General features: G+C 44.2%; 7 protein-coding genes across 28 annotated transcripts in view; 5 read left to right on the top strand and 2 right to left on the bottom strand.

Annotated features, from left to right (window-relative positions):
• The window catches only part of LOC140134709 (aflatoxin B1 aldehyde reductase member 2-like), a 17125-nt gene extending 8736 nt beyond the window's left edge, over window positions 1-8389 (top strand). The window contains exons 2-8 of one of the 2 annotated variants that reach the window (XM_072155212.1): window positions 2244-2421; window positions 6188-6378; window positions 6639-6743; window positions 7142-7238; window positions 7511-7610; window positions 7699-7828; window positions 8142-8389. In XM_072155212.1, coding sequence (XP_072011313.1) covers window positions 2244-2421; window positions 6188-6378; window positions 6639-6743; window positions 7142-7238; window positions 7511-7610; window positions 7699-7828; window positions 8142-8303 — 963 coding nt within the window. In that variant the 3' untranslated portion in view covers window positions 8304-8389. Of the gene's footprint in view, window positions 1-2127; window positions 2422-6187; window positions 6379-6638; window positions 6744-7141; window positions 7239-7510; window positions 7611-7698; window positions 7829-8141 lie in introns of those variants that run through there. The other variant, XM_072155211.1, reaches the window with a different exon arrangement.
• Window positions 8390-13961: 5572 nt separating this feature from the next.
• LOC140134712 (aflatoxin B1 aldehyde reductase member 2-like) lies at window positions 13962-25764 on the top strand. Of its 2 annotated transcripts, XM_072155219.1 has the most exons (8): window positions 13962-14069; window positions 18621-18798; window positions 22523-22713; window positions 22974-23078; window positions 23428-23524; window positions 23634-23733; window positions 23822-23951; window positions 24319-25764. In XM_072155219.1, exons 1-8 carry the CDS (start codon window positions 14058-14060, stop codon window positions 24478-24480), a joined length of 975 nt encoding a protein of 324 aa, XP_072011320.1. In that variant the 5' UTR covers window positions 13962-14057; the 3' UTR covers window positions 24481-25764. The 2 variants fall into 2 exon arrangements, with proteins under 2 accessions (XP_072011320.1, XP_072011318.1); XM_072155217.1 differs by lacking the exon at window positions 13962-14069 and having other exon boundaries at window positions 18531-18798.
• A 1645-nt stretch (window positions 25765-27409) lies between these two features.
• Window positions 27410-36171, top strand: LOC140134713 (aflatoxin B1 aldehyde reductase member 2-like). Its single transcript, XM_072155220.1, has 7 exons — window positions 27410-27689; window positions 28323-28510; window positions 28792-28896; window positions 34867-34963; window positions 35073-35172; window positions 35254-35383; window positions 35617-36171. Exons 1-7 carry the CDS (start codon window positions 27509-27511, stop codon window positions 35776-35778), a joined length of 963 nt encoding a protein of 320 aa, XP_072011321.1. The 5' UTR covers window positions 27410-27508; the 3' UTR covers window positions 35779-36171.
• LOC140134711 (uncharacterized) lies at window positions 29299-31989 on the bottom strand. 3 transcript variants are annotated; one of them, XM_072155215.1, is made up of 2 exons: window positions 30480-31989; window positions 29299-30371 (listed from the first exon to the last, which is right to left on the bottom strand). In XM_072155215.1, exons 1-2 carry the CDS (start codon window positions 31506-31508, stop codon window positions 29505-29507), a joined length of 1896 nt encoding a protein of 631 aa, XP_072011316.1. In that variant the 5' UTR covers window positions 31509-31989; the 3' UTR covers window positions 29299-29504. The 3 variants fall into 3 exon arrangements, with proteins under 3 accessions (XP_072011316.1, XP_072011315.1, XP_072011317.1); XM_072155214.1 differs by having other exon boundaries at window positions 29300-29807; window positions 29880-31988; XM_072155216.1 differs by having other exon boundaries at window positions 29301-30012; window positions 30262-31987.
• A 163-nt stretch (window positions 36172-36334) lies between the features above and the next one.
• Window positions 36335-42360, bottom strand: MRTO4 (MRT4 homolog, ribosome maturation factor). Its single transcript, XM_072155221.1, has 8 exons — window positions 42091-42360; window positions 41916-41974; window positions 40842-40945; window positions 39914-39995; window positions 39770-39837; window positions 39054-39205; window positions 37542-37618; window positions 36335-37465 (listed from the first exon to the last, which is right to left on the bottom strand). The coding sequence occupies exons 1-8, from the start codon at window positions 42116-42118 to the stop codon at window positions 37310-37312; spliced, it is 726 nt and encodes a 241-aa protein (XP_072011322.1). The 5' UTR covers window positions 42119-42360; the 3' UTR covers window positions 36335-37309.
• A 104-nt stretch (window positions 42361-42464) lies between these two features.
• EMC1 (ER membrane protein complex subunit 1) lies at window positions 42465-56017 on the top strand. Its single transcript, XM_072155213.1, has 23 exons — window positions 42465-42629; window positions 44129-44253; window positions 44408-44473; window positions 45693-45783; window positions 45961-46089; window positions 47479-47605; window positions 47676-47825; window positions 47916-48086; window positions 48251-48322; window positions 48526-48570; window positions 48653-48775; window positions 48860-48956; window positions 49643-49759; window positions 50902-51101; window positions 51664-51813; window positions 51944-52105; window positions 52567-52686; window positions 52769-52906; window positions 53015-53188; window positions 53279-53489; window positions 54015-54099; window positions 54410-54539; window positions 54627-56017. Exons 1-23 carry the CDS (start codon window positions 42541-42543, stop codon window positions 54804-54806), a joined length of 2952 nt encoding a protein of 983 aa, XP_072011314.1. The 5' UTR covers window positions 42465-42540; the 3' UTR covers window positions 54807-56017.
• Window positions 56018-57621: 1604 nt separating this feature from the next.
• On the top strand, window positions 57622-111206 carry UBR4 (ubiquitin protein ligase E3 component n-recognin 4). Of its 18 annotated transcripts, none has more exons than XM_072155222.1 (107): window positions 57622-57780; window positions 63175-63272; window positions 63408-63511; window positions 63646-63775; window positions 65224-65360; window positions 65619-65718; window positions 65821-65962; window positions 66110-66234; window positions 66318-66442; window positions 66526-66585; window positions 66730-66917; window positions 67438-67537; window positions 68131-68271; window positions 68416-68533; window positions 68633-68817; window positions 69323-69482; window positions 69566-69651; window positions 69733-69902; window positions 70219-70501; window positions 70620-70746; window positions 71293-71372; window positions 71462-71590; window positions 71675-71857; window positions 71940-72062; window positions 72148-72487; window positions 73042-73139; window positions 73212-73369; window positions 73459-73671; window positions 73747-73848; window positions 73927-74027; window positions 74116-74314; window positions 74405-74593; window positions 74676-74739; window positions 74828-75019; window positions 75346-75416; window positions 75615-75762; window positions 75984-76208; window positions 76305-76475; window positions 76592-76774; window positions 77109-77267; window positions 77357-77509; window positions 77620-77847; window positions 77950-78107; window positions 78332-78503; window positions 79404-79605; window positions 79672-79856; window positions 79940-80156; window positions 80898-81114; window positions 81307-81339; window positions 81879-81942; window positions 83084-83218; window positions 83294-83468; window positions 83542-83682; window positions 83765-83886; window positions 85089-85200; window positions 85521-85592; window positions 85737-85876; window positions 85973-86150; window positions 87452-87556; window positions 87780-87935; window positions 88542-88710; window positions 88813-88909; window positions 88993-89100; window positions 89193-89309; window positions 89530-89739; window positions 89863-90012; window positions 90352-90579; window positions 90666-90744; window positions 91657-91875; window positions 92126-92294; window positions 92404-92548; window positions 92633-92718; window positions 92833-92920; window positions 93015-93208; window positions 93943-94182; window positions 94268-94406; window positions 94824-94949; window positions 95035-95163; window positions 95250-95593; window positions 95683-95773; window positions 96070-96154; window positions 96837-96964; window positions 97074-97203; window positions 97556-97713; window positions 97826-97935; window positions 98017-98158; window positions 98437-98518; window positions 99056-99229; window positions 99417-99538; window positions 99675-99872; window positions 100127-100207; window positions 100525-100612; window positions 100697-100824; window positions 100960-101067; window positions 101148-101267; window positions 102367-102557; window positions 102842-103015; window positions 103711-103810; window positions 104090-104311; window positions 104444-104557; window positions 104704-104846; window positions 105043-105168; window positions 105255-105449; window positions 105875-106099; window positions 107657-107747; window positions 108991-109153; window positions 110423-111206. In XM_072155222.1, the coding sequence occupies exons 1-107, from the start codon at window positions 57656-57658 to the stop codon at window positions 110485-110487; spliced, it is 15588 nt and encodes a 5195-aa protein (XP_072011323.1). In that variant the 5' UTR covers window positions 57622-57655; the 3' UTR covers window positions 110488-111206. The 18 variants fall into 18 exon arrangements, with proteins under 18 accessions (XP_072011323.1, XP_072011324.1, XP_072011326.1 ...); XM_072155223.1 differs by having other exon boundaries at window positions 104093-104311; XM_072155225.1 differs by having other exon boundaries at window positions 87780-87923.
• Window positions 111207-141734: the final 30528 nt, after the last annotated feature.

The raw sequence follows: 141734 nt of genomic DNA on the forward strand, positions 1-141734 counted from the left end.
AATTTCCCCTTATATTAAGCCTGGATGCAGTTAATGTATCTATGGCCTCACGTCATTTTCAAGTAATGCATCATGGGGATTGTAGTTCCTTCACATTCATGGGTATTAAGAAGGTGTGGAAACCCGTCCGTGGTGGAGATCACAGACGGAAGTTGCTTAATCGCGAGACCTTTTGGATCTTCACCTTGGATACTCGGGTCCCAAAAGGCATGAACAAAAGTTTGGATATGATCTGTCATTATTGAATATTTGTATTCTATTGTTAAAACTGTGTTTGTTCTCATGTTTTTATTTATTACCTTGAATATATCCCAGAAGTAGTCATGAATAAGGATATGTGATATCCGAAACGCGTAGACCGCTCTGCTGTGTTATATGTATCCCGTGGCTACTATGTGTGTTTTTTTAACTAAAGAATAAAGCCTTGAAGATTTTATTACCTGGTGTCTCCTTGATAGCTGGATCGTGTGAAGTGGTTTCCCCTTACCCCTTCTTTTTTGCTCGACTATTTATTGCTGGGTGCTGTATATAGTTAGTGCTGGGGGGCTGTATACGGTGATTACTGGGGGCTGTATACAGTGATTGTTGGGGGAGCTGCATATAGTAATTGCTGGGGGAGCTGTATACAGTGATTGCTGTTCCCGGTCTAGACTAAATTCACTGGGGGCCCCCACCAGGGTTTGTGCCCAGGGGCCCCCACCAACCTTAATCCGGACCTGCGTACAGTCAATCATACAAAAAGTTAAATCTTGTGCATTTTTAGACTGTGTAGCGTAAATTGTATGGAGTTGCTTGTGTTGTATTCATCGACCAGTCTAGATGTGACCCAAGAGTGCGTTCACAATTTCAGATGCAGTTTTTGAAGCCAAAAGCAGGTGTGAATGATAAGGAATGACAACATATCATTGTGAGGGGCGCTCACCCCCCTACCCGATTGTATACTGCGACCAGCCGGTGGGAAAGCAGCCTAAGGGTGCTGCTATACAGTGCGTTCTTGGACCATTTGGGTCCGTTTTTAGACGGACTGAAAACGTATCCTTTGTTATACGCCTGCTTTTTTGTATGTTTACCATGTGTTTGGCGGGGTTTTATCAGTTTTTATCTGTTTCACAGCAGCCCACACTTCTAGAAATTAAGATAAACAGTTTCAAACCCGCCAAACGCATGGTGAACATACAAATACGCATGCGTATAAAAGAGTTTGCTTTTTCAGTCCGTCTAAAAATGGTCCAGGAACGCCCTGTGCGGCAGCATTCTATGGGTGCAGTCGCATTCCCCAACCCGTAACGCTCTGGGTGCTATAGATTTTAAGTGCCGCTTGGACACCAAATCCAGTGAACAGGTGCAGCGGGAGTTCAATAGAAACGCACATGCGTTGGGCCAATGCCATGCGCTAGTGCAACATCCCCCACCCGGGCATAGCTTTTTTGGGCTTGGGGGCGTCTGGATTCCCTTTGGTACGTGTGTGTCTGGCTGGGCGCGGCCTAGCTCTCATCTGGGTCACGTTGCTGGGTATCGGAGGAACAGGCCTCGTCCACGCCTGGCAGATGTTCCGCAGGTAGATTGGATGAAAAGGAGGAAGATGCTGCAGATGAATGATAGTTCTCCCTGGGGCAACCCCGATGTAGGTGTAGAGATCCTTGGGTGGATGGTAAATGGGGAGCCCTTGACGTCAGTAACTTCATGAAGCGATGTCAACCATAAACTAACAGTTCCTTTATTCTAGAACATGGCAACTGCAACGGCAGATAACGATTCAACTGGTTCATGGTCACTGGTTGGATGTGTTCTCTTAGAGCTAGAGACATGCTGGCTTAGTTGTAGGCCGTGTGTCTGGGCAGAGGGCCTTAGATACATGTGCTTTTTATGAAGTTTATGAAGAAACAAAAACTTTCCACCCGGAGGCTGTGTTGATGTGAGCGTTAACATTTGCGTTTTGTAAACACATTGTTAACAGCTGTTTAATTAGGCAAATCTCTCTCCAGCGGTTGCAATGTTTTTTTAAACGCATGCATTAGACGCAACTTGTGACCGCACCCTTGGGGGGGTGGAGATTGGGCGATTTTCTGGTTCTGGCATCTTTGTTATCAGAGTTGACCTGCCACTTATGATGACTGGGCTCGCTGCCATGTTGAGTTAATATGTGACCATGAGCCTGGTCTCTTGCACCTTGCCAGGTTTGGAAAGATTACCTTTCTGTTCGTTGTCCTCATCTCTTGTACTTCACCATGTCTCTGCCGCAGGGGGTTCCCCGCACCATTTTGGGTGCTATGGAGTTTGGGGACCGCATGGACGCCAAATCCAGTAAACAGGTGCTCCGGGAGTTCCTGAGGCGCGGATACAATGAGGTGGACACTGCGCATTTTTATAATGGAGGCGAGAGTGAGCGAATACTGGGAGACATGGGGCTTGGCCCTGGAGGTAAGTGGAGACGTGTACTGGGACCCTGCAATTCACAATAAGGGGGCTGCCGCATGGTGCATTCTTGGAACGTTCTTGGTGCGTTTTTAGGCCAGTGACAGACGTGGAGTTTTTGCCGCGTTCCTGCTGTGATTTCAGACGCCTTGAAAATGCACGTGTTTTCACAAATGTTTACCTGCGTTTGCGTTTTTACATACGCAATGCTTGATGTGCGTTAATTGCATGCAGCTGTGTCTCATTGAATTTGTAAAAACAGAGTGATCTTCTCCCTGCTGTTTGTGCATGTAATCACATGCGTTTCAAAATGCAGACCACAATGCAACAAAAAACGCACCTCAAAAAATGCAGACAAAAAAAAACGCAATGGAGAAAACGCCCAAATTAAGACACTTTAACCTAAAACTCATTGAAAAAGCCAATATGGAAATATGATGTATTTTTCTAGGATGTAAAAACGCCATGTGTGTCACCGGTACTGAACACACTGAAAACACACCTGAGTGAATTCCCCCCCCCCCCCTTGTTCAAATCAAACAAAATTGGTGTCAAACGTTTGTGCTACTTTGTGCTGGTTTGTGCAGCAGAAATTTTTGTTTGTGTCACTATCGTTTTTAAGATTTTAATGAAAGTTTCCAGAGGTCATCAGAGGTCAACCAGCCCCCCCCCCCCACATTACCCAAATCAAACAAAACTAGGACTGTACAATTCTGCTACGTTTGTGCTGGTTTGTGCTCCTTTTGTTTTGAATATATGAACAAAAAATTCAAGTTCAAAAGTTCAACCAGCCCCCCCCCCCCACATTAACCGAAACTGGTGTCAAACGTTAGTGCTACATTTGTGCTGGTTTGTGCAGCAAAAATTTTCGTTTGTGCCGCTATCATTTTTAAGGTATGTTCAGGTGTTTAGGATGAACTGGTAAAAATCAAACCTAGTGACACTTCCCTGGTTTGATCACCAGGAGGAGCTAGCAAACACATTGTACTTTGGAAGAACTGAACTCTGATGACCTCTGCAAAAAAGTATGAATATATTAAAAATGATAGCGACACAAACGAAAATTTTTGCTGCACAAACCAGCACAAATGTAGCACTAATGTTTGACACCTGTTTTGTTTGATTCGGTTGATGTGGGGGGGCTGGTTGAACTTTTGACCTTTAATTTTTTGTTCCTATATTCAAAACAAAAGCAGCACAAACAAAATTTTGAGCAGCACAAACCAGCACAAACGTAGCAGAATTGTTCGGTCCCAGTTTTGTTTGATTTGGGCAATGTGGGGGGGGGGCTGGTTGACCTATGATGACCTCTGGAAACTTTCATTAAAATCTCTGCTGCACAAACCAGCACAAAGTAGCACAAACGTTTGACACCAATTTTGTTTGATTTGAACAAGCTGGGGGGGGGGGGGGGCAACTTCACTCAGGTCTAAAACACATGCGTTTTTGCATGTTTATCAACTACTAAGGCCGCGGTCACACGTTACGTTATGAACACGACGCTAGCGCACAGGAGGCGGGCCTAGGTCCAATCGCATATGCGTTTCCAGATAAACGCATGTGATCAGGTTATCAATAGCATGCGTTGCTCTGGAAATGCATATGCGATTGGGGCAAGGTCCGTCCCTTGTGTGCTAGCATCGCGTTATGAACGCAACGCTAGCGGAACATGTGACCGCGGCCTAAGATAAATCAGGAAATGTTAATGCGTCAACATTGGCGTTTGGCTAAAGTGTTATTAACACATGCGGCACCATCGCGTTAACACTGCGTTTTGTAAGCGCAAATGTCAGCAGTAATGTAGTTAGGCAAATCACCTCTCCTCTGCTGTTGTAATGCATTTCAAAACGCAATGAAAACGCAACAAAAACGCAATGATTGAATGCACCCTAAAAAATACCCAAATACCTAATGTGAGATGTCCTTGCCTTAGCAAAGTCGCCATATACTGCCCCTATTTGGTCCTGCAGCTGCTCAATATCTCCCTGAAAAGGAATGTTACCAATGATGACCAATCAAATGCCTTGTTATTGTGATATTGTACAGAGGTGCTGGTTGGATGATACACCTGAGCTGGACACTCCCAAAGGTTATATAAAACTTTTGTGTGGAAAATTTTTTCTATTTCTCCTGAGGTCTCTGCAGGGAGAGCCCAGAGAGTGCTGAGGCACAGGCCTCCTCTGGCCTTCAGCCATGAGGCACCTAAAGACCTCCATGACCAGGAGTCTGCCTCATCCTTCTGCTGAAGCAGCCGTCAATGTATCTCCAGCCTGAAGTTACCTTTACCAGGCTGTAAGCACCTTTTGTGGAACACTATCCAACCAGCCACCTCGACCCAGTTGATTGTTCCTGCTTTTTTTATTATTGCCATATTCCTGAATAAACAAACTAAGTTTAATGTTTAACATCCCTGGTCTCCAAGTGATCCCTGTATAAGGCTGATGCCCTCAAGGATGCCCCATTTACCACCACCAGGGATCCCTATATCTACATTGGGGTTGCCCCAAGGAGAAACATCCTACATCTTCAGCCTCTCCCTCCTTTTTCTTGTTCTTCCACCTGTTGGAGACCTGCCAGGCTGTGGACAAGGCCTCGTCCTATGGTATCCAGCACCGTCAACGCAGATGAGTGCTAGGCCGCTCTCAGCCAGCTACTCGGGTACCTTAGGGATCCAGAAGCACCCAAGCTAGGCCCCACCGGGGCCTAATCTTTTTCATGGTCTGGAGGCAACTGAATCCCTAGGTACCTGAGTGGCTGGTGAAACGTGGCCTAGCGCTTGTCTGTGGTCAGAGGCCTCGTCCATAACCTGGCAAGTCTCTGACCGGAGGAAGCACAAAAAAGGAGGGAGGCTGAAGGGGCAACCCCAATGTAAAGGTAGGGATCCCTGGTGGTGGTGAAAGGGGCAACCTAGGTGGTAACAGCCTTACAAAGTGATTACTCGGAAGCAGTGAATGTCAAGCATTCAACTTACATTTCGTTTATTTGGAATTTGGCTACGGCCAAAACAGCAGTAACCTCAACTGGGTCGAGATGGCTGCTTGGATAGTGTCCCACAGGAGGTAATCACAGCTTCGTATAGGTAGCTTCAGGCTGGAGAGGATAGTTGGCTGCTTCATCATCAGGATGATGCAGATTCTGGATGGTGGAGGTCTACTTGGGCTTGGGTTTACCCACAGGCCAAGTGTGTCAGGGCAGCGTGTCACAGGCACATGTGCTACTATGAAGCTCAGTGGAAAAAGACCTCAAACTTTCCAGCCACAAGGGGTTTTATTAACTCCCCTTGTAAGGTGGCAAGTTCATTGTCCAACCAGCATTATCTTTACAATATCATAACAATAAGGCATCTCATTGGTTGCAAGAAATTACACATTCCTTCTCAGGTGGATAATTAACAGCTGTATTACCATTTCCAGACACTAGAGGGCTCCCTAGGTTGATCAGGCCTTTAGAGAAAACCCTATTGAATGGAGAGTGGATTTGATTTTGCAACACTGCATTGGCAGGGGTGTTGCAGTCATGGTGCTGGGTAGCAGGGAACAGAAAACTCGAAAACTCCAAGCCAGAAAAAGGCTAGGTGCCGGTGGGTGATGTTGCAGGAGAAATTGCTTGTATTGAATGCATGTGAATGAGCACTGATCATTTTGATATGGAAAGCTGCCATTGTTGTCCTGCATGTGGACTGGAGACCCCAGACCCTCCCCAGTCTGCAGTGGCTTTTGGGGGGGTTCAAAGTGATCAACCCCTTTTAAATTAATCAATTATTTTCCTGCAGTGAAGATAGCCACTAAAGCAAATCCACTGGAGGGGAAGAAGAACCTGTCAGCAGAAACCGTGCGTCAGCAGCTAGAAGAATCACTGCAGCGGCTGAAGACCCCCAGCGTCCACATCTTCTACCTGCACTTACCTGACCACCAGACCCCCCTGGAGGAGACACTGGCCGCCTGCCAGGAGCTGTACCAGGAGGTAAAGTAGTCTCTGTCCTTCTTAAAACATGGAACCCCAATTCTCCAGAATGGTGCTGGCCCCAGTGTTGGCAATAAAATCTGGAGTGCAGTTGTAACAAACCTTCAGCTATGAGAAGCATCAGACCAAGACGGGTTCAAATGTAATTAGAATGTTATTGTTTACTAAAAAGCAAGCAGAGATATTTAAAATCCGAGGAACTGCAATGTAGTATGTTCACTGAACAATTTGTTGTATAATGAGCAGCTATTTCCTTCTAGGGAAAGTTCAAGGAGCTGGGTCTATCCAACTACACGTCCTGGGAGGTGATGAAGATTTACTGCATCTGTAAAGAGAAGAACTGGGTGCTGCCGACCGTCTACCAGGTACTTTATAGAGCGGTGTGGGGGTCAGTGACACATCTGCAGCAGGGTGGTCTCATATGGCAGGTCCAGTGGTGTCATAGAGACCTTGGTGGATCCAAATCCTCATCTACACCCGGATTAAGACATTGATAGGGATGGTGATTAAGGTCAACCTAAAATTTCCATTACAGTTGCTCCCAAAGGTTCTGTTGTCGTCACGATACCGCAGTAGAGCGGCCTCAGGCTCTGGCCCTGTAACCCTAAGATCTTAGAATAGAGCAGAATACACATTATATTTATACGTGGCCTGAGCACATCAGAGCATTGGAAGGTCTTTGTGACATAGTCTCCCTATTGCGGCTAAAGGGGCTCATGTGATGGGGACATTAGTCTAATGGGGGTATGCGCTTCCCCTCTAGGGTGTGTACAACGCCACTTCCAGAAAAGTAGAGACGGAGCTGCTGCCCTGCCTGCGCCAACTTGGAATTCGCTTCTACGCCTACGGTCCGCTTGCCGGTAAGTGCTTTGACTAGTGTAGAATAGAATAGAATAGAATGCTTTATTGTCCCCATAGGGGAAATTGACTTTGTCACAACGACAGCAGCAACACCTCCATTCACGGTCACAGATATACATATACAAACAGAGTAAAATACAAAATACTTTACATATAGATAATAACAGTTATTTAATAACAGTAGTGGACAGGCCACAGGGGGTGGCCATTTTGGCTGTGACATTCATAATGATTTTTGTTAGGATTGTGATGGCTGTATTGTTCTGTACAGGGGGGCTGCTGACCGGAAGATACAGATATGAGGACAAGGATAAGGAGCAGGAACCTAGCAGATTTTTTGGCAACAAATGGTCTGAATACCACATGAAGAGGTAGGTATATAGGATATATTGTCTAATAATAGATTATTGGAGAAGTCACTGATGGGGTCTCCTGACTGTGTGTACTCCCCTCATACAGATACTGGAAGAAGCAATACTTTCAAGGAATTGACCTTGTGCAGAAGGCATTGGAGGAGGCGTATGGCAAGGACAGACCCAGCCTGACGTCTGCTTCTCTCCGGTGGCTGTATCACCACTCCAAACTACAGGTGCGAGTATGGATTATCATCTATAGCTATGGGGTTTATTATTGGAGGGAGAACGGGGTCACTAGTCACTAGACTAGTGCAGTCTGTACTACGTGCAGTTTGCCTGTGTAGTGTGCAGGGGGCGCCAGATTCATCAAAACTGGCACTATTTCTTCCACTGCAATGCTCGGGAAGTGGGCTTTTTTTTTTTGTGCACTTTGCTCATGCTGTAGAATTGTGTCGCACGGCCGTAATAAATATGGTGCACGGTCGGACCAGCAGCACAGAGTATTTTAGTGTTTATTTTACTGTTATACATTTCTTTTGCTTCCAGGGCAGTCAGGGTGATGCTGTGATCCTGGGGATGTCCAGTATGGAACAACTAGTGAAGAATTTGGACGGAGCAGAAGGTGGCCCCCTGCTTCCACCTGTAGTCGCCGCCTTTGAAGAAACCTGGAACCTGGTCGCTCACGACTGTCCTAACTACTTCATGTAGACAGTGAACCATATCTGTCATGTAATTACCTGCTGATTCTCATAAGCAAAATCTGCTACTTTATATCATGATCTCATACAACTCTACTTATGTTATATCTGGCTGCTCTTTGGTGAGGGTTAGACCCGCTTGGTGACCTGTGTGGATCCTATCTGGACCGATGCTTTGTAGTAGACCTCTCCTCATCGCTCTTAAAAAGGACCTGTCACCCTTAAAAACGGCACTAAAGTAAGCATCTCCTAGTGCTACAACAGTCCCAGCAGTGTTACACTGCTAGCGTTATCGGAAACCTCTGATAACACTAACAAACACTGCTGCGCTGTACACTAGAAGCGCCGGACCGCTGTCAAAGCGGTCCGACGTATTCATGAGGGGGCGGTCCGAGGCGCTGCCTCTTCCCCAGACCGTCCCTCCTATCGGAAGTTTCTGATAAGGCTAGCAGTGTAACACTAGTGTGTCTGTTGTAGCACTAGGAGCTGCTTACTTTAGTAAGCAGCTCCTAAGACCGTTTTTAATGGTGACAGGCCCTCTTTAAGTCACCACATCATTGCAGTAAATATCTTAAAGGGGTTATCCGAGTTTAGGAATAATTTAGGGCCAGGCTGTGGCGGCTATTTAAAAATAATAAACGTGTACTTACCACCTGCTGATGTCCCGTGCCGCGGTCCGTCTGATCTGTGTGCCGGTTTGTACAGCGCTTACAACGCTGAGAGATAGGGACGGATGGGAGGAGCTGGCCACCTCGCCGTCCGGATGCTCCCTGTGCGCGGCTTCTGTGTCCCTGTAAACAAACAGGGGCACGGATCAGCCGGACCGCGGTGCGGGACATCAGCGGCGCCGGAGGAGGCAAGTGTACGTTTATTATTTTTAAGTAGCCTGACCCAGCCCTAAGTAACTTCTTAAACCCTAATAACCCCTTTAATTAAAAGTTGAAAACAGAATATTTTGATTCCACAAAATTCAATTTATTACCAGCCCATGTATCGGAACTGAGTCACTGCACAATGGGGAGAAGAAACACAGAAGGAGAAATGCAGTCGATCTTTGATGAAAGAGGAGGAGCTTAATTAAGGGACTGTATGTGTTTATAATAGAATTGGTCTATCCTTAAAAAAAGACATCAGATGGATAAGGTTTGACTTTGGCACCTTGAAGGGGTACTGCCATTTCAGCAAATTAATGTTATTGTTTGTACTATAAAAAAAAGGGATAATTTTTCAATATATTTTATGTATCAATTCCTCACTGTTTGCTAGATCTCTGCTTGCTGTTATTCTATAGGAAGCTTCTATGTTTACTTCCAGTGGACAGAAATCTGACCATGGTCACACAGGTGGACGTCCCGTTAGTATCACAGACAGTAATCAGATCTGTGTGATATAATGAGCCGTGCACCTGTATGACCATGGTCAGATTTCTGTCCCCTGGAAGTAACATAGAAGATTTCTATAGAATGACAGCAATCAGAGATCTAGAAAACTGTGAGGAATTGATACAGAAAGTATATTAGAAAATAATATAACTGTTTATGGTACAAACAATAACATTTATTTCCTAAAATCAGGGATAGCCTTTAAAGCGTTATTCCCACGAAGACAAGTTTCTTAAATATACTCAAGATAACAAAATAAAACAAACATTCTCTAATTCACTCTTATTAACAAAAAATAAAGCATTTCACAGACAAAATTCCAACCTGTCTCTATCAATCCTGGTGTTAACTATTTTAGTTGCCCCCTCTTACTTCAATTGGTGCATGTGATAATGCAGAACACCTGGTGCTCATTCCAGAACACAAGCATTTGAGGGGAAATGCATATAGCCCCAAACCCTTGCATTTTCCAATGCAGACAAAACTTGTACTAAAACGAATCATGAACACGTGCACAAGGAGTTACTGCTTTTAGTTAAATGTGTGATGACAAGTTCCTTTCAAGGCTACTTCATTTTGCAAGGTAATTTAAACACAATGGTAAGGGGCTTGGCCTGATCTGAATACGGATTTCCACCAAAACACATGGGGGGACATTTACTATGGCGTTTCCGCCAGTTTTGTGGCGCTCTCACCACATGTTCTGCTCTCACACCTATTTATTAGCTGACGGGGACAGAAAAAATGACTTTTTCCGTCTGCTCCGACTCTTCTCCGAAAGGGGGCGTGGCTTTGGCGGAGTGAAAACTCAGACACAATTAATATGTGTCGCAGCCCTTTTTGGGCGCTGGCGTAAAGTAGACTAAAAGAAAACTGGTCTAGCAGGGACTGTAGGACACATTTCTGGTGCTCGGGACAGATTTTGGTCCCAGGGACAGAAAATAGTCTCGGCGCCAGAAATGTCTCTGCACAGCTCCACAAAATTAAATGTGTGTCTTCTTACCGAGAGCAGGTCGGTAACAAAGCCAATGCAGACACCGACACTTTAAGTAAATGTCCCCCATGGAATATGGAATGAGGAGTAGGGGGGTCATTTATTCTTTTAAGGACATCTACCACCAGGATGAAGGACTGTATGCAAATGAACCTTAAGACCTGTGGAGCCTGGAGCTCATCAGGCTCATTTGCATACTGTCCTTCATCCTGGTGGTAGGTGCCCTTTAAGTCCTGAAATGTGTGTCTAGTTTTGGGTCGTGTATTGCGTTTTAGATGCGTTTTAAAACGTATTACAACAGCGGAGTAGATTAGATTTACCAAATTGCTGTTTATATTTGGGTTTACAAAGTAATTTTGATGTTAACAGTAACGTAGTTCCGCAAATCTCCTCTCCCCAGCTGTTGTAATGTGTTTCAAAATGCAACGTGTGAATGCTGCCTTGGTGATTTCTGTAAGGTTTTGGGCTTGCCTGATTCATCTTAGGCTGGCGCCACACAGGGCGCTTTGTCTGCGCTTGCAAACGCAAACGCAGACAAAGTCGCGCCCACCGGGGCGGGCCTCGGCCCGATCGCATCGGCGTTTCTATGGAAACGCCTGCGATCGGGAACGAGCCGCCGGTGTTTCGCGTTAAATTAACGCAAAACACCGGCGGCGACTTTGTCTGCGTTTGCGTTTGCCCTGTGTGGCGCCGGCCTTAGTGGCTGATAAATGAGGCATGCAAGTCTGTTTTGCGGCTTTTTCAGACATTCACACCTAAAAACTTATGACAATTCTGGCACTCCACGGGAAAAAAAACATGAAATTTAAAAAAAAATGTCAGTAAAAATCACAAAAAGGCACAAAAACATGTGTTTTGCATCATTTACTTGCAAAACGTGTGGTGATTCTTCCAGATCAGATGAGTTTTTGTGGAAATGAATATACGATCAGACCAAGCCCCTGTATACGTTTGCAACACACCCCTCCGGGGCCTAGCCTTCAGTAGCTGTAGACAGCCGGGGCCTTGCCTTTTTCTTGGGGCCTGGAGGCAGCTGAGGCCCAGAATACTGGAGTGGCTGGCGGTTGCGGCCTTAGGCCGGCGCCACACGCAGCGCTTTAATGCGAAACATCGGCGGCTCGTTCCCGATCGCAGGCGTTTCCATAGAAACGCCGATGCGATCGGGCCGAGGCCCACCCCGGTGGGCGCGACTTTGTCTGCGTTTGCAAGCGCAGACAAAGCGCTACGTGTCGCGCCGGCCTTAGGCTGCTGCCACAAGTGGCACTTTGTCTGCGCTTGCAAACGCAGACAAAGCCGCGCCCACCGGTGGCTTGTTCCCGATCGCAGTAACTTCAGGCTGGGCTGGTAAAGATGGAGCCAAGTCCAGAAGGTGGACCTCTGCTCTGGGGCTTAGTCTCCTGACTTGCCTAAGGCCGCGGTCACACGTACCGCTAGACGTCTGTTCATAACGCGACGCTAGTGCACAGGGGGAGGTCCTCGGCCGGAATACACATGCGTTTCCAGAGAAACGCATGCGATCGGCTTAACAATCGCATGCGTTTCCCTGGAAACGCATGTGCGTTCGGGCCAAGGACCTCCCCCTGTGTGCTAGCGGCACGTTATGACTGACGCCTAGCGGTACATGTGACCGCGGCCTAAGGTGTCAGGCTGCTGCCCTGAGACACCTCTGCTTCCTGCTTGTGCAGCACAGGTAGGTGCTGCACTCTCCTTTACTTCTGCTTAGACTCACTTAAAACTGCAGGACTCTCTGACTGACTTTTAATCTCCAGACTTAATCTGACCATGTGCTCCCGCCCACAATGGGTTTTTATATTCCCTTAGTGAGGTGGCAGCTCCCCCCAATCAGCTTCCAGCTTGCTTTACAGTAAAGAACACAGCATATCATTGGTTACAGGCAATAGAGATGTTAACTGTTGCCCTCCCAGGCAGTGGTCCCAGCTGCAATTACACAGTATCCCACTTTTGGAGACCTGCTAGAGAGGTGATCAGTCTCCCTAGGTGGCTCTTAACATGGAGGGGGCACTATTCGCGACAACAACCTACCCTATGCATCGGCAGGGTCGTTGCACATTTAAAGGGAACCAGTCACCAGGGAACTCATTTTCACTAAAGACAGGTTGCAGGAGCCCATTACCTGCATTGCAAATATGTCTTTCTGCTTTCTTAAGCATTTGCATTACAGTATAATTGTGTGTTATAACTTACCTAGCACCCTGACAGAATCCTCTGTGTAGTTCCAGGGGTTGGGCTTTGGTTTGGATGCATTCTATAAAAAACAACATGTGACTTGTCTGAGCTGCAGACTCCTCAAGCTCTCCGCCCCCACCTTTGTGCTTCTGTACAGCTCCTCACTCCCCCCACTGATGTCAGCTCACCAGGCTGGGACCTTTATGAAGGAGCAGGAGGGATGAGCTGTACAGAAGCACAAAGGTGGGGGCTGAGAGCTTGAGGAGTGAGCAGCACAGACAAGTCACATGTTGTTTTTTTAGAATGCATCCAAACCAAAGCCCAACCCCTAGGACTACACAAAAGATTGTATCATGGTGCAAGGTAAGTTATAACACACAATTATATTGTAATGCAAATGTTTAGAGAAAGCAGAAGGACATATTTGCACTGCAGCTGTAATGGGCTTCGGCAACCTGTCTTTAGTGAAAATGAGGTCCCTGGTGACAGGTTCCCTTTACATTTTCTGTATACAGCATGCATAGGAGTATACAACACAAGTTGTCATAGGTCCTACATGTAGACTATGCTTGTTGAGATATATTAATATGGAGGGATTTGGAGGGTCTTAGTTATGAGGAAAGATTAAAACAACTAGATTTATTTAGTCTGGAAAAGAGACGACTACGAGGGGACATGATTAATTTATATAAATATATGAATGGTCCATACAAAAAATATGGTGGTAAGTTGTTTCAGATTAAATCAAAAGACGAGGGGGCACTGTCTCCGTTTGGAGAAATTAAGGTTTAATCACCAGAGGCGACAGGGCTTTTTTACTATGAGAACGGTCAATCTGTGGAATAGCCTGCCTCAGGCGCTGGTCACAGCAGGGACAGCAGAGAACTTCAAGAAGGGTCTAGATGCCTTTTTACACCTAAATAACATTGATGGTTATGTTATGTAGAATTGTTTCTCCTAATCCCTTCCTCATCCAATCCCTTCTCTTCCTTAGTTGAACTTGATGGACAAGTGTCTTTTTTCAACCGTATAAACTATGAAACTATGATATAAACTGTTCAGGCACACTGCAGACACCTATTCATTTATTGGCTATGAAGTTTCATGTCAGCTGAGTGCAGAGGAATCAGCGTCATGGGAAGGCAGCACAAGGAGACTCCCTCACTCACAGTTTCCGTTGGCTTCCTGTCCACACACGAGGATGTCACACCAGGTGAAGTATTTCTATCAGGGGGAGCTGTGCTGGGGGATAGGAGCTCTGCACATGTGCGTGCACGGGGAGGCTGCTGCAGGGTGCATCCAGCTTCGCTTTCATCCACTGCCAGGGACCCTGAGTAATTGCATGAGTCTTCTCCCCCAGAACGTGGGCCCCACAGCTAGCAGCGCCCCCTGGCTGTCACAGATGACTAGAGCAACCGTAATTGTTACGCCCTTGCTAAGCAAACTACTGCTTTGTATTTTTAGTAATAATAATAATAATACTTTATTTATATAGCGCACACAGATTACGCAGCGCTGCACAAAGCATGTCAAATTGGTCCCTGTCCCCATGGGGCTCACAATCTAAGCAGTATGTTTTGGAGTGTGGGAGGAAACCGGAGGAAACTCACGCAAACACGGAGAGAACATACAAACCCTTTTGCAGATGTTGACCTGGATGGGATTCAAACCCAGGACCCCAGTGCTGCAAGGCAGAAGTGCTACTCACTCAGCCACCGTGCCACTCTTGTCTGGAGTCTGACGTGCACCATTTGAGGATATATAATACATAAGTCTCCTCTCCATATTACCTAGTGGTGTAACTAGAAGCTGATGGGCCCTAGTACAAAGTCTGTGCCGGGCCCCCGACTATAATATATGGTTTATAGTAATAGTCTTCTCATATGGGAAAGCGACACCATAAGGGCCCCCTAAACCTCTTGGGCCCTGGTGCGACCGCAACCTCTGCACCCCCTCAAGTTACGCCCCTGATATTACCGCAGTCCTTTCCATACCTCATAGCTGCCAGTATCTCTCTAGTGTGATGAGGACTTTATACTGCGGGGGGAGGGAGGGAGGGCTTGTACTATATATACGATACACTATGTACAATATAATAGTATTGTGATTGGAGTTCTGCATTTTGGTTGAGTGCCAAAATTTAAGGGGAGGGACTTGCCCAATTGCAGGTACGTGGGAAGAATTTATTTTGAGTCATTTTAAATACACATATTAAATATCTTAATATTCTCCCTGGTGTCCCGAATCTAATGACCGATTACACACCCCTGCCCGCCCGGGGATGCATCAGTTTTGTAGTGTTTATAGGCAAAACATGTTAAATTTGTTCCAGAGTTCTCAGAAATGTTGCAATGGAAATCCATTTGCGATTGGGCAAGCTCCTCCTTCGCAGAATTGCAACACAAATGTCGTGCGTGAATGCGACCAAACCGTTCAGTTTGGTACACCTCCGATATCTAGTATCCTGACATCGCAAGGGAAGAAGTTGAGGAAGGTGAGTACAATTTTTTTTATTTTACCTAGGACTGTTTATAGTTATTATGGGGAGTGCATATAGTTATAATAGGGGGACTATATATAGTTAGTTATTATAGGGGGGCTGTACAGGTGGTCCCCTACTTAAGAACACCTGACTTACATACGACCCCTGGTTACAAACGGACCTCTGCATTTTGGTAATTTGCTGTACTTTAGTCCTAGGCTACAATAAACAGCTGTAAGTTATCACAGGTGCCTGCAATTAAGATTTATAGTTTATAATGGTTCTTATGACAACAACATTTTTAAAATACAGTTGTCACAAAGACCAAAAATTTGGACTGGAGTTACAATAATAAAGTATACCGTTCCGACTTACATACAAACTCAACTTAAGAACAAACCTACAGAACCTATCTTGTACGTAACCCGGGGACTGACTGTATATAGTTAGTTATAGGCATCTGCATATAAGCCGTTGTTATTACAGGGGGCAGTATATAGTTATATGGGATCTGTATATAGTTAATGCTGGGGGGGAACTGTATATAGTTAACGCTGTGGGACTGTATAAAGTCAATTCTGGGGGCTGTATATAGTTAATGCTAGGGGGCTGTATATATTTATTATAGAGGTATTGTATATAGTTATTATGGTGGTGTTTATAGTTATAATAGGGGACTGTATACAGTTATAATATGGGAATGTATATAGTTAGTTATTATAGGTGGTTGTATATAGTTAATATATGGGGGTTGTATATAGTTGTTATAGGGGGACTGTATATAGTTAGTTGTTATAGGCGGCTGCATATAGTTATTATAGGGGGCTGAATATACCATAGTTATTACAGGAGGCTGTATATAGTTATAGGGGGCTGTATATATTTATAGTGGGTCTGTATATAGTTAATGCTTTGGGACTGTATAAAGTTAATACTGGGGGGCTGTATATATATATATATATATATATATATATATATATATATATATATATATATTATAGGGGGATTTTATGTAGTTATAATAGATGGACTGTAAATAGTTATTATAGGGGTCTGTATATAGTTATTATAGGGGGACTGTATATAGTTATTACAGGGGACTGTATATAGTTATTATAGGGGGCTGAATGTATTTAATGATGTGGGACTGTATATAGGTAATGCTCGGGGTCTGTATATAGTTAAGGCTGGAGGGCTGTATATAGTTATTACTGGGAGGCTGTATATAGTTATTGCTGGGGGCGGTATGTAGTGATTACTGGATGAGCTGCATACAGTGATTAGTGGGGGCTGTATATAGTTATTGCTTGGGGCCTTTATATAGTTATTGCTGGTGGCTGTATATTGTTATTGCTGGGGGCTGTATACAGTGATTACTGGGGGCTCTATATAGTTATTGCTGGGGGCCTGTATACATTACTGGGGGGGCTGTATATAGTGATTATTGGGGGGCTGTATATAGGACTGATTTGGCAAGCTCGGTGAAGCACTGCATAATCTGTGTGTGCTATATAAATAGAGGAATTATTATTTATTGCTGGGTGCTGTATATAGTTAGTGCTGGGGGGCTGTATACAGTGATTGCTGTTCCCGGTCTAGACTAAATTCACTGGGGGCCCCCACCAGAGTTTGTGCGCAGGGGCCCCCACCAACCTTAATCCGGCCCTGCATACAGTCAATCATACAAAAAGTTAAATCTTGTGCATTTTTAGACTGTGTAGCGTAAATTGTATGGAGTTGCTTGTGTTGTATCCATCGACCAGTCTAGATGTGACCCAAGAGTGCGTTCACACTTTCAGATGCAGTTTTTGAAGCCAAAAGCAGGTGTGAATGATAAGGAATGACAACATATCATTGTGAGGGGCGCTCACCCCTCTACCCGATTGTATACTGCGACCAGCCGGTGGGAAAGCAGCCCAAGGCTGGTGCCACACGCACCGCTTTGTCTGCGTTTGAAAATGTCTGCGTTTGCGTTTTGTCTGCGTTTGCGTTTTAAAACGCAGACAAAGCGGTGCGTGTGGCACCAGCCTAAGGGTGTTGCTATACAGTGCGTTCTTGGACCATTTGGGTCCGTTTTTAGACGGACTGAAAACGCATCCTTTGTTATACGCATGCTTTTTTGCATGTTTACCATGTGTTTGGCAGGTTTTAATCTGTTTCACAGCTGCCCACACTTCTAGAAATTAAGATAAACAGTTTCAAACCCGCCAAACGCATGGTGAACATACAAAAATGCATGCGTATAAAAAAGCTTGCGTTTTCAGTCCGTCTAAAACTCCCTGTGGGGCAGCACCCTATGGGTGCAGTCGCACCTCCCAACCCGTAATGCTCTGGGTGCTATAAATTTTAAGTGCCACTTGGACACCAAATCCAGTGAACAGGTGCAGCGGGAGTTCACTAGAAACGCACATGCGTTGGGCCAATGACATGCGCTAGTGCAACATCCCCCACCCGGGCCTAGCTTTTTTGGGCTTGGGGCCGTCTGGATTCCCTTTGGTACCCGTGTGGCTGGCTGGGCGCGGCCTAGCTCTCATCTGGGTCACGTTGCTGGGTATCGGAGGAACAGGCCTCGTCCACGCCTGGCAGATGTTCTGCAGGTAGATTGGATGAAAAGGAGGAAGATGCTGCAGATGAATGATAGTTCTCCCTGGGGCAACCACGATGTAGGTGTAGAGATCCTTGGGTGGATGGTAAATGGGGAGCCCTTGACGTTAGCAACTTCATGCCGGGATCACGCGGGGACAAGATATGTCAACCATAAACTAACTGCAACGGCAGATAACTATTCAACTTGTTCATGGTCGCTGGTTGGATGTGTTCTCACCAGGCTCTTAGAGGTAGAGACATACTGGCCTTAGTTGTAGGCCGTGTGTCTGGGCAGTGGGCCTTAGACACATGTGCTTTTTATGAAGTTTATGAAGAACCCAAAACTTTCCACCCTGAGGCTGTGTTAACACGAGCATAAACATTTGCATTTTGTAAACACATTGTTAACAGCTGTTTAATTAGGCAAATCTCTCTCCAGCGGTTGCAATGCGTTTTTAAACGCATGCATTAGACGCAACTTGTGACCGCACCCTTAGGGGGTGGAGATTGGGCGATTTTCTGGTTCTGGCATCTTTGTTATCAGAGTTGAGATGCCACTTATGATGACTGGGCTCGCTGCCATGTTGAGTTAATATGTGACCATGAGCCTGGTCTCTTGCACCTTGCCAGGTTTGGAAAGATTACCTTTCTGTTCGTTGTCCTCATCTCTTGTACTTCACCATGTCTCTGCCGCAGGGGGTTCCCCGCACCATTTTGGGTGCTATGGAGTTTGGGGACCGCATGGACGCCAAATCCAGTAAACAGGTGCTCCGGGAGTTCCTGAGGCGCGGATACAATGAGGTGGACACTGCGCATTTTTATAATGGAGGCGAGAGTGAGCGAATACTGGGAGACATGGGGCTTGGCCCTGGAGGTAAGTGGAGACGTGTACTGGGACCCTGCAATTCACAATAAGGGGGCTGTCGCATGGTGCGTTCTTGGAACGTTCTTGGTGCGTTTTTAGGCCAGTGACAGACATGGAGTTTTTGCCGCGTTCCTGCTGTGATTTCAGACGCCTTGAAAACGCACGTGTTTTCACAAATGTTTACTTGCGTTTGCGTTTTTACTTACGCAATGCTTGATGTGCGTTAATTGCATGCAGCTGTGTCTCATTGAATTTGTAAAAACAGAGTGATATTCTCCCTGCTGTTTGTGCATGTAATCACATGCGTTTCAAAATGCAGACCACAATGCAACAAAAAACGCACCTCAAAAAATGCAGACAAAAAAAAACGCAATGGAGAAAACGCCCAAATTAAGACACTTTAACCTAAAACTCATTGAAAAAGCCAATATGGAAATATGATGTATTTTTCTAGGATGTAAAAACGCAATGAAAAAAACGAAACAAAAACGCCATGTGTGTCACCGGTACTGAACACACTGAAAACACACCTGAGTGAATTCCCCCCCCCCCCTTGTTCAAATCAAACAAAATTGGTGTCAAACGTTTAATGAAAGTTTCCAGAGGTCATCAGAGGTCAACCAGCCCCCCCCCCCCCACATTACCCAAATCAAACAAAACTAGGACTGTACAATTCTGCTACGTTTGTGCTGGTTTGTGCTGCTTTTGTTTTGAATATATGAACAAAAAATTCAAGTTCAAAAGTTCAACCAGCCCCCCCCCCCACATTAACCGAAACTGGTGTCAAACATTAGTGCTACATTTGTGCTGGTTTGTGCAGCAAAAATTTTCGTTTGTGCCGCTATCATTTTTAAGGTATGTTCAGGTGTTTAGGATGAACTGGTAAAAATCAAACCTAGTGACACTTCCCTGGTTTGATCACCAGGAGGAGCTAGCAAACACATTGTACTTTGGAAGAACTGAACTCTGATGACCTCTGCAAAAAAGTATGAATATATTAAAAATGATAGCGGCACAAATGAAAATTTTTGCTGCACAAACCAGCACAAACGTAGCACTAATGTTTGACAACTGTTTTATTTGATTCGGTTGATGTGGGGGGGCTGGTTGAACTTTTGACCTTTAATTTTTTGTTCATATATTCAAAACAAAAGCAGCACAAACAAAATTTTGAGCAGCACAAACCAGCACAGACGTAGCAGAGTTTTGTTTGATTTGGGCAATGTGGGGGGGCTGGTTGACCTATGATGACCTCTGGAAACTTTCATTAAAATCTTAAAAATGATAACGGCACAAACGAAAATTTCTGCTGCACAAACCAGCACAAACGTTTGACACCAATTTTGTTTGATTTGGGGGCGGGGGGGCCAACTTCACTCAGGTCTAAAACACATGCGTTTTTGCATGTTTATCAACTACTAAGGCCGCGGTCACACGTTACGTTATGAACACGACGCTAGCGCACAGGAGGCGGGCCTAGGTCCAATCGCATATGCGTTTCCAGAGAAACGCATGTGATCAGGTTATCAATAGCATGCGTTGCTCTGGAAATGCATATGCGATTGGGGCAAGGTCCGTCCCTTGTGTGCTAGCATCGCGTTATGAACGCAACGCTAGCGGAACATGTGACCGCGGCCTAAGATAAATCAGGAAATGTTAATGCGTCAACATTGGCGTTTGGCTAAAGTGTTATTAACACATGCGGCACCATCGCGTTAACACTGCGTTTTGTAAGCGCAAATGTCAGCAGTAATGTAATTAGGCAAATCACCTCTCCTCTGCTGTTGTAATGCATTTCAAAACGCAATGAAAACGCAACAAAAACGCAATGATTGAATGCACCCTAAAAAATACCCAAATACCTAATGTGAGATGTCCTTGCCTTAGCAAAGTCGCCATATACTGCCCCTATTTGGTCCTGCAGCTGCTCAATATCTCCCTGAAAAGGAATGTTACCAATGATGACCAATCAAATGCCTTGTTATTGTGATATCGTACAGAGGTGCTGGTTGGATGATACACCTGAGCTGGACACTCCCAAAGGTTATATAAAACTTTTGTGTGGAAAATTTTTTCTATTTCTCCTGAGGTCTCTGCAGGGAGAGCCCAGAGAGTGCTGAGGCACAGGCCTCCTCTGGCCTTCAGCCATGAGGCACCTAAAGACCTCCATGACCAGGAGTCTGCCTCATCCTTCTGCTGAAGCAGCCGTCAATGTATCTCCAGCCTGAAGTTACCTTTACCAGGCTGTAAGCACCTTTTGTGGAACACTATCCAACCAGCCACCTCGACCCAGTTGATTGTTCCTGCTTCTTTTATTATTGCCATATTCCTGAATAAACAAACTAAGTTTAATGTTTAACATCCCTGGTCTCCAAGTGATCCCTGTATAAGGCTGATGCCCTCAAGGATGCCCCATTTACCACCACCAGGGATCCCTATATCTACATTGGGGGTGCCCCAAGGAGAAACATCCTACATCTTCAGCCTCTCCCTCCTTTTTCTTGTTCTTCCACCTGTTGGAGACCTGCCAGGCTGTGGACAAGGCCTCGTCCTATGGTATCCAGCACCGTCAACGCAGATGAGTGCTAGGCCGCTCTCAGCCAGCTACTCGGGTACCTTCGGGATCCAGAAGCACCCAAGCTAGGCCCCACCGGGGCCTAATCTTTTTCATGGTCTGGAGGCAACTGAATCCCTAGGTACCTGAGTGGCTGGTGAAACGTGGCCTAGCGCTTGTCTGTGGTCAGTGGTCAGAGGCCTCGTCCACAACCTGGCAAGTCTCTGACCGGAGGAAGCACAAAAAAGGAGGGAGGCTGAAGGGGCAACCCCAATGTAAAGGTAGGGATCCCTGGTGGTGGTGAAAGGGGCAACCTTGGTGGTAACAGCCTTACAAAGTGATTACTCGGAAGCAGTAAATGTCAAGCATTCAACTTACATTTCGTTTATTTGGAATTTGGCTACGGCCAAAACAGCAGTAACCTCAACTGGGTCGAGATGGCTGCTTGGATAGTGTCCCACAGGAGGTAATCACAGCCTGGTATAGGTAGCTTCAGGCTGGAGAGGATAGTTGGCTTTTTCATCATCAGGATGATGCAGATTCTTGAAGGTGGAGGTCTACTTGGGCTTGGGTTTACCCACAGGCCAAGTGTGTCAGGGCAGCGTGTCACAGGCACATGTGCTACTATGAAGCTCAGTGGAAAAAGACCTCAAACTTTCCAGCCACAAGGGGTTTTATTAACTCCCCTTGTAAGGTGGCAAGTTCATTGTCCAACCAGCATTCTCTTTACAATATCACAACAATAAGGCATCTCATTGGTTGCAAGAAATTACACATTCCTTCTCAGGTGGATAATTAACAGCTGTATTACCATTTCCAGACACTAGAGGGCTCCCTAGGTTGATCAGGCCTTTAGAGAAAACCCTATTGAATGGAGAGTGGATTTGATTTTGCAACACTGCATTGGCAGGGGTGTTGCAGTCATGGTGCTGGGTAGCAGGGAACAGAAAACTCGAAAACTCCAAGCCAGAAAAAGGCTAGGTGCCGGTGGGTGATGTTGCAGGAGAAATTGCTTATATTGAATGTATGTGAATGAGCACTGATCATTTTGATATGGAAAGCTGCCATTGTTGTTCTGCATGTGGACTGGAGACCCCAGACCCTCCCCAGTCTGCAGTGGCTTTTGGGGGGGTTCAAAGTGATCAACCCCTTTTAAATTAATCAATTATTTTCCTGCAGTGAAGATAGCCACTAAAGCAAATCCACTGGAGGGGAAGAAGAACCTGTCAGCAGAAACCGTGCGTCAGCAGCTAGAAGAATCACTGCAGCGGCTGAAGACCCCCAGCGTCCACATCTTCTACCTGCACTTACCTGACCACCAGACCCCTCTGGAGGAGACACTGGCCGCCTGCCAGGAGCTGTACCAGGAGGTAAAGTAGTCTCTGTCCTTCTTAAAACATGGGACCCCAATTCTCCAGAATGGTGCTGGCCCCAGTGTTGGCAATAAAATCTGGAGTGCAGTTGTAACAAACCTTCAGCTATGAGAAGCATCAGACCAAGACGGGTTCAAATGTAATTAGAATGTTATTGTTTACTAAAAAGCAAGCAGAGATATTTAAAATCCGAGGAACTGCAATGTAGTATGTTCACTGAACAATTTGTTGTATAATGAGCAGCTCTTTCCTTCTAGGGAAAGTTCAAGGAGCTGGGTCTATCCAACTACACGTCCTGGGAGGTGATGAAGATTTACTGCATCTGTAAAGAGAAGAACTGGGTGCTGCCGACCGTCTACCAGGTACTTTATAGAGCGGTGTGGGGGTCAGTGACACATCTGCAGCATGGTGGTCTCATATGGCACCCGGATTAGGACATTGATATGGATGGTGATTAAGATCAACCTAAAATTTCCATTACAGTTGCTCCCAAAGGTTCTGTTGTCGTCACGATACCGCAGTAGAGCGGCCTCAGGCTCCGGCGCTGTAACCCTAAGATCTAAGAATAGAGCAGAATACACATTATACTTATACGTGGCCTGAGCACATCAGAGCATTGGAAGGTCTTTGAGACATAGTCTCCCTATTGCGGCTAAAGGGGCTCATGTGATGGGGACATTAGTCTAATGGGGGTATGCGCTTCCCCTCTAGGGTGTGTACAACGCCACTTCCAGAAAAGTAGAGACGGAGCTGCTGCCCTGCCTGCGCCAACTTGGAATTCGCTTCTACGCCTACGGTCCGCTTGCCGGTAAGTGCTTTGACTAGTGTAGTGGACAGGCCACAGAGGGCGGCCATTTTGGCTGTGACATTCATAATGATTTTTGTTAGGATTGTGACTGCTGTCTTGTTCTGTACAGGGGGGCTGCTGACCGGAAGATACAGATATGAGGACAAGGATAAGGAGCAGGAACCTAGCAGATTTTTTGGCAACAAATGGTCTGAATACCACATGAAGAGGTAGGTATATAGGATATATTGTCTAATAATAGATTATTGGAGAAGTCACTGATGGGGTCTCCTGGCTGTGTGTACTCCCCTCATACAGATACTGGAAGAAGCAATACTTTCAAGGAATTGACCTTGTGCAGAAGGCATTGGAGGAGGCGTATGGCAAGGACAGACCCAGCCTGACGTCTGCTTCTCTCCGGTGGCTGTATCACCACTCCAAACTACAGGTGCGAGTATGGATTATCATCTATAGCTATGGGGTTTATTATTGGAGGGAGAACGGGGTCACCGACTTGGCTTACATATTGGAAGTGGCAGAATCTTCTGCAGCACTGTGGCCCACATTTATCAAAACTAGTGCAGTCTGTACTATGTGCAGTTTGCCGGTGTAGTGTGCAGGGGGCGCCAGATTCATCAAAACTGGCACTATTTCTTCCACTGCAATGCTCGGGAAGTGGGCTTTTTTTTTTTGTGCACTTTGCTCATGCTGTAGAATTGTGTCGCACGGCCGTAATAAATATGGTGCACGGTCGGACCAGCAGCACAGAGTATTTTAGTGTTTATTTTATTGTTGTATATTTCATTTGCTTCCAGGGCAGTCAGGGTGATGCTGTGATCCTGGGGATGTCCAGTATGGAACAACTAGTGAAGAATTTGGACGGAGCAGAAGGTGGCCCCCTGCTTCCACCTGTAGTCGCCGCCTTTGAAGAAACCTGGAACCTGGTCGCTCACGACTGTCCTAACTACTTCATGTAGACAGTGAACCATATCTGTCCTGTAATTACCTGCTGATTCTCATAAGCAAAATCTGCTACTTTATATCATGATCTGATACAACTCTACTCATGTTTTATCTGGCTGCTCTTTGGTGAGGGTTAGACCCGCTTGGTGACCTGTGTGGATCCTATCTGGACCGATGCTTTGTAATAGACCTCTCCTCACCGCTCTTAAAAAGGACCTGTCACCCTTAAAAACGGCACTAAAGTAAGCATCTCCTAGTGCTACAACAGTCCCAGCAGTGTTACACTGCTAGCGTTATCGGAAACCTCTGATAACACTAACAAACACTGCTGCGCTGTACACTAGAAGTGCCGGACCGCTGTCAAAGCGGTCCGACGTATTCATGAGGGGGCAGTCCGAGGCGCTGCCTCTTCCCCCAGACCGTCCCTCCTATCGGAAGTTTCTGATAAGGCTAGCAGTGTAACACTAGTGTGTCTGTTGTAACACTAGGAGCTGCTTACTTTAGTAAGCAGCTCCTAAGACCGTTTTTAATGGTGACAGGCCCTCTTTAAGTCACCACATCATTGCAGTAAATATCTTAAAGGGGTTATCCGAGTTTAGGAATAATTTAGGGCCAGGCTGAGGCGGCTATTTAAAAATAATAAGCGTGTACTTACCACCTCCGACGCTGCTGATGTCCCGTGCCGCGGTCCGTCTGATCTGTGTGCCGGTTTGTACAGCGCTTACAACGCTGAGAGATAGGGACGGATGGGAGGAGCCGGCCACCTCGCCCTCCAGATGCTCCCTGTGCGCGGCTTCTGTGTCCCTGTAAACTAACAGGGGCACGGATCAGCCGGACCGCGGTGCGGGACATCAGCGGCGCCGGAGGAGGCAAGTGTACGTTTATTATTTTTAAGTAGCCTGACCCGGCCCTAAGTAACTTCTTAAACCCTAGTAACCCCTTTAATTAAAAGTTGAAAACAGAATATTTTGATTCCACAAAATTCAATTTATTACCAGCCCATGTATCGGAACTGAGTCACTGCACAATGGGGAGAAGAAACACAGAAGGAGAAATGCAGTCGATCTTTGATGAAAGAGGAGGAGCTTAATTAAGGGACTGTATGTGTTTATAATAGCATTGGTCTATCCTTAAAAAAAGACATCAGATGGATAAGGTTTGACTTTGGCACCTTGAAGGGGTACTGCCATTTCAGCAAATTAATGTTATTGTTTGTACTATAAAAAAAGGGATAATTTTTCAATATATTTTATGTATCAATTCCTCACTGTTTGCTAGATCTCTGCTTGCTGTTATTCTATAGGAAGCTTCTATGTTTACTTCCAGTGGACAGAAATCTGACCATGGTCACACAGGTGGACGTCCCGTTAGTATCACAGAGAGTAATCAGATCTGTGTGACATAACGAGCCGTGCACCTGTATGACCATGGTCAGATTTCTGTCCCCTGGAAGTAACATAGAAGATTTCTATAGAATGACAGCAATCAGAGATCTAGAAAACTGTGAGGAATTGATACAGAAAGTATATTAGAAAATAATATAACTGTTTATGGTACAAACAATAACATTTATTTCCTAAAATCAGGGATAGCCTTTAAAGAGTTATTCCCACGAAGACAAGTTTCTTAAATGTACTCAAGATAACAAAATAAAACATTCTCTAATTCACTGTTATTAACAAAAAATAAAGCATTTTACAGACAAAATTCCAACCTGTCTCTATCAATCCTGGTGTTAACTATTTTAGTTGCCTCTGGTTTCCGACCCTGGATCTTCTGACTATAGGGTCAGCCATCTTGCCTGACGCTGTGAAGCTTCTCTCTCCCTCTGCTCCCTGCAGCGGCCCCTCCATTCCAGGATGAGCTCACACTGATACACACTGACTTCCTGCCTGCAAACAACAGCAGCAGCGAGAGGAGAGCTATAAGCTACTGGCAGATAAGTTCTTGATCCGGGGAGGGGGATAGTGTGAGAGAGCAGAGATATAGCAGAGCTGAGAGTGTCATAATGTGTTATATGCATCTCATGGATCTCATAATCTCATCTCTGATCTGTCTCATCTCTCTTTCTATGTGTCAGATACTAGTGAATGTTCAGAAGCCAAATGAAAGTGTAGATAAACCTGTATCATGATAATCTAAGCACTGATAATCTGTGTGTCACCAGCCTTATACTCCTCCTCCCCTTCCCTCCAGGTGGCCCATATATACTAAGGGTGAAGACACACATGGCGTTTTTAGGCCGTTTTTAGTTAGTGCGTTTTCAGATCGTTAAAAAATGCATGCGTTTTTTGAAAACGCATGCGTTTTTGACAGGTTTGAGCAATTATCTTAATTCAAACTGGTCAAAAACGCATGCGTTTTTAAAAAACGCATGCGTTTTTAACGATCTGAAAACGCACTAACTAAAAACGGCCCAAAAACGCCATGTGTGTCTTCACCCTAAGTGTGACCTGGTGGAGATTTTTACTATAGTAAATGTGGCGGGCCCGAGCATTTACACCTCTACCCTCCCAGTGCCTGCCTTATTCCCAACATGCACAATTGGCATGCAAGGTTGGGCATCTGTGATTTGGCAAGTCCCATTATCGCAGCATTTGTGTTGCGTTTCAAAATGCAATACAAACTCTGCATACGAACACGTCCTAATAATTTATTTACAACAAGTTTGCTGAAAGTACTGACTTTTACATTTATGTTGCGTTTTATAAACACAAACGATAACAGTAATATAATCAGGCGAATCACCTCTCCTCTGTTGTAATGCATTTCAAAACGCAAACAAAACGCAACATGTGAATGCAGCCAATGGCATGCACATGGCATGTTACCTGCCGCAGCGATCGGAGGGAGGGGCTATTAATCATTTAGGGCGTTTTTCAGGTTCTGGCCTCTTTGTTATCTTAGTTAATATGACACTTATGATTCCTGGGCTCGCTGCCATGTTGAGTTAATACATGACCAGGAGCCTGGTCTCTTGCACCTTGTCGGGGCCGTAGAAGGTTGGCTTGTCTCTCCGTCTTGTCCTCATCTCTCTTCACCATGTCTCTGCCCCGCACCGTTCTGGGTACAATGGAGTTTGGGCGCCGCATGGATGCCAAATCCAGTGAACAGGTGCTAATGGAGTTCCTGAGGCGCGGATACAATGAGGTGGACACTGCACATATTTATGCTGATGGAGAGAGCGAGCGAATATTGGGGGACATGGGGCTTGGCCCTGGAGGTAAGTGGAGACGTGTACTGGGCCTGGATCAACAACATACTATGGGGCACATTTATTTACCCAGTCCTGTCGCGTTCCCCGATCCGGACGGTCAGACGTAGGTGAAGTCCGGCGCGATTTACGTAGCTTGTTCGCCAGAGATCCTGCAAGTGTCGCTTCCCCGCTGAGGTCCGCCGGAGTTCACCTTCTTCTCCCCGGTGCTTGTAAGTGCATGTCTTCAGACACAATTTGCGATCGCCAACGGCCCGCTCCCCGATTTGTGTTGCGTGAAATCCGGCGCTGATGTGCCAAAATCAGATCGTGTGTGCCAAAAACCCCTGTTAAATGCGGGAAACCCCACGAAAATGCGATCCGCGGACCCTTAGTAAATGAGCCCCTATATCTACCATTCCTCTAGACACCAACTCCCCAGCCTGCACTGCACAGGGAGCAAAAGATTGCATTTATCTGTTCTACAGGCTCTTTCCCCAGCCGATAACCGAGAGCAATAGCTTATATTGAATGGATGTGAATGAGTTTTCATTGATGTCCTGCAATGGCCCTTCATGGCTAATGGCTGCTGTGAGACCCGTGACCTCCCCCAATCTGCATAACAATTAAAACCCTTTAAATGAATGATTAATTTTCCTGCAGTGAAGATAGCGACTAAAGCAAATCCACTGGAGGGGAAGAACCTGTCAGCAGAGAGCGTGCGTCAGCAGCTAGAAGCCTCACTGCAGCGGCTGAAGACCCCCAGCGTCCACATCTTCTACCTGCACGTACCTGACCACCAGACCCCCCTGGAGGAGACACTGGCCGCCTGCCAGGAGCTGTACCAGGAGGTAAAATCATGTCTGTCCTGCTCAAGACATGGCCCCCCCCACCCAATTTTCGAAATTGGTGCTGGCCCCAGTGGAGTAAATAAAATATAGAGTTCAGATTGCTAAACTGCTTGACTGCGTGCAATTGTAACAAACCTTCAGCTGTGAAATCAGAACAAGTTCAACTGTACAAAGAATGCTGTTTACTTAAATCAAGCAGAGATATTGAAAATCTGAGGAATTGCAATATAATATAATCAATAGAACAATTTGTTGGGTAATAAGCAGCTATTTCCTTCTAGGGAAAGTTCAAGGAGCTGGGTCTATCCAACTACGTGTCATGGGAGGTGATGAAGATTTACCGCATCTGTAAGGAGAAGAACTGGGTGCTGCCGACCGTCTACCAGGTACAGGTGGTCCCCTACTTAAGGACACCTGACTTACAGATGACCCTAGTTATAGACGGACCCCTCTGTCCACTGTGACCTCTGATGAAGCTCTCTGGATGTTACTATAGTCCCAGACTGCAATGATCAGCTGTAAAGTGTCTATAATGAAGCTTTATTGATAATCTTTGTTCCCATTACAGCAAAAAACTTTGAAACTCCAAATGTCACTGGGGCAAAAAAAAAAATTTGTCTAGAACCGCAATTATAAAATTGTGAATTAGACTCACCGGTAATTCGGTTTCCATCTAGTCCTCCATGACGGCCCACTAGGAGGATGACCCTTGACCTCTGTAGGGACAGGAAGCAGAGAGGTTAAAAGCCTCCCCCCACATCCTCCCGCCAGTGTCTACCAAATAACTACACCGGTGGAAGATACAACATATTTTTATTCTGTCTTGTTAGAATCACATACAGAATTTTCAAAGAAGTGAAAGAAACATGGGAGGGAAAAATATATAGGCCGTCATGGAGGACTAGATGGAAACCGAATTACCGGTGAGTCTAATTCACAATTTCCATAACGTCCCCCATGACGGCCCACTAGGAGATCTACAAAATTAGTAGAGTTAGGGTGGGACCACAGCCTGGAGAACCTTCTGACCGAAGGCGAGATCCTGTGAGTTGGGTAAGTCCAGCCGATAGTGTTTTGCAAAGGTGGATGAAGAAACCCAGGTGGCGGCTCTGCAGATTTGTTCAAGAGAAGCGCCCCTCTTCTCTGCCCAGGAGGCGGATATGGCTCTGGTGGAATGGGCTTTAAGGTTAGGAGGAACTTCCTTCCCCTGTTCTGTGTAACAGGAGGCTATGGCAGTCTTTAACCATCTGGCGATCGTGGTTTTGGATGCCTTTACCCCTTTGTTCTTCCCCTGAAACTGAACAAAGAGATTGTGATCTTTGCGCCAAGGTTTCGTAGCTTTTAAGTACTCTAAGACCGAGCGCCTTACATCCAGGGAATGCCACTCCAATTCCTTGCTTGAAGAAGGATTCCCGTAGAATGATGGAAGAATTATTTCTTGGTTCTTGTGAAACCTGGACGCCACTTTAGGAACAAAGCTTGGATCCAGAGTCAAAGTTATCCTGTCAGGGAGAATACACATATAGGGTTCTCTAATAGAAATGGCTTGGAGTTCCCCCAGCCTTCTAGCTGAGGTCACAGCTACTAATAAGGAAGTTTTTAAGGTTAGGTTTTTTATACTAGCGTCTTTTAAAGGCTCAAAGGGAGGCCTGGAGAGAGCATCTAGAACCAGGGAGAGATCCCAGGAGGGAACCCGTTTCAGAACCTGAGGCCTAATTCTATTTGCAGCAGCAATAAATCTTTTGACCCACCTGTGGTCCGCCAGGGGTTGGTCGAAGAATGCGCTCAGAGCCGAAATTTGGACTTTCAAAGTGCTAGTAGAAAGACCAATTTCTAGTCCTTTTTGCAGGAAGTCTAGTACCTGTAAAATATTTGGGTTAGACTGAGAGGGGGGATTAGCCCCACAAAAGGTCACAAACTTTTTCCATATCTTATGGTATATGGCGAAAGTAACCTTTTTCCTACTTGCCTTCAACGTAGTTATTACGGCCCGAGAGAGACCTTGGGACCTTAGGAACTCGAACTCAGGATCCAAGCCGCCAGACGGAGTCTTCCTGGATCGGGATGGAAAATCGGACCTTGGTATAGCAGGTCCTTCTGAATCGGTAGAATAAAGGGTTGCTGGACAGATAGGGACCTCAGCAGTGGGTACCAGCTTCTTTTTGGCCAGTTTGGGCAGATCAGGATCACCCTTGACCGGTCGAGCAAGATTTTCCTGAGTACTCTCGCAATTAGGGGAATTGGGGGAAAGGCATACATAAGACTTCCGCTCCAACGATGGCTGAACGCGTCCAAGTGATCTCTGGACTCGCCGGCCTCCAGAGAGAAGTATTGTTGGCATTTTGAATTCTCCCTCGTGGCGAATAGGTCTATTTGGGGCATGCCCCAGACGCTGGTTAGATGTAGGAAGATTTCCTGGTTGAGACACCATTCGTTCGGTAGGATCTCTCTCCTGCTGAGATAATCCGCTTCTCTGTTGAGGGATCCCTTCAAATGAGTGGCAGAGATGGAAAGGATGTTTTCTTCCGCCCACTGGAAGATGGTACGAGCCAGACTCGATAATACTGGAGATCTTGTACCCCCTTGTCTCCTTAAATAGGACACTGTCGAGACGTTGTCCGAGAGAATGTGGATATGATGATCCCTCAGATAGGCTGTGTTCGATCTTAGCGCTTCCCAGACCGCTCTTAACTCCCTGTAGTTTGAGCTGCTTTTTGCTTGGGCTAGAGTCCAGGACCCCTGCTCGTAGTGGGAAGGAAGGATTGCTCCCCAGCCTGAGCTGCTTGCGTCCGTCACTATGGTGATGGTTGGGAGGTGGTGCCAACATACTCCTTTCTCTAGGTTCCTTGATTCCATCCACCACAGCAGGTCCCTCTTTACAAAGGAAGGAATCCGGATCTTCTTGTCTAGACCTGAAGACTTCCTGTTCCAGAGGGTTAGGATCCAACTCTGAAGGATCCGAGTATGGCTCTGACTCCAGGCGACCGCAGGAAGGCATGCTGTGAGGAGCCCCAGGATCTTCATCGCCTGTCTGACTGGTACAGAGTCCTTCCGTCTGAATGAACGAATCTGATGCCTTATGTTGGATATTTTCTCCTGAGGAAGAAAAGACATTTGGTGAGTTGAGTCTAGAATGATCCCTAGAAAGGTCTTTCGAGTGGAGGGTACTAAACTTGATTTTTTCAGGTTGATTAACCACCCCAACTCTGTTAAAATTCTTAGGGAAGACTCTCTTGCCAAGATTAGTTTTTGATTGTCTTTCCCTATAATTAGCAAATCGTCTAGGTAAGGGATGATTGATATGTCTTGTAGTCTTAAAAAGGCTACCACCTCCACCATGATCTTGGTAAAGACCCTTGGAGCCGATGAAATACCGAATGGAAGTGCACGGAATTGAAAGTGTAAGACAGAGCCCTCGGGAGAGAGAACCGAGAATCTTAGGAATCTCTGAGATGAGGGGTGAATAGGTACATGGTAATATGCGTCTTTTAGGTCTAAAGTGCACATATAGGAGCCTGTGTGAATAAGTTGGGTAGCTGTTCTTACCGACTCCATGCGAAATCTTCTGTAAACGATGAAGCGGTTTAGCTCTTTCAAGTTGATAATTAGGCGATTTGATCCGTCTGGTTTTTTGACGAGGAACAACGGGGAGTAGAATCCCAATTTTTCTTGTTCTTGAGGGACCGGCACCACCACTCCCATGTGGATTAGATGAAACACTTCCTGCCAAATGAAGGAATGTGTAGAATGAGAGAGAGAGGGTAAGGGAGCGACAAACCTTGGAGAAGGGGGGGGTGATGAGAATTCTATCCTGTAGCCTGATTCCAAGATAGATAGTACCCAGGGATTCGAGGTGACCTTTGTCCACTGGGATAGGAATCCCAGGAGACGCCCCCCCACTCTGGCGTCATTGTTTCTTGTTTCCTGGACCCTCTGGGAGGTTAGAGAAAAGGAAACCCCTTCCCCTTCCTCCTTTGGGATAACTCCACCGTCCTTGCTTACCTTTGCCACGGTAAGTCTCTCCGGTGTTCCTAAAAGGACGAAAGGAAGATTTCTTGGGTACTGTTTTGGACTCTGGAAATCCCCTTTTTCTGTCGGACGCCTTTTCGAGTATAGCGTCCAATTCGGGTCCGAACACAAAGTCTCCGGAGAAAGGAATGCTGCACAATTTGGATTTAGAGCGGATGTCCCCGCTCCACTGTTTCAGCCATAAGGCCCTCCTGGTGGCATTGGTAAGAGCTCCTTCTTTTGCAGCAAACCTTATTCCTTCGGCAGATGCGTCAGCAAGGAAGGCAGTAGCAGATCTTAACAATGGTATGCTTTCCAGTAAGTCTTCTCTGGGAGTACCCTCCCGGATATGGGACTCTAATTTCCCCAGCCAGAAATATAGTGTTCTTGCTACCGAAGTGGCTCCTAAGTTCGATTTTAGGCTTAGCATGGAAGTTTCCCACGCTTTCTTTAAAAGGGCTTCTGATTTCCTGTCCATTGGGTCTCTTAGCTGAGCCGAATCTTCAAAGGGCAGGTCCATCTTCCTAGAGACCTTGGAAACCTGTACATCAACTTTGGGGAACGAGTCCCAATCCTTTGACTCTTCAGGGTCGAAGACTAAGCGTTTCCTGAAATTCTTAGAGACCGCGATTTTCCTCTCAGGGTCTCTCCATTCCTGACTAATTAGACCCCTAAGGGTATCATTGAGGGGAAAGACACGCTGTTTCCTGGCTTTGAGTCCCCCAAATAGTTCATCTTCGCGAGAAAGAGGGGGTTCCTCGTCCTCGAGGTTCAATGTATCTCTCATAGCTTTCAGAAGATCGTCCAGATCCTCATTTTGGAATAAGTAGCGGGAACATGTTGCCTGCTCACGATCCTGATGATCCTGGTCTCCCGCCAGAGAGCAGGAGGGAGAGTCTGAAATACACCCCTCTTCTTCCTCTGAGGAGGAAGCCGATACTATCCGAGCTTTCTTACGTGGGGGTGGGGCTCCCTGCGTAGCCGCCGCCACTGAAGAAACCACCTTCTCGTCTATAAAGGACTTAAGCTCGTCCATAAAAGACGTTTTCTCCTCCCGCATGAATTCTTCTATGCAGAGTCTGCAGATCGGTTTCTTATAGCCCTCTAGTAGTGTACGGAAGCACATACTGCATTTTTTAACAGGAATCCTGCTTTTTTCAGGTTTTTCTCTACTCTTTTCCTTTCCTGATTTCTCTTCCTTGCCTTTCCCCTTAGAAACTTGCTCCTAGGGAAGGAAGGCAAGGAGACAATGACTTGGAGCTCACACAAAAAACAGTTGTATATGTTGCCATACAGCACCACTCACGTGCACCGGGGGGTGGAGTAGGCCCAAGTCTGCCTCATCAGCCATTATGATGTCTGGGACGGCCGGCCAAGAAGAAAACGAGTCATAGACCTCAGACCAACTGACTACCCGCTATTTGAGGATTTAAATACCTGCATGGGGAGCCCATCCCCCTGTCGGTGGCTCCTACTGCGTCCCGCGCCCGGTCCGCGGTCACTTCCGGTCGCGACCGGAAGTCGTCATCGAACAGGGGGAATTCTGGGAAACGTAGTTTCCTGCGTCCGCGCGAGAGTCTGGTGACCAGCCCGCCGGAGAGGACGCCAGCCGGAACGAAGATAACGTCCAGGGAGAGCCCGCAGCCGCCGGGCTAACCGAGGATCTGTCCGGAGGGGAACTTGGACCGCAGTCGGCGTAACCCCAGGTAAGGCTTGGTGAGTATGGAGATCCTTCTCCGTTTTTTTTTTTTTTTTTTTTTTTCCAAAACGTCCCCCCCCCCCTTAGGAGGAGAGAGACCCTCTCTTGACCTGACCCCTGTAGGGACAGGAAGACACTGGCGGGAGGATGTGGGGGGAGGCTTTTAACCTCTCTGCTTCCTGTCCCTACAGAGGTCAAGGGTCATCCTCCTAGTGGGCCGTCATGGGGGACGTTATGGAAATATGCAGTTTCGACTTACATACAAAAATTCAACTTAAGAACAAACCTACGGAACCTATCTTGTACGTAACCCAAGGACTGCCTGTACTTTATTGGGGGTCAGTGACACATCCACAGCAGGGTGGTCTTATACGGCAGGTCCATTGGTATCATAGAGACCTTTGTGGATCCAAATCCTCATCTACACCCGGATTAGTACATTGATATGGATGATGACAACGTCTCTGTTGTCGTTACAATGCCTCAATAGTGCAGCCTCAGATCTCCGAAAAGAGCAGCTTACACATTATACGTGGCCTGAGCACATCAGAGCATTGGAAGGTCTTTGTGACATAGTCTCCCTCTTGCAGCTAAAGGGGCTCATGTGATGGGGACATTAGTCTAATCAGGGTATGCGCTTCCCCTCCAGGGTTTGTACAACGCCACATCCAGACAAGTCGAGACGGAGCTGATCCCCTGCCTGCGCCAACTAGGAATTCGCTTCTACGCCTACAATCCACTGGCCGGTAAGTGCTTTGACCTGTGCAGTGGACAGGCCACAAGGGGCGGCCATTTTGGCTGTGACATTCATAATGATTTTTGTTAGGATTGTGACTGCTGTCTTGTTCTGTACAGGGGGGCTGCTGACCGGAAGATACAGATATGATGACAAGGATAAGGAGCAGGAACCTAGCAGATTTTTTCTCACTAAATGGTCTGATTTAAACAGAAGCAGGTCAGTATACAGGATATTTATAATAGAATACTAGGGAAGTCACTGATGGGGTCTCCTGACTGTATGTACTCTACCATACAGATACTGGAAAAAACAATACTTTGAAGGCATTGACCTTGTGCAGAAGGCATTGGAGGAGGCGTATGGCAAGGATAGACCCAGCCTGACGTCTGCTGCTCTCCGCTGGATGTATCACCACTCCAAACTACAGGTGCGAGTATGGGTTATCATCTATGACTATGGGATTCATTCTAGGGGGGAAAACGGGGTCACAGACCTGGCTTACAAAGTAAAAGTGGTAGAATATTCTGCAGCAAAGGCATTCCCCCTAGGCCTTGAAAAAGAAAAATAATTAAAAAAAAAAAACTGAAATATTTTGTGCTGCTGTGGAGTCAGGACGTTTTTTTTAAAAATTTTACTGTTATACATTTCTTTTGCTTCCAGGGCAGTCAGGGCGACACTGTGATCCTGGGGATGTCCAGTAAGGAGCAGCTGGTGCAGAACCTGGATGGCGCCGAGGGCGGGCCCCTGCTTCCACCTGTAGTCGCCGCCTTTGACGAAGCCTGGAACCTGGTCGCTCACGACTGTCCTAGCTATTTCCGCTAAACAGCAAACTTTTTCGGTCCTGTAATTATCTTTTAGCAGATCTGCTGCTTTATATTGTGATACAACTCTACTCATAAGTTTCCGGCTCTTTGATGAGGAGTAAACCCTCTGTCCACTACGTAGTTTTTTTTGTTTCATTTGGTGACCCGTGTGGATCCTATCTGGACAGATGTCATGGACCTACCCTTCCCATTTGGTCATCACTCTTAAGTCATCAATATGTGTGAACTTGCACCAAATCCCCTACTTAGTAGGCGGTCCCCTACTTAAGAACACCCGACTTACAGACGACCCCTAGTTACAGACACACCTCTGGAGATTGGTAATTTACTGTACTTTAGTCCCAGGCTACAATAATCATCTGTAAGAATTATTAAATGTGTCTGCAATTCAGATTTATTGTTAATCCAGTTTCTTATCACAAACCAAAAGTTTTAAAAATCCAATTGTCAAAGAGACAAAAAAAAATTTTGGCTAGGGCTACAATTATAAAATATAACCAGTTCAGACTTACATACAAATTCAACTCAAGTATAAACCAACAGAACCCATCCTGTATATAACCCGGGGACTACATGTATTTTAAAAGTTGCAAAAACACAAAACATTTTGAATCCACACAGTCCAATTATTAAGATTATTAGAAATGCAGTTAAAAGAGGAGGAGCTTAATTTAAAGGGACTGTATAAGTTTATTATAGCGTTGGTATATCCTTAGGATAAGTCATGAGTATCAAATGGGTGTAATAATACACTTGGAAAACCACTTTGTCATAAGGTTTAGTATATGTTCACTCTGTGTATATTTCCTGCCAAAATTATTCCCAGCAATCTGAAAAAGCTGCCACTTTCCACAAACCAAACATTGGCCTAATTTCTGGACCAAAAATCACAGTATTATGCTCCCAGTATTAAGAGACAGGACCGAAATCCCACAGAGAAGTAGATGACTATGGTGCAGTATTTCATGAATCAAATGTGATCATCTGAAGCTGGTCTCAGCGATATTGTACAGGTGTAATATGGACTAGATTACAGACAATTTACTGGGTACGTTACCAGTAGTAGAATGGCCAGAAGCTGCAAGGTAAAAATGTGCTTGTAATTGACATATTAAAGGGCATCTACCACCAGGATGAAGACTGTATGCAAATGAGCCTGGGGGCCTCCAGGCTCCATGGGTGTGAAAGGAGCTTTGAGCCCCTCAGGCTCATTTGCATACAGTCTTTCATCCTGGTGGTAGATGTCCTGCTAGTACAGTGTCAGGTGCTCACTTAGACTGCGCGACGTGGCTGTGCTGATGGGGTCCTGCAACCCCCTTGCACAAGGAGTGGATTCCTGATAGTATTCATTGCATATTCTTTGGATGTACAAGGATAAGTCCAACCTGCAGCACAGGTTTATATACATCTGTTAAAACACAGTTACGCCCCCTCTGAACAGTCAGTCATTGTACTTCATCGGCCGAGGAGCTGGAGGTAAAGCTGCTACCTCATATAGACTGTAACACTCCATGTAAAAGAGGTGAAGCTTATTCTGCATCGTCATCATCATCATCATCATCATCACCACCACCACCTTCCTCCATTTCATCTCCCTCTGAAAACTGCTGGAATTCTCCAGTCTCTGCCACCCACATGGATCTAATGGACACTTTAAATTCTGCCATCTGATAGCCAAAGAGTTTCTGCAAAAAGAGAATTGTTGTTAGTCACATGGCCACCATGAATACGCTGCCCCCCCCAATCAAAATGTTAGCTCACCAGTATCCGTGCCTGCTCAGGGGTCAGGACATCGCCCTCTTTACACACCTCGTAATCTGACAGAAGAGTCACCACTCCTGAAAAGGTGAAAAATATGTCAAAATCCGGTTCTCATCGACACACAAACAGTACAAAGCTTCAGATCTTTCTGCCAATGAACACGGTAGAGAAAAAGTCTGTATGCATTATAATCAGGACTCATCAAGTCTTAATTTCCAGGTCTCTAATATCAATCAGTGCATGAAAACGTTCCTGTTTAGATCCACTCCAACATCCTACACAGATGGAGCATAGCAATGTGTGACTGCAGTCAATTCTCTACAATCTGTCCAGCGAGCTGATATATTCTAACAAATCCATTATGCGTGTAAAAGTAGTACGTTAGGCAGCAGATATCCACAAGAATAAATAATTTTAAAAGTCACACAGATGATACAAAGTTTAGTTTCAAAGTCAAGACGGGGAAAAAAAAACAAAAAAAAAAAACAAAGAACAACAGGCTCTGTCTAGTGCAAATAAAAGTGATTTATTTCTAGTGTTTATGAATTCATATGTGTATTCCGCTCACCTTTAGTGGTTCACAATGTCAGATCACGTTTTTGGGTGCTGCCCTGACCTTGCCCTTGGGTGATTTGCTCTCCTCGGGTTGTAGAGATTGCATAAGTGGATCCAAAAAAAGGTGGAGTGTAATTACCTCAATGGAAAATAGGGACTTCTTCTGGCGCAGGCCAAGGAATCACGGCTATACGTAAAGCTCAATTATAATCAGGCTAAAGTACATACAGAAAAAAAATTCTGAGGAATAAAAATAACTAATCTTCCGATTTTATCTGTAGGTTTTTTTATCCTGATTAGAATATTAAATTGAGTCAAGATAGAGCTTTACACATAGCTGTGATTCCTTGGGCTGCGCCAGAAGAAGTCCTTATTTTTTATCTGGTATCCATTGAGGAAATCTCACTCCACGTTTTTTGCATGCACCTATATATTTCAAAGTGTTAGCTTGGGACCAAAACACAGTCATCTGTAGTTTTCTAGGAGGCTAGAAGTCCCTGCCTCCTCAATACCTTCCCTTCAGTGAAGGACTATAGTCTCAGAATGAGTCAGTGACCCCTAGAATCACAAATTATTATACATGACTGTAAGGTCTGTTATCTGATCACTCCGGGATTTATCGTCGACATGAAGAATACATTCCCTTTGGAATACAGTATACTTGTCGGATACTGACCTAACAGACAGGACAACCCGGTAAAGACATAGGAGGACCAGCCAATTTTCTGGTACAGGGGTAGGAATTGCGAAATTTCCCCCCTTACACCACTTTCCCCCACGTGAGTGGGGAGACAGCTGGTCCAGTGCCACCCCAGGCTGGCATATTTGTGTATACCTGGATTCTTATGCAGGCTGTAGCTAAATTTTACGCCAGACAGGACCCGTTGTAGAATTCATCTTGGCACACAATGTACCTAGTTCTGATAAATTTTCCTTCCCCCAGTGACAAGGACCAACCTCTATTCAGTGTGGTGGGCAGGCCCAGTTGACGTAACTGTGGCTCCATCGAGTGTGTGAATTGTTCCAGGGGCCCCTGATCAAGAACAACACCATAAGGGGCTTTGTTTCCAGCTCGGGCAAAGTCAGTTTCCTTAAACTGATCAAACCATCTGTAAGAAATCACATCAAGGTGTTATTTCTGGCAAAGGAAACATTCAACCAGAAAATGTGCAGCATCCATATAACATTGCATGTGCTCCAGAGCTGCAGTACCCAATATTAAAGAAATCAGAAAGTTGTACTTGGTCACCCAATAGTGTAGACAAAGACTTTTATTTCATTGTCCTTCACTCCTGCAACTGTAACTTTTGGATACCCACATGACAGCCCACACACATTGCCATTACTATAAAATACAATTTCATGCCTTCCACAGCTAGGTCTAGTTCTGAAATAGCATCTCTTCAAAATTGTAACCCAACCTCCTAAACTCTTCAACAGCCATGTTGTTCCATATTATGCAGTTATACTGCAGTCATGTAGAATGCAGAGAGCTTTGCTGGTCAGGAACTGGGAACGATGGGGCACGGCTATAGATATAGCTAGCAATACAGTCACCCTAAAGTTCGTCTGACTCTCCATTAACTTCAGGGCTCCACAAGATAACAGACCCCGAGTAAGTGTCTTTGCTAAAGGACTGAAAAGAGGGATAAGGGGAGACCCCAGATACTTACTCTGTAACTTCTTTCTCTGTGCGATTGGTAAACAGGATCCCGACTTCTCCTTTAAGGCAATTGCTCAACTACAGGTAGTAAAAAAAAAAATTATAAATGTAATTCTAATGCAAGGTTAAGGAGACAATCTGCACAGAATTTTACCTTGTGTAAATTATCCTTGTACTCATCGCAGGGATCCTTCCCCAGAGCCACAGTCATCACTTTGTTCTTGCCAAAAAATAATCTGGAAGATGAAGAGATGTCAATATTTGAAACATCACAACTAAATAATACTATAAGTGTGTTATAATGAGCAGGACAAATAAACTTGTGAGAGAGCGGCCTTTGCCGTGCAACAAACTATCCCCACTAGATCAACTCCTAAAAGAGTCTGCAGAGACGAGCAGAGTGCAGGAGATACATCTGGTAAAGACAGGGAGATCATCCATAATTTACCCAATGACAAGAAACTTATTTTGTAAGGAATAGATTTTTACTATTATCTCTTATAATTGGGTATAGGTCATGTAGCATTTTAAGGGTATGGAAATAACTAATAGAACAAGTGCTGACATCACTGTTAAAAGGAAGGTTTAGATATTGAAGGTCAAACAATTAACAACTCAGCTTGTGATGTCACCTCTACCAGTCATAAGGCCTTTTTGGAGTTCAGTTCCTTTCAAAAGTATGGAACTAAGCTGCAGTACCACACAAAGCCACTATACCATAAAAGACTCTCTATTTGTTAGACTGTGACAATGCTGTAGAGCTTATTCTAGGCATAGGTCTTTAAAGGGGCTTACCCACAAAATAAATAAGGCCCTATCCACAGGGATGAGACCCACGATGATCACAAGAATGGGGGTCCGATGAACCTCCATGAGACACTTTGTCTCTCCCCGAGATGGGCGGAGATGACGGCTGTGCAGGTCTGTGCTGCCCTATCCATCTCTATGTAGCTGACGAATATTGTTCAGAGCCGTGACACCCACTGATCAGCAAGTTAGGACCTAACGGGTTTCATGGGAATTTCCCTTAAAAATTTTTAGTCCCCTCATTGCGTTTAGCATAGTGGAAGACTCAGACATACCGGCTGTGTTTCCATGCGTTCCGTACATCCTTCAGCTTGTTGTTCCTCATGTTCTCCACAGACACTACAAACACATAGTTGTAGGTGTCCACACATTTCCGCAGCTGGGAAAGAAAAACGTAAGATATAAATAAAGCAATTACATTATGTGTCCCATTTGATACCAAATAGCCTTTAACATTTTATAATAAAAAGCACTGCAATATATCGCTGTGTTCCCTGGAGCTCCATTACAGGATCACTGCTTGCCAACAGAGAATGGAATTATTTTTTGCAACATAGTTTGTTACTTCGTTTCAGGGCAGGAAAAAATGTAACAACCTATCAGGAGGGGAGATGCGGATTGTGGTGCCGATGGGTTTAGTTCACAGATAAGTTGTCTGGACTGGATACATTGTAACAAACCATCAGCGAAGAGAACTATATATGGTCTTCTAGTTGTCTGGACTGGATACATTGTAACAAACCATCAGCTATGAGAACTATATATGGCCTTCTAGTTGTCTGGACTGGATACATTGTAACAAACCATCAGCGAAGAGAACTATATATGGTCTTCTATAATAATTCTTTATTTATATAGTGCACATAGATTATGCAGCGCTGCACAAAGCATGTCAAATCAGTCCCTGTCCCCATGGGGCTCACAATCTAAACAACCTATCAGTATGTTTTGGGGTGTGGGAGGAAACCGGAGTATCTGGAGGAAACCCACGCAAACACGGAGAGAACATACAAACTCTTTGCAGATGTTGACCTGGGTGGGATTCGAACCCAGGACCCCAGCACTGCAAGGCAGAAGTGCTATTCACTCAGCCATCGTGCAGCCCGTCTTCTAGTTGTCTGGACTGGATACATTGTAACAAACCATCAGCTACAAGAAATATATATGGCCTTCTAGTTTCTAAATGGGTTTGTCTACTTGATAGCAAGCAGAGCTGCTGAGGTACAACTTATACTGTGATGTTATATAACTTTTCAGGACACTTATAAGCTTATCATGGTAATAAAATCTTATCTGGGACTTGTAGTGCCACATGTCACTACCCTGGATTGAGAACAGACATGACTTACCTCCTCTATGAGGGACTGTTTCACCTGTAACCCTTTCTTGGCTGTCTTGGTCAGTGACACTGTGGAAAAGCAAAATGATTTATGACTTATCTATGTTCAGTTGATAACTATACAGTAATGTGGCCCTCAGGGCTGATGATTTAACGGTGATGTGGCCCTCAGGGGCCCCTCTCACCTTTCTTGTCCCGTTTAGATTTAGGCATTTTCGCACTCGCTCTCAATCACGTGTAGTTCAGGCTGGACGTGTGTCTAAGGACCCCGAGCTGCGCACAGCATTATGGGATTGCAGAGCTGTCTATATGATTGCCTGCAGGGGGCGTCATCCTGTCACCGTAATAATTTGCTATTGATTTGCCAGTATCCGGGATGTGACTGTACAGACCAATTAGATAATATATGCGATTTAACAAAATTCTGAAACTTTGCACCTAAAGATTAATCTCTATGGTAGATAGACGATCAATCCGGGATTTTATGTCTCGATGGTGTGGGTGTACGCTCTGTACGCAGCTTCCTTCTATAGTGAAGGGAGTTTCCGTCTCGACTCTATGGTGCTGCAGGCGGCGCTCCAGCGGCTACCCGGATCTCTGTGGTGATCTGGAGGACTGGCCTTCCTTGCGCTGTCATGGCGGCTGTAGTACGGCTCGGGTTACTGCTGCTCTCCATCTCCCTGGCCGCCTCCGTGTATGAGGATCAAGTGGGGAAGTTTGATTGGTGAGTGCGGGAGCGGACACTGCTGTGACCCGGTGTGACCTCTCCATAGCCAGGGCTCAGGTCGCAGAGCTCCCCCATCCACCACTGACATATGTGATGGGGAATCATACATGTAACATACAGGATGTCATACGTCATCATACAGTACAGATCTTATACACAATATTATGATCCCCACCAGCATAAAGTACAAATCCACTTTCTCACTAAGAACACACCCCAGAATGTCAGCAATAGTGCCCCCCTATAGGTCCTGTGCCGTGGCAGGAGAGTGCCCCCATATAGGTCCCGTGCCATGGCAGGAGGGTACCCCCATATAGGTCCCGTGCCATGGCAGGATGGTGCCCCCATATAGGTCCCGTGCCATGGCAGGAGTGTGCCCCCATATAGGTCCTGTGCCATGGCAGGAGTGTGCCCCCATATAGGTCTTGTGGCATGGCAGGAGGGTGCCCCCCTATAGGTCCTGTGCCATGGCAGGAGAGTGCCCCCCTATAGGTCCTGTGCCGTGGCAGGAGAGTGCCCCCATATAGGTCCCGTGCCATGGCAGGAGGGTACCCCCATATAGGTCCCGTGCCATGGCAGGAAAGTGTCCCCCTATAGGTCCTGTGCCATGGCAGGAGGGTGCCCCCCTATAGGTCCTGTGCCATGGCAGGAGGGTGCCCCCCTATAGGTCCTGTGCCATGGCAGGAGAGTGCCCCCCTATAGGTCCTGTGCCGTGGCAGGAGAGTGCCCCCATATAGGTCCCGTGCCATGGCAGGAGGGTACCCCCATATAGGTCCCGTGCCATGGCAGGATGGTGCCCCCATATAGGTCCCGTGCCATGGCAGGAGTGTGCCCCCATATAGGTCCTGTGCCATGGCAGGAGTGTGCCCCCATATAGGTCTTGTGGCATGGCAGGAGGGTGCCCCCATTAAGGTCCCGTGCCATGGCAGGAAGGTGCGCCCATATAAGTCCTGTAGCATGGCAGGAGAGTGCCCCCCCCATAGGGCCTGTGCCATGGCAGGAGAGTGCCCCCCCATAGGACCTGTGCCATGGCAGGAGAGTGCCCCCCCCCATAGGGCCTGTGCCATGGCAGGATATGTCCCCCCCATAGGTCCCGAGCCAGCGCAGGAACCTGCCCCCCTGTAGGTCCTGTGCCATGGCAGGAGATTTCCCCATATAGGTCCTGTACCGTGGTAAGAGAGTGTCCCCCTTTAGGTCTTGTGCTATGGCAGGAGATTGTCACCATATGTTCTGTGCCACAGCAGGAGAGTGCCCCCTATTGGTTCTTTGACATAGCATGAGGTTCTGTATCACAGCAACAGATTGTCACATAAATTATGTGCCATAAACCAGAGGATGCCCCCATAGTTTATGTGCTCTTAGGCAGACACTTACCATAACTATTTCTTAGGTCTATGGTAGATATGACTTACTGGGGCCATGTATGAATTTCTGTGTAAGGCCTCATTCTCCTGATGTACCCACAAGACCTCTTAATGTCCTTGCTGTGCTTGCAGGAGGCAGCAGTATGTGGGGCGGCTGAGGTTCGCTGCGCTGGAATCTGGACAAGGAGCAAAGAAACTCATTGCAGCCACAGAGAAGAACATTATTGTAGCGTTAAACTCTCGCAACGGTGACATCTGTGAGTAGTGACTGTACAGTGTATGTGTCTCTTAGAACACAGGGGGCGCTGTGGTGGTTACGGTCATGCATAGCCTGACCGCTTCACCATGGATTATCCCCCCTGTGATATTAGTGAGTGATCATATATATCACTGATTGTCTCTCTATTCCAGTGTGGCGCCACATTGATAAGGACACAGCTGAAGGCTCTGTGGATGCCCTGCTTATTTATGGGCAAGGTAAGTGTCTGCTGGCTATAACGTGCATAGGTGCATTGTCTATTAAAGTGCTTATCAGAGGCTTGGGCAGTGCCATGCAGTCCCCAATACATAATGTTTCAGTTTAGAATTTCTGTTTTTATCACCTGCATCTTCCTGTTTTATTTATTGAGGTTCACATCCAGCAGTAACCGTACTGCAGTAACACTCCTAACCACTACAATCATTGAATTAACCTTCATAGCAATGCAATAGAGACCCCACTTTTGACCTCCGGTAGATCAGAGGTTTTGACGAGAATTTGACGATTGACGTGGTAAAGAGGGGTCCTGCTACACAGCTTGGGGATACAAGTAAATTTTCAAGTACAGGCAGTCCCCTACTTAAGGACACCCGACTTACAGACGACCCCTAGTTAAAGACGACCCCCTCTGCCCCCTGTGACCTCTGGTGACCTCTCTGGATGTTACTATAGTCCCAGGCTGCAATGATCAGCTGTAAGGTGTCTGTAATGAAGATTTATTGATAATCCTTGGTCCCATTACAGCAAAAAAATTTGTCACTGGGGCAAAAAAAATTTTTGTCTGGAACTACAATTAGAAAACATACAGTTTCGACACACAAATTCAGCTTAAGAACAAACCTATGAAACCTATCTTGTACGTAATCCGGGGACTGCCTGTACACAGACAGTCCCTGTGCTTCTTCTAGGTCAGTGGTGGTGAATCTTTGGCTTGGGTGCTAGAGGTGGCACTCGGAGCCCTTTCTGTGGGTACCCAGGCCTTCACATTAACACATAGTTTGCCAGTTAGGACTCAAGGCTTCTTCCTGCGGTCCAAGACAGCCCAGAAAATACAATGCTCAGCGCTATTTTAAAGCAACCTCCTTGGCTGCCAGGACTACAGGAGGAGCGGGAAGGTATGGATAGAGATGGATTAACGTTGGGGTTCCTGCTCTGGGTCTCCTGATTCTTCCTCTTCAGGGGACCCTGGAGGGAAGATACGATCCAAATTTCTCCATCTTTCTATTGTATTGTTGAACTCGGGACACCAATACTATTAAAACCTGTGACAAAGCAGGGAGTTTGCTAAAGTTACTGCTAAAATTGTCATGTTTCCAGTTTGTGACATACAAGTGGGTTTTGGTTGTAGTTTGGACACTCTGCCTCCAAAAGGTTCGCCATTACTGTTCTAGGTTTTACGAGAGCCACTCATTTACTGTTGCCTATTTTGCTTTTCAGATGCTCTCACTATTTCGGGTGGTCGTGTTTTACGGTCCTGGGAGGTTAACATTGGAGGTTTGAACTGGGAAGCTCTTCTAGAGCCCGGCAGGTGAGGAATCATGCAAAACTTGCCATAACTATGTACATTTTTAGTTTTACCCAATTATATTACTATCCATATAACCTTATCCTAGCTTGCATTATTTGAAGTACTTTATGTCTCTAGAGGTAAATTTGCTACACTTTGCTGATCTTCTCTTTGTGTTAATATGTTCTTTCTCTGTAGTTTTCAGGCAGCTGGTTTTGCTGGAACCCAAGACACGGCAAGATACGTTGCGGTACTAAAGAACACAGTGCTGTCTCTACACTATCTATCTAATGGGCACCAGAAATGGTCTGAACCTTTGCCAGACAGGTATGAGCCATGTAGTCCTTTAGGGTGATATATAATATCCACTGCTTAACCCCTTAAGGACGCAGGGTTTTTCGGCTCATTTCTCGCTCTCCAACTTCAAAAATCCATAACTTTTTTTTATTTTTACGTGTGCAGACCTGTGTGAGGGCTTATTTTGTGCGTAACAAATTCTACTTTCCCTTAATGTTATTTATTTTAACATGCCGTGTACTGCGAAGCTGAAAAAAAATTCCAAATGTGGAAAAATTGAAAAAAAAAACGTCACGTTCTTGTGGGCTCAGTTTTTACGACTTTCACTCTTCTCTCCAAATAACACGCCTACTTTATTCTTTGGTTCGGTGCGATCACGGTAATACCAAATTTATACAGGTTTTATTGTGTTTTAATACATTTTCAAAAATTAAACGAATGTGTACAAAAAAGAAAAAAAATTTTTTTGCCATCTTCTGACGCTAATAACTTTTTCATACTTTGGCGCACGGAGATGTGTGAGGGGTCCTTTTTTTTGCGAAATGAGGCGACGTTTTCATTGCTACCATTTTGAGGTCTGTGCGACATTTTGATCATTTTTTATTTCATTTTTTATGTTATGTAAAAAGGTGTAAAAGTCGCATTTCGGACATTTGGGCGCCATTTCCCGCCTCGGAGGTCACCGCCGCCCGTAACCGGTTTTATATTTTGATAGATCGGGCATTTTAGGACGCGGCGATACCTAATATGTTTGTGATTTTTACTGTTTATTATGTTTTATATCCATTCTAGGGAAAGGGGGGTGATTTGAACTTTTAATATTTTAATTTTTTTTATTTTTTAAACTTTTTTTTTTCTTTTTTTTTTCCACTATTTTTTAGACCATCTAGGGTACATTAACCCTAGATGGTCAGATCGCTCCTACCATATACTGCAATACTACAGTATTGAATTATATGGCATTTTTGCAGGTCATACATTACAATGAGCCACTGGCTCATTGTAACGAACCTGCATAAGCCATGTAGCCTCGTGTCAAAAGAAGACCCGAGGCTACCATGGTAACCGATCGCGTCGGATCAAGCACCGACCGCGGTTATTAGCGGTAGGGGTTTTCTGCAAAATGCAAAAACCCCCACCTTTGTATGAAGAGGACTCAGCCCGTGAGCCCTCTTCATACATCCCTTATACCTCTGCGCCGTAGAGCTACGGTGCAGAGCGTTAAGGGGTTAAAGGGATATGGATCTGTAGTGTGAAGACCCTGCTGTTGTTCAAGTACAGTAATATTTTTGGCGCTGCAGCGGTCACATGATGAATCAGTGAGACTGCATATTTCCTTTAATTTTTAAGACTTCTCTTAGAAGGGGGTAATCTTTTTTTATAATTACTATATTAACTCTTATGATTCCCCTCTCCCAGTGGCACCGTGCAGTATCAGTTGCTGCATTCATCCTACAAGGGAGTAGTACACGTGGTTGGCATCGTCCCCAACGATCACATCCGGATCCTGACCTTCAGTGTGGAGGATGGATCTATCAGCCAACAGGTTAGCTGATCACCAGTCATTACATAGGCCATATATTGTATCTTGGTTGCTGATTATGATGTCTTTACAGGTTCAGGTGTCCACTCATTGGCTTCGCACTCTACAAGGCACATGCGGGGTGATCACAGAGAGTGTTCTGGTCTGTACAGACACGGTGACTGCCTCCCTCCATACCTTGTCTTTGGTCTCCGGAGAGGAGACTACTCAGCATCACCTGCAGGTCAGATACGTCTCATTACTTACAGTACAGTATGACTATGTATAGTGCATAGAGGAGAGTGACCTCTGTGTTCTGTGCCTCCAAATTTAGTCTCTTGGGGTGGAAGCGATTGATGACATCACTGAGCTCGGTGTTGTGACTGCTCCAATTAGCACGACGTCCCCAACACTGCCGCAGTTCTTCCTCCAAGTCTCTCCAAGACGCTTCTTGCTGATGCAGTATCGAGATGGAGTCCTGACCCCCCTGCGAGACTTCTCTCAGGTAGATGTCATGCCTTATCCGAAATAATTGCATTGATTAATGTATTTCCATGAGATCAGACTTGCATAGAACAGATGTGCTATTCATCCTACACATGTGCAGAATACATCCATGTAAATCAGAAATTTCCATGTAACTTGTGTAACATTTTCCTCTCTTTTTAGGCGTATATGGTTACTTTTGCTTCCACGGGTAACAAGGCAGTGGCTGCCGTTCTGCAATGCAAAACTGACGTGGTGAGCTACCTATATACTATAACATAATATAATATAACAATTGGTTATTTAAAGTGCTTTTCCACTATGTACACTTTTCCCCTATCCACAAGAAAAGGGATGAGTGCGACCTTTGGTGTTGCAACTACAAAGCCCCCCCCCCCCATCTCCCACTATGAGTTATGAAAACCTTTTGTTATATTTTTTTTCCTCTTTCTTCCTAGAAATTACCAGAGGTGGAGGTTCCTGTCGGACTGAGCTGCTCTCGGGTAAAGCCGCCATTATAATATTGGATTTGTTCTCCCCTCAGTCCTTCATTACAATCAGTAACCATGCATTTTATCTCTGCAGGATTCTGGGTCATGTGATGGACAGACATTCACCATTAGCCTTTACATGGCAGACAGTGGTCGGAGGCTCCTGGACACCACCATGACCTTCACTCTGGAGCAGAGCTGTGCCAAGCCTGATGCTGTAAGTTTCTCCATTCCCCCTCTCCGTGCTCTCTGTTCCATCTGACATCACCCTCTTACCTGTCTTTATCTGTTCATTTTCCAGTTGCACCTGCAGCTGTTCCTGAAGAAGGATGATTCGGTGGGGTATCGAGCTCTAGTACAGACCGAAGATAACCAGCTCTTGTTCCTGCACCAGCCAGGTGAACCTGGGAATTCAAAGGGATGGCTGAGACTCACAACTAGTGGCCTGTTCTTGGGATGCATGATTAATTTGGAGACCGATGAAGGTCGGATAGCCTAGCCCTGTACAGTGTCTGAAGCATACATGACGTATGCTCGCCCTGGTTGCAGGAGGAAAGGGGTGAGCACTCCTCAACCTTCCCCTCTCCATAGAAAGCCAAGCGGCTGCGCAGGTTGGTCACGACGCATCATGACTTGGTGCCGTAGACCTCTATGAGGGCCACACTACGGCCGCAGATTGTGTGGCTGTATCACAGGCCGCGTACAGTTGTGAGCATGGATCTAAGCATTGGCCATAACACACTGATACAGCTTGGCTCCCATTGATTTTGGTGGAATGTTAGTTGCAATATCACAGTATAGCCACTGCTAATTGTACGGAGCCATCTGCTTCTGTGCAGAAAACAGTGACCTTGGTACTATCAGATGTGTCTGGTTCACACCCCCTGCTGATTTATTGCAGTTTGTCCCTCCAGCACAGCTCTGCATATCTGTAGTGGTTGTGACTGGTACTGCAGCGCTCTCCTTGTAATTCTTGTTATTTTTTTTTCCTTTTTGTAATTCTTTTGTTAATGTTACTTTATATTGCATAGTATCGGGTCTAGTTTTCTATCATTAACATCTATTTTTTTTTTATTGTACACAGGGAAGACCTTATGGCTACGAGAGGAGTCGCTGGCCGATGTTGTCTCCATGGAAATGGTTGATTTACCACTTACTGGGGCCCAGGCTGAGCTGGAAGGAGAATTTGGGAAGAAAGCAGGTACAGGCGCCAAATAGTGCACCAGCTGGTTGTTGAGGGTTCCCAGAGTCTCTGTGGGTATTTTTTTTCTCTCTGATCTCGCTTGTAGTTACTATGTTAAGGTCTTTTCTTCTTTCCTTTTTGCTATTTTTATGCTGCCCTGGATCCAGCTATACAAGGTAATGCTGCCCTGCATGAGCAAATTAAGAAAATCTGTCTTGTAAACGGTGCAGTTACCCAGAAATTCTCATTGTCCAATTCTAAAATACATCTCTACTGCTTCGGCATTGAAACTACTGTTTCCTAACTGTTTAGTTCTTCTGCTATATCTAGTTGAAGGGCAATTCCAGATATAGACCCATCATTTTACTTAGAGAATAGAGCCTGAAGTACAGATCGATTCAGCTATGTTTTTTGTGTGGTTGTGCTGGGTAACTGCAACTCGGATCATATTTGAGTCATCAAAATAGTTGTAAACCCCCTTTAACATTGTATGAAAAATCTGCATGTTGTTTTTATTGCAAGTTTCTGAGTTTATATAAAGTATATGTTTTATATACTTTAAATGCATAGAAATCCACAATGAAAATAGTTTTTAATTGAAGGGGCTGTCCAGACGTTCATCATTGATGAACAAGCCTTGGGGCTCTTTGTCATTGGTGTTGGTGCTCAGCTTCAGTTCGCATTCTTTGCGTTTTGTCTCCGATTCTCTTCTGTTTTGCCCACGTGTACATGCGTCCATTCACGTCCATAAAAAAACCTGAAGGTGTAACATTGCTTTGAAAACATTACACCTGGTTTTTTTGCCTCATCAGTGAAAACAAACGGATGCTTTTTGCGGACCCATAGACTTCTATTCCTTTCGTGATCTGTATCCATGAAATAAAATGTTTCCTAATTATTTCCACGTACAACGGATCAGTGAATATACAAGCCAGTGACAAAATACCCATTTAAAAAATGGCTTTGAGAGACATCTGTGGAAATCACTGAGCCAATTTGAAAGAGCCCTTAGGCTAGGTCATCAATATCTGGGTGGGAACCTGTCACCCACATCAATCAGGTCATAGATGTACACAGCGGAGGGGGCCAAAAGCAAAGATGAATGTCTTCTACAACTGATCCTGTAATAATATCTGCTATGTTCCTGTCTCTCCCATCAGATGGGCTCCTGGGAATGGTGTTTAAGCGCCTGTCCTCCCAGTTTATTTTGCTGCAGTCGTGGAGCGCTCACTTATGGAAGATGTTCTGTGACGCACGGAAGCCGCGCAGCCAGATCCGCAACGAGATCAACATTGACACACTGGCAAGAGATGACTTCAACCTGCAGAAGATGATGGTCATGGTGACCTCTTCTGGAAAGGTGAGGGCTTTGGACTGGAAAGGTCTGGCTCTAGTTGGCAAGTCATTCATTACACAGTCTTTCATTACTGACAGGTGATGACTGGGTATGAATGGATGGTATATAGTTATGTCTCCCCTAGGGTGCATTTAACATTTTTCACGTCTCTGCTCTCTGCCAAGGAATAAGATTATCATTTGGCTACCTGAAATAGATGCATGGGCTTCTTGTGAAGTAGCAAGGATATAATGTATGGGGATGTACACAAACATGGCCAGGAGCCTTACGAAGCTTGTAGAGTTTGTATTCCCAATATGAGAAAACCAGTTCTATACAGGATAAAATATAGTAAAGGCACAGATTTTACATTAACACTGAACATCTTTAGTTTGAGCCTCTGGAGACTTCCAAAAGGGATCCCAACTAACAACGGAAAGGAGAAATCTTGATAATGCCAAGCAATAGAAACACAAAGTATTAGATAGGGACCTTATACAGTGATGTAAGACTGTTACAATGAGGATTACTGTTTATTATCTAGATATTTGTGATGTATGTGAGACCTTCTTCACTTTTCCTGCAGTTGTTTGGGATTGAGAGCAGCTCTGGAAGTATCTTGTGGAAGTTTTATCTTCCGGGAGTAAAGCCCGGAGCTTCTTTCGCTCTTGTTGTACAAAGAACCACTGCCCACTTCCCCCACCCTCCTCAGTGCACCCTGCTGGTGAAAGACAAGGTGAGACTGTCGGCTTCTGTGTGATGTACATATGTACAGAAGCATAGAGAGGCTCATGATTATTTTACTTCTGTTACTACATTAACAATAACAGTAAAGGCCAGTGGAACATAATCTATTCTTTTTTTAGGAGACAGCCGTAACCTCCATCTATGTCTTCAACCCTATCTTTGGAAAGCTGAGTCAGATGACTCCACCTCCTCTGCAGCGACCCATCCTTCAATCCCTACTGCTCCCTATAATGGATCATGACTACGCCAAAGTGCTTCTTCTGCTGGACGATCAGCATAAGGTGATACAAGATTGCAGAAAGTAACCGGAAGAATCCTTTACTATTCTATAATGACATGGTTAAAGATTGTAGGGTGTATTTTTTTTTTTTTTAAGTATTTTTTTATTTATTTTTAACAAAACAATAGTTACATACAGTAATTTGTGTCGCAACCTAACATACTTGGTTGCATAACGATCAAAGGACATACATCCTAAACATTAAAACTGAGTTGATCAATTAGTCGTACATTAGGTAGAACTTCATTAATGTTTAGCTAAGTTTGGGTTATCTGGAATGGATCCGTCCAGTGAGTGGCAGTCAATATAATATCAAATATTTAGATGTCCTATCTTTGTCATTGATGCTGCTCTGCACTGTTAGAAAGCTGGGTGTTAGAAAGCTGGGTGTGAGCAATTGCCAGTACTGAAGCTCAGCCTCATATATCCTTGTCATACAATAATATTCTCCGATCTTTCCAGGTCATCCCCTTCCCAACCACAAAGTACGTCCTGCAGCAGTTGCAGGAATTGTCTTCCACCATCTTCTTCTATCTAGTGGACTCTGAGAAGGGAAAACTCACTGGAATTCGTCTACATAAGGTAAGATAATAGATTTGGGGGTTTCTATCTTTCCTCTTGTGAAGTTTCCCCAACACTTGAAATTCTCTTATTCTTTTTCCAGGATCTTTCCACGGAGGAGATCTGGGAAATCCTGCTCCCACCAGAACTCCAGAGGATCACAGAAGTAAAGGGAAAGCGCTCCAATGAGCATGTTCACTCTCAGGGGCGAGTTATGGGTGACCGCAGTGTCCTCTACAAGGTAAGTGCATAACACTCTATACATAACACATTACGTTTTATGTATGATATCACACTCCCCATAAGGGAAACCGGTGCTAATTTTGAGATTTTGTTTTTCAATTTTCAGTACTTGAACCCCAACCTGTTGGCTTTGATTACGGAGAGCACAGACACGCACCCTGACCGCTGCTTTATAGGAATCTACCTCATTGATGGTGTGACCGGACGTATCATCCACTCATCTGTGCAGAGGAAAGCCAAAGGTCCCGTTCAACTTGTCCACTCCGAGAACTGGGTGGTGGTAAGATGCGGCTTACTCATAGTCTCTGTTATTGATTAACCCTTATATTTCTAGCCAGTACCATGTGCATCTCCATATCTCCCCATTCAGTACCAGTACTGGAACAGCAAAGCTCGCCGCAATGAGCTCTCCGTCCTGGAGCTCTATGAGGGAACCGAGCAGTATAACAGCACCAGCTTCAGCTCTCTGGACAGACCTCACCTCCCACATGTCCTCCAGCAATCCTACATCTTCCCTTCAACTATCCGCGCCATGCAAGCCACAATCACCGAACGCGGCATCACCAGCCGACACATCCTCAGTGAGTATTTACTTCTTCCCCCTATAGCCATTGCCTTGGCATCTGTGATTTCATGCGATCAGATACATACATGTGGTAAAGTATGCAAAAGTTAGGAGGCAAAAAGACCTTAGATGATGTCACCCTGGTCACATGACATTAATTGCTGATGTTGAGGAGGGATGTGGAAGAGCTGCTGGATTCCTCACTAGGATGCCATGTCTCCCTCGACTCGCTCTAGATCTAGCTATATGTAGGATAAGGTTACAAAGTTGATTTTATGGGAAATGTGAGGGAAACAATTTTTTAGCTAAAAGCAGGGTGTCATTTAGTTAAATGATTTTAATTGGTTTTAATTAAATGGTTTTAATTGTTGTAATATAAAACTGTTAATTGTTGTAATATAAAACTGTTAATTGTTGTAATATAAAACTGACGCTAAGAAGATCAGGGAACCATAGTGTAACATAGTTGGTTCCCTTGTGTTTGACCTATCACCCCAATTTGTTAGAAATATAAAACGTGGCCCTTATCTCCTTTCCACAGTTGGACTTCCATCCGGAGCAATTCTTTCCCTTCCAAAGGCTTTACTGGACCCACGACGGCCAGAAATCCCAACAGAGTATACAAGGTAAAGAGTCGCCAACAGTGTTCTTTCGGTCAGCCCATTTAATACGTCTTCCATGGGTATTGTCTCTTATGTGGAAACAGGTCTACTGAGCTGGTCAGACCACACTCTGCTAGGCAGTAGGTTGTCCTGTCTTCTGGTCATAGAGATGACCTTGTGGAGAAAAGGAGAGCATTCTCACTCTGCTTTTTCCATGGCCATTAATAAGATTACTAAAGATTAAAAAGTAATGATTACTTAAAATAATTGCTGTTTTCTCATAAATCCCCTAATAACCTTTATCTCCATTGACACAATTTTTTTCATTCTGCAGAGAGGAGAACCTGATTCCCTACACTCCAGACATTCAGATTCATGCCGAACGCTTCATAAACTACAACCAGACCGTGTCTAGGATGAGAGGGATTTACACGGCACCATCTGGCCTGGAGTCCACATGTCTTGTAAGTGCTGTGATTGTATAGGGGGACTCTGATGTTATGTATTAGGGCATCTGTGCACTTTTCTTTAACCTTCTTCTTCCCCTACAGGTTGTGGCTTATGGATTAGACATCTACCAGACTCGCGTCTACCCCTCCAAGCAGTTTGATGTGTTGAAGGACGACTACGACTACATCCTGATCAGCAGTGTGCTCATTGGCCTGGTCTTTGCCACAATGATCACCAAGAGATTGGCACAAGTGAAACTCCTCAACCGGGCGTGGCGCTAAGCCGAGGGTAACCTAAGCCAAGAGACGACCATCTCCAGAGACTTTACAGCTCTCTCCCCATCTCTGATGGCTGTAGAGCGGAGACTTGAGGCATGGACTCTGGGTCTAAGGAAATAACTGCTGTAACTTGAATCTGTGACACACCAGCCTGCCATCACCTTACTGCCACCCCACTGCTGGTGGATGGGCCTGCACTGGAGTAAATGGAAAAAGAAAGCTATGTTAGTTGAATGAATGAGCAGAATGAATTGTTTTCTTGGAATCAAAGGGGATTTCTAATTTTATGTTTTATTATTGCATTATGAAAAGTTCTGTAACTCTCTAATATAGATTTTTCAAGACCTCTTGTAACTGTCAAAGAACAAAAATACTCATTGGTGTAGAAAAACAATATAGAGACCTAATACTTCTCACATTCTCCTCTATAAACTCTTTAGGCTTGTACATTATGAGAAGGACTTTATCAAAAGGTTATTTTTAGTCCATCTATGTTAATGATACACTGACACAAAGCAGAGATCTTCGCATGAAGTGAAATGGAAAGTTGCAGAACTTTGCATCATGCATTGGTGAAGATTTAGTTACATAGTATTGGGGACCCCCTTTTAAAGGCATATGACTTGTTTGCAGGGTAAACTTACTGTTCAATACATATCCAATCACTCCCTTCCCTAATATTCTTTCAAACAAATAAGCCCCTTTAATTAACCACTACACATGTAATGTTTCCATACTTTGAGTGCTGGTTTATGCTCACTTCAAGTTATGGTTATGATCTGAAACCTATGCACTACCCTCATTGCTTGTAGTTGGACAGTCCCTTTAAATAACTGCCCCCGTCAGTAATAACTGGAAGATCCTTCATCACCGCCACAGAAGAACAAGGACAACGATGATCAACATTCTGGAGCAATGAATGCAGGATTAAAGTTACATTTTATGGATCTATGAGTATCGTGCTTGATTTTTTTGATGGTTTCCTTGTATATAACCCCCAAACAGGTCGTATCCCTATATTTGACTGTATGCATGTGAGGTGCATGTGTGATGTTAGGGAATCTGAGATTATGGACATCCTTAATTTATATAATTACTGTTTTGTGTTGCCCCAGAATTTAATGATCTCTAGTAAAAAATTTTGAGCAAAATTTACCAACTTGTTTTCAGATGCTGGGAAGAAAAATTCAACAATAAAACTATAGAAAATTTGACGCCTCTTCTGTCTCTGAAATGATTTGATGCTACACAGTTCTGTAGGAGGGTTGGATCATCATATAACCCACAGTGAATAAGCCGAGGTTCTGCAGTAGCTGAGGTCATATGATGATCTGCAGCTTTGTGTGTGTGTGTACAATAACTTTTTATAGTAGCAGGGATGTGCATGGTAAAGTGTTGTATTATATAGGGGTAGGTTGCAGCAGTTGACCAGGATCTGCAAGTGCTATGGTGAGGTTCTGCAGCAGCTGGGGTTAAAGGATGAGATTCTCCGGCAGCCAGGCTTATAAAATGCAGTACCAAATCAATTCATAGGATTAGTTTCTGCAGCTGTCCGGGTTATAACTTGAGGTTCTGCTACAGCTGTTTTGCATACAAAGAGACTTTTTAGCAGTTGGGGAATTATTTCACAATACCTTCAACATAATGGGGCACATTTACTTACCTGTCCACATCGTGATGCCCGATCCGGAATGTCCGACGATCATGGATTGTGCCGCGATTCACTAGGATCGTGCGCCCGATATCCTGCATGTGTCGCTTCTCTGCTGAGGTCCGCCAGAGTTCACCTTCTTCTTCCCGGTGTATGTGAGTGCATTTTGAATGTTAAATCCGGCGCTCAGTCCGCGGACCCTTAGTAAATGAGCCCCATTACGTTTGTTTCTGTCATATTTAGGCAGTGTATAATGTAAAATAACAAAGAGAAATCTCTCCATTTTCACACAAGATCCTGAACTATAGATGGAGTCAGATTTATTCCTAGAAGAGCTCCAACTCTGGGTAACCAACTCTCTCCCAGCTTGTATCAGAACAAAAATGCTAAAACTTCCCCTTGGCTTGCATATCCTGGGAACCACAAATGTGCCCACAGGATATGCAAGATGTGTTCACACATTATACCAGGAAACAAGATTTTATCATATTCCACAGGACATCAACATACTGTCAAATCTTATATTAACTGTAACACCACCCATGTGATATATATTATTTCCTGTACTTTGTGTAAAGTTCAATATATTGGCTGCACCACAGGTCCCCTGAAGATCAGGTTACGTAGACATCTATCTGATGTCTCCAATAATGCATATAACATATCTGCAGTCTCACGACATTTTAGAGACGTACACAATAAGAACTGTGCAGGATTCAAATGGCAAGCGATTGAAAGGGTTAATCGCCCACCGAGGCGGGGAGACCATCAGAGAAAATTGCTCAACAGGGAATCCTTTTGGATTTTTTCTATGGAAACAGGGATACCTAAAGGATTAAATGCTAGACAAGATAATATTCTTTGTTACTGATTTCCTATACTAGGATATTTTATTATATGCACAATAGTATTCCATGCTTTCTTTTCCACATTGTTATTATTGTAATCAATGCTATTTTTGGATGAATCTGCATTATGTATGAATATTCACGTCATTTTGAAAGCATTTACACCATTGCCCTAGAATAACGGATATGGGGGGGAAAAAAAATCTTATACACTACTTCCCACACCAATATGGTGGAGCGGTGAGCGCCACACACAAGATGGCCGCGCGGGCCAGATGTCACGTGCTCGCTCCTGTCTCTAGTAAAGCAGTACCTCACTTCCGGTAAACGCTCAGTCACTGTCTGGAAGGAAGATGGCGTCGAGCGGCGGTTGCTCGGGCCCCGGTTGGGAGGTGGCGGTGCGGCCGCTGCTCTCCGCCTCATACTCGGCCTTTGACATGAAGGAGCTGCCGCAGCTGCTGGCCTCCGTGATAGAGAGGTGAGGGGCCGGGGGAGAGAGGCGGCGGGGCCGGGCAGCCTGTGGGGGGAGAGAGCTGTGTCACTGCGGCCATGACAGGTGCGGGAGCGGCCCTGACAACCGACAACCCAGGACCCTGTGACAACCGCTGCACAACACGGCGTCATCCCAGGCGCATCACCCCGACAACCGACTACACCTAGTGATACCTCAGTGCCGCCCAGAGCAATGACACCCTATATCCTGACACCCCTTATGTAATGACTAGAATGTCAACCCAGACAACTCTGACACCCAAATCTGGACCCTGCCAGTCCTACCTGACCTCACTTATTGGTACCAGACTGTAGTCTCACCAGAATATGGACCCCTGGCACCCCCTAATACTGACAGGCATCACCTCTGAAAACACTGACACCATTAATTTGTAACACACTGATCTTGCAAACACCCCAAATTTGACTGTTATTACATTTATGTACTATCTCTGACACCCCAAAATCAGCTCCATAACCCTCACCGACACCTCATATTCATAATACTGCCGACACAAACCCTCCTCCCCAAGTGTCCTGATAACCCTAATGATTGCCTGACCTAGTCCTGACACCCAGGCCCTCTATGACATCTTGGATCCTCCCTCCCTGCTCTGGGCTCGGTTATTACTGTCTGTGGCCTAAAGGCTTGTTCACATGACAGATTGAGGTGCAGCACTGAGGTTTAGCAGTATTGTCATTCAGTGGTGATGATCATTGTGTACTTTATTTTGTGGATTTTCTTAGGTTACTGGTTTATGAAATCTGTATAAAAACATGTAGTGTGAACACACCCTGAGGCTGGTTGCACGTTGCTTTCTTTTATTTTTTTCCTTTGCTACTGAAATGTTAAGACACCAAGATCACAACACAACTGTGGCCTGTAACACCCCCTGTCACATGACTCCAACAGCTGTATCATTGCCCCATCATCCTGCTCCGTCCTCATCACTAAACCTTCCCCAGTCATCCTGCTCCCTCCTCGTCACTGAACCTTTCCCCGTGATCCAGCTCCCTCCTCGTCACTGAACCTTTCCCCGTGATCCAGCTCCCTCCTCGTCACTGAACCTTTCCCCGTGATCCAGCTCCCTCCTCGTCACTGAACCTTTCCCCGTCATCCTGCTCCCTCCTCGTCACTGAACCTTTCCCCGTCATCCTGCTCCCTCCTCGTCACTGAACCTTTCCCCGTCATCCTGCTCCCTCCTCGTCACTGAACCTTTCCCTGTCATCCTGCTCCCTCCTCGTCACTGAACCTTTCCCTGTCATCCTGCTCCCTCCTCGTCACTGAACCTTTCCCTGTCATCCTGCTCCCTCCTCGTCACTGAACCTTTCCCTGTCATCCTGCTCCCTCCTCGTCACTGAACCTTTCCCTGTCATCCTGCTCCCTCCTCGTCACTGAACCTTTCCCTGTCATCCTGCTCCCTCCTCGTCACTGAACCTTTCCCTGTCATCCTGCTCCCTCCTCGTCACTGAACCTTTCCCTGTCATCCTGCTCCCTCCTCGTCACTGAACCTTTCCATGTCATCCTGCTCCCTCCTCGTCACTGAACCTTTCCCTGTCATCCTGCTCCCTCCTCGTCACTGAACCTTTCCCTGTCATCCTGCTCCCTCCTCGTCACTGAACCTTTCACCGTCATCCTGCTCCCTACTCGTCACTGAACCTTTCCCCGTCATCCTGCTCCCTCCTCGTCACTGAACCATTCCCCGTCATCCTGCTCCCTCCTCGTCACTGAACCATTCCCCGTCATCCTGCTCCCTCCTCGTCACTGAACCTTTCCCCGTCATCCTGCTCCCTCCTCGTCACTGAACCTTTCCCCGTCATCCTGCTCCCTCCTCGTCACTGAACCTTTCCCCGTCATCCTGCTCCCTCCTCGTCACTGAACCTTTCCCCGTCATCCTGCTCCCTCCTCGTCACTGAACCTTTCCCCGTCATCCTGCTCCCTCCTCGTCACTGAACCTTTCCCCGTCATCCTGCTCCCTCCTCGTCACTGAACCCCCCCCCCCCCGCCATCCTGCTCCCTCCTCGTCACTGAACCCCCCGCCCCCCCCCCGAAGCTCCCCCATTTTCCTGCCCCTTTCTCATAACTGAACCTCCCCTCGTCATCCTGCCCCCTCCTCATCACTGACATCACTCCGTTCACTCCTCATCACTGACTCCAGCTCCTGGTCACCCTACTCCATTTTTACTGTGCCCTCCTCCCTTCCCCCCCCCCCATCATCCTGGGCGCTTCGCCTACTGTGTACAGTCTGAGCTCTCCCATGCTATTTTTGATCACGGTTCACACTCTGAGATGTCCAGACTCGTGTGTGATGTGTCAATTACTAGAGTGTTGGGTAAACAGGCTCACTGGCAAAGAGCCACATGATGACAGCAGGAACATCAGAGTGGCTCTGACTGCTGCAGAGATCACTGTAGACTCTCTCCGGCAACTCAGTCAAAAAGTCAGCGCTCCAGACTGATACATTGTAGCAAACCACCTGCTCTGGGAAGTCAAGGTGCTAACTTTCAGTTTGTGTGCGTTTATAGGCATTATTCCCAAGTTTCCATGTCATCCCCTATCCACGCATCACAGTGAACCACGTGACAACTTTTTCAACAATGTATCCATTCACTGAAAGCAAGCAGAGGTCCTGTAAATGAGGATGAATTGTAACCTAGCATCTATTATCATTGTACAAGGATTCCCATACTAGTGACCTTTATTTTGGTTTGGGTTGGTTATGTTGCTATGGCGTCTGGATCTCTGTCTTCCCGCTCACCTCCTGTGTCAGTAGAGGTTGGCAGCTGCTGATGTTGTCCCCTGATGATCTTATGTTTTTGGAGTGACTTGCGACCATCTTCTGCCTGGCTGGGGGGTCACCCAGGATACGTTAACGCAATGCAGGACGATGAAGAATTCCTTCCTGACCACTCTCCTAACAAAAAGGGAACTGTACAGTGCTGACCCCTGACCTGCAGACTCCCCTGTCCATCTCCAAAATAAGTAGAAATATTGCTGATTTGGCAGGAGAGTTGTAGCCGATACATTTTCACTGTTAGCTTTATCATATTTGTTCTCTGCCATTACATTAATAATAAAGCATTAATATGGCAACATCATATTCCGCAGCGCTGTACAGATCATGGGGTACGTATACAAATAAAATAAGATGTTTTAGCAAATGGGCTGGAGGGTAGGTCACTGGTTGTGCCACCCTATGTGTAAAAATGGGACGTCAGAAAGGCGCTGGTCATCAGGGGTAAAAGGTTTCCTTTTATTCAGAGATATTTTGGACAACGCGTTTCGCACTCTGAGTGCTACCTCAGGTCTAATACAATACACAAATAAATAAATTTTAATATTGATGATAAGTTAAAAAAGAGAATAGCATGCAGAGGATCGGTATACCAAAAGGAATAAAACATAGGCTTTAAAAAGTTCATATAAGTTAGGAAGTGATACATTTGAGGATAATACAATAAATATTCCTATGGCCTCCTCTAAGGTAATTGGTGATCACATTGGAAGTGGAGGAGACAGATAATACATGATGAAAAAAAAAAAATATATATATATGAATAAACCTATAGGCAGAAAACAACGTTTAAGGCTACATTCACACTGACGTATGGAGGACGTATATACGGCCAATATACATCCTCCATAGACGTCAATGGGCGCAAGGCGGCCTACGGGGGCGGTACGGTGCAGCACACGTACCGCTCCGTACCCGGAAAAAGATAGGACCTGTACTATCTTTCTCCGTAGTACGGCGCCATGCGCCATTAATTCCTATGGAGAGGGGCGGGGGTGAGCTGCGCTCACCTCCTCCTCTCCCCGTACACTGCCGTTGCCCGCTACGGTACGGTACAGGCGGGCAACGGCAGTGTGAATATAGACTAAGGTAATGACCAAATAGATAAATAAACCAATAAATGTGTTTTAAAATCATAGAATATTAAATAGTACAACATAATAAATATAATGACGTGTGACAGAGTTTGCATTGGGTGGCTTAAATATGAGGGGCCCTGGAGCCATGTTTAGGTTCGGGCCAATAGTCTATGTAGCTGGTTGTGATGGATGTCTGTATAGAGGGCTGGAGAGACTCACCTAGGCTTGTGGTGCTATGATCTTGGTTCCCCTGTTTTGGCGTGAATTTATTGGTGTGAGCGTCTATATTAAAAAAAAGGAATTGGAGGGTGATGTTTTAGAGTAATAACCTTTTCAGGCGAAATGGGCACCCGGGCCATCACTAAATAGGACACAAGGGATCTTCATGGATTCCCTGACAGCCCAGGACTTGCTGCGCTTAGTGCTATCTTTAAAGCGGCAGTGCTGCTTGAGACTACAGGAAGAATGGGAAGGTGTCAGCAGATCAGGATTATCAATGTAGCTTCAGCTTCCAAAACCTTTTTCCTATTCAGGGTAACCTAAATTTGTCACTCTCTTTTTCTACTGTATTGGTGTTCTTAGGATACTCAAACGTTTGAAAGCTATGAGAGAGAAGGGAGCAAGCAGTTACTGCTTAAATTGTACTTATATGTTGGCACTTTGTGATAAATAAGTGGGTTTTGGTTGCAGTTTGGGCACTCAATCTCTAAAAGGTTCGCCATCGCTGATATAGGGGGACACGAGCTTACAGTCTGAGGATGAAGGGGTGACACAAGAGCTTACAATCTGAGGATGAAGGGGATGACACAGATGGTGACTTGTAAAAAGTGTCCAGCCCTTCTTTGTGTTCCATTCTCTCTACTCCACGTGATGCAGGCTTATGGCTCTTACCTGTGATCAGCTGCGTAAATGTCAAAATTCTTCTACAGATCTCATGGCTAGTCTTTGTGACCTGAGCAGTGATACTTAAAGGGAACCTGTCAGCAGAAATTGACTGAATTAAGCCCTACCAGTGTGCTGTCAAGCAGCTGATCACCTTCTAGATGATATTTCTTACATGGTCCAGTGTGATGGCATCATCCAGAAAGTCAACTTTGAAGATGTGAATTGGTTGCATAAATTCATGTAGGCGGAGAGTTTTAAGAGTAATCCAAGCTCTCTATCAGCATCATCCACTGTAATAGATGATCCAGAGATATCCCTAAGCCGCTCTCCACGATCCAGTGCATGATGTCAAGCACAGGAGGAGGCGTTGAGCTTGACTTCAATTTTAAAATCTCTACCTCATTGACTTTATACTTACATCTGGCTTCAAAGTTGATTTTATGGATGATGGAGCCGTGATGGCCCATGAAATAAACATTATTAGGGAGGTGTAAAGCTGCTGAATAAGACTGGTAATATTTTATTAGTTCAATTTCTGATGACAGGTTCCCTTTAAGGTATATACTTTCTGCTTTACTTTAATTTAATGTGCGAGTTAATGGTCTGTCTGTGTCTTTTCAGTGAATCTGAGATTCTCCACCACGACAAACAGTATGAACCTTTCTACTCGTCCTTCGTGGCGCTGTCCACACATTACATCACGACCGTCTGCAACCAGAGTAAGTACTAACCACCGACCTATAACTTGGCCACATCAGTCAATGTGCTATAGTAGTAAGGGCATGCTGGTTCCTGCAGTTCAACACTCACTGTAAAACCCGACTTTCTGTGACTCCTCTCCTTTTATTCCCAAGTTCCCAGGAACCAGTTACAGTCTGTAGCTGCTGCTTGCAAAGTGTTGCTTGAGTTTTCCCTGCTGCGGCTAGAGAGCCCCGATGAAGCGTGTGCTGTGTCTCAGGTGGGTGCAGCTCTGTACCTGAAATATCACACGGAGTGACCCCTTTAACTGTACTCCCGCATACTGCACTGCTGTACTTTTGAATAATTTTCTTCAGGATGTATTATTTATAACAATTTTTTAATAACCTGCAGAAGCACCTGATTCTACTGATCAAGGGCCTGTGTACTGGTGCCAGCCGCCTGGATCGGACAGAGATAATCACTTTTACTGCAATGATGAAATCCTCAAAACTGCCCCAAACTATACAGACCCTATCTGATGGTGAGTATAAAGATATTCTGTGTGAGCTTGTTACATGGCAATGTCATTTTACACTGTAAATAAAAGAATTCATTTACATAAGTCACTCAGGACATACATTATTTATGATGTATTTTACTCCAGAGCTGTACTCACTATTCTGCTGCTGGTGCAGTCACTGTGTACATATGACAACTTATCCTGTACTGATCCTGAGTTATATCCTGTACTGTACTCCAGAGCTGCACTCACTATTCTGCTGCTGGTGCAGTCACTGTGTACATACTTGACATTACTTATCCTGTACTGATCCTGAGTTACATCCTGTATTATACTCCAGAGCTGCACTCACTATTCTGCTGCTGGTGCAGTCACTGCGTACATACATGACATTACTTATCCTGTACTGATCCTGAGTTACATCCTGTATTATACTCCAGAGCTGCACTCACTATTCTGCTGCTGGTGCAGTCACTGCGTACATACATGACATTACTTATCCTGTACTGATCCTGAGTTACATCCTGTATTATACTCCAGAGCTGCACTCACTATTCTGCTGCTGGTGCAGTCACTGCGTACATACATGACATTACTTATCCTGTACTGATCCTGAGTTACATCCTGTATTATACTCCAGAGCTGCACTCACTATTCTGCTGCTGGTGCAGTCACTGTGTACATACATGACATTACTTATCCTGTACTGATCCTGAGTTACATCCTGTATTATACTCCAGAGCTGCACTCACTATTCTGCTGCTGGTGCAGTCACTGCGTACATACATGACATTACTTATCCTGTACTGATCCTGAGTTACATCCTGTATTAAACTCCAGAGCTGCACTCACTATTCTGCTGCTGGTGCAGTCACTGTGTACATACATGACATTACTTATCCTGTACTGATCCTGAGTTACATCCTGTCTTATATTCCAGAGCTGCACTCACTACTCAGCTGCTGGTGCAGTCGCTGTATGCATACATCACATTACTGATTAGTGATTTCTGAATTAGCTGCGGAGGTTACTCAGGTGTGGAGTAGCCTTAGCTCCCAGTGCCCGGCCAGGCTAGTACAAGCCCCAGTAGCCTTTGCAGTTTATTTACATATTACTAAAACAAAGTTTTTAATTGGATTAGGTTTCAGGTTTGCTACATTACAGATTAGGGCAGAGGCAGCAGGAGGAATCTACCATCAGATCTACCGATGACGGTAGATTCCTCATGGTAGGTTTCCTTAAAAGCTTCCAGATTTGTAATGTTACAAAAGCAGTGAATACATTTTAAATATAATTACTACTTTGCATTTTTAGCACCTGACTTAACTCTTTATGTATCCTAATTCTGAACATGATGGTGGGTGTACGAAGGCTCAGGGTGTAGGTCGCTGATGCAGGACATTTTGCAGATTTTGTATAAAGAGGAATAGTTTTTTCTTACTGAAGATGTCTTGTCCCTCTATCAACAGTGGAGGATCAGAAGGATACTGCTGTTCTCTTAAGTCCTGAGTTGCGCCAGAAAGAAGTGAAGATGAACTTTCTTAACCAGTTGACGTCAGTGTTTAACCCTAGAGGCTCCACATCGTCGTCCTCGTCACACACACAGGTCAGTAATGTCCAAACTATTTTATTACTTGCTACGTCATCATGCCAGGTGGCAGTCAGTGCTCCCGGTCGCGGTTAAATTTGTTGTATTGTTGCTGGGTGACTTAGATATCACTCAGAATAACTGTGTGCTGTGACAGGGAAAGCTGGGTGGCAACCCATGTGTAGCTACTACATAAATTGTTTCTCAGATCAGTCCAGGTCTGTGGGTTTGGAGGTTCTTGCTGTCAGTATTATTGTACCCTTTATTTTTTGTTAGGTGGAAACGGAATTGGATGACGGCACATCTGATCAGGCCTCTGCAGCGAAAACCAAGAGCATCTTCATAGCCCAGAATGTGGCCAGTCTTCAGGAACTGGGTAAGATGGTCTCCATGAGAAGGCTGACTTGTGAATGGTGAATATGAATTGGCATGATTTTATCAGGTGAATACAATTGCTTTTTACCTTCCAATACTGCAGGTGGATCTGAGAAGCTGCTAAGAGTCTGTCTGAACCTGCCCTACTTCTTGAGATACATTAACCGTTTCCAAGACGCTGTGTCTGCCAATTCTTTCTTTATTATGCCGGCGACGGTGGGAGACGCCACAGCTGTTCGCAATGGGTAAGGTGTATGGAGATTTGTAATACAGATAATTGTCAGTGCACGTTTATATAAAAAAATGGGGACTGGACCTTCCTGTTCTCAGTCTTCATCAACATGATATTGGGTCATAGAGAATGATCATAATACTGCCATAATGCTTTCTAGGTTTCACTCTCTTGTCATTGATGTGACCATGGCTCTGGACACGCTGTCTCTGCCTGTTATGGAGCCTCTGACCCCTCCTCGTCTTAAAGACGTGACACTTCTGGCCCTGAGCTGCTTGTATGCAGGTAAACGTACCTTCTGCAAACCAATTTCCTTTGTCTCCTTGTCCTTTTCTAAACCTTAATGAATTCTCTTCCACTGTGCTTAGGTGTCAGTGTAGCCACATGCATGGCAATCCTCCATGTTGGGAGCACCCAGCAGGTCCGCACTGGGTCTACAAGCTGCAAAGAGGAAGACTATGAAAATGATGCTGCCACCATTGTACAAAAATGTGTAAGTGTGTGATTCCAATGGCAGACATTTGTCTCTGAATTACATAAGATGCACTCATCAACATTTTATTCCCGCAATTATAGCTCGAAATCTACGAGATGATCGGACAAGCGATAAACAGCTCCCGCCGAGCAGGAGGAGAGGTAAGAAGAATGCGTACAGAATGTCTTATGGTTCATGATTGATTCCTGTATTGTAGAAATACAGTCATGCTTCCATGAAATTGTGCTCCTTCTTTACAGTTCTAAGTTATAAAACTTGGGTGTGGTTGTTTCTTTTTGTTGTAGCATTACCAGAACTTTCAGTTGCTTGGAGCCTGGTGTCTGGTGAACAGTCTGTACCTGATCCTCAATCTCAGCCCCACAGCCCTGGCAGACAAAGGGAAGGAGAAGGATCCACTGGCCGCTCTCCGAGTCAGAGATATTACCCGGGCAAAGGATGGAGTGGGCTCCCCAAAACTTGGCCCTGGTAAAGGGTATGTTGGCCAGGAGCCAATGGCTCAGCCATTGATTATTATGTACTGGCGGCCCCCTACTTAAGAACACCTGACCTACAGACGACCCCTAGTTACAAACGGACCTTTGGATTTTTGTAATTTACTTTACATTGGTCCCAGGATAAAATAAAAAGCTGTAACAGTTATCACATGTGTCTACAATGAAGCTTTATTGTTAATCCTGGTTCTTATGATAATCCAACATTTTTAAAATTCAGTTGTCACAGAGACAAAAAAAATATGGTCTGGAGTTAGTTATAAACTATAAAGTTCCGACTTGCATACAAACTCAACTTAAGAACAAACCTACAGAACCTATCCTGTACATAACCCAGGGACTTCCTGTATTCATTTATCACTTTAGCACTTTTATAGTGTAAAGTTATATTGTTCAGTTTTGTATACACAGTGATAATAAAGTTCTAATCTTTATTGAATTCATTTGTTGATCTCCACTAATCAGTTTTTTTTGTTCTTTTTTTTTTTTTTTACCTTTTAGACACCAAGGATTTGGGGTCCTGTCAGTTGTACTGGCAAACCATGCTATCAAGCTGCTTACATCTCTCTTCCAAGATCTACAAGTGGAAACTTTACACAAGGTAATGTCTAATATAGTTTTTTTTTTTTTTGCCAATATCGTAAAAGGAATTTGTCGCAGTAAAGTCATATTGAATCCTTACATAAGTTCATTGGCAGTGCAAAGGGATGGGGGTGGGGGGTGACTGAGGAATTCAGACACAAAATCCAGCACATTTTGAGAGAATACTGAGGCCACATACTTGCATATCTATGATGGTGAAAGGATCACAATGATAATCCTCTATACTTTGGGTGATGGCACAGTCAGCTTAAAGGACCTCTACCACCAGATTACTGAGCACCTCTTGCTCGATCTCATGAGTGTTTCCACTAAAATGCATGCAAAGCACAAGGCTCTCTTTCCCAAATGCAAAGGTTTTGGTGTCTGTGAATCTGTGGTCTGGCATGTGTCCGATCAAAGGAATATGGTGCCTATTGCTTCTGGCTCAGTGCTCCTGTCAGCCCCCACTTATCAAGTATCTGCAGGATAGACCATCCATACCGAATCCTGGCCTCGTTTATATACTTTTCGATCGATTTTATTATTTTTTCTTCAATAACTATTGATCATCTTTTCGTTCTACGTCTTAATACTTTTCTTTTTTTAATACAGCAAGCCTGGGACACAGATGGACCCCTGGCCGAGCTGAGCATCACAGCACAAAGCACGTCCATCCAGAGAATACAGAGACTCATTGATTCCATCCCTCTGACAAATCTACTGTTCACAGTTTTATCCACTTCCTATCGCAAGGTGAGAATGTTTTATCCTACGGATGATCTTGACGTCATTGTGTAAACTTATTGGGTCAAGTGTTGCAGGAAGATTGATCTGACCAGGGGGAGGTTTAATATTTGAAGATGGAAAGTTTTGTTAAATTCTTCCTTCTACTCACAGGCCTGTGTGTTACAACGACAGAGGAAGGGATCCATGAGCAGCGATGCCAGTGCATCCACAGATTCTAACACCTACTATGAAGACGACTTCAGCAGCACAGAGGAAGACAGCAGCCAAGGTAACTTCTCATTAGCTGCCATGTGTAATGTGACATATAAGAACTCATAGATTTTACTAAAAAGGTTTCAATTTTCGAATTATTTTTGTGTTGTTCCAGATGATGACAGTGAACCTATCCTTGGACAGTGGTTTGAGGAGACAATATCTCCAAGTAAAGAGAAGGTTCCCCCGCCGCCCCCACCACCACCACCACTTGAGAGCTCTCCTAGAGCGAAAAGTCCCAGCAAACAGAACCCTGCAGGAAATGGCAATATTTTGGCCAGTCGCAAGGATCCAGAACTGGTATGAAAGTTTTATATTGAATACTAGACTAACCAGTAATGTCAGTTAATATTGCATTCACCATACTTCTAATAAGCGTTTCCTCATTTCTTTAATGGATTTCCCTTTTTGTTTTTTTTCTTTTGATTTATAATTGGTCAATGTGATCAATATCTGATTGGAGGGGCTCTAACACCTCGCACATTAGTCTTAAAGCAGTCACTGTGCTTCAGTAAGCACTGTTTAATCTTACAATGCCAGTGACATCATGTCCACTTGTCATGTTTTCCTGGGTACAGCTTTTTGATCCCATTTAAATGAATACCCCTGACCTCAACGCCAAGTTCACGCTTTGAATGATTTATAGCTCTGTGCATTATTCTAATGGCGCAGTGTCTTCAGACAGCTGGTTGGAGGGATTCTGGTTGCTGGAACATGGCTGATCTCATATTGGTCTCTTATTCTAAGTAGTGCTAATAATAACACCTATTTGAGATAAGTAACCTTGTATTTTTTTTCCCTACAGTTTCTTAGCCTTGCCTCCAATACACTGAACTTTATCACCACCTGCATGCTAAATTCCCGCAGCAATTTCATCCGCAACTACCTTAGCGTGTCGCTAACTGAGCAGCACATGTCCACCCTGGCTTGTATCATCAAAGACGTGGACAAGGATGGACTTAAAGGTGCATGGTCTATAGTGATGAGTGTTTTATTACCTCACTTATGAAGTAAGCGCTTCTTACACATTATTATTATTTCTTTCTAGGATCATCGGATGAGGATTTTGCTGTTGCCTTGTACCAGTTTAATCATTGTTTGGTGACATCAGATCTCCAGTCTCCTACGCTGCAGGTAGCCTACAAAACCTTAAGATAATCTATATTTAGTTTGCTTTATTCTGCGGTGCATTAAGTGTTGTTTCCTATTTGGCAGAGTGCTCTCCTACAGCACCTTGGGATTGCACCTCTTAGTGAGGGTCCTTGGCCCCTGTACATCCATCCGCAGAGCCTTTCTGTACTGTCGCGTCTGCTGCTCCTTTGGCAGCACAAAGCTAGCATGCAGGGGGAACCAGACGTCCCAGAATGTCTCCGTGTGTGGGAGAGGTAAGCGCTTACAATCTTATGAAGTTGAAACATTCGAGACCAAATCCTTTGGCGATGATCTGGCTGGATGAACACAAACACATCTGTGTTTTGACTACTTGCTATTTGTTTGCAACTTATTTCTTGCAGATATATGTGGATTTTACCCCTATTTTCTTTACTGTGTCTTGATAATTAATACAAGCATTATTCTTACTATACTTTATTCTCAGTAATAGTAAAACTTATCGTATTAGTTTTATTAGGTATAAGGTTTATTTTTAACTTTGCACTTTATCCAATATTTTCTTAAACATGGTCAAACTTCTTCTCATAGGTTTGTTGGCACCCTGAAGCAGAATGCCCTCCAAGGAGTGGTACCAGGGGACACGGAAGATGTCAACGTGGATCATCTTCAGCTTCTGCTTCTAATCTTTCACAATTTATCAGAGACGGGCCGCCAAAGTATTCTCCTGCTCTGTGTACAGACGCTGCAGGACCTGGCCAGTAACCTGGAATCCCAGTTGCCTGCTGTTCCCCTCCTCCTTGCAAGATTACTCCTAGTCTTTGACTATCTCTTGCATCAGTACTCCAAGCCACCGCTCTACCTCTTTGAGCAGGTAAGGTTTTGGAAATCACAATTTTAATGTAATTGTTGATGATTCATGGCTCTTTTATTTGTACTTATTTGTAGCTCTTAAGTGAATTGCATTACACTTTTTTCTGTTTGGGTCGTAGGTGCAGTACAATCTGCTTACACCTCCTCTAAACTCTGGAGTGTCACATGAGGGGACTGGTCGCACTTCAGCTTTGTATTATGGGTTCAAAGAAGTAGAAGAAAATTGGACAAAACACTGCACAACAGGTTAGATAATACAGCTGTATATAGGTGGTGAGGATGGGAAGCTTTGCCTTGTCTATATTTTTTATAGAACAATCACAGTTTGTTTTAAGAGGATGTGAGTATCTAGCAGGCCAGAGGCAAAAAAGGACAGCTTTCTTGCAAAAACTCCTCCTCTCCTCACCATGGGTGATGCCTGGTGTTGCAACTAAGCTCCATTCATCTCTATATAGCTGAACTGAAATACCAGCACAACGCAAGTTGTGGCACTGTTTTTTGGACGGAAGCAGCCATGATTCTCAACCTCAAGAAAACCTCTTTAAATTTAGTTGCTGAGTGAGTGTTGTGCATGGGAGCGATTGAATGTACTGTTTTATAGGGTATATTTATCCAGCATGGTGCATGTAAATCTGGAGGTCTGAATGCGTGGACATCATTGGTCAAAGAATTGCCTGAAGTATCCCATCTTGAAAGGAGAAGAGTCGGGCATGCTTCGGCTGCACGCCATTCACATCTTGGGAATTGTCTACATCATGAAATGGCATTTAAGTAATTTTTTTTTTCTCTCAGATGCTGCTCCACAGCCCCGATTCTACAGTATCCTGACTCAGGAGGCTTCTGAAGATGACCTTCATCGCCTTGATACCGAGGTAAGGATGGCTTGTTTTTCGGTCAGAGCGGACTTCTCTGTGCTGGTTTGATATTACACGTTATTTATGTTACCTATGTTTTTTTGCAGGTTTCTGAAGTTCTCTTCTCTCGAGCGCTGAAATATGATGACTTGTACACTGCCCTCATTTCTTTACTGGCTGCAGGATCCCAGCTCGACACAGTCCGGAGGAATGAGAACAAATGCATCACAGCCCTGGTAAGAGAACAGTCTGCATGGGGTAGAAAGCAGATGTCTCCCTGTCTCTGTCGTATAATCTAATGCACTTTCTGTCTTCACCAGGAGGCTTGTGCCCTTCAGTATCACTTTCTTATATTATGGAGGATTCTGGGAATTCTTCCACCCTCCAAGCACTACATGAAGCAGCTGTCACAGAATGTGTCCGGTCCTAGTGAATGCGAGATTCTTCACACCTTGCGCTGGGCTTCTCGTCTCAGAGTCCCATCATACCAGCTCTGGATAAAGGTTAGGAGACACTGTACATTTCCGCATCTGTTCATGTCAAGATTATCTTTTTTAATCATTTTCCTCTTGTTTATGTATTTAGGATAATCTTGTGAAACAAGGAATTAAATCTGATCAAGCCACGACACTGACAGAGCAGACTGCTGCCAAGTGCAACTCTATTAAGTATGACGTAGAAGTGGCGGAAGAGTACATCGCCCGGCAGGTGGGGGATTTACTGTGTGCAACATAATTTAGAATCATGTATCGTGTACTAGGTAACATTCTTTATACTTGATTCTCTTTCTTAGATCTCCACTTACTGCAGCTCTAGTGGATACACATTTGAGCAGCTGCGTAAAGGGCCCAATCTGCAGTGTATTTACACATTAGATGCGATGATCTGCAAGGTGCAAGTGTCTCTGGATGAGCATTTCTCTAAGTTGTCAGCAGAGACGGATCCTCACAAGTCCTCTCAAGTGGCTAAGAACCTCTTGCCAGCTGCTTTACAGCTTCTAGACATGTACGCTTCACTCACCCGCTGTTACTTGCTCCGAAGTCTACCGGAAGAAGGCATAGAGGAGAAGAAGCTGCAGGGCTATGCTGCTGTACTTGCTATTGGATCTTCACGTTGCAAGGCTAACACACTTGGTAAGGAGGTTGATGACTTTGAGGAAAACTTATTACATTGAACATGTCAGTTTTGCGCCATCCTGATATTGATTCCCTGTCCTCATGATCCTTGCACACACCTTAAAGATTAATTTTAAGGAAAGCCTTAGATTCCATTCGGACATTCAGTTTTTCGGATGCAGTTTTTGATGTCCAAACCAGGAGTTGAGTGAAAAAAAACAAGTTATAAATCATTCATTTTGATCTAAAATTCCATCGTGTGGGTGCAACCTAAGGCCTCATGGGGGTCAGATCACGGCCCCGTAGAGGTCTATGGCACAAGGTCCTGGTGCAATGAGCACTGTCTCACTGCACCATGGCGTGGCTGGGCGGGCGCCCTGCACAGTATGGGACCTGTTCTATATTTTTCAGGCTTTCTATTGGGAAGGGCATTATGCTCATCTGGGTTACATCCTGGATGAGCACACGTTAGTTTGCATGCGGCTGCATTCTTATTCCTCAGAGTTAAGTTGACATTCACTACGGACAGGCATATACATTTTTTTTGTTTACAAACTATTTTCTCTCTTCAGGCCCTGTCTTGATCCAGAACCTTCCTAATGCTGTACAGACTTTATGTGAGTCGTGGAACAACATTCACACTAATGAATTCCCCAGTATCGGCTCATGGGTAAGTATTAGTAAGAATGGGGATACCTATAGTCATTGCAGATATTGCAATTCATACTGTCTTATCTTCCAGCGCAATGCCTTTGCCAATGATACAATTCCTTCAGAAAGCTACATTGGAGCAGTGCAGGCTGCTCACCTGGGTACATTGTGCAGCCCCAGCCTGTCCCTTGCTGCCTCCCTCAAGCATGTTTTGCTGTCCTTAGTCCGCCTGACGGGTGACCTCATAGTGTAAGTTCTTCTAAAGTTGCCACAAGTGCAGTTTATTTATCCCGTTGATGGATTACAACATGGATTATGGTTACCTTTTGTATATACAGATGGTGCCCAGAAGATCTGAATTCTCACCAGTTAATACAGTCGTTGCTTCCTCTTCTTCTGGAAAGCAGTACTGAGAGTGTAGCTGAGCTATGCAGCACATCTCTGGAGAGAGTGCTCGGACCGGCCGAGTCAGACGAGTTTTTGTCTCGCATGTATGAGAAGCTGATCACTGGTTGTTATAATATCCTGGCACACCACTCCGACCCAAGCAGGTAGGTTTCCCAAAACCGGGTCCTTATAAGATCTTTAAGTAAGCCCAGTTATATATCCTCTGCCATCTTCTCTAGTGGTCTGGATGAGTCTATCCTCGAGGAGTGTCTGCAGTTTCTAGAGAAACAGCTGGAGAGTAGCTTGGCCCGAAAAGCAATGGAGGAGTTCTTTACTGAGAGGCAAGTGTCATGGTCAAATGGACATATTCGGAGTGTGGAATAAGGGATATGGCACTTATTGTGTTTTTCTTCTCATAGAGGGGAACTGGTTCAGATAATGATGGCAACTGCAAATGAGGCTCTTTCTGCCAAGTTCTGTAACAGAGTCTTGAAATTATTTACCAAACTATTCCAACTTAGTAAGTAATTCTGTGTTCTATAATTTTTAAATGTCCAGAAATACGGTCCATAGAAATTTCGCAAACATTTGCCCTAATCAATTTACAGCCGAGAAAAATCCTAGCCCTAGTTTACTTCGTCTCTGTGGCACTCTGGCACAACTCGCCTGCGTGGAGCCATCGCAGCTTCAGCGTTGGCTTGTTCGTATGACAACTCCACCTCCCAAGGACTCTGACCAGACGGAGATAGTCCAGGAAAACCGACAGCTCCTCCAGCTGCTCACTGCATACATTGTACGAGAGAACAGGTGCGTTTTACATTGTCCATAGCGTTCCATCTTCTCAATCTACAAGTTGATCCATGTACTGATCCATGTACTTGTGGTTTTACTCTGCAGCCAAGTTGGGGAAGGTGTGTGCACTGTGCTTCTCAGCACCCTTATCCCTATGGCCACAGATCTTTTGGCCAACGGGGATGGGTCTGGCTTTCCGGAACTCATGGTTGTGATGGCTACTCTTGCAAGCTCAGGACAGGGTGCTGGACACCTACAGCTGCACCGAGCTGCAATGGATTGGCTAGCAAGATGGTGAGTCCAAGAATCCCCTAGAATATATTGTCTTTATATACTAAAATTCAATAGTAACTCATAACTTCTCCGTCTGTTCCAGCAAAAAATATCTGTCACAGAAAAATGTTGTGGAAAAACTGAACAACAATGTGATGCAAGGGAAGGTGAGAATTACCAATATGGTTATATTTTTATATTTCTGCAATGTCTTTTTTTTTTTTGCTAATTTTAATTTCCTCCTTTTCACCAAAGCACGTTACCATTGTGGAATGCACATGCCACATAGTGTCTTACTTGGCAGATGTAACCAATGCATTAAGTCACAGCGCTGGGCAAGGCCACTGCCACCTTCCCGTGGATGGAGAAGAGCGGGCGATAGAGGTGGACTCGGACTGGGTGGAGGATCTAGCTGTTGAGGAGGACGACTCCCAGGCTGAAGATTCGGTACGTCCTAGTAAATGTAGTCATATTGTATAAAAGTGTTCTTGATCACAAGAGGGAGAAGAACATTACTTAGGAATACTTAGGGTTAAAATAGAAGAAAAAAATAGACCAAAATTACTTGGCATTGCATTTTATCCCAAAACTTGTTGGACTAAACACGGTTAGTCCAACAGTCTTTTCAAATAGATTGTATTTTACTACCAGGTCTCTTTTGGCCTGCCCTGTTAATTTATTATTATATATATTTTGTGCTGCTGGTTAATAAGAAACTGAATATTTTGCAAGTGCGGTGCTCGGCTGACATACAGATGTATTTTTCGCCCTAGGATGAAGATTCACTTTGTAACAAGCTTTGTACATTCACAATTACTCAGAAAGAATTCATGAACCAGCACTGGTGAGTCTGTTACATTAAGAGTTCTTATAACAAAAAAAAAAAAAAAAAAAAGATATATGATTTACCTGCTATGTCTATCCCACATGCTGAGAGGTGGCTGTGTTACAGAAGTGGTCCAGCATGCTTTGGGGCATTTGCGTTTCCAACCCAGAGATTAGAGTTATGTAGTTATCAGATGTACTGTCTACTTTTTTTTAGGTATCATTGTCACACCTGCAAGATGGTGGACGGCGTCGGGGTGTGCACAGTCTGCGCCAAGGTCTGCCACAAAGACCATGAGATTTCTTATGCAAAGTACGGCTCTTTTTTCTGTGACTGTGGAGCTAAGGAAGATGGAAGCTGCATGGTAAGTCTACATTCACTATCCATGTACAACTTTTATTCTTCATATTTTGTGTAGCATATTCAGGTAATTTCTTTGAACATGTTTTGCTGTAGGATATTTTATAGGATTCAGCCGATATGCCGTAAGTGTATATTGAGGAAAACGTTATTAATTACATAAATCTATTGCTTTACTACATACATGAAACATTTGCATCAAACTAAACATTACATTTCTTTTAGGCCTTGGTAAAAAGAACCCCGAGCAGTGGTATGGGATCCACTATGAAAGAATCTGCCTTCCAGAGTGAACCTCGTCTACCAGATAGTGCCATCAGACACCCTGGCTCTGCTCTCACAGACAAAGGAAAGGTGACAATCAGCGACGGCAAAGGGGACGATGAGAAGCCAAAAAGGAGCAGCTTGTGCCGTAACATTGAGGGCTGCCGAGAAGAGCTGATGGGTCAGGTGAGTGGAGGGTGACAGGACTGGTGGCAGTTCTGTGTAGACTAGAATGAAAGCTTTTGGAATTGCAAATCACACATGTGAACCTCTGTCTTTCAGGTCAATGTGTCATTTGCCCCATTGATTTTGGACATGTTGAATTTCTTGATGAGCGCCGTACGGAATAACTTCCAGCAGGCATCTGCGGTGGGGAGCAGTAGTCGAGCTCAGCAGGCCCTGGACCAGCTGCACTCTCTGGAGAAAAGTGTAGAAATGACCGACCAGTTAATGGTAAGAAAAAGAACTAAAAAGATTGTTTAAAAAACGAATTACTTTGGTTGTAGTGACCTGTAAGGGCAAATGCACAGGACTATGTGTAATTGTGTACCGAACTTTCTTTCCCGCAGGTCCCTACTTTGGGCTCGCAGGAAGGAGCATTTGAGAATGTGAGAATGAATTACAGCGGTGATCAAGGCCAGACTATCCGACAGCTGATCAGCGCTCACGTTCTACGCAGGGTAGCCATGTGTGTGTTGTCCTCTCCCCATGGCAGGAGGCAACACTTGGCTGTGAGCCATGAGAAGGGAAAGGTGAGCTGCTGGATCAGTTGTTACGTCTGTATGTTTTGTAACTATCTCACAAGTGTCTCTTCTTGGTTAAAATGTACATATTTTTTGGTTCAGGTTTGATACCAAGTCCCATTTGTCCGTCATACACTCTGCTCCCTTATCATTAAGATCCGGTTTTATACTGCATCAAATGTAAATCCAGAATTATTGTCCTATTTTTGACCTGCTGTTCACTCAAGGCTAAATTTATGAAGAATTTATTCAACGATCATTTCCTGGTCTGTGTTTCTCATTGGTCTCTAAGATGCATACATGGTGTTTTTTTTTTTTGTTTTTGTTTTTTTTTATACTGTAGATCACAGTATTACAGCTTTCAGCACTGCTAAAACAGGCAGATTCCAGCAAGAGGAAACTGACCTTGACACGTCTGGCCTCAGCACCAGTCCCATTCACTGTTCTCAGCCTCACGGGAAACCCATGTAAGGAGGATTACCTGGCTGTGTGCGGCCTGAAGGTTAGTTATTCTGGATATTGGGCTACAATATCATAATTGATACCCTTGTTGAGTACTTATAAATCTCTATAACTCTTACTACTTACTAGGACTGTCACGTCCTGACATTTAGCGGCTCAGGATCTGTTTCCGATCACTTGGTCCTCCATCCCCAACTTGCCACAGGCAACTTCATCATCAAAGCAGTCTGGCTACCTGGCTCCCAGACCGAGCTGGCCATTGTTACCGCAGATTTTGTTAAGGTTAGTGAAACCTTTGAGAAATGGCACAGACTGAGGTCCTCCTCCTATTTTGCGCTGAGGATTTGCTTTTTTAAACATTGATTAAAAAAATTGGTTTCACTTTTCCCCAGGTTTACGATCTGTCAGCAGATGCCCTGAGCCCCACTTTCTACTTCCTGCTGCCCAGCTCCAAGATTAGGGACGTCACCTTCCTCTTCAATGAAGAAGGGAAAAACATTATAGTGATCATGTCCTCTGCTGGCTATGTGTACACCCAGCTGATGGAGGAGTCCAGCAGCGCCATGCATGGCCCATTTTACGTTACCAATGTTCTGGAAGTATCTCATGAAGACTTGAAGGTTTGTATCCTGTGCTGTACATGATGACATCAAAACATCTCTTGCAAAGTGTCCTAAGGCTTTATAACATATTAACTTGTCTTTTTCTATTGTGTCTCACAGGATAGTAACGGGCAGGTCGCTGGTGGAGGTGTATCTGTTTATTACTCACATGTGCTCCAGATGCTTTTCTTCAGCTATTGCCAGGGCAAATCCTTTGCTGCCACTATAAACAGATCTTCACTGGAGATAGTACTCCTATTCCCCATCAACATAAAGGGGTATGTTGACGTTAAAATTGTGCAATGTTTTGCGCGATCCAATTATTGAAGTCTAAACCCTTTTATAGTACACTGTAATGGCTCTATACAAGGGCTGGTGTTTCCAACATTTGGGAACGTGAGCAGCTGGACCCCGAGAACAGTGCTTTACAGACTATCCTGTGGATAGATATGTATTACTGGGAATCTCTTGTAACCTTTTCTTTCCTCTTTTTACAATGCAGTTCCAATGGAGGAAGTAAGACCTCACCAGCACTCTGTCAGTGGTCTGAAGTCATGAACCATCCTGGTTTAGTATGCTGTGTACAGCAGACCACAGGAGTTCCCCTAGTGGTCATGGTCAAACCGGATAGTTTCCTTATTCAAGAGATCAAGACATTGCCTGCTAAAGCAAAAGTAAGTAGATATCAGACTAACAAAATATCCAGCAGATGAAACCATATTATGTTTGCCATGCGTTGTTTAATGCTGCCTGTCATCCGGTCATCAGAAATTGACCTAATAAACCACAACTAGTATGTTATGAAGCAGATTAGCACCTTTTAGATCATGTTTCTATTGTGTCCCAATGTGGTGGCATCATCTAGAAAATCAACATTGAAGTGAGATGTAAATTGGTTGTATGAAGAGTTCAGCACTGAAGTCAAGCTCTCCCCACCTCCTCCCCTGTGATTGACATAGTTAAGCAGACCTCAGCAGAGTAATTTGTCTGGAAGCATGATCACCAATTACAGAGAAGAGCTCATTCTGAGGTTAGGAGAGCTGGAGTACAGTGTAAACTCTGCCTCGTTGACATAATACAACCAAATTACATTTCACTTCAAAGCTGATTTTTCTTGATGATGCCCTTGAAATAGACATGATCAAAGAATCTGTTAAGCGTTTTCTGGGGATATTTAAGATATGACTTATCCTAAACACTACCGCGCCTTTGGTGTCATGTCAGCAGTGCACACGCCTGCTACAGCAGCAGTTGTTTACGTGCAGTTCTCCTCTCGATATGGGCTTTATAATATTTTTATCTCCTGGCACCATATATCTATAGTTGCAGTGCACCTTGCTCGTTTTCAGGCTGATTACATACACTGGTCAGGATGTGATGATTCTATATGTCTTTAGTTAATCATAGCTTTTTACTGTAAAAACCATAGTTAAAATAAAAGTAAGCTGTTGTGCAGTAAGTCTATAGGAAACTTTTATTGCTACCATAAGGTTCCTCTCCAACCATAGTGGTTGCAACCATTAGTGGTTCCTCTCTACTTTATCGGAGTTACTCAATTACCCTTTTTTTTGCAGATTCAGGATATGGTTGCAATAAGGCACACGGCAAGCAATGATCAGCAGAGGACAACGATGATTCTTCTGTGTGAAGATGGCAGCCTGCGGATTTATATGGCCAATGTGGAGAACACTTCTTACTGGCTCCAGCCATCTTTACAACCCAGCAGTAGCATCAGCATCCTGAAACCTGTGCGCAAACGCAAGCCTGCAGCAGTCAGTGAGTAGCTTTCAATGTCTCCTGTGTATTTGCAGCTTGTATAGAATTTCTTTGATGGTAATACAGTGATTTCTCTTCTTTCTGAAGTGACACGGGCATCTAGTCAAGTGACCTTCCCTATCGATTTCTTTGAGCATAACCAGCAACTTACCGATGTGGAATTTGGTGGCAATGACCTGCTACAGTTATATAATGCCCAGCAAATCAAGCATCGCCTTAATTCTACTGGGATGTATGTGGCAAACACCAAGGTATTCAGAATAAAATCCCCTTCACTGTTAGTAGGTGATGCCTCGTCCACAGATCTAATTATTTTCTGTACCTTTTAAATCAGCCGGGAGGGTTTACAGTGGAAGTCACCAATAACAACAGCACGATGGTGATGACTGGAATGCGCCTTCAGATCGGCACGCAGGCCATCGAGAGAGCCCCTTCTTACATTGAGATGTTTGGTCGCACAATGCAGCTCAATCTCAGCCGAGCGCGATGGTTTGACTTCCCATTTACTCGAGAAGAAGCCTTACAAGCTGATAAGAAACTCACAATATTCAGTAAGTAAAACGGATGCCTTTTCTCTTTAGTGTGCTTTGGCAGGTTAATTCACAGTACGAAGCAATAAGAGGAAGGAAAATTTAGAAAGGCTAAGTGCATTCAACTATGTACACAAATGGGCTGCAAAAAGGAGGAAAGTTTGCAGCCCGATTTAGCCAGGTGGAGATTGCATTTCCATAGGAAAGGAGTGGCAGCGCTACAAATTGGAGAAAGGATACCCTCTCTATAATTCACGGCACGATGCCCAGCTTTGGCTGGGTGCTGTGAGACACAATGCTATCTGCATCACAACTATGCACAATGGAGGTCTATGGGGGCAGTCAGCTAGCCAAAGTTTGGCGCCAGCTCACGCCAAAAAATAAATGGTGCTGTGCATCAGGGATTGTGCTGTATGCACACATTGAATGTATGCACACACATGTGCGCTAGCCATTGTATCAAAACTTAGCACATGTCTCTAAGCACATTTGCTTCTATAGGCTCATACACAAGTCATGGATTCCACGAGCCTGAGCCACAAAACTCGGAGCATGTCCTATTCCTTGGGCAGTTTTAAAATGGTCATCTTTGCGTGAGCTGTGGGATGCGCATAGGATGCAAACCACGGTGGTGTGGTGGGGGCCTAATGTACATTTAGAAAAGGGTGTAGGATATCCTGCAGCCAAACCAGTATTAACTACTAGTTTACTCCAACACAACATTTACATTCTTTCAATGCTTCATGGTTCTGCTTTTCTTAGTTGGTGCTTCGGTAGATCCAGCCGGGGTCACCATGATAGATGCCATTAAGATTTACGGAAAGACAAAGGAACAGTTCGGCTGGCCGGATGAACCCCCAGAAGAGTTTCCTTCTGCCTCGGTGAGCAGCTTGTGTCCCCCTAACTTAAACCAAGGCAATGGATCCACAGATGGCGAGGCGGCAACACCGCCCTCCACTAACGGCACAGTCATTGAAAGGTGAGTCCAGGAGTGCACAAGACAGATGTTTCCTACTTATCCAGTGATTGGAGCGGAGATGTCGCTGGTTGCTTACAATCATTTTGTTCACGTTCTGGGGTTCACGCTGAGTTTGAGCCCCATTCGCTGTTTTGGCTTCACATGTTCTTTTTATTTTCATTTTTGTTGTTTTTTTCTTTGGCTCATCAAAAGTTCTGACCCAGAACCTTTAACGATCTTGGACCGGTTAGTAAGTCTTCCTTACTCTGCACGAGTGAGTGTGCGCACAGTCTCCCCGCTGGTGTACCTCTTGCGCTTGTTTGAGATTCTGACCCTTAGTGCATGGCGGTGTCTAGGTTACCCAGTGATTTGTAGGCAAAGACTATCCAGCCCTCGTAGATGAGCAGTGGGTGTATAATGACTGGTGAGCTTGGGGCATGAGTCTTTCTGCTGATTAATTAAACATTCTACCAGTTTAGGGTCAGATAGTCCTGTTTGATGCGATAGGTCACAGAAACAAGTTTGAAAACCAATGATCCACTGAAATGACAAGCAACAGTATCAAAATGCAAATTACAATTGGGGCACAGGCCTGTGGCTTGGTGTGGTTTGGCTTGCACCCAGGAACTTTCTTGCATTAACCCTTCACCTTTGTGACTTATGACCTATTTACCAGATACGCCTTAATAGAATAAAGCAATTCTCCTTGTCTGTAAACCTGAGGTTATGCTGCAGATTGGGCGTAGCGTAACATTAGTTACATTAACTGTCTATTCTCTGCGCAGGCTGGTGGGGAGCTCTCTTGAAGCTCTGGAAAGCTGTTTTGCATTTGGACCAGTTCCTGAGAAGGTAGGTGGACAAAAGGGATTTAACCAAAATCTAAAGAACCCGGTTTTACTTTTAATTTGATGGCCTATTTACAAGAAAAGTTCATATGTGATAAGTGGGAGTTTGGAACTGCACAGATATGCTGTTCTGCCACCTGATCTATTAAAGGCGTTTGCTCATGAAAGTTCTGAAATTTCCTATTCATGTTTGCACAATAAAGATAATTTTTGACCTTTTACTTAGCAGTTTTACTCCGTGATGGTCAGTGCATTCCAGAGTGTGGTTGGGAAATCTCTAAGCAGACAGTTCATGATTCCTCTAGTGCTGTGTGTTGAAAATGTGCTTAGATTATGAGGGTCTTACTTTATCTTCACTTTCATTAAGCTTATGAACAGTCTACTAGTATCTGACACAGAAAGAGAAACTGAGTCATGAGATGGATATAAGACACAATGACACTTGGCTCTGCTATCTCACCTAATCAATATTATACAGTCCTTACTGCTATGCCCCCCTCACCTGGATCCAGAGCTTATCTTGTTTGTAGAGCAGCTGCTGCTGTGTCCTCTTCAGGCTGCTGGAAGCACGGAAGAGCCTGTGTCTCACCTATCCCTCCCCCTTCTCCTGCAATCTTAGATAAGCTAGAGGGAATTGTCTGACCATAGTCAGAATATTTACTGTCACATCCAGGCAAAACCTAAATGTAAAACGCCAGGACTGATACAGTTTGGAATGACCTCTGTGAAATGCTGTATTTTTTGTAAATATCAGTGAATTAGAGAATGTGTTATTTTGTTGTTCTGAATACATTTAATAATCTTGTCTTTGTGGGAATAGCCCTTAAAGTAAATTGAGTTTGCTCTGTCCAGTGTATAGAGGCCACATCTCTTCATAAGAATAGAGAATGAGCTGCAGTTCCCCAAATCATCATTTGTTGCCAAAAAAAAAAATACTTCCACAGGATTGGGAATAATGTGATATGTGCTGAACATAGCCCTGTTAAATTCAGCATTTAATGAAATATAAAATAATACATTAAACATAAATATGGTCTGTGTGTCTGTCATTGAATACTGCATGATAGTTTGGTCGCTTGATGTTTAGTTTTTTTTTTTTTTTTTTAATTATAAGTAACAAATTATTCATCTCTTTCTTGATTTAGGAGAAAAACAAAGCATCAGCTCTGGAGCTGGCGACAGTCCTTCTATCCATGCCCACACCATCCAGTGTCCAGATACAGACAAAGAGTCTGCTGGCAAGTCTGCACACAAGTCGTTCTGCGTATCATAACCACAAGGTAAAATTTAGTTTTTTAGACAATACCACAGCACGGATTATTCAGCTTCATGACGTTGTGGTATCCTCTGTGCAGGATCAAGCACTTCTGAGCAATGCTGTGCAGTGTCTGAACTCCTGCACTCATGATGGAAAAGACTTGGATCCAGAAGTATTCCAGAGACTGGTTATTACGGCTCGCTCCATCGCCATCATGCGTCCGAACAACCTTGTCCACTACACAGAATCCAAGTTGCTGACAGGGGAGGCAGGTTAGTGTAAGAGCGGTAGTTCTCAAAGACAGGCCATTTTCACGGCCGTAGAGTAAATAAGAATCTCTTTCAGATGTTGGTGAAGGTAAAGAGGTTGTAAAGACTAGTGAAGGGGAAGAAAGCTACGCCTTCATTACACAACTTGTCAACCAGTTTTGGAAATTACATGCATCCAAGCCCAAGAATGCTTTCCTGGCTCCTGCTTGTCTGCCAGGTAATGTGGTGCTCCCTTCTTTATAACACTTGTCTGTAGTGGTTTTCTGCCTTCTTTTATATCTATTATTTTTCTCCTGCAGGTCTTACCCATGTGGAAGCAACGGTTAATGCTCTTGTAGACATTATACATGGATACTGCACTTGTGAACTAGACTGCATTAACCTAGCATCTAAAATCTACATGCAGATGTTGCTGTGCCAGGTGAATGACATATGGAGAACAGTGGGGGAGATTGTTTTTCATGACAGGACCTTCCTATACCAGACTTGATCTCTCTCCAGCAGAGATGGTTATAAGTGATTGAAAAACATGGCTGCCTTTAAAAAATATCTTGTCTCCTGACTCTGGGTAGTGTATGGTATTGCAGCCAGGCTCCATTTATTCCTATACAGCTAAGCTGTTATACCAGCACTAACCATGGTGAGATGCTGTCTTTGGAAGAAAGCAGCCATGTTTTCAACCTCTGGACAACCCATTTAGTTAAAGGAACACTCCTTTCAAAGCTAATTCATTTAATAATGCCTAGTGCAGGGTATGAAGGGAGGAGCAGGACTTCTTCTCAGTGTAATCCTAGAACCTAGAGTCGTGCTCCTCCCTTCAGGCCAATACCTTATAATCCAATGAATCAGCTGTGACGGAAGTGTTTTTTTAAGAGATGGATGCCTCTTAAAGGGGTTTTCCAAGTATAAACAAAACAAAAGTACATTCCAACCTCATACTGGCTCCCAATTGCCACATCACTGTAGTACTTTCAGCTTCTGCTTCATCCAGTGACTGCCACTTTGTAAACAGGACATCACTTTCTTTTTCTAGGGGACTTAATTTCCTTTGTCCCTTGGTCCAAGGAGTCCAGTCCTTGCAGTGAAGCTGATCCCAAGACGCCCCCTCCCCATAACTTTAAGTTGGAGCCCGGGCTTTCAGTTCCCCTTAAATGAACTAGTTCTATCTCTTAAGCCTGAAATTCTCCTATGTCAGCTGACAGCTATACTATGCAATTGCTACTTGCTGTCCAAGGGTAAATTCACATTTGTCCGTTGTCACGCACCTGATAACTCTGCTGGGGCCTGAACTTTTTGCATAAAATATTATGATGCACAGACATCTTGTTTCTCTGATATGCAGTGGAGCTGAGAATGTACAGTTGGCTCTGCTGCAATTCTGGGAGACAACATCTCTGTGCATCACATATCAATATGATGCACAGAGTTCAGGCCCCAACGTAGTGATCAGTCGGTGGCACGGCACTTTTTATGGTCTGTAATCACGGATAAATGTGAATACTGCCTAAGCCCCTCACCATCATTCCCACATTTAATGAAGGTTCAAATGCGCTGAAAATTGCACCTAAACATGCAAATATAATCCTTTATTTAGATTTTTCTCATGCTTGTGCTCTTTTTTAGGATCCAGCTGTAAGTTTCTCCTGCAAGCAGGCTCTAATTCGAGTCCTCCGTCCCCGGAATAAGCGCCGTCATGTCACACTTCCATCCTCTCCACGTAGCAACACACCCATGGGTAAGAGTATTCTCATAATTGCAGAATATGAGTTCATTCGGAAGTTGTCATTTGATACTTCACCGGGATTTCCCTCTGCTTATTGTGATGTGAGTGTTGTCCTTCTGCGTAGCTCTATAGATGACCCAAACCCCTCAAGTGTTATCCTTGCTCTTGGCGTCACAGCCGTGAGTTTTATTCTCTTAAATCTTATCCCTTTTCCATGGCAGCCGTGTTATTCTGGCTGAGATACCCATCTCTTCCTCCTCCTCCTCCTTTTTACTTCAAAGAATGGAGCATCTTGATAGACACCCGTACATCATCATTTCAATTCCCTCTAGGTTGGAGAGCTTGGTTTCCTTCAGGTGTGGCTGTCATTAGGATGCCTCCGCCATACAAGGACCTCTTTAACCGTGAGCACTCGGGTTTCTATCACCCTTGGCTAGGAAGGGTCTCCTTTCATTGTGGTGGTTATAGTGGTGTCACACGCAGGCAGCCATGATGTTTTAGTTGGGTGCTAGTCAATTAGGTTTTGATTTACTTTGTTTCTGGCTCAGGAGACAAGGACGATGATGACGATGACGAAGCGGAAGATAAGATCCAGACTTCAGGAATACCAAATGGAGAGCACGTCAGACAGCAGAGTCAAGAACAGAATGAAGTTGACCATGGAGATTTTGAGATGGTGGTGAGAATTGTGTGTACTGACTGAGCATTGCATGACAATTTTAATTTTCTAACATTACATAGTTTGATAGGAAGAACTAAGTCGTATTGCCCTTTATTTCATCAGTCCGAGTCAATGGTCCTGGAAAGTGCTGACAGTGTCAACAATGGCAACCCGTCACCATTAGAAGCGCTACTAGCCGGTGCCGAGGGTTTTCCGCCAATGCTGGACATCCCTCCTGATGCAGATGATGAGACCATGGTGGAGTTGGCTATTGCACTTAGTCTACAGCAAGATCAGCAAGGTAAGAAGAACACAGTCTGCCATGCAGTTTCCACCTTACTGACCCATTAATAGTAAAGGTTATCAATATCAGATCATTGGGTGTCTTACACTATTTGATTATTGTTCTGCTATTGGGAATAGTGGTTAGTCACTACACCTCATCTGCAATTCAAGTAAGGCTGCCACAGAGCTCTGCTAATTACTGAGTTTTAAAGCACCACTGATTGGATATTGATCTCCTATTCTATCTTTAAGTTTTAAATCCCCTTTAAAGGGGATGTCCCTTTTAAACAGATATTTGTGTAAAGAAAAGTTGTACCATATTTTAATATACTTTCTGTAGCACTTCCTCGCGCTTTGGTAGATCTCTGCTGTCTGTCATTCTATGGGAATCTCCATTGTTTACTTCCTGTGGATAGAAAAACGGTCCCTGGTCATGTGATGTCACACAGGTGCCCGGCTCAATATATCCCTGATCATGTGATGTCACACAGGTGCACGGCTCAATATATCCCTAATCATGTGATGTCACACAGGTGCACGGCTCAATATATCCCTAATCATGTGATGTCACACAGGTGCACGGCTCAATATATCCCTGATCATGTGATGTCACACAGGTGCACGGCTCAATATATCCCTAATCATGTGATGTCACACAGGTGCCCGGCTCAATATATCCCTGATCATGTGATGTCACACAGGTGCACGGCTCAATATATCCCTAATCATGTGATGTCACACAGGTGCCCGGCTCAATATATCCCTAATCATGTGATGTCACACAGGTGCCCGGCTCAATATATCCCTGATCATGTGATGTCACACAGGTGCCCGCCTCAATATATCCCTGATCATGTGATGTCACACAGGTGCACGGCTCAATATATCCCTGATCATGTGATGTCACACAGGTGCACGGCTCAATATATCCCTAATCATGTGATGTCACACAGGTGCACGGCTCAATATATCCCTAATCATGTGATGTCACACAGGTGCACGGCTCGTTATATCACACAGTTCTAAATACTATTTGTCATAATGATCCGTTCACCTGTGTGACAACACATGATCATGAACCGGATTTCTATTCAAAGGAAGTAAACAATATAAAAGGACATTAAAAATTACAGCAAGCAGTAATCTATAAAACGGAGAGGGATTGATACAATTTTCCTAATTGTTTTCTGTATAACTTTTCTCTACACAGACAATATCGGTTATTTGCTGAAGTGATCAACCCCTTTAAATCTAAGGCAGCTTAACACTGACTTTTTTTGTGTATGTGTGTCTGTATCCCCTCTACTGTATTCACAGGAAGCAGCAGCAGTGCCTTAGGTCTCCAGAGTTTAGGATTATCTGGACAAGCACCAAGTTCATCATCTTTGGATGCTGGAACTTTATCAGACACTACAGCATCAGGTAACAGTAGTGCATGGGAACATGACACCTACTGCATGTCAATAGATTTTAGGGAACAAAACTTGCTAACTCTGCTCTGCTTGCCATGGATCCAGCCGACGCTTGCATGTGGTTCTTCCCGCCAATCTGCTTCGCCCCTATAAAGCCGCTCCGCCTCTTGTTGTGTGGGGGGCCTGTGTTTTGCTGGCTCGGTAGTTAGAGACTGTGTTTTTACCTGTAACAGCTCTCCTCATGCTTATAGCTCCAGCATCGGATGATGAAGGCAGCACGGCTGCAACCGATGGCTCCACTCTGCGCACCTCCCCAGCAGACCACGGAGGGAGCGTGGGCTCGGAGAGTGGCGGCAGTGCCGTGGATTCGGTGGCCGGTGAGCATAGTGGTACGTCTGTCAAAATTTAGTTTGATGGGTGTGAGGAGTTAAGGAGTAAGGCTAACAAGAATTTGACGGTAAAGTGGTTACTGTGATCCACACGAGTCTCAAAGATCCATATGTAAAAAGCCTTGCGTGTGGTCCCGGCAGGATCAAAACTTACTCAGTAAAACAGGATGAGCCTTGCATATTTGGATAATTTTCGTGTAATCTTACACTTTTATTCTTAGATTTTCAAAGCGGCTATTTTAATCAGACCCTTTTGAAGTGTCTCCCATGAGGATTTGGGAGATATTGTATGAAATGGGATATTTTCTTCACATGTTCTGGAAAATGCGGATCCTGACATTAAAAATGTTTTTTATAGATCACTGAAATCTGTGTATACAAAAAGGTTATCCTTAAAATATTTGAGTGCTTGGGGTCAGACACCTTGCACCGTGGCTGAGTTACTGACAGAAGCTTCATAGCAGGAGAGCTTGATCGTTGCCATATTGTATCTCATGGTCAATATTGGTGGCCCACTAAGGAAAGAGTATAACCCTAACTTTATATATTCATTACATTCAGATTATTTTTTAACATTGAGCTATACACCTGTCTCTTCTCTTATAGTATCTGGTCGGAGCAGTGCATATGGAGACACGGCTGTTGAGGGTCACCCTACAGGACCTGGAAGTATAAGTTCCAGCACAGGAGCTATCAGCACCGCGACCGGACAGCATGAAGGTGAAGGGTCTGAAGGAGAAGGGGAGACGGAAGGTGATGCACATACTAGCAACAGGTCTGTATTGTGTAAGAAACCATCTCTCATGACTAAGTTTACAGGGATTGAAAAAGTTTACAGGGATTGAAAAATTAATCATTGCTTGTTCCTTACCTCTAGACTTCACATGGTGCGTTTAATGCTTCTGGAGCGCCTCCTTCAGTCTATGCAAAGTCTGCGTAACGTCGGAGGGGTCCGGGCAATTCCTTACATGCAGGTATATAGCAATATCTTGTCGTATCATTTTACTGAGATACTGCCTTGGTGTATGTGGTAACATTTGGGGTGTTATTTTTCCAGGTTGTGTTGATGTTGACCGCTGACTTGGATGGAGAAGATGAGAAGGATAAAGGTGCCTTGGATAACCTTCTTTCCCAGCTCATTGCAGAACTGGGTCTAGATAAAAAGGTAATGGTGGGAATATTGCTCTTTTAGTGAAATTGATGACCGTGATTCTTGATACATATTTGTAATGTTCCCCTCTCAAATTTATCCTCTAGGATGTCTCTAAGAAGAATGAACGTACCCCTCTGAATGAAGTCCATCTCGTGGTCATGAGGCTTCTGAGCGTCTTCATGTCCAGGACCAAGTCTGGTTCTAAATCGTCCATTTGTGAGGTATGTGGGATGGTACTTGGCTGCTAATATTCATATTACCTTTGCCGGCTGTAGTCATATCCTTGGTTATCAGTTTTGTACTAATGTTCAGATTGTATTCTCCACCTGTATATTGTACTATTCGTACCATGGTCTGGTAGGTTGTAGTAACTGCCCCCTCATGAGACGCACAGGGATAATTTTCACTAAATCGTAACCAGTGTCCCATTTTCTTTTCCAGTCATCCTCTCTGATTTCTAGTGCAACAGCGACTGCTCTTCTAAGCTCTGGGGCTGTGGATTACTGTCTACATGTCCTAAAGTCTCTCTTGGACTACTGGAAGAGCCAGCAGAGTGATGAGGAGTCGGTGGCTACTAGTCAACTTCTGAAACCTCACACTACATCATCTCCACCGGATATGAGTCCATTCTTCCTCCGCCAGTATGTGAAGGTAAGTCGTAAGCTGCCAAAAATTCTAAAATCTAAAACCTAACATAGATGCACTTGTATAATTTGGACACTGCAAGCCTTATTGAGGGATTTGCATTTACTCTGTGCCTTTCTTCTCTTCTAGGGTCATGCGGCAGACGTTTTCCAAGCTTACACTCAGCTACTGACAGAGATGGTTCTCCGATTACCATACCAGATTAAGAAAATTGCAGATACCAACTCCAGAATCCCACCACCCGTGTTTGACCATTCTTGGTTCTACTTTCTCTCTGAGGTCTGTAAATGCATCTTCCTAATGCAATGTATGTCCATAACATTTGTGTGTAAAATGTCTATAAGCTTGCATTCACACACATGTATGCTCACCAATCCGTAGCGCTAGAGAGGAGGAGGGGTGAACACCGCTTACCCCTCCCCTCTCCATGGGAAACTGGGCCGCACACATGGGGAAAGATAGAGCATGCTAGAGGTGGAACTCTATTGCCACCGGGTCGCCATAGCAATCTATGGGGACATATTTGCGTCGGGATATATGTCCCCACAACGGTCATGTGAATGGAGCCTAAATCTGAGATAAATGTTCAATTATTTTTATTTTGCTTTTTTTATTTAGTACCTGATGATCCAGCAGACTCCATTTGTGCGCCGTCAAGTTCGGAAACTTCTTTTGTTCATCTGCGGCTCAAAGGAAAAATACAGACAACTCCGTGATCTTCATACACTGGATTCCCACGTCCGAGGCATCAAGAAATTGCTGGAGGAGCATGGGATTTTCCTGCGTGCAGGTGTGGTGACGGCTAGTTCTGGTTCTGCTCTGCAGTATGACACTCTCATTAACCTGGTAAGATGATAGAAGACCAATGTGCTTCTCTGCACCAGTAATAGAGCACAATGGTACATTGTATTTACAAAATTCTTTTATTTCAGATGGAACATCTCAAGGCTTGTGCTGAAATTGCATCCCAGCGGACTGTGAACTGGCAAAAGTTCTGCATCAAAGATGACTGTAAGCATCATTTCAGTTTAGTAGTCTGTTGGCAATATTGGAAAAAAAAATATTTAAGACTTTACAGTCTGTTCTATCATTGAAGGTGAATAACATCTCATCATGAGCGCTTGTATAATTGTCTGGATAGTGTTCTGGAGATAATGTGGGTCGTGTATCTTTAATTTTCATCCTCTTCTGTCTTTTTGAGCCATTCTTTGGCGCATTGCAGTTTTTGCGCCCTTTTGTGGATATTTTAAAAAGGCTGTCGGACATTTTGGTTTTCGGCAGTAAGACACATTGTCTTCTGTTCCAGATGTGCTAGATGTTTATCATTTAAAACTGTCTAAAATTTGCAAAACCATACTTAAGGAAAACTTCGAAAATGGAAAGAAATGACTTGGGACATTTGTGTGACATTAATAATGAATGTCTCAAAAGGAGATCTGAAAAAAAAAATCATTTAACACAAGGAAAAAGTGAGATTGATAAATTACTGAAGAAGCAGACTGGAAAAACGACAGGCAAAAACCAGCCAAAACAAACACAGATAAGATAAATGACCTCCAATGTGTCTGACCTTTGGGGATTTAACCACTAGGTCCGCACCAATCATGAGAGCTGTATGTATTGGAGCACAGATTTGCGTTCTATCCTTCTAAGGAGCTTCAGTACATAATCATCCTGGTAGCTCCATAGAAGTAATTACAATTGAAGGTTTGGGTGTACATCTGTCGTGTGGACAGGTGAATGAGAGTTTCTCTTGTGAAATTACCCCTTTCAGTGTCTTTAGATGCTCTTTCTTGCACACTCACCTTACTATACTACATTACTATAATGTAATATTTGCTACTAGAATGGATCATATTTGTCCTTTTTACAGACTTATTTTTCTTTTTGTCTTTGCTACTAATTGTCTTTGTTTTCCTTCAGCGGTCCTCTACTTCCTGCTCCAGGTCAGCTTCTTGGTAGATGAAGGAGTGTCTCCAGTCCTTCTGCAGCTCCTCTCTTGTGCCCTGTGCGGCAGCAAAGTCCTTTCCACATCTTCAGGTTCCTCTACTGTTCCATCATCTGGGTCTGGACAGCTGGGGTCTCAGAGTAAGTCATCCACCAAGAAGAGTAAAAAGGAAGACAAAGATAAGGACAAGGAAGGTAAGAGACTCTGGTATACTACATTTACTGCACCACAAATTTTTAAGATGGAGTCTTAAAGGAACACTCGAGTCAAAGCTCACTCATTGCATAATACATGGTCCAGGGCCTGAAGGGAGGGGGGGTATGACTCATCTTCATTGTATTCTAGAACCTAAAGTCATGTTCCTCCCTTCAGGCCCTGCACAAGGTATGGTTTAATGAATCTGTTGTGACTGGCGTGTTTTAAGTAAATTAGTATATTTTACAGGTGATGGGTCTAGTAGTCAAGAGGAACAGCTCTGCACTGCACTTGTCAACCAGCTGAATAAATTTGCTGACAAAGAGACGCTGATCCAATTCTTGCGCTGCTTCCTTCTGGAGTCCAATGCATCTTCAGTCCGCTGGCAGGCTCATTGCTTAGCGCTGCACATTTACAGGTTAGGGGGAGCATTCATAACTTAACTATTTCATATTGCCATTGATATTTCTTTATTGTTGTAATACAATATAAAACTAATAAAAACTTCCTGATTTTATTTAATTCAGGAATTCCAACAAGGCCCAGCAGGAGCTTTTGCTGGACCTCATGTGGTCAATCTGGCCAGAACTCCCTGCCTATGGACGCAAAGCTGCCCAATTTGTAGATCTCCTTGGATACTTCTCCCTAAAGACTCCTCAGACCGAAAAGAAGGTGAGTTCTAGATGAGGAACAGATTTTGATCTTCTAATAATATAACCATTAACTAGGTAATAAAAATTATCACTTGTTCTTCAGTTTAAGGAATATTCCCAAAAGGCTGTAGAGATCCTAAGAACTCAAAACCACATCCTGACCAATCATCCCAACTCCAACATCTACAAGTAAGTGGTGGCCTCCTATCCTCCTCCATGTTAACTATTGATGCATTTTCTTTAACTGAGGCACATGCTCCCTTTCATTACCTTTCCTATAATCTGGATACTTTATCTCTCCAGCACACTTTCTGGTTTAGTGGAGTTTGATGGATACTATCTTGAAAGTGACCCGTGTCTTGTCTGCAACAACCCTGAAGTTCCATTGTGTGTAAGTACTAGGCTAGAAGGTTTTTTTAGGATAGTTTTTTTTTTTTTTGTATAAAATGAAATCTCTTGCAATTCGTATATCTTTTTTTGGACAGAACATCAAACTGTCTTCCATAAAAGTGGACACGCGCTATACCACAACACAGCAAGTGGTGAAACTTATAGGCAGCCACACCATCAGCAAAGTGACAGTGAAGATCGGAGATCTGAAACGAACCAAAATGGTCCGAACTATAAATCTGTACTACAACAACCGCACTGTGCAAGCCATCGTGGAGCTGAAGAACAAGTGAGAAACTAACATTGTGTTAACCTGTGATAGTTATTGTGAAACTAAACTGATGGGGAAGAATGCTTCTTGGTGCAAAATTTTCTGCTTTCAAACTTTTTGATCGCATAATATCATTAATGAAAAACTATTGAATATACCGTATTTTCCGGACTATAAGGCGCACTTAAAAGCCTTGGATTTCCTTGGAAATCCAAAGTGCGCCTTATAGTCCGGTGCGCCCTATATGAGGGCAGGGGACCCTACTTACATAGGTCCCCGCTACCGGAGACAGCAGATTTCCAGCGGGAACTGCAGACCACGCGGCACGAACAACTTCTGCCGCGTGGTCTGCGGTTCCCGCTGGAGATCTGCTGTCTCCGGTAGCGGGGACCTATGTAAGTATTCCATTCTCCACCTCCCCCTCACCTTACCCGCTCACCTTCCCCGCGTTCCGCGTCTCTTCTCGGCGTCACGTCCCGTCGGGTCTCCGCTCCGCCCCCGGACCTCCGCCACGCCCCCGACCCTGCGCCTTATAGTCCGATGCGCCTTATATATGGAATTATTACATATATAAGGCGCATCGGACTGTTGCGCCTTATATTCCGGTGCGCCTAATGGCCCGGAAAATACGGTATACATCAAATTACATTGACATTGCCACCAACACTGATTGAGTGAAGGCCTTCTAATTACCTGACTATAGTTAATAAAATAAGGTTTAGTAGTATTAAACTTTCCCTTTCTACCTCTAGGCCCGCCCGCTGGCACAAAGCTAAAAAAGTGCAGCTAACTCCGGGGCAAACAGAGGTGAAGATCGACCTTCCGCTTCCCATTGTTGCCTCAAACTTAATGATTGAGTTTGCCGACTTCTATGAGAACTACCAGGCCTCCTCAGAAACTCTGCAGTGTCCTCGCTGTAGCGCCTCAGTACCAGCCAACCCTGGCGTATGCGGAAACTGTGGGGAAAATGTCTACCAGTGTCACAAGTGCAGGTTTGGACAGACCCCCAGTCCCTGTGTTCAAGTTTGTTTGCTTTTTTTTAAAACTAAAATAATTGTGCTACATGCATTTTCTTAGATCTATTAACTATGATGAAAAGGACCCATTCCTGTGCAATGCTTGCGGGTTTTGCAAGTACGCCCGTTTCGATTTCATGCTCTATGCGAGACCTTGCTGCGCTGTAGATCCTATTGAGAATGAGGAGGATCGGAAGAAGGTGAGGCCTCATCTAACTGTTGCATAATGTACTGTACATCATCTCTCTGTACTTATATTTATTATTTTATAATATATATTTATATTAATATAAATTGGAACCAATTAAAGTTGAACCTGTCACCAGTTTTTAGCCCACTAAACTAGCAGTCCTCCCAGGTAGGGTGTGAAAGATCCTTTCTAAAATCCCTCTATTATGTAAAAATCTCACCCATATACTTCTAAACTCTCCTGCTCATTTTCATATGGCTTTGGAGAAGTCATATTTTGCCTAAAAAATCAGTCAGATTTGGATGCCAGAGGGGGAGAGTCACTTCAGATACCCCTCTCTTCGGTTCTATAGTACCTAGTTATGTCCAAAAATGCTTGTAAGAAATACACACCACAAGTTCATGGCTGTTGTGCGTTTCATACCTAGGCTGTCACCAACATCAACACTCTGCTGGATAAGGCAGACAGAGTCTATCACCAGCTCATGGGTCACAGACCGCAGCTAGAAAACCTTCTGTGCAAAGTTAATGAAGCCGCCCCAGAGAAACCACAGGTAAGGATTCGCCTCTGCTATAAATAATTGCTATTCTAAATTTTCCTATCATGCAGCGTCACTCTTAACGTATCCCCTTTTGTAGGATGACTCTGCCAATGCGGGAGGGATAAGCTCGACCTCGGCCAGCGTGAACCGCTACATCCTTCAGCTGGCCCAGGAATACTGCGGAGATTGCAAGAACTCTTTTGATGAACTCTCCAAGATAATTCAGGTTATAGGATTATTACAATACAGAATGGAAAAGTATTAAAATGCAAGAGAGTTATTCTGATATTTGTAATTTTTATTTTTAATTAGAAAGTCTTTGCCTCTCGGAAGGAGCTTTTGGAGTATGATCTGCAGCAGAGAGAAGCTGCCACAAGGTCTTCTCGGACCACTGTGCAGCCCACCTTTACTGCTAGTCAGTACAGAGCTTTATCAGTGCTGGGATGTGGCCATACATCCTCCACCAAGTGCTATGGCTGTGCATCGGCTGTGACAGAGCACTGTATCACCCTGCTGCGTGCCCTGGCTACCAACGGCACCATACGGCACATTCTGGTATCACAAGGACTTATCCGGGAACTGTTTGATTACAACCTGCGCCGTGGACCTGCATCCATGCGTGATGAGGTGCGGCAAGTCATGTGCCTTCTCACCAGGTAGGATCAGATCACATGTTCTTAGCCATCTTTTTTCAGTATTGTTTCCTGTTTACAGTATGTTTTTTTTTTTTTTTCCCCTTTGATAGGGACAATCCGGAAGCCACTCAGCAAATGAATGACTTAATCATCGGGAAAGTATCAACAGCCCTTAAAGGACATTGGGCAAATCCAGATTTGGTAAGTCAGCGGCTTTTACTCATTTATGTCCATTACTTAGTATCAAGGGAAATGGTTAAAGGAGAGTTCTTAGTATCTGGATTGGTGATAACTTGTAGAATGTTTGAGGTCTTATCGTTGGGTCCACACCGATCACAAGAATGGTTTTTTTTTTTAGTTTATCGTAGCTGAGCAAAGAGAATGGATGGAGAAGTGCAAATGCTGAAGCTGTTGCTCCTCTCACAGATTATGTATCTAAAAAATAGATCCTCAGCGACAGTGCAGTTAATAATTTTATAAAACTCTTAACATTTCAGGCCAGTAGTCTGCAGTATGAGATGCTGCTGCTTACAGACTCTATATCCAAGGAGGACAACTGCTGGGAGCTGCGTCTGCGATGTGGTATGTTTAAACCATAGGAAAGAGGATGTGTTTTGTTACCCATTATTGTTCCAGAACTATAGGCTGGCTGTGAGGGTTAGGCCCAGTTCACATTTGCGTCTGGACTTTCTGGTCTATTTAAAGTTGGCCTAGGTGAAACTAAAGATGGAAGGTGAATGTGAAAGTCTTCCGTCCCTCATACACTTTAGAGGACCTTCTGTTATCTTCCGTTACGCATCCATTGTTAACAGAGAAAAGACACTGACTGCTCTTTTCTTAATTTTTCTTAATAACAAAATGTTTAAACCGAACCTGCTGAACACAGGTGTGAACTTAACCTAAGCTGGCAAAATTCAGATTTTATTGAACAATTTTTGAATTTACAAACAATTAACCATCTCCACACGCCTTTACCACCCCCTTGTTCACATATTGAAGCCTATAAAGAGAGTAATACAACAGAGGCGATCACATCTCCCTCTTATGGACATTTTTAAGCCTCACTAATATCTGATTATCCATTATATGATTGCCTACAGCAGTGATACAAAAACTCTCAACAGTCTTAACTTTTCAGCATTGTGTTGAATGTTCCAAAGAGATGAGGGTTTGTTTTGCAGGTCCTATAGTTGTGTGGTGTTGAACTATTGTTTTTTCTTTCCTCTTTGTGTATGTAAATCACCTTGTTTTCCATCTCTCACAGCACTGAGCCTCTTCTTGATGGCTGTAAACATCAAGACCCCTGTTGTGGTGGAGAACATTACATTAATGTGCTTGAGAATCCTGCAAAAGCTCATAAAACCTCCAACACCTACCAGCAAGAAGAATAAGGTAAGATCAACGCTAGTGCTTGCTCGTCTAGAGTCGCCCTTTATTATAATGCAAGTTGTTTCCAGTGCCAAGTATGCAAGTCCCATCGTCTTTTGTTTCTGTGTTTCAGGATGTTCCCATGGAGGCGTTAACTACAGTAAAGCCATATAGCAATGAGATCCATGCACAGGCCCAACTCTGGCTGAAGAGGGACCACAAAGCAGCTTATGAAACCTGGAAGAAATGTCTCCCAGCACGAGGTAAGACAAACCCAAATCCAGCCTTGTGGTGTTGAAGTTGCACATGTTTTTTATGTACAGGATTTTCTGTTTACTGCATTGACACCGAAGTCACTGATGTGAATCTGCAATATCCAATCTCTGGGTTCATTTACTTGGTTTGGTTGTGTGACTACACTCCAAGCAAGATGTCGAATTTACTATCATAGTAAATAAAGATGGAAAAAGACGTAAAGTCCAACCTATTAATTCTACATTATACTATTACTTTTCCTATAGGTTACACTCATGGCAGTAGGAGACAGAAGTTCTGCCAACGTGCAGAAGGGGGATTATTTTAATTTGTGTGCTTTTTCTCAACTTTTTCAATCAGGGGTAGACACCAGTGGGAATACGCCTAGCAAAGCTGAGCTGAGGCAGATGTATCTACAAGAGAAGTACGTTTGGAAGTGGAAGCAATTTATGAGCAAGAAAGGCAAGAGGACCACCCCTCTTGATCTCAAACTGGGTCATAACAACTGGCTAAGACAGGTAAGAGTCTCTCTCCCAAGCATCTGGTGGTGCTGGGCTTCTTGTGTATGCATATTTAGCATCTGTCATGCTTGGTCTTTGGTGGTTAACCCCTTGCCGTCCTCTCACATAGGTGTTATTCACTCCGGCCACACAAGCCGCCCGCCAGGCAGCTTGCACAATTGTTGAGGCATTGGCAACGTTTCCCAGCCGCAGACAGCAGGTCCTGGATCTCCTCACCAGGTCAGTGTGCAGAATAGATATCCCCCTGTGTTATGATCTGCAGTAGATCGTGTGCTGAACTCCCGGGCATCTTTCTTTCAGCTATTTGGATGAGCTTAGTGTTGCTGGGGAATGTGCCGCTGAGTATCTAGCGTTGTATCAGAAACTCACTAAGCCGGCTCACTGGAAGATCTATTTGGCAGCGAGGGGAGTGCTGCCATATGTGGGAAATCTCATCACTAAGGTAAAGAGCTCAATCCTTGCTTAACATGTTCATGCTGATCATTAAAAATGGGAAATGTAATTGGTGCGTCCATTAGACTTCCGTCTCATTGCACTCCGCTGTCTGTTATCCCATTTGGGTTTTTTTTCAAACACACACATCTTCTCCTGATCCTATTTATGTATTTCCATGTAGTGTTATTACACAGGCTACATATTTATTTTGTTCATATGTAGTCATAAAAGATGGCAAGTAGGCCATCTGTCACAAGGATTCTCATATTTGGTGTTGTTCCTTAGGAAATTGCCAATCTACTGGCATTAGAAGAGGCCACTCTCAGTACAGATCTGCAGCAGGGATATGCTCTGAAGAGCCTCACAGGTGAGCCATTGTGATATCCTGCACTCATACTCTTTGTATACAACTCCTTTCTTCTTTACCATGGATGGAGCTAAATGGATAGGGTGTCACTGCTCATTCTGCTGGAAAATCTGGATCTTAACTTAGGATTTTGTTGCATGTTCTGAGCCTCAAACTCGCAATAAAATCCATCTGAGATCCGTTAACATCCATTGTTTGCATGTGTCACCTGGAACATACACTGTGCAGGGAATGGGTCCTGCAGCTTCATAGTAGTCAACCATCCATGGTGCTCTGAGCCACTGCTGCTCTCCAGTGTCAGTATTGTAATATACTATGATCATGTTTTTAATATATAGCAGTAGTCCTGTGTGGATGCAGGGGCTCCTTTCATCATAGATGATTTAGATGCTAGGAGCCCTTCTCTCTGCATAGTGTTCGAACTGGGAGTCGATGCCAGCACATGGACGCAATACAATATTGGGGACCCGCTCAATTACTTAACGTTGTTCTACAAGTGTTCCAATATGATGACATTACACGTTCCCTTTCCCTCAGGTCTCCTCTCTTCATTCGTGGAGGTGGAATCCATCAAACGTCATTTCAAGAGCCGTCTGGTCGGCACTGTGCTCAATGGTTACCTCTGCCTCAGGAAACTGGTGGTGCAAAGAACTAAACTGATCGATGAGACCCAGGACATGTTACTGGAGATGCTGGAGGACATGACTACTGGTAATGACTGTCGTCTTCTTTGTCATATTGCTGGCTTTTTGCTGTTTTATTGTAATTTTGAGACTTTTGGTTGATCAAGTAGAGAAATTGTGGTGGTTTGGTGGAGACCATTACCTAATAGCTAGTCCTCTTTATGTAAGTCAGTTGGTCAGTCACCAAAAGTGACTTGCTTATACTTACTTTACAGGTACAGAGTCAGAAACCAAGGCTTTCATGGCGGTTTGCATTGAGACAGCAAAGAGGTATAGCCTGGACGATTATAGGACGCCTGTCTTTATATTTGAGCGGCTCTGCAGCATCATATACCCGGTGAGTGGCCAATGGAATTACATGGTCTCTGGATTGTTCCTCGACTAATATACTGCCGCGACTTATTTGTTGCGATTGTGTCTCTCCAGAAGGGTTTTGTAGCAGTGTCTGAAATGATCATGTTTCCTTTCATCAGGAGGAGAATGAAGTGACAGAGTTCTTTGTGACCCTTGAGAAAGACCCTCAGCAAGAAGACTTCCTCCAGGGCAGAATGCCGGGAAACCCGTACAGCAGCAATGAGCCAGGAATCGGTCCTCTGATGAGAGACATCAAGAATAAGATCTGCCAGGATTGTGACCTGGTGGCCCTTCTAGAGGACGATAGTGGGATGGAGGTGAGAAGCGCCATATCAACTTTTTATAGGGTGTTTTTAAATTGATCACGTTTCCATATCAGATCAGTGAGGGTCTCATCCTCAGCACCTGTAGACCAGTAGTCATAGAATGCCGCTATCTAATGTAGAAATTGTTTTCTTCCTCCAAAAGCAGCTGTCGGGCAATAATCGTGAAAATCCCTTTAAAATAAATTGATAAATTGCTGATCTGCCATAGTGGCCATTTTTTTAAATAATCATTGTCTCATTTCCAGCTCCTAGTGAATAACAAGATTATCAGTCTAGACCTGCCAGTGGCCGAGGTGTACAAGAAGGTCTGGTGCCCGACTAATGAGGTACGGCTTGTTCTCATCAGACAACCATTTATTGCCCAGAAGTCTCTTAAGTAGCACCGACATGTAGTGTTATGATTTTTAAATCTCTAGAATTAGTTTTTGAGTTTGCAATTTATCGGAGACTGTATTAAAACCAGACCTAGATGAAGATGGGAATCATATAAGTTGTTCAGAATTAACGTTTTGTGACTTTGTATTCATCTAGCTTGAATGTAAAGTTCTTTGGGTATTCTGTTACATGCAGTATTGCAAAACTACAACTCCCAGGATGCCCTGACACAGGCAGATTTGTATTATTGTACCCTTCAATGTTTCAGGGGGAACCAATGAGGATAATCTACAGAATGAGGGGACTTCTCGGGGACGCAACAGAAGAATTCATTGAGTCTTTGGATTCGACCACAGGTAACCTCTCCATTGTTTAGTATCATACTTTAGTGTCATAAACCAACTTGAGGAAACCGATTACCAATTATTGTGCATTAACAGATGAGGAAGAAGACGAGGAGGAAGTGTATAAGATGGCGGGAGTGATGGCTCAGTGTGGAGGACTGGAGTGTATGCTGAATCGTCTGGCTGGTATCAAGGACTTTAAGCAGGGTCGCCATCTTCTTACGGTGAGTGTAAGCTGTTCTGGCATGCGCTTGTGTGTTATGATTTGTACAGCGCTACAGAATTTGGCGCTATATAAATAAAAAAAGTGTATTTTTATATGAGTAATTTGTGGCTTATGCTCTGTCCTTTTGGTGCAGGTCCTTCTAAAGCTTTTCAGCTATTGTGTCAAGGTGAAGGTAAATCGACAGCAGCTGGTGAAACCCGAAATGAACACACTCAATGTGATGCTGGGCACCCTGAACTTGGTAAGACTGGCATTGATGGGCTACTGCTCTAGCACCAGCATGGATGTTATTGGTGACTTACATTGTCCTCTCTTTCTCAGGCCCTAGTGGCAGAACAGGAGAGCAAGGATAGCGGTGGAGCTGCTGTAGCAGAACAAGTGCTGAGTATAATGGAAATCATATTGGATGAGTCTAATGCCGAGCCTCTCAGTGAGGACAAGGTGGGGGGCTGTTTATCTCTTAATATTTCTCTGAAAACTGTAGGGATCTCTGCTTCTAGAGTTAAGAAATTGTTAGTCTATAGTGTTCCTATTTGACTCCTGGTGTTAAAGAAACCTCAGATTACAGACAAAGTCCTAGGGCAGTGATGGCGAACCTTTGAGGTCGAGTGCCCAAACTGCAACCTAAAACATGCATATTTTTTGCAGTAACGTATAGCAATTTTCTTGCTCTGTGCTGTACCACGGCTTTCAATTGGCCTAGAGGGCACCAATATCTTTGTCAGAAGGAGAGGAAATTTGGGTTGCCACTAGATCTACCCTTGAGAGCCCCCTGAACAGGAATATTCATGGGGCCGCACAAAAGGAGCTCAAATGATAACCTTACCCTGTCCACGCCACCTCTGCCAACCGTGCCATAGGTTTGCCACCACTGTCCTAGGGGATAGATCACAGCCACTTAGTGGTCCCTACTTTGCGTTTCAGAAGACTTATAGATGCGATGGGTAACCTCTTTCATGTGTATACTGAAGTATTGGCGTCTAGTGTTGTCTAGTGGCTTTTCAGTGTTGTTCGATCCAAGTTAACATTTGGTGGGAGCAAGACAGCTGTATGCAGTGATATTGTACATTGTGATGCCTATGCATTGTACTCACTGGGCCTGCAGCGATGTCTCGCTACTTCCAATGTCATCTTGCGTTAGATAACAGGATTGGAGACTGACTTTAATTGCTTCAATTATTTTTGCCTCAACTATCTACTTTCAAAATTAATCCTGGTCTTGTAAGACTGCAAGAAGTGAAGGTCTGTCCTACCCATCACAGCACAGCAGTTGAGGAACTGTGTAATTCACTTTTGTGGCATCTTCTTGTTATTGTAGCCTTATTGTTGTTATAGCCTTATTGTTATTATAGCCTTATTGTTATGGTATATTCCCACTAGAGCCACTAGGTGGCACCACACCACCTGCAATGAGATTTAGATTTGTAGAAGAGGCGCTGACACTATTAATCAGTGACTTGATAAGTTTTATCAATATATATTCGCTTCATTTTGTACAGCTAATTTGACATTTCTTCCCCTTGCTCTCTTGCCTTTACAGGGAAACCTGTTGCTCACCGGTGATAAGGATCAGCTGGTAATGCTGCTGGATCAGATCAACAGTACCTTTGTAAGATCAAATCCTAGTGTGCTGCAAGGCCTGCTACGCATCATTCCTTACCTGTCATTTGGAGAAATGGAGAAAATGCAGATTCTTGTGGATCGCTTCAAGCCGTACTGCACTTTTGAGAAGTGAGTCTTGTTGAATGGGGATGAATGGGGCAGACTGCACATGTGTGACTGGCTGCTCTTGTTATCTCTGGGTGCGATGGGGGTACAGTTCTCATGATCCTTGGGGTCCCATCGCTGAGACCCCCAACAATCAGCAAGTTAGGCCCTATCCGCAGGATAGCTTTGTGGGAAAACCCCTTTAAGTATTGTGTTTGCTCTGAATGAATTTTCAAGGTAGTCCATTAACAATACACAAAATGTCACCATACAAATTTCAATGAGTTAATCATGTTTTGCCCTTCTAGGTATGATGATGAGCACTGCACAGATGACAAGGTCTACTTGGATTGCTTCTGTAAGATCGCTGCCGGCATTAAGAATAACAGCAATGGCCACCAGCTCAAAGACCTCATCCTTCAGAAGGGGATCACACAGAATGCCTTGGACTACATGAAGAAGCACATCCCCAGTGCAAAGAAGTAAGGACCCTATTATCCTACTGACCAATTCAAGACCTCTTTAGATAGTTTAGCCCCCTCTCCCCATACACTTTAGAGAACAGTTCAATGGATCTCCTTATAATATAATATGGCTGCCGCACTCTTTAACTTCCCCCTCCCCCCAATGGATGATAATGGAGAATAATCATCAGGCTGAATTACAACTCTTGATCCTTACATTTGGAAATAACCTGCTGCCAGATGTGTTTGGCCAGCAGCTTATTCCCCTGGACCTATTTAGGATACTTACATTCTTGGTTCAGTCAAGCATGCATGTGTATATGGGTATCTGCAGGAATGACTCATGGCTGATAACTATCAAAGGCACTTAATTGTAAGTTCTCCAAATGTCTTGTAACAGATAAATATTATTTGAGGTATTGGAGTTGTCTCCCAATGTTGGAATTTTGCTTTAATATTTGTCCATTTAGTCATTCTCTATGAACTGAAAACATCAGGCGTACATCACATGTATTCTCGAGTCTTGGATGTTTAGCTCACTGACTATTATTGGTATTGCAATGGTACAGATTTTGAGCTAGACTAGATTATTCCCATTCCATGACAGCAAGCAGAGGTGGTTAAATAGTTGGTTTATTATTTGCTTTTGTGAGCTGTTACATGGTTTCCTGTCTGCATATGTTTACAGCCTCTTGTCTCTTTGTCCCTTTCAGCTTGGATGCCGATATATGGAAGAAGTTCCTCTCTCGCCCTGCCCTCCCCTTTATTTTGAGGTTACTTCGAGGATTGGCCACACAGCACCCCCCTACACAGGTGAGTGTTCCAGCTCCCAACACCTCATGGGCTACCCTTGTGATTTCCAGCAAGATCCTGCATGATTTACAGCGTGATGTCAGTGTTTATTCACACTAAGTGCCTTTTGAAATCGTTCCCACAAAAACATGCAGAATTCTTGTGTTCATCAAAAATACAGGAGCCCATTGTATTTTAGGGGGATGACCTAATAGCAGCTTACTGACTGAATGCTACATAGTGTAAGGAGGTGATCCCTATCTTTCCTTCTTTCTTTACTCATCATTTTGTATTTTCCAGCAGGCTCTTATAGGTACAGACTCCATCACTAACCTTCACAAGCTAGAACAGGTATCCAGTGATGAGGGGATCGGGACCCTTGCAGAGAACCTGCTGGAAGCCCTCAGAGAGCACCCCGATGTTAACAAAAAGATTGATGCTGCCAGGAAAGAGACTAGAGCCGAGAAGAAACGTATGGCCATGGCAATGAGACAGAAAGCGCTGGGCACCCTCGGCATGACGGTGAGTGGGGCAGTGTTCAATAAAGGGTACTCCCAACATGACCATTGTACATGGTTTCTGGGAGATACTTAAAGATGTGAACTTCGAGCTTTCGCTGCCTACAGATATGAATCTTTTTTTCTTCTCCTCCAGACGAATGAGAAGGGTCAAGTAGTGACTAAGACGGCTCTTCTGAAGCAGATGGAAGAATTGATAGAAGAACCAGGGCTGACCTGCTGTATCTGCAGAGAAGGCTACAAGTTCCAGGTATCCTGAACAGTTAGTTTTACTGCCAGAAATTCATCGATTTTAGGGGAATTGTGTTTAGAGTAACACCATTCCCCTAGTTACTTTTTGACCCTTAGATCCAGAAAACTCCTTTGAGGATTATTGACAATTGTAATATCTTTCAGCCCACCAAAGTGCTTGGCATCTACACGTTTACAAAGAGGGTCTCTCTGGAGGAAGCCGAAAACAAGCCCCGCAAGCAGCAGGGATACAGCACAGTCTCTCACTTCAACATTGTACACTATGACTGTCACCTGGCTGCTGTGAGGTAATCTGGGGATTTGGGGTTACTGGTGATCCCTCCTTGGGTGGGTTTTAAGAGAGGGCTTGTTGGGTACAATAATAGCTAATTCCTGTTGGCAGATATGAGTTAACGCTCCTGCAGCAATGTTTAATATGTCATATTTACAGCAATGGGTTGGGGCCATTGTATTGGGGTTTACATCTTGTCTCCTCACACACAGGTTAGCTCGAGGACGAGAGGAATGGGAGAGCGCAGCTCTGCAGAACGCCAATACTAAATGTAATGGCCTCCTTCCTGTCTGGGGACCCCATGTTCCAGAGTCCGCATTTGCCACATGTTTGGCCAGGTAAGAGACGTTTGTGTGTATCTGTAGCTCCTGCTTCAGTGTTACCACACATCGGTTTAATGCTACACAACTGATCTCCTCTGTAGGCACAATACTTACCTCCAGGAGTGTACCGGTCAGAGGGAACCCACCTACCAGCTCAACATCCACGACTTGAAGTTGCTGTTCCTGAGATTTGCCAATGAACAGTCATTCAGTGCTGACACCGGAGGAGGGGGAAGGGAAAGCAACATTCATCTCATCCCCTATATCATACACACCGTGCTTTATGTACTGAACACGTATGTATCTGGTCGCATACCTGATAGACTGGGAGTCCCACATCTATTTCAAGAACATGGTTCAGCCACATGGTGAGGGTCCTGTGCATGCACTGAACTCCCTGTTCAAGTGTAATGGGATGGGTCCCAAAAAAAATGAAATGAAACCATACAGGCTAGGTTACTTTTTGCTCTCCGGTGGCCACCTTTCTTATTGGCCAGGGCTCTGTGGACCTAAGTTTCTTGAAATGGGTGTGGACCTGTTCCCTGGATAAATCACAAATATTCTAGTCAGGGAATACCCCTTTTGAGCAGAATAATTCCAGTTTACCCCCAGAAGCTGTAATGTCTCCAGTTACTGACAGCAGGCAGAGATCTTAGATTAGATTATAACCAAGTGTCTTTATGGCTTCATGCACTGATCTTCATCTGCCTTATTGTTGCAGAACTCGGGCCATATCCCGCGAAGAGAAAAATGTCCAGAATTTCCTAGAACAGCCCAAAGAAAAGTGGGTAGAAAGTGCCTTCGAGGTGGACGGACCCCATTACTTCACTGTCCTCGCACTACATCTCCTTCCTGCAGAGAAGTGGAAAACCATCCGCATAGAGGTGCTGCGCAGGTTGCTGGTGGTCAGCCATGTGCGGGGGGTGGCACCAAGTGGGGCAAACAGGTAATGGTAACTGCTGCGCAAATCGCAAACCTCATGCACTGTACTACACACAGGTATCTGTTGGCAGTACTCCTGGTAAATTAAAGATTATAAGAGGAGTGGCTGATATCAGTCACACACATGCATTCAGGTGTTGTTAGACATATGAGACTTAAAATGATGATCATAAAGACAAAGATGTCCGCACTCCCTCTCATCACTATAGCCATCACCTCCAGGCTGGAGAACAATAGAATTGTAAGAAAATGCTAAATGTGCATAAAGCTGTTTCATCATCACACCAGGCTCTATACAGTCGCTTAGAGGGCTTGTATCCACAGTGTAGGGAATAACAATGTGCTGGGGCTTCTACTGCTGGGACCCCCACGAATGGAGCGGCAAGTTCGGTATGCATCCTTCCGTTACATACACACTCACTCACTCACTCTATGGGAGTGTCGTAAATTGGCTAGCATAGATTCTCCCCCTGCTGCTTTATTAATTGAGAACGGTACCCCTATCTTTGTGATCATTCAGGTCCCCACTGTTCAGATTGTTATCCCTTAGCCTCTGGGTAGGGGAAGACAATCCTACTTCCAACAACCCCATTGAAGAGAAACTACCAAACCTCACCCCCCTCCCCTGCAGTATACACAAGGTTGTTGACTGTTTCCAGTAACACCCGGGTGCATATTGTTTGGTGCTCTGATGTATAAGGCACATAAATCTTTAAAACAATAGATACTCTATTATATGTAGGTTATGTATATAGAAACCTTATGTGTTGGCAGATGTGAACATGTCAGTAAGGGTTATTGAATATTTATGGACTATCGGTGTACATTGGAGCCAGTTAAAGTAGCAGGTCGTATGATCAAGGTCAGGCACTGGTAACTAATAACTAGAATTATTGTTCTCCTGAAGAGATTTGGGAAGTGTAGAGACTCCATTCAGCTCTCGCACACTGCTTATTGACATTGAGCTCACAAAACATCTTAGACTTAACAATAATTTTGCCTGAGGATAAGTGTTACTGTTGCCCAGTAATTTTCGCAGTGTTTAACAATCCCCCTCCAGGAGCTCCTGAAAATTGTTAGTAAAACATGTGGTTGTACCAGAGCGCGGCCCTGACCGGCCCATGCAGCGGGGACATCTCTGAGATTCCAGCGCTGGGCGAGTCTGTCCCGGGAAGACGTCTTTTGTCTGTGGGCGGGTTACATAACAAACCAAAGTAATTGTCTCTCTCTCCGGGGAAGGTGATGGATGGTTTTAATTACTTTCTCTTCGCTTTAGACGCAATTAATAGACGTTCAAGCTTCATTAGACCATTGGGGAGGCGTCCTCTCAGCGATGGGCGTTGGTTTGCGTCTGATCCTTTGTGCTCCTATTACTTTTATATTATTATGACATTTAGTTGGGGTCTGTGCTGTGTCAGATATTTTTTTCAATACTTTAGGATTCTAGTTGTTCTCACTTTGTACATTGCACTACATGTGGATTGTTTACATTGTCAGGTAGCAGCTAATGGGAACAGATTTGTAGGATTAACTTGTCGTTGTACTTGCCATGTCTCTACAGATTGACAGATAAAGCAATCAAGGATTATCCAGTGTATCGCTCTAGTCTGCTCTTCTGGGCCCTGGTGGACCTCATCTACAACATGTTCAAGGTAACAATGCTGCTGCAGTCTGCGTCAGAAATCTCTCATGCAGGTCAAGCTAAACCCTCAAGCAAAAAAAGTAAAAATCTGCTGCAGGGCAACAAGACGTTACGCTGTTTTGCTGTGGCACCCCACAGAGGTTTCGACCGTACGTAGCAGGTCACTTTGTGCTGTGGATTTGCAGTTGCAGCACGTGGTAAAGCAATTCATATGATCACCCCATTGCTGCTACTGTGGATAACAGGATGAAAGCTGCTGATGGCAATCTCATGTAATCCCCCTTTGTGTTCCTGTAACCTAGGGGAGATTTACAGTATAAATTGTGGTAACCTTGTACCCGAGTGGTATCCTCCTAAAAATTGGGGGCATACCTGCAGTTTATACCCCCCAACAATGCAATGTCAGATTTCATTTCTGCCGTCCCATTGAAACCTTTTGAACGTCTTTGCCCTGGAACTTTTGTTAAGCAACTTTCATTTAGTTCTGACCTTCCCCATTTGTTCTCTTAAAGTGTCCAGCCCTTGTTTACTGTGAAGTTCTGTTAGACATAGTTAAGTGAGTGCATTCTTTGGTCTGTCACCTGTCATCTCTGCCTTTCCTCCATCGCTCTCAGCAGGAGGCTCGCCCATACATGGCATCTCATGCAATAGAAAGGGCTGTATATAACTGGCTGTGTTCAGTGCTGATCGGTTATTAGCCTCTGTTATCATGCACCACTGCCCCTTTGATGGCTACACATGCCCTGATGGAGTGAATCTCTTGGGGGTAGAAGAATACTTAAGGCTACAATCAACTTATGTTTTTTGTATATGATGGTGAAGCTCCTGACGTATACACTGAATGTTTCCATAGTCCTTTTTGGCTCCTTCTATACATCACATCCTGCAGGAGATTCAGGACAGAAAAATGCAGCAAGCTACATGTTTCCCTCCTGCTGAGCGACGTATGCGTTCGGTGGAGGACATTACGGTCTATGGGGGGATGGATGCATATTATTGCATCTATCCCTAGCCTCCACTGAGCGTATGCTCAGAGGTCCCCAGGGACGTCACTCTATAAAAGGACAGTGATCTCTGGGGAAAAAGTCCTCAGTGTCAGCAGGAGCCAATCATTCTCCCGACATATTCTTACAAGGAAGGGCTAAAACGTGATGTGAATGCAGCCTAAACAGTGCCTCAGTGGAGGTACTAAAGAATATGACCAAGATGCTATAATGTTATAGATTACACCTGATGTGTATTTTGTCTTGTAGAAAGTACCGAATAGTAACACAGAGGGCGGCTGGTCCTACTCCCTGGCAGATTACATCCGGCTCAATGACATGCCCATCTACGAGGCGGCAGACAGGGCCTTGAAGACCTTCCAGGACGAGTTCATGCCTGTAGAGTCCTTCTCAGAGTTCATGGATGTTGCTGGTTCGTCACTCAATTTGTTTTAAAGGGAACCTGTCATCACATTTTCACAATTACAGCTGGTTCCCAAAGAGCTCTATTAACAGACGCCCTTCTATTAGTTAAACATAGTTTCCCTTGCATCCCCATAAATGAACTTTATCTTCTATTACCTGGCATCAGAAGGGGGCTTTTCCAGCTTGGCTGGCCTCTCCCATCTACTCCTCCCCATGCCTTATGCCTCTTTACTATTCTGCAGTTCATGTCATGTGACCAGGGTGATGTCATCTAAGGTCCTTCACATTACCAAACTGTACCCCATGTATTCAACTAATCACATTATTCTTCCATGGACTTACTACAGCTCTGCCATCCATGCGATCAGATACATACATAGGGTACCTGAGATGTTGTCACTCTGGTCACATGACATGAATGTAACACTGTAAAATTGACACAATATTTCCCATATGTACATAGAGCTTTATATGTCTAGTTGAATATTAGTAGACAGACCCTATAAGTACAAGGAGGCAGAGCAGTGATATGAAGAGTCTCAGAGCTGTCAAAGTATTGGGGCGTGGTTCACTGGCAGCCTGGGAGAGAAGAATCAAACCTAGGAGAAATTGGTCAGGAAAATAAATGTGCATATCAGAAAAATGCCTGTAACTAAGGTACATTGCCCCACTGGCAGCTAATTATAGATCGTTTTAGATAGCTAATTTGATATGGAGAGACTCGTAGCCTCTTGCCAGCAGGCGTTGTTAGGATAACAGGTCTTCTTTAAAGGACATTTACCACCAGGATGAAGGACTGTATGAAAATGAGCTTGAGGGGCTCCAGGCTCCATTAACATCTATGGAGCCACTCAGGCTCATTTGCATACAGTCCTTCATTCTGGTGGTAGATGACCTTCAAAGAAATTTTGACCTGAACTTTTTTAATGTTCTCTACTTGACCTACTATAGGATATTTTTTTTAGCTCCAGCTTTTTAGTCCTGTATTACAAGTTTACAGACTTCCCCATTAACTGACAGCAAAGAGCTTGAAGAGCCCCAGACACATCAGCAGCAACTATCTATTCTGTCCTGATAGTTTTGTTTCAGTGTGTCAGTGTAGTTATAATTTATCGGGTTATAGCATTTGTGTAGAATGGGCACAACTGTAGCCAACACCATTAACATCTTTATTTTCGCGTTATCAAAAGCAAGCAGAGGTCTTGGCTTGTGTATGAAGTATATACAAGAAAATTTTGTACTAAAATTGACATTTTATTTTGTGTTTTTTTCACAGGACTTTTATCTGAAATCGATGACCCCGACAACTTCTTGAAGGATCTTTTGAACTCTGTTCCCTGAGCCCCCTGTGTTCTTGGTCTCGGGGCGTCCATGTTCCTCCCCCGGCTGTTGCAGTAAAGGGTGTTTTTGCTCCATCTTTTTATTTCTCATATATATTTAGGGGGAGACAGTGAATCGCGCTATATCCCACCATCATCTGCAGACGCCGCACCTTCTCTCTGGGTCACCTTCATTCTTTTATATCTTGGGTTTTAAAATCTGTCACATCCTCCGGTCAGATTCGGCTGCTACGTTTTTTGTTTTTTTTTCCTTTTTGTGTGCGTGATGTTTTTTTTTTTTTTGCCCCTTGTTTTGGCGTGTTTGTGCTTTCCAGATTAAGACGTAAAAGCCAAAGGTGTGTTGGGGACATCACTGCTGACAAGAAATCCCAGGAGGAACTGGACCGTCCCCATCCCGACTGCATGAAATGTTCAGCCACCAAAGACACATTAATTGCATGCAAAATGCTCAGTGTCCTGTGACGCCCATGGGGCGGGGCTTTGTGACTAAGCCCCTCCCCCTGCGTCACAGAGACCCCAATCATATTCCCACATGTGACTTTGACAATCTGTATCGTGCGGTGCTGAATCCGGCTGAGCCCACCAGCGGCGCCTGTGTAGACCGCGCTGTTCCAGGGTAGTTGGCGCGCTCGCCGCTTGAGCCTCCGCAGCCGCCATCAATTTAACATGTAACTAACTAGCTGTTGTCTGCTTGATACAATAAATCTCATCATAAACTTCTTCTGCTTAGCGAGTCCTTGGGGGAAGCGATCGAACTGTCAGGGTCTGGATTGTGTCTTCATCCACATTGATCTAATTACGTCTCACAGGAGCTACAATAAGATGGTACGTACATCCTCTATACAATGCAGTGGTATAGAAGCCAAAGTAGTGACTAGTAAAGATGGAACATACCAAAACCTCAGCTGTGTTATCATAGAAACCAAAGTATTAACTAATGAGTATACACCTCTCCAAAGCCTCAGCTGTCTTGTCATTGTATAATAGAAAGTTCTCAAACTTCCTATTATACCCAGGATTAGAGAAATATGGATGTTTTGTGCTACAAACAGCGCCACACCGGTGCACAGGTTGTGTTTGGTATTGCACATTGACTCCATTGACATTAAAGTTATAAAAAGAAGAATTTAAATAAAAACAGGGATTGGGCTTCCAGATCCGAAGTGATGGCATTATCTGCATTAGCTTCTTATATTCACGATCTCAGCTTGCTTTCTCTGTATGGAAGCATGTCTCACATCTGGGACCTGAACAGTCCATCCAGAGATGCTTCATGCAGGCCCAACATGAGGATTTGTTAAAGTGGCCCAGTCCAGGCAATGTTCTGTGACCTAAGCAGCCTGTTCTCCCGACTAATACCTGTACTGATACACTGTAACAAACACTTGAATTGGGCTACTGATGTCTTTTAGTTTGCAGTAAATATAGTATGGATGGCATGCACTTGCCACAAACCCTCAGCTGTGAGAAGTGATCAATATGTACAAATTATCAAACTCTAAAAGTGATGCCGTTCATGGACAGCAAGCGTAGATCTTGACAAGGAAAGTTTCAGAAGCTTTTGGTTATAGAATAATCACAATTCATCAAAGTAATTGAAGTGGTGCAGTCCTACTGCGGAGCCGAGGGGCACAAGTGTTCCCATTTCTGCTTCAAAGCTGCGGGAGGCTTCAGGGCTCGTCCTCTGCCAGGATAAACCTGAGCTTCTATCTAATGATGTTTACTGGTATCCAAGCCAAATTAATTGGGAATGACAGATCTGGTGCTGGGAGCTGTAATCTCACATCCCTGCCCCCTGTAGCTTATTAATATTGGATATTCTACAAGTTTTGGGAGCCAATGTGGCTACACTATGACCCAGCTTCTCTAGGTCCCTGCACAGCATATCCAGGGCTATGCAGAAGCACAGAACCAATATTATTCAGTATCCAGGCCTTAAAGGGAATTTGCATGCAAAATTCCAAACCATTCCTTGAAGAGGTTTTTTTTTAAATTTCATTCTTTACCTTTATGTTCCAGGATTGTAGCTTCTTGAAATGCAGTAGAGGGGTGTTTCCTCACACTGCTGTGTCCTTAACTCTATGGGTTGAGCTGTTCAGCAATCCTGCTTTTATGGTGCAGGCTTCTGTCTAAAGACTACAGCATTTTCAGAGAAGGGAGGGCCTGTGGAGAAGCTCAATGCAGGGAGCTAAGAGCACAGCAGTGTGAGGACTGCTGCAGTTCTGGAATATAAATCTATAACTCGCAGTCCTGCTGCTACTTACCTACACGATGGTCTCCACTCACACTACCACTAACACGGGCAGCATTTTGCATGGTCCCTCACACCTGCTCACAGACTCTGATGGGGAATTGTTCAATGCTTCAATTTATGAATTCTAGGGACTTTGCTTTGTATCTTGTGATCTGAAGCCAAAAAGGAGGTTTATTTATACTGAGTGAAGATCTAAAAGTTGTGTGGGACAGCCCCGGGCAGACGAACCCCGTGCAGGATTCCCCAGACACTAGCCGTCTGTTCTGCGATGAAGAAGCAACATCATACGGATGAAGGAGAAGGGAAAAACTTAAAAAAAAAAAAAAAAAACTTTTGTAACGTGGTCACTCCCTTAGTGATACAAAAGAATGCTGCCCCCCTGTGGTGAGGTAACTCCCGTCTGCAGCACTGGTGTTAATATGTAGTGGTATTTTTCGTCACCGCCCTGCGGCGATGTCTGGCATCCGAAATATCAGAAATGTTGTAACAACAACTAGAGAGGAAAAACCCCTGAGTATAGATCTGTCCCAATGTGCTGAGTGTAAAGCTCCAGTATTTGTCGTTGCAAATCTCATTACTAAAGCAAAGTTGTGTTTTTTTTTTAGTATCTGCTTTTGTTTTTGATACTGATGTCCTGTCCTTGTGATAGCTTATCAGGGGGTCCAACGTGTTCTGTGCATCCTCTGGCACCAGAACCTATACAGTCTATAAAGCTACCTGCATTGTATACTGGATCTTCTAGTGTCATGCAGGAATGGGTTTCGCCAGAAGTATTGCCTTCTATAAAGTGGACTGTACATTGGCTTCTGGTTTCGGTGCTGCTGAGTCTGGAGTCTAGGTGTTTGACCCCCATGTATTGATGTCTTCTCAGGGTCATAGGTTATTAGTAGGACCAGAAAATCCCTATACTACTCCAATCCACAGTCCCCTTGCATTAGTAATCAGATTTTCTTAAACAGGCTCCTCCATGGCCCTGGTGCGGAGGCCAACCCGAGTCATCAGAGAAGGTCTAGTGGATCGGAACATTCTACCTGGTGACTGTGGTTGTTACAATGTATCAGTAGCAGCCAGACTGTCAGGACTCCTTTTAAGAACTAATGTCGTAGAAGAGGTAAGGTAGAAGACATATATGAGCAGCTCCTCAGGCTCCTGACCTCATGTGATACACGAGACGTAAATTATACACTGTCTGACACATATGAATTGATCCGGACTCTTCCCAAATCGCCTAAAAAAAGAACAGACGCTCCACCCTGGCGTTTCTCAATCGATGTCTATTGAATAGATTCTGATGACGGTGACAATATCTGGGCTCCACCTGATGATATCACAATGCGGGAGCCGAGACGTCCTCCTAGTGGACATCAGTGAGTCACATCCAGCAGCTACAGGCACATAACTATCGCTTGTCACCTGCTTTATGGGACGTGTTGTTCACTACATTATATGTATGATTCACTGCTATATATGAGCATTTGTAAGTGTAGAATGTGGCCCGAGAGGAGTCCACACTATATATGGCAGAAGATCCAGAATCGGATATTAATGTTTGGGTCTTCAGACCAGTGCAGAGTAGAATCTGCTGCTCCGGATTAGTCCCAGCGTCTGATGCTGGATCCGGTGAGTTGTACTTTTCCCCTTCTTATTAGTTGGTCTAGTTTGCTGCACTATGATATTGAATTTTCTGCTGAGGACAACCCCACACCTTTTCGGATGAGCCTTAAAATGGTCTAAAACCCTCAATAAATGTGGTGCACCGATAGATGCATCTCCCCCTACATGACTTTTAAGTTTCTGCTAGAGAATGTTTCCTACCGTCGTCCATAACTTATCAGTGAGTTCTAACAGTACAAATATTGAAGCCCCCACCCCTATGTGTGTGAGTACTACCCCCCTGCATATAATGTTATAGCAGGTACAGAGTTCAGTACCAACGTTAAAGAGAAACTGCTATTTAAATTAACCCACCCAAAAATTATCACTTCATTAAAAACTATTATTGAAAAGCATTGACAGGGTGATGTCATCTAAGGACTTAGTGAAAAAAGCTAGAACAGACTGGTAATCACGGAAGAGTCCAACGAAGAAGCACATGTAAATGTATGTCCTTTATTCATATAAAATAGTTTCATTCAACACGAAGAGACGACGGTTAATGCATTTCGACTTATAAGTGTTACCTGTGCAACCTCTACCCTATGTATGTATCTGATCACATGAAATCACAGCATGCCTTTATATGGATATTGGGGAGGAGTGGAAGTCCATTGAGGCTGCTGTGATTACATGTGATCAGCTACACACACGAGGTAGATGTTGCAAACGTAACAAAGTAAAGGACCTTAAAAGACATCACCCTGGTCACGTGACATTAAGTGCTGAATGTTGAGAAGAGGTATGGGACATGGGGAGGAGTAGATGGGAGGGGCCGGACAAGCAGGACACACCCTCTCTAATGCCATGTTATATAAGGTAAAGTAGATTTACGGGGAAAATATTTCAGCTTAAAGACGGTTGTCGGTTAGTTACTAGGGCTCTATGGGAACAATGTGGAGACGGGTTCCTTTAAATACGTCATAAATTCTATCCAAATCAACCTCGATCTGGACCAGTAGCCAAAACTCTCCTGAGATGTTATTCAATTTTCCATATCTTAGGCTGCATTGCAGTTGCATTGCGTTTTTGCGTCTGAAGGACTTTTGTCTAGCAATCTGCAATGTGATTTATGGCAAAAACTAATTTTTGGGTTGATTTATTTATTTTTTTTGTAATTTTTTTTTTTTAGGGTTTTTTCTATGACTCTTTCCAGTACTCTTCTGTGATGTTTATCTCTAAAGCCCATGATCTTACTTGCCTTTACAGCAACTGGCTGCTGCTGTTATATTTAGCTGTGAAGGTCCAGGCAGGGCGCTGCGGTCCAGGAGCTTCTAGTTTCCTTATGTTAGAAACTATCTTTAGAACGTAATTACTTTAATTATTGGCTACTTCACCTCTGCCCCTTACCTAACAGAAGAAGTAACCTAACCCCCGACCGCCACCAATAACTCTAATTAGGTGCCAGGGGTAACGAGGTTTGGGCTTCAGTCACTGGATCCATAACAACCTTCAATGTATCAATGACACTTCTGCCTGTAAATATGTGTCTCACATGTCACCTGCTCATTGACCTCAGTATCCACAGTGTGGAAAACTATAGTCCTGTAGATGGGTCCTGGCAGAACCTTACCTAAATTTACTTTTAAATCACTGGGATTTTTTTTTTTTTTTGTAGAGGTGCACTAGACTAAATATCTGCCTGACCTCTCTCCTGCTCATTGACCTTTCAATCCACACTGGATGACATTCAGAGAGCTATAGTTGTATTGTAAAGTGGGAAGGTCCTGGCAGGGCTCTAGCTAGATTTACCTTTTACATTACCAGTTTGGTTTTTGGTAGAGAACCAATAGACTAAATGTGCATCTCCCATTACTTCCTAGTTGACTTCAGTATCCAACATGGCTGTAGTGTAATGAACTATAGTCCTTTGGTAAAGTCAGCTAGTGGAAAGGTCCTGGCAGGGCTCTATATCGTTTTAGCAGTTACAGCATCAATAAATGCCTGCTAAAACATCTAGGTTCATATATAAGGCGCACCGGACTATAAGGATGAATGACCAGCAGGTGGCAGACCTGTGCACAGTACAAGGCAGCTGTTGTCTGTAAGTACGGTTCATATATAAGGCGCACCTTTGATTTATGAGAAAATCAAAGGATTTTTAGTGCGCCTTATAGTCCGAAAAATACGGGAATAGGCCACAAACAATGGTCCTATGGGACATTGTTCCCTTCCTGTGTATTATCAGCAAATGTGCGGCAGAATAATAGACCACCCATAACAGACGGGGTCCATAATTTGTGTCCCCTTCAGCTTACTCATGCACACAGCTGCACGCATGAGCCCATAGAAAGCTATGGGGCTGTAAACTACGGATGTGTCTATGAGGACTTACTTTTACATTACTGATTGGGTATTTAGCAGAGGACCAATAATTTGTCTTGTGTCCTCTGTTCATTTACCTCAGTATCCACAATAGATGAAGGTCCTGGAAGGGCTCTAACAACTCAAATAGTCAAGTAAATTTCAGTAGACAGTAAATTAAGTAAATATGGGTCTTCCATATCACCCCCTCATTGACCTCATGCTATAGTTCTTTGGAAAAGTCATTGAGAGGGAAGGTCCTGGCAGGGCTCTACCTAGATTTACCTTCCTATTGCTAATCAGGTTTTGGTAGAGGAACAACATAGTATAAAATCCTCATCACAGGTCAGTGTAAAACCATTCACGAAGCGCTACAGCTCTAGACTGGACCTCAGTTGTTTACAATCTGCTAATTTTGGCTCGTAGCCATTGAGACGATGTGTCTATCATCTACATCATCTCTTACATCTCATCTGTAATAAAGACGATAAAGACTCCTGAGAAAACAGCGGAGAGGGATGTCTGCACACGTTGCGAGTCTCGGCTCGGAGCTATAATCTTTTCCCTGTGACTGTCTGTGTTTCTCCATGTTCTTCATGCCACACCTCAGGTGTGTCCCCTGCATGTGGTGCCAGCCTCATACCCGCCACTCTCACCTGGCACCTCCAATTATATCATAATTTCCATTAAAGTATTACATCGTTATGTTCTAGAAATTCTGGACAGGCATCTGACCAAACCCATGGAGCCACAAATTACCCACAATCCTACATGGGGGATCATGATCATCCGAGAAACCATTGTCTACCTACAGCAGTTACAATCCCACCATGGGAAACATCGAGGCCACAGAATGGCAAATTTTGTGAAGATTTCCCTGTCTTATGTTTGTGACGTGGGGTAGTACTGTAAGTTCGAGACTTGGGCTGAAAAGACTTGAGACTGATCGTGAGCCTTGGGCTGCAAAGAGATTGTCCCACCAATGGCTTTTGGATCATCTGACGTTTGTTACAAAGAAACTATAACATAAGTAAATGTATTACATGGAGAAAGCACCAAAACCAATCTCAATACATAGACACAGCCCTAGAACCAAGCGTACTTCATAGATAAACCACCAGAACCAAGCTCACTGCATAGACAAGTGTCAGAAACAACCTTAATACATAACTGCAGCACCGGAACCAACTTTACTACATCATTTATTTATATAGTGTACACAGATTACGCAGCGCTGCAAAGCGCTTGCCAAATGAGTCCCTGTCCCCATGGGGCTCATAATCTAATCAACCTACCGGTATGTTTTGGAGTGTGGGAGGAAACCAGAGCACCCGGAGGAAACCCACGCAAATATGGAGAGAACATACAAACTCTTTGCAGATGTTGACCCTGGGACTTGAACCCAGGACCCCAGCGCTGCAAGGCTATAGTGCCAACCACTGAGCCACTGTGCTGCCTGGAACCAACCTTACTACATAGATACAGCACCTGAACCAAGTTTAGAACATAGATATGCTAGCAGAACCAAGAATACTTTGTAGATATGTTAGCATCACCAAAATTACTACACAGATACAGTACCAGAACCAAGCAGAGTGAGACAGTCTTATACTACACCATATTTATTACAGTGTCTGATGCTGGATGCTAAATGTGATGTAGTATAAGCCAATCTCCAGGTAGGTCACCCTCATGGGAGATGCTGCAGAATCGACAACTCATAATAATAATATTTCCTTTTTTTTATATATAACGCACACAGATTATGCAGCTCTGCACAGAGCTTGCCAAATCAGTCATGGGTAATAACTAGCCCTTACTTTAAAATTGGGGACCAATTGATGACGTCTTTGATTAGAGGAGTCTCTTTCATTTTCTTCTTCCCCCTAAGCACCATGTCAGCTTCTTCCAGCCATAACTCATCTGTACAGATTTAGCATCAGAAAAATATTTGGTTTCTCTCTTCATCATCATCTTCTCCAAAATAATACTGCTGTTCCTATAGCGATCACTATTATGCTAACACACTATCAAATTTTGTCACAGGAGCCCCCACGGTAGTCAATATAGTCACAGGGCTCCCCACGGTACCCAATGTAGTCACAGGGGCCCCCACGGTACCCAATGTAGTCACCGGGGCCCCCATGGTACCCAATGTAGTCACAGGGCCTCCCACAGTAGCCAATGTAGTCACAGGGCCCCCCACAGTAGCCAATGTAGTCGAGGGGCCCCCACAGTAGCCAATGTAGTCAGGATGCACCCAGTAGCCATTAGTCACAGTGGTTCCTTTCCATAGTTTTGTCTTTCACGTAAACCAGTTGGATTCCACACGACACATAGAACGATCCTTGTTATTGTAGGTCAGATTGATGAATAATTCACGCAGTTACATGACCTTGCAGTGGAGTGTTTCCGCGTCCTCTTTGTGTTTAGTCACCGTTGATTACAGGACGGACTGTCACTTACTGCTATAATGTATTGTTTTATTACAGAGGCTATAAACTATATACAGTATACACTATGAGTACAATGTATACTCTGCTACTACCAGTTTTATGGGACAGTGTTCTCTATAAAAGCCTCAGTTATAGGGTGATGGGGTGCGATGTGTCACCTAATAATAATAATCTGCCGCCTACTTTCACCTTCACTATATAAAGTGTAAGTGACACAAACCTGAGTCACCCACGAAATGTGTAAAACCCAAGAATCACGCAATAATTATATTCATGAAAACTTGGAGTTGTCCATAAGTCAGATTACAAAAAATTCCCTAAAAAAGTTGGGTGACCACCAATGTGGCTTCTATATCCAATTACCCAGGAGTCACCCAGCTTTAGTAGGTTCCTGCATGTCAGGTCTGTATGACTGCCCATTGACTATACAGTATACAATGTGCTGCAGACTGACAACATATCTGGGAGGATCTGTCACTCCAGTGCCTAGAAATGTTAATATGTTGGGGCAGCATAGTGGTTCAGTGGTTAGCACTACAGCCTTGCAGCGCTGGGGTCCTGGGTTCAAGTCCCAGAATCAACATCTGCAAAGAGTTTGTATGTTCTCTCCATGTTTGCGTGGGTTTCCCCCGGGTCCCCCGGTTTCCTCCCACACTCCAAAACATACTGTTAGGATGATTAGATTGTGAGCTCCATGGGGACAGGGACTGATCTGGCAAGTTCTGTGCAGCACTGCATAATCTGTGTGCACCATATAAATAAAGAATTATTATTATTAGATGTGACCCAGCTTTCCCAAGAACAGATAACATGTGTAGACTCCAGTTGTTCTGGTTACTGGGGCCATTGGCCACCTTTTAGTCATGAAAGTGTCTACCATTGCATGGCGGTATTACTTATCACTGTATGGTCATTACAGCACTGTATAGCACCAGCGGCACGGTTATGTGGTACTATACTATGTAGTGTATGGCAGTGCACCATATGGCGTCATACAGGTCACCATCCACCAATCCACTATTGTTCGTGATATTGCGATTGTTTTTCCTGTATAAATCTTTTGACTTTCTTCCAAATTTGAAGGATTCTGCGTCTTCCCTATAAGGTAATATGATCATCGCTGCTGTTTGTGTACAGTACAAGTAATTATATTGTGATGACACACTCCCAGATTACATAAAGAGGGGGCGCAGCCAATGAGATCGCCTCGAGAGTTTAAGAAATGCAATTAACGTTACATAAAACAAGAAGCTTTCACAACTTATTCTCTATAAAATGGAGAACATTCATCCAGCAGAAGAGGATTCAAGTCACAAGGTGGAGTGTCCTGGGTGGAGTCCTCCTTTAATTTTACTAATAGGAATTCATGCATTACACTTACTGATGTCACAGGGGGCGGGGCTGTGACTACCTTTGCTTTGTGTCATGGAGGAAAGTTTGTATCTGATTCTGTTACTGATGGATTGAGCTTTGTGAATTGATTGTGTAGTATATGACAGGGACAAGGCTCCGTAGCTGAGTAACATTACAGGACATTTATATCTGCAGCCATTACAAACCCAACGTCCTAACAACCTACCTATATGACGGTCGCAAGAAACTCCAAGCCCATCTCTGCCAGGATGATCCAATAATCACAGATCACTATAAATAGTGACACTTATAACTTTTTTCTGATATTCTAATTTATTGAGAATCCCTTGTATGCAGTTCATCACATATTACTATTATATTTTTTCAGTAATTCAATTCAAAAATTATATTAGTTATATTGAGTCATTAGAAACAGATTGAACTTTTTCAAGTGCTTATTTATGTTAATACAGATGATTATAGCCACAGCCAAGGAGAACAGAAAAGTCAAGAAAATTAGAATAAATAACCCAAAACACCTGCAAAGGCTCCCTAAGTGTACTGAAAGGTCCCATAGTCTGGTTCAGTAGGTGACACAATCATGGAGAAGTCTGTTAACTTGACCGATGTCCAGAAGGCAGTCAATGACACTTTCCACTCCCTCATATTGTGGTCCTCTCTCATCTTCAAATTGTGGCCCCTCCTCATCTACCCCTAACTATGTCTTTCATGAAGCTTAATGACAAGATATGGGATTAAAGACAAACTATTATATCTCACAACTGTAAGGCGGTTTCAAACCCCCGCCCCCCCCTGAGCCCCCCCCCCCCCCTTCCCGCCATGACTCATTGGATTAATGCAGAAAAGCTCATGAGCTCTTGGCTCCTTTGCTCCCCATACATCATGCAGGCCACCAGCATCAACCCCTGTGTGATTCTAGATGCGGTGCAGGCGTGTTATGCCACGTACACCTGCGCCATGTCAAAGACCTTGTGATCAAGGCGAAGAAGGTGCAGAGTGGAACAAGGTAATCATACTTGTTTTTTTTAAATAACATTGGCTACTGTGGAAAATCACTTTAACTAATGGCTACTGGGGGAATCCCTGTGACTGCTCGCTACTAGGGGGCAATCACTATTACAACTAGCCACAGGGAACAGACTTGTGACTGCTGGCTACTTGGGGACAGGCTCTGTGACTACTGGAGGGCAGGAACTGTGACTATTAGCTATTTGGGCTGGCTCTGCAACTGCTGTCTACATGTTCTGTGTTTACTGGCTACAGGGGGCATCACTGTGACTACTGGCTATTGGGGCAGGCAATGTAACTACTGAAGCAGGCACTATGGCTAATGAGGGCAGGCACTGTTTCTATTGGCTTTTTTTTTGGACAGGCTGGTGGGTCTATTGACTTCTTTGGGGCTGTTGCTGTGACTATTGGCCCATGTGGATGCCTGTGACTATTGGTTACTGTGTGGAGGCACTGTGATTGTTGTGTACCATTTTCAGGCACTGTGACTAGTTTAGCTGCTGTGTGGGGGCATTGTTACTGTATTGGCTACTGTAAGGGGAATGTTTGTGATAAGAAGATAGAGGAGATGATGAAGTGAAGAACCTACAATATTTGTGTTGCTAAATCTGCAGCGATGTGGATGGAAGAAGAAGTTTTCTTCTCTGATCAGAGGTTATGGGATTTACAGTAAGTGCTGGCGGGACACATGAGATCACAATTCAGCGCTCAATTCTCAATATGTTGAACATTGAGCTTGGTTCTGTTTTTTATATACTTAGCAGTGTGCTACATTTTCCTACTGAACTGGCTCCTGGTGCTGTATTCTGTCTTCTGATCTGGTGTTCTGGTGCTCTTGTTATTTACTGAACTTGGTCAAAGTGCTGTATTTAAGTATTGGGCTTGGCTCTGGTGCTGTTTTTATGGATGTAACTTTGTTATGGGGCTGTACTTATAGTATGATCTTGGCCCTGTTGCTGTATTTAACATGGTTCTGTTGTTTTATGTGTTCTGCCTTCTGGATCTTTGCTGTTAACACATCATTTCTGTATTTATGGTTCGGTAAAGGGGATTTATACATCTGTATGGGAGTTCATACATTGATTAAATAATTGTAAACACAAAAAGGTTGATTTAAATGGTCTATTTCTATAAAGTGCATTTTAAGTATTGTTATTGTTGATTAGAGCAGGTATCATTTTTTTCTCACGCTGCACAAAGGGACGGACTTCTCAAAGGGACGGACTTCTCACTCCCAAAGTAGCGAGTCTGTTCTTAAAAATTTGAATCCCACCCCTGACTGTTTCAATGTGTTTGTGTCTCATCAGCACAGTGTAGGGAACTGGTGTAGCTGAGTGCGAGGCTTGTGACTAGGGTGTAAGAGCTCTCTTCATGGAGACTTTCAGCATCGATGGTACTGACAGTAGTAGCGGTGTACTGAGCTCAGCCCATGAAATCAGGGACCCATACTGGGAGGCAAATAATACCCCGTCCTGTGGATAAACTGGAATACCGCTTTCAGACAATTACTGACCTTGAAAATATAGAGGAAAATCTGTAAAAAATTCAGATCACGTGTGTCATCTGGCGACTGAATATCATTTACTGCCAAGGACGCATGAAGGGTTACCGGCAGTGAGTGACATCTGCTGCAGACAAAGGGGCACATTTACTTACCCGGTCTTGTTGCGATCCCCGAAAATGTAAATAAGCCCCATTATTTAGCTTCCACTAAATTCCTACTCCCAAAACAAAAAAATTCCAAAAATGTAAAAACTAACATATATGTGAACTGAAATAAACTGAAGTGGAATGTCCGTTATTTTACTGGATACAAAGTATCAGTGTAAATAACGGACACTTTTGGGCTTATCAGGACATCTATGCCACAAAAGCCCTGATATAATCGCAAATACTAGTTTATTGCTACCACTTGCGATTATTTGCCCTGGCAGGAGATTGGGCAGTGTGGGGCGTTCCAGATCTTAGTAGAATGTTATCCTCATCAAATCTTATCTTATCCTGATCGTATCTGATCTGCTTGTATCTGGTCCGATCGTTTATGATCTTACCTTGATCTTATCTCATCCTGATCTTATTCGATTGTATCTTATCTGATTGTATCTGATCTTATCCTGATCGTATGTGGTTTGATCGTTTATGATCTTATTTGATTGTATCTGATCTAATTGTATCTTATCTGATGATATGTGATCTTAACCTGATCTTATCTTATCCTGATCTTATTTGATGGTATCTTATCGGATTGTATCTGCTCATATCTGATCTGATTGTATGCGATGTTTATCTTCTTTTAGCCTAATCTTATCTGATTGTATCTGATTTGATTGTATCTGATCTTATCTGATCGTATCTGATCTTATCCTGATCATATGTGGTTTGATCGTTTATGATCTTATTTGATTGTATCTATTCTAATTGTATCTTATCTGATCGTATTTGATCTTACCTTGATCTTATCTCATAATAATCTTATTTGATTGTATCTTATCTGATTGTGTCTGATTTGATTGTATGTGATCTTATCTGATTGTATCTGATCTTATCCTGATCGTATGCGGTTTGATAGTTGATGATCTTATTTGATTGTATCTGACCTAATTGTATCTTATCTGATAGTATGTGATCTTAACCTGATCTTATTTGATTGCATCTTATCTGATTGTATCTCTGATTGTATCTGATCTTTTTTGATGGTATCTGATCTGACTGTAACTGGTCTTAATCTGCTTTTAATTTTAGCCTGATTTTATCTAATCTCAGACATGGACTTTTTAGGATCTTTTTAGACAATTTAGTATTTCTTCTGAAAGGGGTGCGTTTCACCTGGAAAAATGTGAGGCTTATGTAGGCGCCAAAATTTTGGTGCGTTTTCTGCTGTGAACAAAACCAACCAATAGGAGGTAGGAATATGGACTAACCAGTGTAATAATATGATAAATCTGGTGCAGTCTCATTTCACTGTGCAGCTTTTAGAGAATGTTAGTAAATTTGCCCCTTTCAATTTGAAGACGTCCCGGCAGCAGAGAGAACAGAGCGCTGTGTTGTCCTGTATCCTCTGTGTTGTCAGGAGCTGCAGACGCAGCGGGATGGTTGCCAGCTACTGTGACTGGAGCCTGCGGCAGTAATATGGTCCATGCCCCTTTTAAGGTAATGATTTACCAACCGCATGATTAGTCTGCTTTATTAGCACACCTCACTTGTTACAATGTATCAGTCAGGGCGGTGCTCATACCTGAGCTATAACATCACTCAGAGAAGCTACCAGTGCTCGCTGCCATACCGCCCTGCACCGCTGTACATCATGTCCTGGGAAATACCAATAAAATGTTAGGACAGAAAAGATCATGGGCTGATGCCGCCGGCTCATCCACCTGAGCCGCAGAGACAACCCCAGAGGAGCTGATAGTGTAAGGTCACCCCGGGATAATGACAAGTACTGGATCATGGGATGTTCTGCAGATCAGGGCTGGATTATAGGCAGGGTTCCGGGGGCGTGCACCCCAGGGCCCCCACCAGATGATCATGTCTGACAGTGTTAGGAATTTCTAGGTTTGATAGATTGCAGTGTAACTAGCAGTGAGGTAGATTTTATGGGGCCCAACTATGTGCAGGGATGTTCTCCACACACAACAAATCAGAATGTGAAGGGAAGTTGGATTATGAACTGTGTGTATTATCTCTGTACTGTAAAATCACTGTGTGTAATATCTCATCATATAGGGGCCTCATGTCCTCCCTCCATCTCCCTTCATATAGTGTCCTCCTCCATCTCCTTCATATAGTGGCCTCCTATCCTCCTCCATCTCTCCTTATATAATGGCCTCCAAGAGGCAGGAGAACCCGGGGGAATGAGGGCCAATCCGGGACATTCTCCCAACCCCCCAGGACAGCGGGATAGCACCCAAAAAAATGGGCCTATTCCACCAAATCCGAAAGGTTGGGAACTATGGATACAAACTACATGTGTAGTCTGATGCTGCAGTCACATGATACACCCCCTTCCTCCTATCACCCGTAGTGTGTATGTTATCAAAATGAGAGAGTGATTACATTTGGAGAATACTCCACACAGGGAGGTTTGTAGTCTGTAACTATGGTGGTATCTCTGCATGGATCCTGTGTATATGGTTTCAGGACAAATTTTCAAAGATGTTCCCTCTTGGATGCACAAGACTAATGACAAATGTAAGGTCTACTCCCCCCCTACCTCCCCCCCCCCCATCCATTCACCAGTCATCCATTCATCTGGTCTAGTGTCACCTGTATCTCTGTGTCCAGTGTATCCTGTGTCTGGTCTGCATTCCATGTCTGGTTACATAATGTCAGGTTTTAAGAGGGAACAATAGAGCAGACAAGGGCCCCCTGCACGGTCATGTGATACTGAGGCCAAGCCCCAGATCAACTTACATTTCTGTAACCAATCTCCTCCATTGGGAAGGATGAAAGCAAGAAAACTCCTGTCACCAGAACCGACCCATTGAGTTGCAGAATGGGAAGTTCTACAACATTGTGGTTATATTCTTGTACATAGGGGGCAGAATTATAGTACAGGCAGTCCCCTACTTAAGGACACCCGACTTACAGACAACCCATAGTTACAGACAGACCCCTCTGCCCACTGTGACTTCTGGTGAAGCTTTCTGGATGCTTTACTATAGCCCCAGACTGCAATGATCAGCTGTAAAGTGTTTGTAATGAAGCTTTATTGATCATTCTTGGTCCAATTACAGCAAACATTTTGAAACTCCAATTGTCACTGGGACAAAAGAAAAAAAAATTGTCCAGAACTTCAATTATAAAATATACAATTTCGACTTGCATACAAATTCAACTTAAGAACAAACCTCCAGACCCTATCTTGTATGTAACCCGGGGACTGCCTGTAGTTATATTCTTGTACATAGGGGGCAGTATTATAGCAGTTATATTCTTGTACATAGGGGGCAGTATTATAGTAGTTATATTCTTGTACATAGGAGGCAGTATTATAGTAGTTATATTCTTGTACATAGAGGGCAGTATTATAGTAGTTATATTCTTGTACATAGGGGGCAGTATTATAGTAGTTATATTCCTGTACATAGGGGCAGTATTATAGTAGTTATATTCTTGTACATAGGGGGCAGTATTATAGTAGTTATATTCTTGTACATAGGGGGCAGTATTATAGTAGTTATATTCTTGTACATATGGGCAGTATTATAGTAGTTATATTCTTGTACATAGGGGGCAGTATTATAGTAGTTATATTCTTGTACATATGGGGCAGTATTATAGTAGTTATATTCCTGTACATAGGGGGCAGTATTATAGTAGTTATATTCCTGTACATAGGGGGCAGTATTATAGTAGTTATATTCCTGTACATAGGGGGCAGTATTATAGTAGTTATATTCCTGTACATAGGGGGCAGTATTAGAGTAGTTATATTCTTGTACATAGGGGGCAGTATTATAGTAGTTATATTCCTGTACATAGGGGGGAAGTATTATAGTAGTTATATTCCTGTACATAGGGAGCAGTATTATAGTAGTTATATTCTTGTACATAGGGGCAGTATTATAGTAGTTATAGTCTTGTACATAGGGGGCAGTATTATAGTAGTTATATTCCTGTACATAGGGGCAGTATTATAGTAGTTATATTCTTGTACATAGGGGGCAGTATTATAGTAGTTATATTCTTGTACATAGGGGGCAGTATTATAGTAGTTATATTCCTGTACATAGGGGGCAGTATAGTAGGTATATTCTTGTACATAGGGGGCAGTATTATAGCAGTTATATTCTTGTACATAGGGGGCAGTATTATAGCAGTTATATTCTTGTACATAGGGGGCAGTATTATAGTAGTTATATTCTTGTACATAGGGGGCAGTATTATAGTAGTTATATTCTTGTACATAGGGGGCAGTAGTATAGTAGTTATTTTCTTGTACATAGGGGGCAGTATTATAGTAGTTATATTCTTGTACATAGGGGGCAGTATTATAGTAGTTATATTCTTGTACATAGGGGGCAGTATTATAGTAGTTATATTCTTGTACATAGGGGGCATTATTATAGTAGTTATATTCTTGTACATAGGGGGCAGTATTATAGTAGTTATATTCTTGTACATAGGGGGCAGTATTATAGTAGTTATATTCCTGTACATAGGGGGCAGTATTATAGTAGTTATATTCTTGTACATAGGGGCAGTATTATAGTAGTTATATTCTTGTACATAGGGGGCAGTATTATAGTAGTTATATTCCTGTACATAGGGGGCAGTATTATAGTAGTTATATTCTTGTACATAGGGGGCAGTATTATAGTAGTTATATTCTTGTACATAGGGGGTAGTATTATAGTAGTTATATTCTTGTACATAGGGGGCAGTATTATAGCAGTTATATTCTTGTACATAGGGGGCAGTATTATAGTAGTTATATTCTTGTACATAGGAGGCAGTATTATAGTAGTTATATTCTTGTACATAGGAGGCAGTATTATAGTAGTTATATTCTTGTACATAGGGGGCAGTATTATAGTAGTTATATTCTTGTACATAGGGGCAGTATGATAGTAGTTATATTCTTGTACATAGGGGGCAGTATTATAGTAGTTATATTCTTGTACATAGGTGGCAGTATTATAGTAGTTATATTCTTGTACATAGGGGCAGTATTATAGTAGTTATATTCTTGTACAGTATTATAATACAGTACTGAGATACTGTAATTGTATGAGGACAGCTGAATGCCCTTGAATAGTGACTTGCGGTCGTGTGCCAGGTACATATGTTTACAGCACTTATCTCCGCTGCCTTTTTTTATCTCATTGTCCCCTCAGTAAACACTTTTCTCCTTTCTCAGGTGATGTCACCTGTTGATTTAGGACAGGGAGGAGAATTTCCTCCTTTTATCTGTTCATTCAGGAGGGTTGGTTCTCTTTGCCCAAATGAGTCTCTGGCCCCTCACATTAGAACCTGTATTTATAAATGTGCCCCTGGTTTCCATTAACTGACAGTAAGCAAATATTGTCTCCATATGCAACACCCCTGCCAATGCATGGGATGGGTCAGTGTTGCGAAAATGCCCTTTTCTATGCCAGTAGCTACCTGATAATATTGATCACCTCACTAGGATGTCTGTAGCATGGGAAACTTAGGAATCGCAGCTTGAAGCCACTACCTGGTAAGGCAAGAGTTAACCTGTGAAATGTTATTGACCAATGACATCCTTTGTACTATTGTAAAGCAGGCTGGAAGCTGATTGGAGAGTGATGTCACCTGACCAGGGGAGTATAAACAGCCCTGGTGGTCGGGAGCACATGGTGAGAGCCAGGGGCGCACCAGCCATGAGGCGAGTTGAGACTTTCGCTTCAGGGCGGCACGCCTCCTGCTGGTGGAGGGGCGGCATTTTGCAGGCTGCTCCACTACTACTAACAACAGTATTTGCATCATTCAGATGCGAGTACTATTGCTGACAGCACCGCGCAGGACGTCCTGTGCGGCGCTGCTGTGACACAGGAAGCCCTTGCTAGCGCTTCCTGTGTCACTAGCACAGAGGCAGCCTGGAGGAGGAGGAGGAGCGGGAGCGCCACATTCAAACATGTGGCTGGTCTCCCTGGTGCAGCCCGGGCAGAGCTGACAGGAGAAGCCCCGCCCACCAGCCCGGGCCTGGTGCACAGAGGAGACAGCTCCATCCACTGCCATGATGTATCCCCTGCCTGACCTGGACCTGCTGCTGTATACCAGGTAAGTGACAAGTGTATATACATGTGTGTGTGTCTTGTCATGTGTATATATGTGTGTTTGTTCCCTGTTTATATGTGTTTTGTCATGTGTATATGTGTGTAAAACATGTCATGTGTGTGTATATAGAGGTATAACATGTAATAGCTGTATATATATACGATATATATATATATATATATATATATATATATATATATGTATATTAGTGTGTATATAGATGTATGACATGTAATAGCTGTATATATAGGTGTCATGTGTGTGTATATAGAGGTATGACATGTAATAGCTGTATATGTATAGGTGTAGTATTTGTGTTTATATAGAGGTATGACATGTAATAGCTGTATATATATACGGTATATATATATATATGTGTAGTGTGTATATAGATGTATGACATGTAATAGCTGTATATATAGGTGTAATGTGTGTGTATATAGAGGTATGACATGTAATAGCTGTATATATAGGTGTAGTATGTGTGTGTATATAGATGTATGACATGTAATAGCTGTATATATAGGTGTAATGTGTGTATAGAGGTATGACATGTAATAGCTGTATATGTATAGGTGTAGTATTTGTGTGTATATAGAGGTATGACATGTAATAGCTGTATATATATATAGGTGTAGTATGTGTGTGTATATAGAGGTATGACATGTAATAGCTGTATATATAAGTGTAATGTGTGTATATAGAGGTATGACATGTAATAGCTGTATATGTATAGGTGTAGTATTTGTGTGTATATAGAGGTATGACATGTAATAGCTGTATATATATAGGTGTAATGTGTGTATATAGAGGTATGACATGTAATAGCTGTATATATATAGGTGTAATGTGTGTATATAGATGTATGACATGTAATAGCTGTATATATAGGTGTAATTCGTGTGTGTATATAGAGGTATGACATGTAATAGCTGTATATGTATAGGTGTAGTATTTGTGTGTATATAGAGGTATGACATGTAATAGCTGTATATGTATAGGTGTAGTATTTGTGTGTATATAGAGGTATGACATGTAATAGCTGAATGTATTGGTGTAATGTATTATATATGTGTGTTTATAGTGGTATAACATGTAATAGGTGTGTATATATAAGTGCCATGTATGTGTATATGCAGGTATACCATGTAAAGGGTGTAGATATAGGTGTAATGCGTGTATGCTGTATATACAGGTATAACATGAAATATATATATATATATATATATATATATATATATATGTATATATATATGTGTATATATATATGTATATATATATGTATATATATATATGTATATATATATAAACCTATGTATATATATATATGTATATGTGTGAAATTTGTGGTGTGTGTGTGATATGTATACAGTGATTGCTTGCTTTGGGGGGAGCTGTATACAGTCATTGATGGCTTGGGGGGAGCTGTATACAGTCATTGATGGCTTGGGGGGAGCTGTATACAGTCATTGCTGGCTTGGGGGGAGCTGTATACAGTCATTGCTGGCTTGGAGGGTATATTACTGTTCCCTGTCTGGACTACATTCAATGGGGATCCTGGCTGTATATGTTTTCAACTACATGACGGTACTCTATGAATTTTATACTACATGACTGTACACTGTATCTATCTTGCACTACATGGCGGTACTCTGTATGCATTTTGCATTGATTTATTTTCACACCAAACCAATATGATGGATCTGGTCCTGACACTCCCTTATATATTACATAAATTGGGGGGGGGGGGCGTCTCTCTATGGCTCGCCTCAGGCAGCAGACAGGCTTGGTACACCCCTGGTGAGAGCAGAGAGTCAGACCTCATGGTCAGAGTCAGGCCAGTTTTAGTCAGTCTAAGCAGAAGCAGAAGAGAGTTTAGCACCTGCCTGTGTTGCACCAGCCAGTGTCATAATACCAGGAAGCAGAGGTGTCTCAGGGAAGCTGCCTGACACCTTGGGCAAGTCAGGAGACTAAGCCCCAGAGCAGAGGTCCACCTTCTGGACTCGGCTCCATCTTTACCAGCCCAGCCTGAAGTTCCTACCAGCCTGCACGCAACTCTTCCTGTGGACCAGCTTTCTCCATCTACCTTCCAGCCTGCTGAACCTGCTGCTGCTATTAGGCCGTTGCCTGCTGTTTGAAGTTGAATAAAGAACTGTAAGTTGATTTGCACAACGTTGCCTCCATCTGATCCCTGTATACGGCTGTTACCACCACGGGCTACCCATCCATTACCCAGGGACACACACTACAGACACTCAGGGGTTGCCCCGGGGAGAACCAGTACATCAGCCTCTCCCTCATCTAATTTCTTGCACACACCACCCGCTGCAGACCTGCCAGGCTGTAAGACAGCCCTCCGGTCCCCATACCAAGCACCATGACATCAGCGCACCCTAGGCCGCAATAGCCAGCCACTCCGGTATTCTGGGCTCCGGCTGCCTCCAGGCCCAAAGAAAAGGCTTGGCCCCGGTGGAGGATGTCGCACATATATATATATGGATAGGATGTGTTATATAGTGAAGATTCAGTGGTTTTTAATGACTGGCGCTCGCTGCCACCTGTTTTAAAACCGTGTCCGAGGATTTATCGAGTTGGTGGCCCAGTGTCTGCGTCTGTAGAGGGAGACGGTCAGATGAATGGCTCCATTCATCAGAGGACTTGACGCTTGGGGTTAATTAATTGGGTTGTACAGTCATGTCCTCTCAATAATGTACCCACCCAGCTGGGATTGTAGGGAGGGGGTAGGGAGCGCTGAATGGTCCCATTGTCCTCCCCAATATTGTGCTGTTTGTGATAAACAGAGGGACATTTGGCTGAGTGACCCATTCAGTGACGCTCGCCCATTTCTTATTGGATCTCATCCTCAGACGGTTTGTAAACACTCGGCCATCTTTATTCTTTGTTACAATGTGCCAGCGAGTCTCTGAGGCGGAAGCATTGCTCCAGACTTGGATCATTTGTTGCATCTCAGTTACCAATTTTAAAAAGCTTAATCACGGCACAGGCGCGATTTTGGCTGCAGCTCATAACACACAGCAACACACACACAGCTCCCTGTCAAGCTGCTCCCCATCCTACAGGCCACCAGTGTTCGGCTTCTGAGATGCACCAGACACGGAGCAGGTGAAAAGTGATGGCACATTTGCCAGCAACAGGTCAAAGGATGCTGAGGCTGGTTCTGGCAGAAGTCTGATGTCAACATTCGTCACCAGTGATGCCTCTTTTGCATTGGGAGAAGAACGTACCAGATACTAGGGTCAAGGGTGGTGACTAATGTCCCCTGGAAGCAGGCACTGTGACTACTGGCTATTGTGGGGGTTGGATCTGTGCATATTGGCTACTGTGTGGCAGGCATTGTGAATATTGGCTACTGTGATGGCAGGCACTGTGACTATGGGTTACTGGGTGCATTGGCAACTGGGAGAGCAAGCACTATGACTACTGGCTACTATGGGCAGGCACCTTGATTACTGGCAACTGTGGAGCGGGTGCTGTGATGAGTAGATGCTTTGGGAAAGTTCTGTGACTATTGGATACTGTAGGGCAGGAGCTGCAACTATTGGCTACTGTGTAGGGGCAATGTGACTATTAATTACAGTGTGGAGGCACTGTGATTTTATATGTTACTGTGTTGGGGCACTGCTACTCTATTGTCTTCTCTGAGTGCACCATTATGATATTAGCTAATGTAGGGACACATTATTGTATTGGCTACTGTGGAGGCACCATTACTTATATTGGCTATTGTGTAGGAGTACTGTGACTATATTTGGTACTGTGTGGGGGCACTACAGCTATGTTGGCTACTTTGTGGGGGCACCTTTGATATACTGGTTACCACAGGTGAACTGCTACTACATTAGCTAATTTGGGGACACTGTTAATAAATTGGCTAGTGTGGGGCACCATTACTATATTTACTAATGTGGGTACACTTTTACTATATTGGCTACTAAAGGGAACTGTTACTATATTGGACATAATAATGATCTCTAGGGGAACACCAGAATAGTATCCCAGTAGTGATACTGAGGCGGAGCAGCTGATGGTGAATTGAGGAACCTAACAAATTTGTGCTGCTAAATCTTCAGAGAAGAGTCATGCCTGGAAGAAGCTGTCATGGCGACCAGGTAGAAAAAGCAGATGAAGGAGTCTCCTCTGATCAGAGATGGGATGGTAAAGGTTATTGGATTTGTCTCTAAATGAGAACATACAAATTAATTTAATCTAATCTTCTATACTGTGTTCCAAATTATTATGCAAATAGGACTGATAATGTAAGAATGTTTTTGCTTGTCAGTTAAACTCCTTGATGGTGATGTGTGTCAGGGCTCTTTAAATCACTGAAAGCAATTGCAGACACCTATGCTAATTAGTTTGGCAGGTGCGTCCGATTAAAGGCAAGACGTCTGTCCCACATTATTAAGTAGCCTACATTTTCAGCCAAAATGGGAAAGAAAGAGGATGTGTCGGCTGCTAAGAAGCAACAAATTGTGAAGTGTTCAGGTCACGGCATGACTACAACCAACATTGCCAAGATACTTCATCGTGATCATCGCACAATCAAGAAGTATGTAGCCAATCACAGCACCAATGTGTGAGCGCTGATAAGGGAAAATTGAGTACTCTTTCCAACATGCAATTACGTTATAGCAGCAGACAAGTTTTTGAAGCTGTTGGTGCCTCCAAGTCCCCCAAACAACAAGATGCAGGGTCCTTCAGAGGTTTGCAGCTGTGCGTAAGCCATCCTGTCCACCTCCTCTATCCACTGCGCACAAGCACTGTTTTGTTCACCGATGAGTGCCGTGCAATGCTCGATGGTCCAGATGGATGGAGTGGAGGATGGCTGGTTGATGGACACCCCATGCAAACACGGCCACGGCGCCAACAAGGAGGAGGTGAAGTAATATTTTGGGCTGGAATCATGGGGAGTGAATTGTTGGCCCCTTTAGGATCCCTGAAGGGGTAAAGATGAACTCCATAATGTATGTGGAGTTTCTCCAACAGCACTTCCTGCCATGGTTCAAGAAGAAGAAGTGAACATCCGCTGCAAGATCATTTCCATGCATGAGAATGCACCATCTCGTGCTGCAAATAACACATCTGCATCTCTGGCTGCTATGGGCATAAAAGGGGACAAACTTATGGTGTGGCCCCCATGCTCCCCTGAACCTCAACCCCTCTGAGAACCTCTGTAGCATCATCAAAAGAAGTGTCTATGATGGAGGGAGGCAGTTCACATCTAAGTAACAGCTCTGGGAGGGTATTCTGTCCTCATGCAAAACAACTGAAGCAGAAACCATCCAACAAATTCTGACAAAACTGACAAATTCCATGGACGAGAGAGCTCAGACGCTCCTTTCGAACAAGGGGTCCTATGTGCAAATGTAACATCGCCTAGAATAAATTTATGACTTGAAAACTGTTTGATTTCAGTTTGTAATAACCTGCTAAGGCTACATTCAGACACATGTGTGCCCGCCGTACCATAGCACGGCAGGCACACGTCGGCGCCCGGGAGAGGAGATGAGCACTGCTCACCCCCGCCCCTCTCCATAGGGGGATACATGGTGCACGGTGCCGTATGGCGAGAAAAGATAAGACATGTCCTATCTTTTCACGGCTATGGAACGGTACGGTAAAATTTGAATCACATTTAGATGAACGCCAGTCTCTGCACAGTGCACACATAAGAACCCCTGTGTATCCAGATACACAAGGGGGATCTACTTATACCATGGACCTATAGCCTTTAAACACACATAAAAGATGCTCTGTGGGGACAGGGGGACCCACCAATGGACCCTGGAGTTAGGGGGAGCTCCCTATGTACAATGAAACACAACATTGCCTCTATATGTCACCTCATATCTGTGATAGGTATGTATACTATAGGGAAGTCTATGTTGTGTGCAGCTTATAGTCTAATATTAGGAACTCAGGTTAGGGTGTTCCCTCCATGGTGTCTCATTTCTTCTGTGATTAATGAGTTTGTACATTTGTGCCATAATTTATGTAAATCCCCTGTTATGTTGCCGTGTTGGATAACACCCAACAAATAATTTGAAAAAGGGAGGTGCTACTATTGAACCTGCAGCGAAACTCCTGGGTGCTGATGATGGGTGTTGTGTATGTCCCAGTTCTGATTATTATTCTAAAGAGCAGGATATTAAGGAACGACTCCTCATGGACCGGCTGCACATTCTACCCCCAAATCTGGACTCTGCACCTATCACTGGAATGGGATGAGCTGCAGTTCCTCATTACAGCCACTATACAATGGATGGAGCTTTCCACTCCTGCTCCAACACCTGTATAAGTTCTGGCACTGGGAGGCAGCTGATTAGTTCAGGGTCCCATGATCACATAGTGATGTCCTTGAGGTCAGACCATTCCTTTAACTCAAGTTATGATAACTCAAAAAAAAGTTCTGCAAAATTTAAACAGACTTTGCATTCTCCTCTCCACCTCTCTGCTAGTGAATGGGGACAGAGCCTGATCTAACGCTTCTCACAACTGGAGGTTTGTTACAATGTTTCAAATCTAATCAGTCTCTTCTGTGCTGATAGTTTGTTACAATGTATCAGTTCAATATAAAAATGTAACAACTGGAGAGACAGAAGATTCTATAAGGTTTGCACATATTTTCGCTTCAGTGCTCAGCGGCCTCAAATATTTTGGGAACAATTACAGAAAATATTCATTGTTATACCCTCCTCTGATCACACCTCTCCAGCACGACGCGCAGCATTGTTAAAATTTTTTTCATTTTGCTGCCCAACCGGATTTGGCGATTTATCATTGTGATTGAGAAATAAACAACATAATAGTTTTGGAGTAAGATGTTGGTCTAATGATAGATCTGCCCCACTGTGCCCTAAAAGAACTGAGCTGTAGTGCAAAGCATGGAGGGGGGAAGAGAAGCACACACCTAATCAGACAGGTAGAGTATTCCGGACAAGGGCAGGGCCACTTTTTGTGGCATCCAAACCATCCAAACCAAAACAAACCAGAATCAGGAGAATCAGAATCTGTCAGGGTGCAAGGTAAGTTAAAACACACAATTATATTGTAATGAAAATGCTTAAATAAGGCAGAGATACATTTCTCTGAAGCTGTAATGGGCTTCTCTAACCTGTCTTTAGTGAAAATGACGTGCCTGCTGCCGGGTTCCCTTTAAGACAGGGGTCGCAAACTCGCGGCCCGCGGGCCAACTGTGGCCCGCGGGACAATATTTTGCGGCCCCCACCTGGAAAAGCACCGCCCGCCGTGTATTCACGGCGGCGGTCGGGTCACGCTGCATGGAGAGGGCTCACGGGCTGAGCCCTCTCCATAGCCGGTAAGTCTTTGCTGCATATTGCAGCAAAGGCTTACCGGTAACACCCGCGATCAGTGCTAGCACCGATCGCGGGTGTTTGCACAGCGATAGCTGCCGGCAAAGCTGCCAGCAGCCTCAAAAAGATAGCGGCGCATGGGTGCCGCCATCTTACCTGGGATCGCCGCTCCCCGTGACGTCATCGGGGGGCGGCGATCCGTCTCCATGGTAGCCTCGGGTCTTCCGAAGACCCGAGGCTATTTCGTTTTAACCCCTTCATTACAATGTGCTGATAGCACATTGTAATGAATGAGGAGGAAAATCCCCATATATTGCCATACTGTAGTATGGCAGTATATGATAGGATCGATCAGACAACCTAGGGTTAAAGTACCCTAGGGAGTCTGAAAAATAGTATAAATAAAAATACAAAAAAGTTTAAAAAAAAAAAATTATAATAAAAAAACCTAAAATTTCAAATCACCCCCCTTTCCCTAGAACTGACATAAATATAAATAAACAGTAAAAATCATAAACACATCAGGTATCGACGTGTCCGAAAATGCCCGATCTATCAAAATATGATAATGGTTTTTCAATGCTTTTAACCCCGTAACGGAAAATAGCGCCCAAAGTCGAAAATGCCACTTTTTTGCCATTTTGAAAAATATAAAAAATCTATAAAAAGTGATCAAAAGGTCGTACAGTCCTAAAAATGATATCATTGAAAATATTATCAAATTTCGCAAAAAATGACACCACCCACAGCTCCGTACACTAAAGTATGAAAAAGTTATTAGCGCCAGAAGTTGGCAAAATCAAAAAAATAATTTTAGTGCAGGAGGTTTTAATTTTTGTAAAAAACATTATAAACCTATAACAAATTTGGTATCCCCTTAATCGTACCGACCCAAAGAATAAAGTAGACAAGTCATTTGGAGCGCTCAGTGAAAGATGCAATATCCAAGCCCACAAGAAAATGGCGCAAATGCGTTTTTTCACCATTTTCATTGCATTTGGAATTTTTTTCCCGCTTCCAAGTACATGGCATGGAATATTAAATACCATCACTATGAAGTGCAATTTGTTACGCAGAAAACAAGCCGTCACACAGCTCTTTACGTGTAAAAATAAAAAAGTTATAGATTTTTGAAGGTGGGGAGTGAAAAATGGACATGAAAAAAACAGGAAAGGGCCCGTAACCGGTTAATCCCCTTCCCTCCGGTACTTGAAGAAGATGAAGTCGTCGCTCTAAACGCACTTGGTGCAGGTCAGAGCGGCGACTTCATCTTCTTCGATGGGAGGGACACGGGGAGACAAGTACCGGGGGGGAGGGGGGGGGGGGTGGAGTGTCCCTGACTGGGCTCAGTGCGGTAGGAGCTTGGGACCCCTCGTTGCACAGGACGCGTTCATAGAGAAAACACGTCTCCCAGCTCGGGGCTTTCTTTGCGCTGGGAGACGCCATGACATTTGAATCTGAATAATGATATTTTGTAAGCGCATTTTGTGTGGAAAACTTGATGCGGCCCAGCCTTACCCAGAATCTACCTCCAGCGGCCCCCAGGTAAATTGAGTTTGAGACCCCTGCTTTAAGACCTCTAGCTTAAAGGGCACCTACCACCACGATTCTACCTATAAAGGTAGAAGGGGTGGTAGGGGGATGAATGGGACGTGAGGATAGCCCTTTTTTGGGCTGTACGCCCTCATCCGAATACCCGCCATTCTGCGCATGCGCGGTCATAGCTCCGAGGCCAGAGCTACTGCGCATGCGCAGAACGCCGGGTATTCGGACGAGGGCGCGCAGCCCAAAAAAGGGCTATCCTCACGTCCCATTCATCCCCCTACCCCCGAAGATGACATGGTAGGCGGAGAAACGAGGCTACTGGGGAGTGGAGTAGCCGCGATGGTAGCCTCATGTCCGGCTACTCCACGCCCCAGTAGCCGCTTAAAAAAAATTTGCATATCTGCGGATTAAAGTTTACTAAAGGATAGCCGGGACGTGAGGATTAGCCCAAAAAAGGGCTATCCTCACGTCCCATTCATCCACCTACCACCCGATCTACATTTATAGGTAGAATCGTAGTGGTAGGTGCCCTTTAAAGCTAATGCCGATATGCTATGGAGCAAAGCTACAGTGTAAATCAGAGAGGAAAAACCAAGTACCTAACCCTTAGCTGTCCATCCACTGCAGCCTATATATGTTATATTAATGCATATGAATGCGCAGCGGTGTCTGGTATGTGCTATAATGATGGGTGGATTGTTTCCTACACGGCAGATGACAGATTTATTGCCGCTGAGCAGCAGACATCCTCCAGTGTGATAGCAGATAAGGTGACGGTAATATTATGTAACCAATCATTCTCCCGCTCTCAGTTATTCAGTCTCAGGATCTTGTAGTCTGTGCTGCAGCATATCCCTCCGCGGCCTGGGTCACATATAAACTAACCCTATGACCTTATTGCGCATTACTAAAATGTCCCTGTTCTGAGAAAATCTGTGTGCTGAATTCACGGGGGCCACCATATCAGGGGGAGATGAGAGAAGCTACAATATTTTCTTAACCCCAAAAAAAATTCCCTAGTGGAAGACACGATGAGGAATGATGGAAATTCTCTTTGGAATGTTAAAAGTTTAACCCAGGAAGAGGTAGGGCTCACGACCACTGATGGCATACGGCCCCGGGTACTACTAATTATGTGCTGTGATAGATAAACCATTGTTTTTAATATTTGAAGATTTCTTAAGGACTGGCTATGTTCCACAGGACTGGCGCATAGCAAATGTGGTACCAATATACAAAAAAGTATCAAAAAGCAGCCAGGAAACTACAGACCTGTGAGTCTAACTTCAGTTGTGGTATGTTAGAGAGTATCTCACTGTGCATAACCTTATAATCCAGAATTAGTATTGGGTTTATGAGAGATTGGTCCTGTCGGGCTAATCTCATTGGCTTCTATGAGGAAGTAAGATTTAGTCTGGACCTGGGGAAGGCTGTGGATGTTGTGTATCTGGACTTTCCCAAGGCATTCTATACGGTGCCACATAAAAGGTTGGTACATAAAATAAGACTGCTAAGATTAGGTGAAAATCGGTGTATTTCGAGAAGCAATTGGCTTAGTAATAGAAAACATTAATGTCACATTGTCAGATTGGGTTGAAGTTACCAGTGGAGTCCACAGGTACTCATGATCTTATACAGGGTTTACACAGTAGAGTTTCCATTTTTGCAGATAATACTAAGCTCTGTAAAATAATTAATACAGAAGCGAATGGTATAATATTACAGAGGGATTTGTGAAAACTGGGATAATGGGCTGATGAGGTTTAATGTAGATAAATGTAGGGTTATGCACTTGGTCCATGGAAACCAAAAGTACAATTATGTCCTTGACAGTTTACTTGGTAAAACCTCAACAAAAAAGACTTGCTGTATTGATGGATAGTAAACTTCATTTAAGTTCTACCATCACCATAGACAGGGGGCATCTTCTACACCTAGAAGAGAGGAGGTTCTACCATCACCATAGACAGGGGGCATCCTCTACACCTAGAGGAGAGGAGGTTCTACCATCACCATAGACAGGGGGCATCTTCTACACCTAGAGGAGAGGAGGTTCTACCATCACCATAGACAGGGGGCATCCTCTACACCTAGAGGAGAGGAGGTTATACCATCACCATAGACAGGAGGCATCCTCTACACCTAGAGGAGAGGTGCTTCTGCCATATCCATAGACAGGGGGTATCCTCTACACCTAGAGGAGAGGAGGTTCTACCATCACCATAGACAGGGGGCATCCTCTACACCTAGAGGAGAGAAGGTTCTACCATCACCATAGACAGGGGGCATCATCTACACCTAGAGGAGAGAAGGTTCTACCATCACTACAGACAGGAGGCATCATCTACAAGTAGAGGAGAGGAGGTTCTACCATCACCATAGACAGGGGGCATCCTCTACACCTAGAGGAGAGGAGGTTCTACCATCACTATAGACAGGGGGCATCCTCTACACCTAGAGGAGAGGAAGTTCTACCATCACTACAGACAGGAGGCATCATCTACAAGTAGAGGAGAGGAGGTTCTACCATCACCATAGACAGGGGCATCCTCTACACCTAGAGGAGAGGAGGTTCTACCATCACCATAGACAGGGGGCATCTTCTACACCTAGAGGAGAGGTGCTTCTGCCATATCCATAGACAGGGGGCATCCTCTACACCTAGAGGCGGTTCTATCATCACCATAGACAGGGGGCATCCTCTACACCTAGAGGAGAGGAGGTTCTACCATCACCATAGGGGATATCCTCTACACCTAGAGGAGAGGCGGCTCTACCCTCACCATAGACAGGGGGTATCCTCTACACCTAGAGGAGAGGTGGTTCTACCATCACCATAGACAGGGGGTATCCTCTACACCTAGAGGAGAGGAGGTTCTACCATCACCATAGACAGGGGGTATCCTCTACACCTAGAGGAGAGGAGCTTCTACCATCACCATAGACAGGGGGCATCCTCTACACCTAGAGGAGAGGAGGTTCTACCATCACCATAGACAGGAGGCATTCTCTACACCTACAGGAGAGGAGGTTCTACCATCACCATAGACAGGGGGCATCCTCTACACCTAGAGGAGAGGAGGTTCTACCATCACCATAGACAGAGGGCATCCTCTACACCTAGAGGAGAGGAGGTTCTACCATCACCATAGACAGAGGGCATCCTCTACACCTAGAGGAGAGGAGGTTCTACCATCAGTATAGACAGGGGGCATCCTCTACACCTAGAGGAGAGGAGGTTCTACCATCAGTATAGACAGGGGGCATCCTCTACACCTAGAGGAGAGGAGGTTCTACCATCAGTATAGACAGGGGGCATCCTCTACACCTAGAGGAGAGGAGGTTCTACCATCACCATAGACAGGGGCATCCTCTACACCTAGAGGAGAGGCAGTTCTACCATCACCATTGACAGGGGATATCCTCTACACTTAGAAAAGAGGTAGTTCTACCATCACCATAGACAGGGGGTATCCTCTACACCTAGAGGAGAGGAGGTTCTACCATCACCATAGACAGGGGCATCCTCTACACCTAGAGGAGAGGCAGTTCTACCATCACCATTGACAGGGGATATCCT

Source organism: Engystomops pustulosus, chromosome 6 (assembly GCF_040894005.1).
Source record: "Engystomops pustulosus chromosome 6, aEngPut4.maternal, whole genome shotgun sequence".
Taxonomy (NCBI): Eukaryota; Metazoa; Chordata; class Amphibia; order Anura; family Leptodactylidae; genus Engystomops; species Engystomops pustulosus.

What these genes read in the sequence shown, in the direction of transcription:
- LOC140134712 (XM_072155217.1), top strand. Translation starts at nt 18,606, where the DNA reads ATGTCTCTGCCGCAGGGGGTTCCCCGCACCATTTTGGGTGCTATGGAG. An exon ending in TGCTGCCGACCGTCTACCAG is followed by an intron (nt 23,079 to 23,427) that starts GTACTTTATAGA and finishes CTTCCCCTCTAG; the next exon opens with GGTGTGTACAACGCCACTTC. An exon ending in CGCCTACGGTCCGCTTGCCG is followed by an intron (nt 23,525 to 23,633) that starts GTAAGTGCTTTG and finishes TGTTCTGTACAG; the next exon opens with GGGGGCTGCTGACCGGAAGA.
- UBR4 (XM_072155222.1), top strand. Translation starts at nt 57,656, where the DNA reads ATGGCGTCGAGCGGCGGTTGCTCGGGCCCCGGTTGGGAGGTGGCGGTG. An exon ending in AAGAGTACATCGCCCGGCAG is followed by an intron (nt 72,063 to 72,147) that starts GTGGGGGATTTA and finishes TCTCTTTCTTAG; the next exon opens with ATCTCCACTTACTGCAGCTC. An exon ending in TATCTCATGAAGACTTGAAG is followed by an intron (nt 77,848 to 77,949) that starts GTTTGTATCCTG and finishes TGTGTCTCACAG; the next exon opens with GATAGTAACGGGCAGGTCGC.
- LOC140134713 (XM_072155220.1), top strand. Translation starts at nt 27,509, where the DNA reads ATGTCTCTGCCCCGCACCGTTCTGGGTACAATGGAGTTTGGGCGCCGC. An exon ending in TCTGATTTAAACAGAAGCAG is followed by an intron (nt 35,173 to 35,253) that starts GTCAGTATACAG and finishes TCTACCATACAG; the next exon opens with ATACTGGAAAAAACAATACT. An exon ending in ATCACCACTCCAAACTACAG is followed by an intron (nt 35,384 to 35,616) that starts GTGCGAGTATGG and finishes TTTTGCTTCCAG; the next exon opens with GGCAGTCAGGGCGACACTGT.
- LOC140134711 (XM_072155214.1), bottom strand. Translation starts at nt 31,508, where the DNA reads ATGCCTTCCTGCGGTCGCCTGGAGTCAGAGCCATACTCGGATCCTTCA. An exon ending in TGGAGTGGCATTCCCTGGAT is followed by an intron (nt 29,808 to 29,879) that starts GTAAGGCGCTCG and finishes CTCTTTGTTCAG; the next exon opens with TTTCAGGGGAAGAACAAAGG.
- MRTO4 (XM_072155221.1), bottom strand. Translation starts at nt 42,118, where the DNA reads ATGCCTAAATCTAAACGGGACAAGAAAG. An exon ending in ACAAGGATAATTTACACAAG is followed by an intron (nt 39,838 to 39,913) that starts GTAAAATTCTGT and finishes TACTACCTGTAG; the next exon opens with TTGAGCAATTGCCTTAAAGG. An exon ending in CTGAGCAGGCACGGATACTG is followed by an intron (nt 37,466 to 37,541) that starts GTGAGCTAACAT and finishes CTCTTTTTGCAG; the next exon opens with AAACTCTTTGGCTATCAGAT.
- EMC1 (XM_072155213.1), top strand. Translation starts at nt 42,541, where the DNA reads ATGGCGGCTGTAGTACGGCTCGGGTTACTGCTGCTCTCCATCTCCCTG. An exon ending in CTACTCAGCATCACCTGCAG is followed by an intron (nt 47,826 to 47,915) that starts GTCAGATACGTC and finishes CTCCAAATTTAG; the next exon opens with TCTCTTGGGGTGGAAGCGAT. An exon ending in CCCTGCGAGACTTCTCTCAG is followed by an intron (nt 48,087 to 48,250) that starts GTAGATGTCATG and finishes CTCTCTTTTTAG; the next exon opens with GCGTATATGGTTACTTTTGC.